We start from the raw sequence: 127,897 nt of genomic DNA, 5'->3' as shown, positions 1-127,897 counted from the left end.
ATTATTGTCGATCTGGGACACAAAGTATAAGCATCAAATTAAAAATCAGACCTTTAAAATGAAATACACCTTCACCTTTCTAATGTGTAATATCTGTCTTTGTTCAGTTTATCACAAAGTTATTTTCTTAGAGACTCGAAGTTAGTTCATCTGACCTGCAATTTTAATCACAATCATTTCATTATAACCAGACTGAGGCACTGTGCTGCGACCTACGTAAACGACTTTAGTCTTATTATTTTAAGTTAATTAGGCTCATCGGGCCTTGACTATTGCACCGTCATCTCATTCAAAAAGCAAAGTCTGCTCTCATCTGCTGCTGTGATTAATTTGTGATGTGTCAAAAGACAGAAAATAAAATAACATATGCCAGAGAAGATGTGAAATAAAGTGGTGTGGACTGAATGCACTGAGAAATCAGTGGAAAGAATGTTTGCCAACATCTTTGACTCAATGTGGACCAGCTTCTTCCTGTTTCTGTCTCTTCTTCGTGGTAAACATTTGCTTTTATTGTATTTTAGATGCATGCGTATGTAGATATTAACCATGCCTACCAAACTAATTCAGGATATTATGGTGAAACAAGTATTAACTTTCTGTGATTGTCTTGTAATTTTAATAAACTGATTTACTATTGTTGATAAAGATGTAGTAGAAAGGGAGCTTCATCGTGGAGTTTATGAACAAAACGTTTCATTTCATCGCACCGGCATTTAAAGCAAAAAGATCACACAACATTAAAATACACATTTATTGAATTTCATTTTGGGGGAATTAAAGCCGTAAAATGTAAAGACAGAGCAACCCAACAATGATGGCAATTCAATGTGGTGCAGCCGATCTATAGTTTTTAACTGCAGGGACAAAATAAACACGCAGAGCTGATGAAAGTTAGATAAAGCAGTTTTGGTGAGAAATGAAATAGAAATACATCATCACATACGGAGCTTAATGGATGAATTCAGATAAAATCCAAATGTAATGGTTCACATTCAGCCTCTGAGAAGGAAGAAAATGAGGCTCCGTAAGATGGAGGTTTGTGATTGTATCCTGGTCTGTGCAGAACAGCCTCCGTCGGTCTGCTGGTTCCCGATGCAGCGGGTGGGGGGAGGGTTGGAGGGACAGATGACGAGCCATATGGAAGAACCCAGGAGGAACGCTGCTCATGTAGGGGGGAAAAATACATCCATCTGAGTGTCTGATTGTTTCTCTATCATCAATAATTCAGCAAAGGTGCTCAGTTTTACTTTTCACCACCAAAGATCAGAATTACGAACGGGTGCCGGTGGTCAAGTGGTTCAGACAGCGTCGTTGGTTTGAATCCCATGCTGCTGGTCGTGGCCTTCTCTCTGCCTCTCTGTCAGTTACTTACTGCGTTTTATGGATCCTTGAAGTGTTTTTCTTTTTTAATTATTAAACACAAAGGAGACTCCCTTGTGCTCCTCATTACAAAAACCGAGCAGAAAGACAACATTTCTACAATCCAAAACCAAAGAAGGAGCAACCAGCTGGATATTATGAAAACCTCTTTGAGATTTTTGCCAACTTAAATTGGCTAAACTGGGATTTGGTGGGGGAGTTTTTTTCCACTGCAGCTTTTCCCTTCAGACTTAAGCCACAAAATGGAGCGGAGTCTGAAATGGTGATTAATGTGTGTGAACCAGAGATATCAGACAAAGGCCTAAAAAGGCTGTAATGTGTACGGTTTACATATTTTATTTGTAAAATTGCCACTGCTCACCAACGCTACCACAGGCTACAGCTCTATCCTTACGAAATTCTCACAGATGAAACTAAAACCATGAGGTTTGATTCATTTAAAGGGACTCTGTTTAGCGTAAATATAAATATGTAATGTATAAGAGGGGAAATAATCATTTTGAGCTGTTTGACCATCGACAAAGACCTAATTTAGCTTATTTTACTGCCTAATTATTTATCTTTTGACTTCCTTTGAGTTCTTGGTGAGAGGAACTGGAGCTGGAGCTAAAAGGACTGGGTTGGTACCGCCAACATCCGGCTGACCATGAGCCCCCCAGCCCCCGCCGCTCAGGGCCCAATCTGGGTGGTGCTGATTGCTGTTTGCCAAAACCTTCAGACTGTTGTGCTTGAAGGAGACACGAGGTTTTATTAAACCCTCCGAGCAAAGCTGCGTCCTCCGGGCAGATTGGAATTCACAGTTGCAAAATGAAGTGGCGGGCTAGCTGGTTAGCGTGCTAACTGCAGTAGAACAAAAGATGGCAGAGTTTATTTATGATCATCATTTATTGGCTGTTGATGCTGTTTAGCAAAAACAAAACTAAGTGATTTCTATAGATGTTTGTCCTGTTTTCATATAATGGCCTTGTTTGGGTTTTGTAGTCTCAGAGATATTTTTAAACACCTCGTGCTTCATATTTAACCTCCAGGCCCGTTTAAAAACGGGTTTCCCTCAGACGTGGCCGGTCCAGAGCTGGAACAGACCTCAGACCTGATGGACGCCACATTAAAGCCTCCTGCTTTGGAGGCAGATATCAGCCATCACAGGGGTGGGGGTGTCACGTCTGGGTGATCGAAGCTGTGTTTTTATTTAGATAACACACAAAACAGCCCTTTTTTTTTTTTTTTTTTTTTACAATACACTGCTTCTTGGATGGAAACACAACATTAATGTCTGTTTCATTTAGACTCAGATTGGCTGGGCTCTGTTTTGGTGAGGCAGATGCCCCCCCCCCCCCCCCCCCCCCCCCCCCTCAGAGGGAGGACAGAGGATGTAAAACCCTGGCTCCATCAGACTCCCTCTCTTTCAGAGGACCACCCCCTCTCCTCTCCTCTCTCCATCTGACTGCGCCCAACTTCTCTCCTCCATCCTGTCACACAGATACTGTATCCACCTCCTGACTGCACCCAGCACAAACAAGCCCCGTTCATTGGGATGAGGATACCGCACGGATCCGGTGGTGCTCTTCTGGGTTTGGAGTATTTGTGCTTAAAAAAAAAAGAGAGAGAGAGAGAGGAAAAGAAAAGGAAAAGACTAAAACAAAACAAACAAAAAAAGAAAGAAAGATAGAAAAGGAAAGAAAAGCCGCAGAAGGAGGACCATCCCTCCGCCGCAGCATCCTCAGCATCCCTCCGGACGACCAGGCCGGTTTAAAGCGCTGCAACCTCCTGCGTCCATTTTATGGAGGACTGCTCCGCTTTTTGTGGGGCATCGAACCCAAAGTAGGTTCCCGCTGACTACGACGACGACGACGACGATGATGATGATGATGATGGTGGTGGTGGTGGTGATGATGGTGATGGTTAGAAAAAAGAAACCATTTGCGCCAGTTGTCCTCTGCGCCCTGACGCTGGAAGGTATTGTTCGGTTTTTACGCACATCTGCACAACGATTACTCATTTTAATCCAATTATTTCTGTAAAGGCCGTGTGTGTGTGTCTGTGTGTGTGTGTGTGTGTGTGTGTGTGTTTAGACCCCCAGCAGATCCTTTACCTTTCATCTGCGTTAAATGTGTCCCTGCAAAAGCCGCAGTGTGCTGTCGAGCTCTGCGGAACTTATTTCTGTCTTTTGCTCTGAATTAGGCTGCACAGAGACACACACACACACACACACATTAAAAGCAGCAGAAATGTCCCAGTCTTGGTGTATGAAGGTTGCTGTTCTCATTGTTTTATTATTCCCATACAAAGCTATTTATTGTGTGCTAATGTGACTCATTTGTGTGGGTGTGTGGACATATATATATATATATATTTAATATAGGCTGTAACACACACACACACACACACACACGCCCGACCCCCACAAAGGCAGCCCCCCCCCCTCCTGTATTTTAGCCTATGTGGGTCATTAGCATCTGAGCGGTTAATGAGGCTGCAGAAGGGTCCATCTCTGCCGAGGGTCTGCTGAGCAGCACAGATGTTGCTGCAGAAATAAGAGAACATGTCATGATGGCTTCTTCTTTCCTTTTTTTCTGCTCATGTGGGATGAGGAGTAAAATCAGCAGCAGCAGCAGCTGTGTCATTAATGCAGTGCTGTATAAGAATGGCTGGTCCTGCTCCTGCTGCTGGATAATGAAGGGTAATGCTTTAATGGGCTGCAGTGCTCCTTAAAGGACCATACCGGTATTTCTTTTTCCTTCTCTCTCTCTCTCTTCTTTAGCATGAGTAAAAATTACAGTTAAATGTCTCTTAATTCACCAAAGCATGCTGCATTATACTCGATTTTTTTGTGTGTGCGTTTTTATTATTATGATTTTTTCTATTATATTATTATTATTATTATTATTATTATTATGAGCCTTCCAGGAAGCCATTATTGGTTTCCAGTCATCAATGGTATGAAAATGAATTTGCAGTCTTGCTTCAGTCAGACAATCAATCTGGGTGAATATCATGTCTGCCTCTAATGTAGTCTATAGTCAAAGTGGCATTATTGTTTTATGATGTGCAGCAAGAAGGAAGAAGGGAACTTACCTTAAATTAGATGCTCCAAAAATAAATCAGAGGGGCAGTTAGATGATTTAAGGGATAAAAGCTTACATAAAAAAAAATATTTACACAAAATGATAATGTGGCTTTTTACTTGTGATACTGGATACTGGAACGTTTTCTTCAGGCCTCAGGAACCGCTTAAAACGGAGAAATATAAGAAGGCTGCACCGCTCATATATCATGTGAGATGAGATTGTGAGTTGCTGGAAACTCCTGCTTTAAGTGCCTGCAAATGTATTTTCATGTAAAAGTGGGTAAAAGGAAACCGGCGGCTGTGCGGACGGTGCCAAGTCACAGTCATGGCTTACTTTTGGAAAATGGAGGGGTACAACGGGCGACACGCTCATATATGATGGAATACATAGTGCACGTCGTTTTGTCTTCAAACAGCCAATACAGCCAGCAGATGACCTTGTCATTGGTTTGAAACTGAAGGTCAGGAGGTACTCGTCCATCAGCCTCATACCTGTAGACCTACTGAGGCGTCTTTAAGCTGTCCTGAGCTGCTCGTCTGTCTTAAGACTGCAGGAGGAGAAAAATCACTGCAGGAAAAAAAAAAGATGCTCTCTAGAGCTGGAAATAAACCTTGTTGCTGTTGTTCTGCGTTCATACGTAATACACCAAATGTATTTAGTATAATCACAGTACAGAAAACACCCAGGCATAGTCTGTATACATACATTCATGTGAATACTGAATCAGGATGTGTGTGTGTATTTCATCAGCTCACAGTCATAATGAGTAATCAGTGTAGTCAATATTCATCCATCTGCGCTGAATCTCAGATTGTCTGAAATTCAGTTTGAGTCCTGGAGTCACGTCCAGGTTGAGGAATCTGCTGGGGAGAAAAACAGGGATGAAAAAGAGAAAGTGGGATGAAAACGGGGGATTGAGTCATTTAAAAAACAAACAAACATAACAACACGTTATAAAAAAGCTGAAAAAAAGCACGTGAAGAGCGGACACAACTGGACCAAAATGGGGAAGAGAGCATTCTGGGTTGTCTCTCCTCGTGTTCACAGCGGACCTTGATTTAAATGTCCATACAATTAAGGCACGCGGTGAATGCCAAGAGAGCAGCCGCACACAGACACAGATCAGGTGACGGCTTTAAAACCTGGTTTCTGGCCCAGTCAGGTGAGGCCTGCACACGGAGTACCAACTGTGGCCACGAGATGTCGCTGTAAAATATTCTCTCGTGATTAAGAAATAATAAACGTTTCAACATTTTTTTGTTTGTCTCTGAGGATTTGAGAGTTCGAGCAAAATTGTGACGACATTTGGACGTCTTGCCTGACTGGCAGGTGTCTCAGCCTATCAGAGTCAGATGTGGTGGTTAAAACTCCAAACCGTCACTTTTCAGGACCTGTTGGGACAGACGAGTCAGCAGACTCAGAAACAGACAGTCAGAATTAAATTAAAGAAACACACGGCCATTTGTAAAGTCAAGATTCTTGAACATCCACTCAATAGATTATAGAATCTATGACTCTCCATGGAGACAGACAACATCTCTCCTTAATGTCCTTCCTGGTACATCAGAGGTCAGCAGGTCATAGTGGACACAACAGGATCACATGCATGTATGACTTAAAGCTACAATAAAATAAAAATATGAAGATTCAAAAGAGGAAAGATGGAGAAGAGGTACATGGAGCTTTAAAGAAAACTGATCAGGAGAAGAAAGCTGCAGTAGAGGAAACGGTAAAGAGGAATATTTGTTACCTTCACTGATCCTGAAAATAAAACTGATGTTTTTAACCACATCAAATCGATCTTTTAAGGCTCGCAACCCGAGGCAGGGCCTGAAGGGCACTGTGAAATCTGACCCCCTCCATCCACAGTCAGGAGAAGGGTGGCAGCTCAGGAGCATCAATCCTTAACTTAAAAAAAAACAAACAAACAAAAAAAAAAACACAACACAAAACACACAAAATGACCTCAAGACCAGAAACGGGACACAAAATGTCCTTGGACCAGAGAGACAAAATGCATGAAATCTCTCTGATTGTGTTCATCACTCTTCTCCTAATAAAGGTATTTATAACGTCTGTTTTCAGTTTCCTGCTTCTATTGTTGATGTGATATGAATAAATATCAGTGTGTGTGTGTGTGTGTGTGTGTGTGTGTGTGTGTGTGTGTGTGTGCGTGTGTGGCTGCTCCCCATCAGGAGACGTGAAACCTGGCGTGCAGCTGGAAATCTCCTGAGTTATCACTTACTAATGTCTTTTCCCCAAACAGCAGCTCTGACAGTGACACATACTGCAGGCTGTAGATCTAACAGGCCGATCTGCAGTTTAACAGTTTACATTTTCTTTTTCAGTGACTGTTTAAATTGGATTCATCGTAAATCAAAGTTTTGTTCATCTGAAAAAACGGGAAGTTAAGATGTTAAACGAAGAGTCGTGCAGCTCTGTTTTGTAATGCAGGTTAATTTCGTGTGCTTTGAATTTGAAATGGTAATAAACTCAATGTGAGTCTACAGCACAGACTTTTTACTGCAGCTCATTGAAAATATCTGCCTGAATTTTAGATTGATTAGATGAACCAGTTGAAGGGAGAACAGTAAAATACAACTCAGGCCCTTTTAAAGTAGAATATACGAAGTTTATTTGCTTAAATACAAATAATCAGGTCGTTATGATGCATAACCATGTCTGCATTTGTATTTTTGTTTTAATATATCACCATGCGATTATTATGTAGGAAAACGTTTTGAGTTTCAAATGAACAGAACCAAGAAGTTGTGAATTATTAGTGTGAGAAATAATTATTTTCTGTATCTGTCTCCTTTGCTTTTGTTCCCAGTGACCTTATGCATAACGGTCCTAAAAATTAAAATGGAAACCAAAGCAATAAACAAATCAGTGAAATTATTTTGTGTTTTTGTCTTTCTTCTTGTATTGGATAAGGAACCATTTTCCATTCTGCTGACAAATAAACAAACACAGATGAAAACACAACAAGACCTCCAGCCTGCTGCAGCAGAGGCAGCTAATAAAACAGAAACTCAAAGATTGTATTAAGACTCCACTCAGCCTGATGATAATACACTCATAAAGTACAATAAGGACAACGCTGTGAACTGAAAAAGATGTTTTAAAGTTTCTGTAACCAGGTTTATTTTAGTTAATCCTGACTCAAGTTAACGGGGAAACAGACCGGACTGAGTGAACTCAGTTTAATTTACGATGTGACATTTCCTTAAAACCTGAGCTGAAGTACCTGCACAGTCTTTTCAGCGCACGTTTATTTGATTCAACTCATTTTAAATGTCACTTCAACTAATAAGAAGCAGATATCTGTTTATCTGTTAAATCTATTTAAACTGGATTTCCATCTGGCTGATGTGAGAATAATTAGATAGATATACACTAGATATTCATGACAGAAACAAATAACAGAAAAAGCTTCAAAACTATCTTTTATTTAACAAAATACATTCCATATCAAACATACAATGAAGGCATTGCCAGAGACACCAGCTTCTGAACCTCACATGGACACAGACGCTTCAGACTGTGCACATTAAAAGGTCCTTCTGACCGTCAGTACAGTACCGCTAACCGTTCTTATTCAAGGCCATCCTGACAGAGAAAGTCCTTCTGATGAGACGGAGCGTGGAGAAGATACAAAAGAAGAAAGTGTGGGTGTCAACAAATCCCATGAAAAAGTCTGAACATCTACAGACTGATCTGATCTTTTATTCCTCTGAACCAGAACTATAAAAATAAATGTGTATTACTCCGCTGATGAAAATACTCCCAAAACTAATTCATTATTTGCTCCCATTGGAACAACTTGTGTAAAAAACTGCAGCAATTTTAGTTCGAGGAGAGACTTTTTCTAAAAATGTTTTTGGCCCATTTAAAGCTTTATATCTGCAATAAAGAACCAGCAGGAGCTGGAGATAAGACTGACTCTGGTTGGTTAGATTTTTTTTTCAGGGGATTTGTTGACAAGAAAAATTATATAAAATATCAGCAGTTTCATGGTTTAAAAAAGCTCCAGCGAAATGTCCTGACTGCAGGTTAAATGTGTGCAGATGGTTAGAGTGGAGTAGAGTTTAGATCTGTGCTGTTCATGTAGAAGGTTAAAATTTGAACATTCAGAAGCTGTCAGAGTGCAAACTGGACCCAGCGAGACGTTCACGTCTCTTTTGCTTGTCTGTTTTTTGTGCACTTTGATGCTTTCTAAAAATATATATTTTGGGTTTGATTAAACTTTTTCAAACATTAAACATGAACGAGGCCACATCCAGCCAAATGTTTCTTTAAATCTGACGGCTTGTGTGCCTACAAACACGCTCCGTGTTCTGGATTTTCTTTCTTAGATTAAAATGTGACTGCAAAGCACTAAAAAAGGGAAAATTAAAAGTGATATAAGTATTATAATTATTTTTTTTATATTTCTGGAAATACAAAGAAGTATGAAAATAACAATCGGACTGTGACAAAAGGAGATCAAATTTACGAAAGCATAAATGAAAAGTAAATAAATAAATACATTGTGGTAAAAAATAGCATGTCCTTTTTCTAAACTGCCAGCTAAAGTCGTGCCAGAATGTTTATTCATGAAGAGCTTGAGAGAAATGGACAGATGGATAAATAACTTACAGCAAAGATGGAGGAGAGAAACAGAATCAGTCTGTATCAGTGGAAGGAGAATCCAGATGTCGGCAGGCCACCACACCACTGGCTGATGAACTTCAGGACGTCTTGACACTCTGGACTGTGAGTGGTCTACAGAGGGAGCCAATCACAAAACAGATTCAACATTCAATATGTATTTTGGAAGTGCAAAATCTTTCCAGCAACTTTTCAAGAAAATGTGTGATTATTTGTATATATGCTGTGATTGGTTGATGGTTGACTCACTGATGTTGAGAAACGAGATGATGAAACTCAATGAAATGAGTTAGATCTTTGGAAACGAAACAGGTCAACTCTTACTGACTCTGTCTACACTGGTGTGTGTGTGTGTGTGTGTGTGTGTGTGTGTGTGTGTGTGAGATGGTTGGATTGCCACTCAGCTGCAGCTCATCAAATGTGAATATTAGTTTTCTGCGTTAATAAACTCAACATGTTTGGGTTTTAAATTATTGGTTTGGATGATGAACTCAGATTATAAGGATGGATGTTCGGCACATCACTGGGACTCTGTCAGCAGATAGAAGAACCTTCACAGTGAAATCATAGGAACCAGAAACTGCTGCTGATCTGATGAGACTGTGAAACACCTTCCTGCATTCATTTGCATATTAATGAGCAAAACAGTGATTTCCTAGAAAATCCCCAAACGGCTTCACACTTTAAGAGGTTGTAAGTGACACCAGGTCTGCAGTGTGAAAAACATGGAGGTGTAGAATATATTTGCTAATTAATCAGATTATCAACTTCATTAAGACAAAATAGAGTTTTCTTGTGAACATATAAACAAACAACAACAGGATGGTGTAAACAGATTTCTGTTTGCTTTCTTCAAACATGAAATTAGTCTCAGCCTAAACAATCTGCTGAATATTAAATAGTGAAAAGAAACCTGGCCTTAACTGGTGTTTCCAGGGTGTTAAACAAAACAGCCAATCACAACGTCAATTTGAAATATTTCAAATCTGAAAACTGCAGCATCCCTGAAGGAACACATAACGATGAAAGATGCAAATTTCCAACAAATCGATGATAAATGTAATTATTATTGAGTAAACCTGAACTTTTGGGGCCCTGGAGGTCAAAGGGCCTTCAATTCTTATTGAGTAAACTGTTAAGTCAAATTAAGATGGTTTTCTCTGACTGCTGCTTTTTTTCTCTGAGGCACTGGAGAGTTTTAACTAAGTGAAAGAAACCGAAAGAACCAAAAAGCCAACTTTAGACGACTTTAGAGTAAACTTAAGAAAACATAAAATCAAAGACAACTGACACAAAGGGAAAGTTGAAGTAAAACTGCATGTCTGGGGAACCTCTCCTGGGGGGATTGCCCACGTGGTCTCACCTTCGTCACCATGAGGAATTTGTTCCAGTCGTCCTTGTTCGCCATTTTGCCCGCAGATGAGAACTCAATCTTATTTCTTAGCACGGGGTAGCCTGCAGGATGAGGAGCGCAGAGTGAGGCGTGTCGTGTGTTCAAACTGAGCGGTGAAGTGAAGAATAATTTAATATCATATTTAAACATGACGACGAACCTTTTGGATGAACGATTCCATGTCTTGGTGGATTTTTCCACACAGACATCAATATAAAGCTCATCCAGAACATAATATATATATATATGTGTGTGTGTGTGTGTGTGCTCCTGAGATTTTTCTCCCTGAATGAGTGAAATTGGCTTTTGGCTCTTTCATCTTTGAACAAACACACACATGTGGTGGCTGAAAGAACAAAGTCAACAACATGGTTTGTTTGATTGAATGGAAACAACGAGGTCTAAAGAAGGAGATGTTAGAAATCGTCTAATTTTTTACTTTATCTCGAGATTTTCGCCTTTTTCCTGTTATGTCTAACCATTTTCCCACAAACAGCTCTTTGCTCTCTTCTGGTCAATTGTCTGACTTTTTCATTTCCCAGCTTTTGTTGTGTCCTCAGCAGATAAGTGCGTTTAGTGCTTGTGCATCTGTATTACCGGTGAGGACACAAGGCAGCGAGCGCAGGCCGGTGTTTGTGGCCACCAGAGACGCTTCATATGAGTTCCTCTCGTCCACGGGCAGAACCTGCTCCAATCGATGGTCCATGGACACCATCAGCACCCAGTCACGGATCTGCTCCCGCTGGGCATCCTGTATCACACACACACACACACACACACACACTGCACTGCAATAAATGTGAATCTGTAGATTTTAATGGGCAACGTGTTAGAAAATTATCCTAATTCTTCCCTCAAAAAACACCATGTGGACACATTTTATGATTTTCAGGGCAAAACTCCTGCAGATTCTCGTATCATGTAAAAGGACATGGCTGCATGTGGCTGCAGTGGCTTCATGGACGAAGTGATTTCTTATTACATTCACACTGTGAGTGACATACTAACTGGACCAGATCTGATTCATGTCATCAGCGATATCATCTCCATCTATCTGTGCATCCTGAGGGATGTTTCCATGTGTGTGTGGTGAGAGGAGGTGGAGTCTTACGCTGACGCAGAGCTTGGTGGGAACAGGAACTTCGAATGGGATGTCAGTGTTGATGAAGTCCGAGTGGTCCACAGTGTCCAGGCTCCCCTCATCTATGGCCTGGAAAACCAAAGGAAAACAGATGTCTATCTCTGGATCTATGAAGCAACTGGATTCATGACAGGAATTGTTAATGAACGCTCTTTCCATTGGCAAATACTGAGTAGATGTGAAGAATTTAGATTACTTTGAGTCTAGAGGGACAGACGAGCTGCGATACTCACATCACACAGATCCAAGAAGTGGTTGAGGAAGATGAAGGCCATGTTCTCCCAGCTGACAGTCTGCAAGGAGAGGAAAATATTATCAAATAATGATGATGATAATGTAATCAGGCATAAAACTTCACTCTTACACTTACACTTAATTATCAAGGAGAAGTTATGTGATGCAGAATAACTTTAATCAATCAAATGTGGAATTAGAGCTTTTTAAAGTTGATGTGGACATTTTAAAAATGTAATTAAACCAGAGGATTTTATTCATTATTAATATCAATGATTTTCTTTATGATTTAAAAGTAAAGAAGAAATAAAATCACTGAAATGTGATGCTAGTTTAAGACTCTAAAGTGGAGAAAACGTGAGAAACCAGAAGGAAAGAACATTTTAACATGTACCTAACGCAAAAGCAGAGTAAAAACACATAAACAAATGTGTAGCCAATCAGAGTGGAAGGTGGACCCACCCTGCAGGCGAGTCCAGCCTCGTAGAAAGCCTTGTCTGCAGGAACGAGCTCAGTGTGGCGCAGCAGAGACACCGACAGTTTGGCTGCCACGCTGACCTGAAAAGAAGAACAGTTGAGCTGTGACCGCTGAAGGTGGAGCAGAAAGAGTTGGGCTCGGAAATGAAAACGTTTGGAGATGCTCATCTGAATTTGCTGTTCACATTGTGATGATTACATTTCATGTTCATGTTATTCTGACCTGCTGCTGGGAGACATCATCCCCTAAAGTTTCTTACAAATGAAGCAAAAAAATCATTCAGCAGGAAAAACTACATCAACCTTTAGGATCAAATTTAATCAGGCCTGTTTGAACTGAGCCCCAAAGTAAACAGAAATATTCTCTGTCTCAACAGGTAAGTAGCAGGTTTATGTAATCCCCTCTGAGTTTCAGTGTTTTTCTGTACCAGCTGCTCGACTCCTTTAGCGGCGGCTCGTGTGGCGTAGTAGTGAGCAATCAGCAGCATCTGCTCAAAGTCTTCATGAGCTGGAGTGTTGGCCTCGGCGGACTTGGACACGTTCTCACACTGAAATCACACAAAACCAGCAAATCTCAAAATTTTCTACAAATGTTGGGAAAAGTCTGCTTGAGAAGTTGAAAAGATTTCCCAGATAGATACATTTGAAGGAAGTTTACTTTACAAACAGGCCTATCTGGTTCAGTGTCTTGACATTATTAAGTACTGTGGATTTTGGTGATTTACCAGCTGAAACAGAAAATTGCGGAGGTCGGCCCACATGTGGTAAGAATCTGGTCCGTCAGTGTCGGGGAGGTTAATCAGGTCCAGGAACAGGCGCTTGTAGATGTTGAAATTCTAGAAAATGAAATGCATCTAACAATGATACCTTCAATAGATCCTTCATGATTGAATCATTAAATAAATCGTTGAAACTACATGTTGAGGTTGTAGCCCTGAGAATCAAACGCTTGTGAGAAACCCCTGGTAGGAGTCAGATGAATGTGTACCTGCAGGTTGGGTGGTGCTCCGTGCTGAATGTAGAGCTGCAGGGCCTTCAGAGCGTCCTGCTCCTTGATGAGGTGTGTGGCGTACAGGGCGACGTACTTATGGAGGATCTTAAAGCTCTGGCACAACAACACACAGATGTGATGAAGAACAGTGGCAGAACCATGAAAAACAACTACTGCTGTCTTGGTCAATGTGTTTACATTTGAAACTCCATCCGAGGAAGATTTATGTTTCCCTTCTTTAAAGTCTTAGAACACAACCAACAGCTTTAATGGCGGTGACAGGTCTTGTGGTTTCGTACCTGTTTGGATGCTGTGTCCAGACATTTTTCCCACTGGCCTCTTTCTGCATACATGTCCAGAGCTGCCATGACGTCCACACCAACCAGCTGGCCACAAAACAGATATTAATTATTCAAGCTGTTTAAATTTGGCTTGTTCATCGTTTTTAAAGCAAAGAGGAATAATTCATTACTGCTGATTCCTTTTTGAACACATGGATTTCACTTGACAAACTTTAGTCTTAAACTCATACTATGCCAATATTTATCCAAGGAAGCATACCGGGAGATCTGGTGTGTAACAGAGCATGTTCGTCTACTTACAGAGTCCACTTTGCCTTGATTCTTCAGATGCTCTTTGTACTTCTGGTCCACATAGTCCTCATACCTGCTCAGGATCAAATGACACAGAGAGAAAAGGTATTTAAAGGATAATGGGTGATTCCAGAAACATTTCCTTGTGTTTTATGTAAGATGGCATCAGCCTGAAAATACCAAACGTAACATCACATTTATGAATTAGAACTTATTAAACATCTGAAAACTACACAGATTCTTTTGGAGCTGTTTAAGTGAATTCTTCAAATGACATATATAGTTTCTGACCTTGGCTCCAGATCCTTGGCAACTCTCTTGGCTTTGTTCCATTCCTCACCTATGAGAAAGACGTCGATAGCCTCTTTGATCAGGTCCATGTTTAAGTAAAGCTCGGCAGCCTGGAGCACATGAGCACAAACCCAGCAGGAGGAAAATCAGAATCTGGTTTAAACAAGTTCAGTGTACATTTAACTGTTTTTTTGTGAGTAGGTTAAAACAAGCGCAATGTGTGTGCTTTGGCGTGTTTTCACCCACAGCGTTGTACTTCTTCAGGTGTGTGAGTCGAGGTCCGACCACGTGAATCACCTCCAACGCTCGATCTCCACCCAGGAACTTGATGGACAACTCTGCTGCCTGAAAACAAGCAGACAGACAAACACGTTTGACTTTGACTGCTAAAATAAAAGCAGTTCCCAAAACTGAAATACTAAAGTACAAATTTTGAAATAATACACAACAGATAATGGTAATTCTCATATGAGGAGCTTGAACCTGAAAAGATTGTTTGATTACCACATTATCTGTTGATCAACTAATCATCGGCTTTAATTTGCATGATGTTAATATGTATTTTGGAAATTTAAATCACTGACATTGTAAAAATGAAATCAGCTTTGATTAGTTGCTAGATTTAATTAGATGATTTGGAGCTTATGATAGCACAGCTGTTGTAGTTTCCAGGTGTTTCAGTGACTGTTCAGCTGAGCAGAGAATCAGCAACAGCCTCCGTCCATCAATGCTGCTTCTTCAGGAACAAGTAATTGGAATAAAATTTAATGAGCCACTACAGGAAGGGACCTATTGATTTAGTTGACCCTGAGACCTTTGCTTGAACACCACCAGAAGACCAAACGTCCTGATTCCCAGAGGGGGGCGAAAATAAAACATTGATCTGTGGGATCCTTTGACCTTTCTGTTAGCAACACCATCAGATCAACTATTCAAATGTCAGATGATCCAATCTCCATCGCACTCAGGTCAATAAAACACAATATTTGCTGAGCAACGTCATGCTCCCAGTAGGGCAGAACTATTGACACTGGTGACACAATGACCTTTCTCCTTCCTCTGTCATCAGGGGAAATCCTCACAATTCTGTCATCCAACCGCGGCACTGCTGAACATGAAGTGCAGCGAATTAGTCAAATTAGATTGTTTTTATATTTCTGTTTTGGGCAATTTTTTTAGAACCAAGCTCTGAGCTTCAAAATGTTCTGTTGCATAAATGTTTTTTTTTTCTGGCTTTCTTGATTTATCCCGATCTTACGATCAAGAATCGTGATCTTACATCAATAATCGAAATAGTACCTGATTATCTTTCAGTCCTTAGTGCTGTAAACACGTTAGACCGCCTTTTACCTTCATCCAGCACTTCTCCATCAGCGCCGTGTTCGAGTCGTCCTTCACCTTCAGGTAACACTCCACGGCCCGCGAGTATTCACCGGACTGCTCCCACTCTCTGGCCTGTTCCAGCAGGCCCTCTACGCCGCTGCAACCACCAGAGTCACAACAGAATCAAGTAAGGAGACGTGCATAAATTCATTTCATTCAATTTCAAAAAACTGTGTTTTCTTATTTGAACTCTCCCGTAGTTTGGTAACATTTGATGTTTTTTCCTACAGGTCATTAAAGAGGGAGAAGCGATGGATGGAGGAAAAGAGCTGCTGGTTCACCTGCTAACAAGAATTCCTTATAGGGAGTTTCAGTTTGGGATAAGACATGAATTGTGTTTAATAAAGCATCAAACTGAGTCTCTGTGCATGAATGAAACTGGTGGAGTGAGTCTGTAAAATGTTCATGGTGGGTTTTGTGGTTTCCCTCTGGTTTTTAAAGAGTTTGTTAATAACAACAAAATATAAAACACACTGAGAGATACCATAACTTCTAATTTATAATTATGAATTTTACAGCTCTCTGGGCAAAAACAAAATAAAGAATCATTATAAGAAATTAGATCCTTTTTGTTTTCTTTTTATATAATTGGCCACATATGTGGCTATCAGTATGATGTATAATAGGATTACAGGAAAATGCAAAGGAGGTGATGTAGTGCTGTGATGAAAAGATATTTTTTACCTAAATATAAATGAGCTACTTTAGCTTTCTTCTTCTTTATTTTATTAATTTTTTTTTAATCTTAATCTCACCGGATTCCCTTCTTGGAGGTCTCCTTCTCGTACTCCTCTTGGAGTATGGAGAGCTTGTTGGGGAGATACTCCTTACAAATACGCATGGCATCACTCCACATGTCTGCATCCTGAGCAACACAGATACAGAATAAATGAAGCACATCCATCATCCAAATCATGTTCTATGATTTGGATATAAAATCCCTTTCAGTGAAATAAAGCTTAGAACATTCTGAAGGTCCTCCTTTCGTCGTCTGTAAAACCAGTTTGGCTCTTTGAGTTACCTTGTAATATTTGACAGCCAGTTCAGGCCTCTGAGCTCGGAGCAGAAAAGCTTCAGCCTTCTGGAAATCTTTCTGTTCAAAGCAGAACTTGGCTTGGCCGACCAGAACCTCAGACACACTCTCTGGATCGTGGCCCTCAGCTACCCGCTGTGCACTGGCCCAGTCCTTGTTGTGGACATACCTGCAATACACACACACACACATGCACAAACATGTATAAACCTTAAAAATATAACTTAAAATGAGCAAAACCTAAAACTCAACATTTTTTAGGAATCTAAACCAAATCCTACACAAATGCCAACTCCCTGGAAAGCGGCATAAACCTGTAGTTTTGTGTTGAAAGTTGTTGGCGAGCATACTTCCCTCATCATCATCATCCCTGATCCTTAAATTTTACCAACGGTGTGTTTTCTTTTGTGATTCTGTTTTTTAATTTTCTGTTAGAATAACTTTGTCTCTGTTCCCCTGTACCTTATATTGCTTCAGTCTCTTTTGAAAAACGCTGGTCTCTAAATGCAGAAAAATTTGCATCCTCGTGTTATTTTCACTCACAGAAAGATTAAGGCTGGTTTTCAGATGTACTTGCACGCCATCACTATGATTCTTTGTAAAGCTGCAGAGTCATGTGACCAAGTGAACACAGTCACATTATTATAAAGACAAAATTATAAGTCACCATTCGCACAGTACTCACATGAATACAGCTTCCTTGGGTTTTCCTGCCTTGATGAACTCAACTTCAGCCTCAGGAAACTTTCCCTGGGAGATGAAACCCAGTAGAGAGGAGTTTTATATGTAAGAGACTGATATAAATTAAAAACAGAGATTGTAATATTGCCTATACCTCACTGGACAAACAGCATTTTTACACCAGTAGAGGTGAGATAAAGAAGATGGCGATTGATTTACCTCATCCTCCAAGTATATGGCGTGTTTGAGGTGGATCTCAGGAATCTTCTCCTTACATGAAAGACGGGCCAAATCAAAGGCAAAGTCAAATGAGCTGCAGACAAGAGGAGGAACATGAAATCAAGCCAGTGACTCCCTGTGAAAGGATGCATGTACGTGGACAGCATCTGCATGGATGAAGGACGGTGTGTATCACGTCTGTGTGTTATGATTCGGCTCACAAGTTATTTGAAGCAGACTCAATGGCGTATTCCAAGAGGCCAAACTTGTTGAGCAGTTTGACGGCTGCCTCTCCTCCCAGGCTCCTGGCCCACAGGAAGGCTACCTGCTTCTGGGCACCAGCACCACCATGATTCTTTGCCACCTGCCTCACACACACAGATATCGATACACATTTATCCCGATATGGCAGAGAACCCAGGGAAAAAAACACCATGATGGAAGCTATAAGGAAAAAGCCTATGGACTGCCCAGGACTGTTAGGGATGCACTATGGCTCCTGAAAACTCATAATTTTAAAATATGTGTAATAGTTTTAAAGTGTCGGTTCAGACACTCGGTCAAAAAAGTCCCATTTTTTAGAAGTGAGATTAAGAGCTAGCAAGCCAATAAAATGAAATATGAGAGTGTGTACCCTGTATGCATCTTCCCACATATCATTGACCCTGTACATGTGGACAGCAGCTTTCCACTCTTCAGCTTCCATGAAGTGGTACTCGGCCTCTGAGAACCTGGATTCAGCCTCCAATTCCTGCAAGAACCACTTATATTAAATATATCAACATAATATCACACACACATTAAGTGCATGAGATGCCATTTAGAGTTAGAACAAAGCTTTTTCAACTCTTTGCAGCAATACAAAAGTAAATAGTTGACAAAAGAACAACTGCGCAATGATGAAACTTGCTAACTCTATTTCTTATGAATAATCTTTGCTGCAACTGTCTGAAACTCAGACTTAGAGCGACTACAGCTTGACATAACTAAAACGTTGTAATATTAGCCCTGCATGTTGTCTAATTATGTGTACATCAAAGAAATATGTTTTACCTCATTGCCTCCGAAAGCTAAGCCTTCAGAGTGAAATTTGGAGGTAGGGACATTTCTAATTATTGTTGGAGTGTAAAGCACCGCAGGGCAGTTCTAACCAGATAATTGGACAACTGCAAAACTGTGAACACGCTCATTTGTCCACTGTTACATAAGTGAAGACCAATCTTGGATCTAGCACTCATAACAAAATCCTAATGGAGTTAAGCGGGCGCCAGAACTGGAGCACTATCTGAGCTTGTGACGGCTTTTCAGATGAAAGACCTCATTCAATACTGCCTGAATGTCGCTGATGAAGATGCTGAGCAGCGACAACAGCCGCACTGCTACTTTCCAACTGATCTCAGATGAGTTACAAAAATTTGACAGTGCTGAGCTCTCATCTTTGTTTCATCTATAAGTAATTAAACAGGCAAACTAAGGCGATGCAATTTAAATATACAAATGATTGTCACAGTGAGTTTTAGACGTTATGAGCAGTGCTTTTCTAGTTTTCCTATTCATGGTAAAGTCTGGTCTTGGACCTCTAAATCACACCCTCGTGTTTGGTATTCAGTCACTTTACTGGTTAAACCCTTTAAATAAGAATGAGATCATCTTCTGTCACAGCCACTTGGATACACCTATGAAACACATTTAAAGAAAATAGACTACAATCTTTTGAACTTTGGAGGGCTTTGATGTATTTTGTATATTTGTAGATTCTGGAGAAAAGTGTTGAGGGACATTATCATGGTCTCTTAAGTCCACCTTAAAACAACCCTAATATCTTTCCTTCTGTTCATACTGGCCATGATTCCTTGATAATTTAAAAATCCAAAGAACTGTGAATAAATGTATTTAGAGGTTAACCAGTGAGGGGCAGAGGGTCCTTTAAAGTTATAGCCTAATACTACAGATTCCTTCATTTTGCTCCCATTCCCTCACTGCAACCCAGCAAGAAGTTAGAAAACACAAAGAGAAAAGTTCACAGTAAAAACACCACTACTTTGATGTTTGATCGGTGTCGCTGGAAGCATGTTCATATGTTATTTCTGCAAGGGACTGTCGGGAAATCTAAAAGGGCCATTATAAGTGTTCCCTGCTGCTGATCACTGGAGTGTTGATAATTGTCACTTTCCAAAAGCCTTGGCTTTTGTTCCATTATAACACGTCCTCTTAGCATTTACTTCTTCCAGGACTGACTTGAATGGTGAAACCAGGTTATAGCTATCTGGTTAGCCTGCAAATATCACAATAAGAAAATAAGACTGTTGTTGGAGACAGTTTTTGGTGATGAAAGGGTTGAAGTTTGATGCTGAACTTGCGACGTGATACATCAGCAGCTCATAATATTGGGTTTGTGGCAAAGAAAAAAAACTTACAACAAGCAAAACCTGTCAGTAAAAGGAACTGCTTCTATAATATATATATATATATATATATATATAACTATGACTGGAGTTTCTGCTTCAATTAAAATTAATAAGGGTTGTACTGATTTGTTCTTGGACACTGATGACTCAGGGAAAACAAACCAAAACAACTCCACCTCCCAACAAGAAATGGGATAGCATGAGCGTGATGGCTGAATGAAATGATATAAAACAGCAGCTTCAATGTTTGCCATCAGTGTTGAAACGCCAATATCACCTATAGAGCTGATCACAGTGTGCTGTACCTTGGCCAAGTGCAGGTGAGTCTCAGTCAGCAGGTCGGGGTGATGTTTGGCCACTAGGCGGATAACATCATCAAACATCCGATTCTTCTTGTACATGGTGATAGCGAGGTCAGGCTGCTTCACTGTGGCAAACAGCCTGTGTTGACAGACATGGACACCAAGTGAGGAACTGTCTTTTTAAAAGGTGAGAGCACCATGATTTCTTAGAATGTTATATAATCATTTGTTCTAAAGACTTTCTCTGTGCTTTATTAATATTTATTGATCATTTACAAAATGTACAATTTACAAAGAAATGCTTCGTTGCACAATCAAAAATTGAGCCTTAAAAAAGCCGTCAAGACTTCTAGAACTTTGTGATAGTAAGAAAACAGTTGCCACTCTCAATCATACCCAGAAACATGCCCTCTGTATCTGCACACAGTATTTTCCCCAAAACTTTCAGAAAAAAAGCCAATCCAAAGAGAAGTTCAAATCATCTCTTCTGATCGGCTAACTGGCTGGTTGTCGCTAGATCTCCAGAGGGAAGAGCTATAAAACCATGCTGAGGTAGAATTTGGCACTTAAAACCACAAATAAATCTTCTTTTAATAATAAAAAAAGTTAAAATATGGAAATTGTAAGGCGTGTAGGTGTCAAAAACATAAAACAGGACTAATTAGCAAATCAGTCTCAAAACAACAGAAAACTCGACAGTCAAGTGAAAACAGAGGCTCTAATTACTGCCTGTCAACAGTCACATACTATTTTTATAATCCTTCTGCCTGTAACTGAAGTCAGTGATGATTTCATACACAGTCATGCTTGTTTGCCTCACTCCATCTTTATGATTCAAGCAACCACTGAAGAAACAAATTACTATAAATACCTCTCAGCCTCTTTGAACTTCCCGTCTCCCTCCAGCTCCTGAGCTCTGCTGATGTACAGAGCTAGAACCTCCTCTTCTGACATACACTTCACTGCCAACTGTAGATAAAAACACACCACACAACAACAACAACGGCCTTATTCAGTTCTCACCATTACATTTAATATTTAAACATTAATGTATTAACATTTCCGCTTTTAATGTGAGACTAGTGTCTTTTTCAAACAGAGACTTTGCAGGTTTGCAAGAGCAGCAAAAACAAGCTTTTTAAATTTTGGTCCTTGGAGTAAATTTCAATTCGATGTCAAAGAAATCTCTTTTTAAACTCTTTGATGTTTGACTGCACACTGACCTTATGAGCCTCCTCCCAGCGACTTGCAGTAGTGTACATATCTATAGCATCTTTAATGTGACCTCCTTTCACAAACAGTTGTTCTGCCACCTACAGGCCACAGACACACACAAAATACAATCTGAACACATATATCAGCTTCTACTGAAAAATATTTTTACATCTTTGAATAAGCACCTGGAAAAAATAACTCTTCAGGGTAAGTAGTGCTAATAACAACACAAAGAGTTGTGCAATTTGCTGTCACACTGTGTAACTGTTGAAAAAGGGCAATGGGAAGAGATAGCAAAAGGTAGAATATTCATACGGTAAGACTGACGTCAGTAAAACTGATGTGGTTTGTGTGCGCTGATTAAAAAACGTTTAGTCATTGTTTCTGCTGGATAGTTTTTCTATTAAAAACAAAGGTATGAGCCACCTCCATTGTTTTAGTTTGCACTGAATTTCCCTTCCCTGCATCTTCCACAAGTTAGAGAGCAAAGAGCTTGTTATCTTAATTACTTTCTGTGAATATGCCCATAGAGCAAACAGACTGAAATAGCCTGCTATTTTCAGAGGCTGGCGGTCTGTGGAGGCTGTTTGGCTCAGCTGAGCTCATCAGAATAAGCAGAGTGCCTCACCGCTCTTCATCATCTCTCTTCTCTTTGTATCTACACCAGATTTCTCTCTTTTTCTTCCTCATTTCAACAGAAATGTATTTTTAGTATTTGGGAAACTATTAAAACTATTGTTATGACCATCGTCCAACTTGTCATTATCGCCAAAACCAATAGCATGCACCACCTGCTAATAACTGTAGAAGATGGTGAGTGAAAACGTGTCATGGATGACATTTATATGAAAGATGTCGCTCCCGACTTTATCCCTTTAGCTGACTTCAGCATTCATGGAGCAAGACCAACCACATGTACTAACATGCTAAACAAAACGTCAAACAAAATGTACCAGCATTTAGCCTGAAGTCAGTATCAGAGTCGATGAAGAGGAGCCCAACATGTTAGCAAGCAAACTGATTATTCACACATCCAACAGAGAAAGGGGGAAATATGCATACATTTGGAGTCTGATTTCTGGCCAACTGATGAACGGAGACAAAAGTTTAATTTTCCTTTTAGCTCTTGTTATGGTCTCCTCCTGCAGATAAAATAAAATATTCAAATCTTTATCCACTGTATGCTTCTCCGTGTTTGCCAGCTGCTTTCTAACAGTGTCAGTCTTCCGTTTGGTGGTGAGGAGTCACTTTCTGCTGCTGCTGCCGGATGTGCGAACTGTGAGCTGGGAGTGTTAGAATGCTCTGTGGAGCTGAGACAAACTGCAGAGTCCAGGGATAATCATCACATATCACTGGACTCACCCATCATAACAGATGGCTGAGTCATAACTCTTTCATTGTCCTTGACTTTCATACTTCAACTCCCTGAAGATTACTTTACAGCGTTTGTTAAAAAGTCACTTTGCAGATTCAGATTAATAAAACAAAATATAAAAATAATGGTAATATTCTAGGGGGAAATTCACAAGACAAGTTAAACTTAGCCCCACTTTTACCAATCACGCCATTTGAGTAATCGACCCTTGGTGGATTTCACTAAGACTTCCACCATTCTGCTTCACTTTGTTCCTGCTCTCTCACCTTATAGTCCTGCATGGATGCGTAGTGCTGAGCTATCTTCATGTAATATTTTGCTGCTGATGGATCCTCCTGTAGCTCCAGGATGTGGACGGCTTTCTTCCACTGACGGGCTGCGATGGCCGCCTCGATGGCTTTCAGGGAACAGCTAAGAGGAAAACAACATGTATTTTTCCCTTATCTTGTGTATGAGCATAACATTTCACAATACAACTATGAAATGTTGATTGTATGAATTTGACACTAACTGGTCTATTCTACCACTTAATAATCACTGGACAGTATAAAGGCAGAAACTTTGGTTGAGGTGAAACTTTTTTCAGTGTAAGAGAATTTTTCTTTTCTCTAGTTTGAAAAAAGAAAAAGAAAAACCCTCAACAAAAAGTCTGGCTGCTGATTTTGTAATTTTATTAAGTATTTTTTGGGTGTTACTATAGCCATATCTAAAAATGTCCTTTCTGGTAGTCCTGCTAATGATTTACAGAGTTGTTGGCCATCACTTCTGGACTGTTTGTCTTTCCTCCTCTCCATCTGGCCATAACTTTGTCTCTTCATCCCTCCTCTACACTACTTACCCTGCTTCAATGAAGTGGTTGATGGCGGTGTCCATCTGTTTCTGCTGGACCAGGTAGTCCCCCCAGGCCTCCTCTAGTTTCACTACCTCGGCAGGGAAGGTGAGACGAGCCAGCTCCACCGCTACAGAAAGCAGGAAGGACAAACTTCATATCTAAAGGTCTTTTGTATGCCACCTACACTGATCTCAGCCAGCTGTTGTATCTTTTCAGTCGATTAAAGGTCTATACATGCCATATAACTGCAGATGTACCTTTCCTGAAGGCGCCTCCTTTACAGTAGCACTCCAAAGCTCTCTGGTGGTTCCTGATCTTTTCATACAGATCTCCTGCCTGCTCAGAAGAGACACAGACAGATCTACAGCATAACCCAATTACACAATAGGCAACAGCTCATGAAATGTCAGTTCCTTGATATAACATGATAATATTTCTTTGCACAAATACCAACAGCCCTGATCTTCAAGAAATCCAATACCTGTAGGATGTGATGGAAAAAAGTGTTTGAGCCAGCTCTTTTAACACAGTGTCACTGAGGCTCATCCTCTCACTGACTTCTCCATTCTGTAACTTTTCTAACTTTTCAGTAATAAAATACAGAAGGAGACCACATAATTTACTGAATTTAGACCATTTTAGTGAAGTTAGATACAAACATTACAAGCATCCTCATCAACCTTGAAACACCTAAATTGATGAAACCTTAAATTGTCAAGTTACAGGAACAAATTTCTCTGTTTCCAAGCCCAGTTCTCACCTGTTATATAAACACAGATGGCTATAAAAAATTGACAAACTGCTAAAGAAAAGGACACTGAAATAACAGACAGATGGAGGGAGACAGAAAGAAAGTACTGTTACCTCCCCTCTCCTGGCATCTGTTAGGAGAGGAGATGAACATGAGGCAAGGTGGGAAGACAGGCACAGAAAAGTCAGAACAGAGGCGGCAAAATAACACATTTTACCAGGATAAAGCACACAAATGTCTACTTTAAGAATAAAAGAATCCACTCACGCGCTCATAAAACTCTCCTTTAATGAGACTGGCAGCAATACGACTGACGGTGTCACTGTTATTGGCGATCTCAGGTCGGCTGATGGCCAGGCGTGCAGCTTTCGCCGGGAGCCCAGCCTTCAGGTAGAGAGTGATGGCGCCCTGGAAATCTCCATCATTCTCCTTCACCTCACCGGCCTTCTCATCTTGACCCGTCTCCGTCAACCACTGGTAATAAGTCCGACGCAGGCTGTCCAGCTCTGGATGACCCTGCAGTAATTTTACAAGCGAGTATGGGGTTATTTAAAATTATGCAGTGGTCCAGATTTATAGCTTGAAGCACTTTACAATAAATCAGCCCACACTGCTTTTGATGATCACTTGTTTCTGTTTGACAAACTGCAAGAGACACGGTCACAATCTCCCTATCCTGAGTTACGTCCAGAGGCGTTTTTGCAAAACATGATGTCACAGTGAAGTTGATTATTAGACATAGATGCCATAACCTAGCTGTCTAATTAACTCAGAGAACACAGGCTGGATGACTTCACAGTTGAGAAATGTCATTATTACCTTTGCTTCAGCCACAGCGATGCAGTCATCCCACATGTGGAGCTCCTGGTACATCTCTATAGCTTCATCAATAGCATTCTGCAGCAAAACACAAAAATATTTGACTTAAACCTGCAGAACCTCCTCAGATAAACAAACTGGATGGTTATTGTGTTTTAACTTCAAGTTATATAATAACAACCTAACATTTGCATTACATAATCACAAAAGTTAAAGAAGTGTTTGGTTTATTTTGAAGCCTGAACTTATATCCATTTAAGTGAAACCCAGTTCTATATGTTACATAGAATATTCATTCTCTACTGCTTATGTGTTTCCGGGTCACGGGGGGTGCAGGAGCCAATCCCACTTCACACTGCTAGCTTCAGGAGAAAAGTCTGAACAAGATGTTTGTCTTTCAGATGGGTGTTGCTGACCTGCTCCATGAAATGCATTTCAGCCAGCTTAAACTTCTTATCCAGCATGGCCACACGGGCCTGGACCTGGTAGAACGCTGTTCCATCTCCTCCCTGGTCAGAGGAAACACACAGGTTAAAACAACAACAACTCAAACTCATCTTGAAGTTTGCAACAACAAGTTTATCTGAAAAATATAAAGATTTTAAGGAATACACAGAACTTAAAATTGTAAAACATTCATTGATATTCAATGAAAAAGAAGTACATTAACAGTGATTTCAGTGGAAATGCCATTAGCAGCAAAAATCTTTCAAATAAAACTTAATTAGTAAGGACTATTAATCAGTGTGTCCCCTGAAACTTTTCTGTCTTCTGTGCAGCAAAATCTATTTAATTTATTATTTGGTCAGAGTGGAGATGTAAGGATTTGTGTGCGATAATGTGAAATGTACCATCTCATTGGACACTTTGTCAGCAATCTGGTTTGTTTGATGGAGGAAACGAACTGTGGAGATGTCACCCAAAGCAGCAAAACACCTACAAAAAAACAGAGAGAGAGAGTGTGTGTGTGTGTGTGTAAGGGCTGAGAGAGAGGGAAAGACAAAGCATTCATGGCAGTGAAGGTTGAAGGTAAAACTGCCTCTGAAACTGGTCGTTTAATGAACTGAGATAAATTAGAGCTTTTGTCTAATTAGCCTTTGGATACGCTGCAGTCTGAGGGGCTGAAACGAAAAGGCAGAGCTTAGCATTTGGCCACTTTATTGCCAACTTTCTCCGAACAGTTGCATCAGATTAATGAACAAGTCATGAAAGAAAAAAGTTAAAGAACCCCCTCTGTCTGACTCTTTCTTGCTTGCTGCCCTCATTAACATCACTTCCCTCCCTCATTAACATTATCCACTCCAGACAAAACCATTTCTCTCCCCAATTTCATGATTTATGCAAATGAAGCTGATTCCTAACAAACAGGAGATGCATTATTAATGACAGAGAATTCAAATTTGAGAAGTTTCTCAAAACAGAGGGAAATAAAGATAGAGGAAGAGAGAAAATGCTTATGATAGAAAATTTTTTTAAACTTTGATGATTAATGAAGTCAGACATAGAGGTCAGGCAGGGACGCAGCCATCTGCTGTGTGTGTGTGTGTGTGTGTGTGTGCGTGTTCAAGAGCTATTTTTTTTTTCCAGGTGAGGAAGGTGCCCTTGTTGTCTCCATTTTCTCTTGTTCCAGAGATAAGTCTCAGTTACAGTGTCGACTCATACAGAATGTAATTAGTCCAGCGGCATGAACATTAAATTGAAAGGGTTTTGTGTGTGTGAGTGTGCGTGCTGACTTTTCTGCGATATGCAGCTGGCGAGCCTCTAGAGCCAGCTTGCTGAGCGTCTTCCACATGGAATCAGTCTCTGGTGACATCTCCAGAGTCTCAAGGAATGCTGTGGCTCTGTAAATACACACAGACACACGTGAGCAGTGGAGCTGAGTCAGATGAAGAGACAGGCCATAATGCATGAAGGGACAAAACAGACGACACAAGCAGCAGTGAGAAGTGTATTGATTAGACTGACCAGGGTTCAAGCTACAGTGTCAGCTCACATCTGCTCTGGCTCAGTGCCTTTGGGCAAAGTACCAGGAATGACATGGTGTTCTGGGCACTGGAGGAAGGTTTCATGTGGCACCGTTCATCACCTTATGTACATATGTGGGCTCATGAAATGCTCAGCATGTCAGGAAGGGGGTGGGCGATTCAGAGGCTCTGACAGGTGACCACAGCTGGATTGTAGAGGGAACAAGGTGAAGGAGTCCACAACCGGCCAGACTAATAATCCTTTCATACGCAAATTTCCAACTTCCTCAATGCCACACCTCTCACAAACAGATTTTTACACTACAATGAGCAGTGCAAACACAAGTAAAGCTTTTGGTGTCACTGGTCTCACTGATGGGACAGACCTACAGAACAGGGTTGTCCATTAGAACCCCGAAGCTAAGATGACTCCACATGATTAATGTGGCAATGTTTGCTTTGTGCTGCTGGCCCTTCGGTAAAAACCATGAGATGAAGAGATGGATCAGTCCGTCTTTGTTATCCCGCAGTTTCTCTGCAGCCTTCTGAAGAGTTAAGACTTTTTAATACCACAGGGAATGCAAGTTAAAACCTGTGTTTTGAATCACCTTTTTTCAGTGCTTCCAAGCAGAACAACAGTTCCTTATGAGAAAATTTATTAATTTGATTCTACCTGCACCCAAATAAATGGAAGAAAATGGATGGATGGATTAATTAGACTAAATCCTGATTATTCATTAAACTTTATTTACACTTATACTAAAATCATCATGTGATTATAGTGAATTGATGAGTTTTCTGGCTGATATAGCGCCAATGTTTGCTGGTGTTGATGAAAAAGGATTGAACTGTCTCCTTCAGTTATTAATGAATTACTCTATTGTATTGTATAAATGTTTAACATCTCATGGCAGTCACAGTTGTTATGTTGATATGGAGGTAAATTAAATTTGAGCCTTTTTTTGTTTTAACGCCTTTTTGGAGGAAAGTGAATCAGTGGTTTTAACACCTGCAGATGCCCTGTCCCACCTAATGTACGACACTCTCTTGATGTACAAGCAAACAGAATTTTCTTGAAAAGGGGGGGGGGGGCTCATTCTGTCCGGCCAAGCTGAGTTTGAGTGAAGAGTTCAGCTGCTGCTCCTCCAAAATGAAAGAGGTCAGTTATGACAGTTGTGCCTTCTGATAAAGAGGCGTTCAAATCGTGACATGGTGAAGGGATGGATTATGTCTCCCAGCTGGCCTGGGAGTGCTGAGGAAACATTCAAGAGGAGCTGGAGGAAGCTGATGCATAAAAGGACATCTGCCCTGTTCTGCTCACCCTGCTGCCGCTGTAACTCCAGAAGTAAATGCACTGAAGGATGGACATTCAAGCTGTCATCACATTAATCGTGTTAGGTGTTAATGGCATGAGTCATATCCACTACCTGTCGTAGTCTCCATCATCAATAGCCGTACCAAACTCGATGAGGCCTTCGTCCAGCGTGTACGTCACCGTGTTGACACCCTCCGTCACAATCACATCCGTCTTTCCATCAGCTCTTTCTAGATCCACAATGTCTCCCTGACAAAGACAAGTGAATACATCTGTGCTAAGCTTGGAATATTGGTATTTTCTATTTCATCTTTTTTACTTAATATCTCTTATTCACTGAACCTGAGTGGGAAATTGTGCTTTTCACTGTGATTAATTATTTTACCAATAAAGATGTTGGAAACAAAATATCTCATCGGCTGATAGAATATGATGCACTACCAAACATTTAACTCCTCGGTGGCAAATGCACCATCCATCCACCGTGACCAACAGCAAAGGCAAAATACTAACTGCACATCAATGCATCAACAATTTTATTCATCAGTCATGCTAATGAACATTTTATGATGATTACTGTAATCTTTTCAGAAAGTTTAATCTCATTTCTAACCTGCTTTTTTGTCAGTCTAAACTTTAAATTTGTTTTTCTATCATTTATTGTTCACTGTCCACTTATAATTGTGATTATCAAAGGCTAAAATATATAATTTGATAATATCACACACCAAGGGGATAGATTTTATTTTAGAATTTTTTTGAATGCCAGAATTTTATGTGGGTACAGGATGTGAATTGCTTCCTAGGATGTTGTTAATTGTTAATTAGCTATTAGCGCTGATGAGTAAACCATCACCAAATGTTAATGCGCTGAAAAATCCCCACATTAATCCTCCACACTCAAAAAACCCCGAAATGTATCAACAAGAATCATTTGTGCATTGGTTGTCTGTTTTACGTCTGGCGTGACAATTATTGATGAACTTTCCAGACAATAAAATTTGTCCAACTGATACTGTGCAAGAGCTCACTCTGTCTGGTTTTTATTATTAATGAGAACACAAGTAAGTTTCCAAAACTTGCACCGGCCCAGGGCAACTATCTGCCGCAGGACAGCAGCACAGAAACGCTTGCTCAGTCGACTTTACACAGCGCAGAAAATGAGTTTAGCGCTAGGAAAAGGTGCTTGGTTATTAAAACTGGAAAATATTCAAATGTAGATGGTATCCTCACCAGATTTTGCAAAACAGGCCATTAGAGTTAGAACAGACACTGAAACCAATGCCCATACTAATATCATTATTTAAACTGAGGGTGTGGAGCAGACGATAACAGGACTGACAAGGCTGTAACTGTCAGGTCATTAACTTATATCACCTTATATAAGTGTCTCCATTTTCTCCACTTACACACACACAGGACAAACTCTCACCTTGATGGGGAACATGGTGATGCTCTCTGGGCTGTCGATACTGTACCATATGCAGAGGTTTCCCCTGTTTTGGGCAACCACCACGTCGCTGCCTGGCACCCACTGGACATAGGAGCAGAAACTCAGCACTGTGGTCTTCACTCCGGTCTCTATGTCGTACAGATGGAGCTGAGGAGGAAGGAGAAGGAAGGAGAGGGAGCTTCTTAATTTCATTATGCCTAATGGTCTGACCTTATCTAAGGCAATCTCTATACCACGATAAAGGGATAGTTCAGCATTTTCAGAAGGATGCTAATGATGAGAAAATCAATACCATCCGCTGACGTGTCCAGCCAGGAGAAAGTTAGCCGAGCTTAGCGTGTGGATCTGAAACTGCTAGTCTAGCTCTGGCTGCTGGTAACAAATCCCACCTTCTCGTACATCTAAAGCTCATTAAATAACATGCCATCTTCTATTTGTTTAATCTATACACAAATTTAATGTTGTCAGTTCAAATTATGATAGAAAATCAGCAGGGATGGTGTGCATGTATTGTTATATTTGTTTTCTCAGCACCACAGAGCGGTTTTAATAATAATAATAATAATAGAATGAATAAAAAATAATTCATCCATTTAAAACCTTGACTGACACACAATTATCAGTCAAAACAATCACATTTTCATTTTAAAAGTGTATGACGTCTCACTGACGGCCTGAAACTATCAACCCACAACTTTTTCAAACTAATTTTACTCACAACAGCAGACAGAGGAAAAAATTTACATAAGTTCACTTAAACTCCTTTTTCTTGAAGAGAAAACATCAATTTCCACCAGCACCGGTGAACATTAATGAGTTGAGCCTTTGTAGCCTCTATAAACTATACTGGCTCCCGAACACTAAGTATGTATGTGGATATCAAAGACCACTCGCTGTTGTAATCAGCTACCTTACTACCCCCCCCACCCCTCACCACCATTTTTAATATTGCTCTGTCTATAGTTTCACCCTGGAGCTCAGTTGGTCCAACTTTTAATGTAGCAAGGACGAGCAGCCTGCGGATGAGTTCAACTTTGAATTAAAGAAACATTTGTTATACAACTTCCTCTTTTGTTATTTCTTAATGGTGGGATCTGGAGAAGGAAACAAGATTAAGTGGTGAAAGTTTTATCCTTCATTAATATGTTGGTTGTGACTGAATTACATTTTTATCCAGTTATGAAACCACTGTGATGCTACACATCAAATTTTCATGCACCCACTAAAAGCTGTTCTTTAGTAGAAATGATGAAAACACAAGTTGGTTAGTAGAGTAAGAATAACAGCACTCAATCTGCATGAGAATATCTGGTTCTAATTTCCTGCAAAGTTTCCAATTCATTCTTCTTTTAGTGGTGCACACATTCATAAATATTTCACTTGCTATCCAACTAAGGCTGATTTTGTAATTGTAAGGCACAATTTTTTTCCAGAACTTGATACAAATTTTGAAGAAAAGATATCAGTATGTGTCGTACAAGTGCAGTAAAAAGTTAGGCACCACTGAGGGATTTCCAATTACCAGAGTTCTCCCTGTCTGTGCCCCAAGGCTCCGACATTAAACTGTTTCATGACCGCAGGGCAACAACTGACAGCTGCTCCCTGACACTCTCACCCTACACACATATATAACTGACACACTTGTCCCTGTTCAAAATGTTTAAGTGATGAAGTTGGAAATATATGTATGTTTGTCTCTTAAAATCACAAACAGGTCAAAGGGGACTGGTGGAAATTCAACCAAATGATTAGGTGAATGAGCTCACATCTGAACATATTATGTTCTTCAGTTACTGTGAGTAAAAGACACTTTCTTTGTCCATTTGGAAATTGAGGACACTCGGGGAGCAAACAGAAGGTTATCTATTATAATTAAGAGGATTTATGCTGCATATGAAAGACATCTGTCTTTCAAATGATTTTATTGTTCTGATTCTTATAGAGCATAAAAAGCCTCAACAGTTTGCATCTACTGCAATTTACAAAACAGAATTTCAAACCCTTTCTGCTTCATTTATGGTTCTTCCATGTGTCAAAGGGTTTCAGCATTATTCCAACCCACCACCACTCAACCCTGATTGTTCCAAAAGGAAGCTTTAATTGTGCAGTGGGTGTGGCAATAAATTTAGACCAAGCCAAGACGGACGTTCCTACTTTACTGATCACCATCCCATCGATCATGTGCCCTCTCTGCCTTCAGGCAACTCTGCCATTGTTTCCACTTTCCCAGTGCCTCAGGGTGCTGACGTTAAAGTCTCACCCGCAGCTTCTTATCCCTGAAGAGCAGTTTGCGTCCAGTTTCGTTGAGCTCCAGCCAGTCAATCTTGGAGTCATGGCTGATGGTCCCCAGATTGTAGCCTCCAGCCAGGTCCACTGAGGAGGAAGGAAAGGAAGCAAAGAGTTTACTGAGCAGTGGTTCAACTGACAAGGTGACAATGTTTCCAGCTAAAATTGTTTTTTTATCTAAGTATCAGCTGTTTCTTTGGGTTTTTTTTTTTGTAACTATTCAAGATTCCATTATGTGGACTGAACAGTTTCTCCCTCACCTGCACTGGGATCAAGTTGGTATAAGTTGGTATTAGGCTGCTCATAAGATCCTGTCTTTTTAATTAAAATGGGATATGGTCCAGTCCAGTCAGTGTGGTCCACTTGAATGGAAATGATACACTTTAATTGATTATAAACTCCAATTAGTGTGGCTGTAACAGTTTATGAGTTTAATTTTATGGATGACCTTTGTTAAACTTGCTCTCTAAATCAATTCCTGTGTAATGCAAAATGGACTAAAGATTAAGAGGGAGGAAAAACATAATAATGACATCATCATCATCCAGCTTTGTTCAGTTGTCATATAGCAACTAACAAAAGGTGCAGACTGAATCTGGTCTCCATTGAAATGCATTTCACATCCACTCAGTGCAAAAAAAGTATTTTAGTCAGAGTTCTGTCAATCGAAAACGATGACTCATTACGTCGTAGTCAGGTACTGAGAATCCTTGTTCTGAAAAGTCTCTTCGCCTAACTGTTGGTGCTTTTGAAGGAGAAACTCTTCCCCTGCAGACTCACAGTCCACGAATGGGATTAAAGGATAAAGGTGGCATTCCAGAGACACAGGTTTTCCCTTCTGTCAGAAAAAGGATCCAAAGCCTGATCAAAACATCAGTGAGCCTCACTGCTTCACCGGGTGACATGTTCCTTCGTTACCGTCGAAGAGGAAACAGTTCTCACTCCCACATATACCACCACTGTGCTCTTCTAAACACTTACCAGGACTGCAATTGTATATTAATCTACCTCTATCTCTCCTGTGTGAGTAACATCCTGCATGATACTACAGTTGCCAAGTCTTTGGTCAGGAAGTAGTCAAAGCAGCCAAACACTTTTCTGGCCATTTGGCACCGTATTTGACAAATTGGAGAAAACCAGAAAATGCAGCAAGCTGTGGCAAAGTTACATGAAGTAAAGGCTCCATCCTGTCAGGAGTAAAACCACTACCAGTACAGTTAGTGCCAAGGGCTCAGTGTTCCTACATGGTACTCTAATGGTCTTTGACTCTTCACAGACTTTCTTCACAATAAGAAAAATAGAGAGGATCACAGTTATCTCTTCTTATAAATCATGTGTGATTTAGAGCAGTAAAATTTCTGGCTCAGACTTTTTGTAGTCAACAATAGCTTCTACCAGCAAGACACATGGGATCACTGCAAATGTCTGCTACAATGACTAAATAATGATACCAGAACAAAACAGTAAAAATGTTTAAAAGTGGAGGCTGTGAAACTTTAATCAAGGTGCTGTGTCAGAATATAAATTACATCAGTGGCCACAAAACCTAGTTAAGAGTAGCTGGATACTAAAACATTGTTTAGGTATATTTTCTTGTGTGTGTGTTGGGTTTTTTTGTCTGAGGAAAAGCCTGTTAGGTTGAAATGTGACTAATGACTGACGCCTGTGGCCACTCTTTCTCCTGTGTACTTACCAACAGCAATGGTCTTTATGTCAATCAGGTAAGCAAGCTTCTTGTTTTCATCAACTCCTCTCTGCTTCCTCTCATTAAGTCGGACACTGGACACACAAATAACTCTTTAGAACTAAACTAAAAAACATCACTTCGAGAGTTTGACAATGATTAAACACGTTTGTGTAAAATCCAGCATCAGTGTTAATTGGCTTCATCTGCTGTTTATTATACTTGAAATCCCAGGATACACCTGAACATGATGTTGCCAGGCTACAGCGAGGAGCTCATGGCAACGGGCAGTCAGAGCGTATTGAAACCCGCTCGGCTCGGCAGCAACGGGTCACTGTGGGACCGTCAAGCCCTGCCACTTTAGATTGGTCTGAATAAACATTGACATGTCAGACCGTCAGCTGAGTCTGCTCCAGTATCACTGTTGTGACACCTGGGATTTCAGCACAGTTTAATATCGCCATCTAATGGATTGAAATGGAACAACGTAGTTCATTCTGATTAACCAGATACTATACTCGAATATTAATTGGTTATATTTATATCATTATCCTTCACGTCAAAAAAAGCTTGACTTTTAAAATAGTCAAACATCTTCCTGTATGCACAGTTTCACTCAAGAGATGTCTGAGATTATAATTAGAGCTGCTGCCAAAAAAATAATAGAGCATAATTAATCAACTCACAACTGCTGTACACAGATACATATTTTCACAGTGTTACAACTGTGACTTCATTCATGAAGCTTTATTAGAAAGGTGCACTTGAAGTCATCACTGAAATCAAACATTTTGGTTGATAAATATTTCATAATGTCACTTCCACTATAACTTTTTTTCACTCTGTTTGCTTTCTTTAGTTTTTGAAAGTGTACTAATTGATTACTTTGAAGATAAATAAAATCAAGAGGATCTAACTCACAGTATCTGTCGCCCTACACACCACCAATGAATCAAACTAACTAATTTTTTATTGATGTGGTGTGGAAAAGTATGGTTCTCCGCTTTTCTACAAATATCAACAATAGCTGTAAAATTACAGAAATTCAAGCAATGCTTGGAGTGAGTGTCTTATCTTCTCTCAGAAATATTGTGTAACCCCTTAAATTCATTATGAATACAAAGGGGGAGTTTTTTTTCTGACTTCAGAAGTAAGTAACAAAGTGCAGAAAGTCAACACACTGTGTCTGTATTGCAATTATTTAAATGTATTTTCCTGTGGCGCAATAGCAAATAATCCTTTATGTTTGTTCCAAACCTGCTGATTTGTTGGTGAACTGTCAGTAAACAAATTAGTGTGCTGTGTGTGTAATAATGTGTAGCTGTTCCTACCTAATGAGATGAGGGTTCATAAATTCAGTTCTGACTGATCCCAGAACTTCGTTGTTACTGTACTCCACCAGACTCAGCTCCCCAGCATTAAAAATCATGCACACCTGAAAACAAAATGCACAATATTAGCAGATTAGTAGAACACACGACCTGACCGGACCTGAGGCACAACCACCTTCAAGGAAGTCGCTTAAGTTCAACTAAACTACTGGGCTTTTTGCACCTACTGACAAAATTACTGTACTCACCGATTCATTCTCGAAGAAAAACTTCTCATTTCCCCCAGAGCCAGGCCATGGCACCTGAAAGAGAGGAGGCGTAAGAGACATTTAGATCCAAATAAAAGAATAGTAGCCAGTTATCCAGGGTGAACATTCTGCCAGCATTTGTTGTGAAACAAGGAACCATGATGATTGTATAACGGGACAGATGGGACACAGATGAATGGATTTCATTTGTGGTAAAGTTGTAAAGAACATTAACATCTACATTTTCAGGGGAACTGAAATGAAGGGATTGGTACAACAAGTTACTCTATGATTTACTCAGTCCTACCTCACTGAGTTTGTTTGTCAGCAGGTCGCCCAACAGGAGCGTATCAGAGGTGTGAGCCACAAGGTAGCGATCTTTTCCCATGATCTTGACCTCTTCTATCTCATAACCGTAGTAGGACTTCAGCACCACTCGAGTTCCTGTAGAGAGGTTCTTCACTATCACCTGGAGGTGAGGCAGGTAGAAACAGCAAAGAACATTACAAAAGAACAAACAGTGAACTGAAAATATATCAACAGTAAAATTCAGACTCAGTCAAAAATAGAAGAAAGTGAAGAAAGTGTTGCTCATGAACTTGCTACTCAGAATTGTCATTACTGTCTTAATTATTATTATTATTATTATTATTAATTGCTTGAATGAATTTCAATCACAATTTCATCAGATTTAATTTGTATCTTATTTTGTCATCCCAGTGAAGGCATGATCTCATGTTTTAATTACAGCTAATTTTTATTTTTTGTTAACCAGAAAATCCAATGAGTTTAAATAAAAATAATACCCTAGCTTGTTATGCGTTTTTTTTTTTTTTTTATGGGCTCCGTTTTTTGTGTTTTTTCATTCTTACAGTAGCTCCACTTGACGGTTTCTTTCAACTATCTAATTAAACAGGAAAAACACAAAGTGTATTTGCATTTCTAGTATATATTTGGCTGTTGCACATTAGCCATTTTGAAGCAGCCCAAATGAATATAGATACAAGAGACATCACTCATTTTAATTGTGATTGTTTGGCCAACCCTTCAATTTGAACTCTTTTATAATCTATGCAACGTGTCAATAAATGAGAAAACAAAAAGTTGGATGATTGTTTCCAGAACTTCCATTTCTTCTGTTCCTTTCTTAATTATAAAATTCAAATAATACTTTTTTTCAACTTGAATTAATCAAATCCAAATTACTTGCGTGGCACAATCAAATGAGCTATTTTCAATTTCATCTGCTAATTGGCAGAAGGCAGAGACTGAAGTGAGGACTGGAATTTCTTATTTAGTCTTTTGTTCCCTCTTTTCTTGCCTATTTTTCAAAAGCAGAGAACTAATTAATCTTCTATTTTTTTTCGTGTTGGCTGGCTGTCTTCACCTGGCTGAGGCCGACGTAGGTCATTTCAAACTTGTTCTTATAGATGGCCCTTCGCAGACAGCAATCGAAAAGTTCCACTCCTCCACACAGAGTTCCCTGTCAACACAGGCAGTAAAAGAATACAAAATTCACTCTATTTGTGTTTTACATTTACCACATCATTTTACAATTGTATGCTCTGCAGGCCAATGAACTGATTGATATTTACAGCAGCGAGGCGTGAACCATCTTTCTTCCAGGCCAGGCTGGTGATGGTGTAGATGTTGATAATCTCTTTAGGTTTGGCTTCATCCCACACACCTCTCCTTGGTGCCCAATTAAACACCCGCAGCCTACATGAGACACAAATACTGAGGACTACATAACTAATCTTTGATTCTAAAAACCACAGGTTTCAAAAAACATTTCACCCTTCAAATGAATGACACTACAGACCATTCACTGACCGATCATAGCTGCCAAACACAACAGACTGCCCACTGGGGCTGGTGGTAGCCACGGTGAACTCCCTCTCTGTCTGCTCACGGGTGTAGTCAAAGGTCTGCAGGATTTGACCTTCTCTGCTATAGGCCACCACCTTCTTGTCACAGCCACCCACCATGATGCTGTTTGCCCCCCAGGCCATGGCATAAGGTGGACACGGATGCATCAACAGCTTTCCCTTTGTCACCAGAGAGCAAGTATATATTTTAGATATGAAGAATGCATACAGAATAGAGAACAAGGTGTTCGGGTTAGACAATAACGTAGAAATATGTGAATGATCTCAGGTATATTCAGTGTATGATACGACTAATAACACTGCAGACAGGACATGTGTGAAGCTGCAGGTACCTGAGAATCCCCTGAGCCTTCGTCATCAAAGAAGTAACGCACAATTGTCCCATCAGCATGGCCAGAAAGGATGCCTTTACCTGAGACACTGAAACAGTAAAGAGCACAGAGATGTTATAAAAACACTCAACGATCACAGCACAAGAGAGAAAAGTAAAAGATTAAAATACAAGATTAAATTAGCAGCATGTTTCCCTCAAATGTTTTGTCTAATACTGGCTGGTTGTAGCTACATATGAATATGTATCATGTATTTACTTGGCTGCCAGAGAGACGACACAGGATTCTGTGCCATAGATGGTGGAGGATTTGTTTGTTTGAGTGTTGGCAAGACGGACCTATGAAAAGAGTCAGGAAATGAAAAAGACATTTATTTCCATTAAACAGAACAAATGAAAGTTATTTTAACTCCAATGCTGACCCAAGTCTTAATGGACTGAAAATAGTTCTGTCTTCTCATCATGACCTTTGCATTATACTACCAATAATAATTATACAGGAACAAACTTTAGTATAAAGTTTAAAGTATAAAACTGACATGATCTCCGTTTCTGATAAGTGCTGATAAGAGTAGATCACATTATTGGCTCACCTTGCCTTCCACTAACCCATAAACAATTGTATGCTCTGCAGGCCAAAGCAGGCGAGTCACAGCACTCTGCAATACAGTGGATGAAATAACATGACCATGAAATAGCATGATGGCAGATACTGCATTAAACTATTATAAGTTGGAAGTGAAGATATATATATATTTACTTAGATTTACAACTTCACAAACAAACTGTACCGTCACACGTTTTCTAAAGCAAAATATATTGTAACACATCTGACTATTGCATGAATAAATATTTTCCATTAATGTCAACTTCCCATTCTGTTTCATGTACAAACTCTTAACAGCAAATTAATTTTTAGACCATTATGCATGCACTTCACCTCCTAAACAAAATGTTTATACATATTTACTTACAGTCTGAACAAATTTGTTGCAAATGGCTTTCTTGTCCCCCCTGGAAAGAAAATAACACAGACAAAAATGTGTTTGCCTGCAACATATATGAAATTATCTGGATCAACATGTTGAGAAGAATAGACTGCACAACATTACCAGTCCTCTCCGATTCTATAAATGAAGATTATGTTGTCAGACTGGCCGATGGCAATTTTGGTGGAGTCTGGCGAAAACGCCATATCATTGACAACATAGCTTTGTTTTCCATACTGAAAAACAAATGACACATGAATACTATCACTACAGAAACAGGGAAAAAAATCCCATAAATATGCATTAATGGCAGAGTAACTCATCAACCAACTGTCACACCTGCAATATTATAATATATTGCGAGATTATATATGTGCTTATGTAAAAGACAAGAAAAAAAAAAATCAGTGCTCATATATTTGTTGCAACTCAAACAACTGTTTTTCTTGTTAATTTATCTGTGAGGTTTTAATGGAACGATGAGACATCTTATGTGTGTGGGCAGCCTCACCTTGGGGTCCAGGGGTTTGGTAGAGAACTTGTCTCTCCTCTCTCCCTGCTCATCGTAGAGCAGCACCACCCTGTCCACTGTGCAAACTGCAAACTTGGTGTTGCTCGGTGCCCAGGCCATGCATGACACTTTGGCTGCACCCTCCTGCAAATGGAAAGAAGAAGATCAGTCCTTAGGGACAACTGGGAGGATCAAACATACACAAAACTACTGCAAAGACGCTTGATGAGGATGCTAAGATATACAAAAATGACCCGAAGAGATAAAGATCCCTTAAATCTTTCTAAAGAGAGGAAGGGAGGCCTTCTACATGGTGTTTTATAATCCGTCCATGGCCGTTATGTTCTGTTACCACATTGAGTTAGCTAACTTTTTCTCCCCCAACTGTATACGGCACCGCAATTTCTTGCTGGCGAGTAAACTAAGGTAACTGTAAAATTCTACATTTATGTCTGAAAGTGCGTCAGTGGAGACAGTTAAATGCCGAATTGACAAAAAGGAAGTTGGTGATTCGTCAGAGAGCTTCAGAGTCCCGACCTAAAGCCACTAACGTCTGATGGGGCTAACAGCGTTAGCTAGCGTTAGCTTCCTCGTCACTGAACTTACCTGGGGGGTCAAAAGCGTCTTTAGATGTTTTAGTTGCATTTTTCAGGGAGTGCTCAAGAAGCTGGTCTGTGAAATAATCCTGAAGCCTGGACGGCCTTTATATTGTCGTCATTTTGCAGACCACCTCCAGGCTGGTACTTAGCAGGGAGGACATCTTTGTAGTAAACAGAGCTGAGATCTCCTTAGTTACCGTCGTGAGGGGTCGTGTGGTGCGTTTACAATTATGGGAAATGTCACAATTATCTCTCAAATCAGTTCCACGAAATCTCTGTTCGGCCAAAGATGTTGTTCTAAAAAATTTTAGCCACCACAGTCAACCCGTTAACGTCGGTGTGGAGAATCAATGCCAAAAATGTGAAATCCAACCTATGGCATACTCTATGTTACATTAAGCGAGATATACAATATACAAGATACAATGAGCGTAAATAAACGCAGAGTTTTATCGGTGTTTTATGGGAACAACTTGAAGATCAGCTGAGAAGGTAAATAAAATATCTCCGGTAAGTTTGGGAAGGATAAAAAGAGTGGAGATGCCGGGGATTGAACCCGGGGCCTCATACATGCAAAGCATGCGCTCTACCACTGAGCTACATCCCCATCTGGAGTTAACCGGTCCAGAAAGAGTATTTAACAATGCACTGAGGCAAATCAAAGGCAAATTAATTTAAATAGGCCTGACAATTGAGGGAAGTGTATAATGGCCTGTTCCTCCAAAAGCTGCTGTGAAATTATCCCTCCCATCAGAAATAGGAGCGCTTCTTTTATTATTGCTGAGCCTTCCAACCCAATGACAGCAGCCAAAGACTGAACTGTGATGGGTTAAACACAGGACTAAGCTGCTGATGGGGTCCAAGTGTGTTGAAATAGACAGAAAAGCAGCAATTGTCATGTGTATACGAGGTATGAAAGTGCTGCGTCACAGACAACATAAACCAAGCTCTGTTTCACAGTTTTAATGTTTGCATTCTCATCCACTCAAATGTTGACCTCAATGTATGGCAAGAAATGAAAATACAGTCCATAAATATTTCAATAGCCATTTCCTGGACAGTATTTATATTTGTAGATGGCTCCAAAGATGCTAATAGAGGGTGTGCAGTAGGATGTGAGTGAGTCCCTTAAGAAAAGGTCAAGCGAGGGATCATGTATCAGCATATATCACAGAGCTGATGGAAAATTACTGACCCTGCAGAGGAAAAACAGATATATATGACTGCTATTGTATCAGACAGCTACACAGCACTTACAAGCAGAAGGCCAGACAGGCCATTATTTTAGACAGACAAAATCAAAGACATATCCCTGCTAATGTACAGGATGATGATGTAGAGGTGGAAAAATAAAATCACTCAGAAATGCAGGGCTTTACTTTGGCCTCAGTACATACACAATATATTGTACATATACAATATTCATACAATGACTTTCTTTTACTCTGTGCGTTTGTATAATTGCATCTCTTCATGTGCAATCAACATAATGTGCTATACATATTTATACTCATGCATATACTTATTTACTGTGTTTTTTGGACATTTATGAAGACACTCATCATTACTGGAGTTCTCTGGCAACAAGAATTTGCTTATTTTATATATACATAGTGATAAAAACAAAGACAGTGAAGAAGAAATACTGGACAAATAAGCACAGAATATTATATTTTAAAAGAATATTTTTTTGGCTCGTAACAATGATAAAATATTTGTGGTGCTGTAACAGGCTTTCCGCTCTGCACCTCCAGGGGCAGTGACGACTCGACGGGCCGGTTGGAGAACCGCACGGAGCCGGGCAGTAGAAGAGGCGAAGGGGGCGGAGGAAGCACACGTGTCCCTGCGACAAAACTGCGGGTCCGGACCCGAGGCCCACTTCCACACCGCTCAGGGAGGTGTGGGACACTTCAATCCTCGCCGTCCGACCATCCCGCAAAAACCCCCAAAAATTAAAAATAAAAAAATAAAGAAAGGAAGACGAAGCAGCTTTTATCCACCTCGTCGGCCGCGGTTATCCGTCATTTTCCACCCGGTTCCCAAATAATCCAGCAGCTGTAATTTCTGCTCGTTTTTATTTTTTTATTTATTTTTTTTGTTGTTGTCATTTATTTCCTCCTCCTCCATCTCCGGCTTCCGCGCGCCAGACGTTCACGTGGAGCCCGGGCCGCACCGACAGCCGGCGGGTAAGCAGCTCTCCGGCGAGAAATGGCAAAAATGGCAACCTTGATTTTGGAGGACGGGGCGAGGTTTCGGGGCCAACTCTTCGGAGCCGACGTGTCCGTGTCCGGAGAAGTTGGTGAGTACCTAAATAATTACATTTAGATTTAGTCTTAGAAATTCACACGCGCCACTTTGGCCGTGCCGCCACCGAAAATTCCGCCTGCGCACTTAGCTAAGTTTTGATATATCTTCAGACTATTCGTGTTGTTGTTTATTGATGTTTTGGTGGTTGTTGTTGTTATTTTAAAACATATTTTTGGATGGTTCATATCGCCGTACCCTCCATGTGCCATGACGGTGGTTCGGCGCTTAAACCTGTGACCCCCCCCCCCCCCACACACACACACACACAACCACCACCACCCCGGAGATCAAACTCCATTTCTGTCAATTTAAAAGTTGTTTCTCTTCATACACGTGGCCGAATGAAAGACAATGAAGTAGTGGCGGGGTGTATTGCGTGATTCACATCCGCGTGCCGCGTGCTTCTGCCTGTGAGCAAGGCATCATAGAAGTGATGACATTTTCAGCGGAGTTTGGCGTCAAATGGGATTTGTGGTTCAGTTTTTCCATTTGTATGGAATAATTCATCCCCAGTTTTACTCCAGACTTCCCAGTAAATAGGCTACAATACATTAAAACATCAAATGTTACTAATGGACAATTAACTGGTATTGTCTGATTAAATATTTACACTAGCAAATAATGATAACTTGTACACTCACTTGTTATGTATTGATGGAAAAAGTGGTTTTAGTTGAACAATTATTGAGTATAACTATATTACACATCACATATGTTATAGTCCTGTTGCTGAGCGTGAAACAGACGTGACTGTGTGTGGATCATGTAATGTTCATCCTGAGATGATTATCTTTTTTTATGTGGGGTCAGTGTTTCAGACGGGTATGGTGGGCTACCCTGAGGCGCTGACCGACCCATCCTACCGCTGTCAGTTGCTCACCCTCACTTATCCTTTGGTTGGCAACTATGGGGTGCCAAAGAATGAAGAGGGAGAGTTTGGACTAAGCAAGGTGAGCAACTATTTTATGTCTTTTGGGTATGGACAGCACAAAGCATACATTCTGTGCCAAGATGATTTACAGACTTCTGGGATTCCTGCAGTCAGTCTTATCTTATTATCTTGACAAGATTATATACTTGAGAAGTGCTAGATTTCACTGCCCTGATTATTCTGAGTGGAGAACTAAGAGTGGGATAAAAGAGATTGTCCTAATTCAACCACGTTGGCTTCTGATGTGATGTTTCTTCCATCCCCAATGTTGCAGTATGAGTCATGCTCAACAGAGTGGTGAGCAGAAATGGTCTGATGCCAACATCACACAGTAGTTCTCTCCTCTCTCCTCTTATTTAGTGGTTTGAGTCGTCCAAGATCCACGCTGCTGCTCTGATTATCGGAGAGCTATCTGAGAGTCCCAGTCACTGGAGCTCAGTCAAGTCCCTGGATCTATGGCTCAAAGAGCAAGGCATTCCTGGACTGCAAGGTTAGGAATTAGAATATAGCATACACAGACAATATAATTTATTAAATATTCTGAAGAAATCTATCATAAGATACTTTTTATAATCAAAAGTATGCTTATTATATTATTATTTGATGAACCATTATTTTAACCAAACGATTAATTAGGTCAAATAAACAAGAACAAGTTTATGAAATGATATACAAATCACTCGTTTGTTTGAACAAAACAAAAAAACAAATAGAAGATAATCCGATAACATTATTTTGCTTTGGGACTTATTTTTTGTGATCTTCAGGCATTGACACCCGCTGTCTGACTAAAAAGATCAGAGAGAAGGGCACCATGCTGGGGAAGCTTGTGGTGGACGGGTCTCCTGAGGACAGCATTCCTTTTGATAATCCTGACCAGAGGAACCTGGTCCAGGAAGTCTCCATGAAGGTAACCCACCCTAAATACATCATCGTAACTGACTCACAACAGCACAAATAACTTTCAAGCGGAGAAAATGGAATTTAATGATCATGGTTTGAATAAAAAGAAAAACTGAATGTCAAAAACCCTGTAACTAATGATAAAGAAATAAAACTTTGATATTACACCCCATAATTAAAACGAATAATAGTCCAAGCAAAGAAAGGATTGATTGGATTGTTGTTTTCATAACTTAAGTTAAATATCCTTGTTCTGACATTGGTGGTTGGCCATTTTTCTTTTTCTTTTTTGTTTTCATCCCTTTTTTTCTGTCAACGCTATGGTTATGCTTCCTTTGATTGATTTCAGGAGCCCAGAGTTTACAACCCCAATGGTAACCTGCGAATCATGGCTGTGGACTGTGGGATCAAACACAACCAGATCCGGTGCCTGGCTCAGAGAGGAGCCTGTGTTACTGTTGTACCCTGGGACCACCCATTGGACAGCACAGGTCAGTAACACACTGCTAATGTTAAATATGTGTTAAACCATGATGTGGTAGATCCAGTCCTAAGCACAAACCACTCAGCTGGTTCATTGAGGAACAAAATGTTATTTTACAAGTTAAATGATAGATATTTGTGTTTCCTGTATCAGAAATGTCTTTTAGAACAGCTTTAGATTTAGTTTCTTGCTCTAACATTAAACAATACAAGGAAACAGATGGGGGACTGACTCGCTGACACCTACAATTAATGGGCAGTTTAGTGCAGGACATATTTCCCTTTCTGTTACCTCCGATGCTCCACTATCCAGAGTTCAGGATGGTGAACGCCTGAGAAGCAGACAATTGTGATACATTTCAACATTCAACTTTTTTTTTTTTTCCCCCTCCCCCCCTCGATCATTTCTAGACTTTGATGGTTTGTTCATCAGTAATGGCCCCGGGGATCCTCAGCTGTGTCAGGCCACCATTAACAACGTCAGAAAGGTGATCAGCGTGGATCGCCCTAAACCACTTTTTGGTATCTGCCTTGGACACCAGCTGCTCTCTTTGGTCATTGGAGCAAAAACCTACAAGATGAAGTCAGTACCTTGTATACTACAATATTATTATTATCATATTTACATTAAAACAGCTGCATACATTAAGCTATAGGAAAAAAACTTCTGAAATCATAATTTTTCATTACGATAAGTGATTTGAAGCTTACTGTCCACTTGCACCCATGTTTCAGAGCAGGATAAAGACAGTTAGTTCCCCCAGAGACCTGTGCCAGGAAACGTCATCAAAAGTCCGTAGATACAGAGACATTCACACCCACACTCTTTCTTTTGGGAGAGCTTTGATAGGAAATGCAGATTCTGCTGTTCTCAGCAGTCTGGCTTTCTCCTGTATGGGTGCAGAGTGCCGCTCTGACTGGTCGTGTTATGAAAAAGACAAAACAAACAAGCCAGTGCATAAGATGGGGCACTCTGCCCTCACTACAGAGCGCCGCTGGGGTCAGAGAGTTTTCATTCCCCTGAGAGTCCACTGACAGTTGCTTTATCAGGCGGAGTGTGAAGGTCAGGATGGGCTGGGAATGTTCCCATTAGCCTCCAGGAATTTTGTTGCCACCTGGACAGACAACAGCACCAAGTTAAAGTGAGTTAATGGGAACATTCCTTGGCCATCCTGACCTTCAGACACAACAAGAAGTCTCTTCTGATGCCAACATGTCAAAATGAGCCATGGCGCCGTGGTAACTTAAGTATGTGATTTCATATTTTCAGGTACGGTAACCGTGGCCACAACCAGCCCTGTATACACAATGGAACAGGGCGCTGCTTCATCACCAGTCAAAACCACGGGTTTGCTGTTGACCCCAAGACCCTGCCACAAGACTGGGACGTTCTCTTCACCAACGCCAATGATCAGACCAGCGAGGGGATTGTACACAACGCAAAACCCCTGTTCAGGTAGTGTGCTTAGAAACACTGGAAGAGGAGATGATTCACACCAGAAGTGCCAGAATTTGGTGTGACTAAATCCTTGCTCACCCCCCCCCCACCCAGTGTTCAGTTCCACCCAGAGCACATGGCCGGTCCCACAGATCTGGTCAGCTTGTTTGACATCTTCCTTGATACTGTGAGAGACCACAAGGAGGGCAGTGCTACAAAAACAGGTAAAAAAAAAAAGTGTTTTTTAAATCTGTTCTTTCATTTCAGCTTCTTAATCATACCACTTTTCTATCATCACCTTTCTAAGGGGAACTGATGTGTTAGCATTATAATTAAACCATACAAAGGATTTTAAAGGCTTGCATTTATTTGCAAATTGTTGATGTTTGGGCATTTTTAGCCTCAACAGTTGAACACACTTCAGTGTAATATTTGATTTTTTTTTTTTTTTTTTTTTTTTTCTCTCTTCCCACTCCGCAGTGAAGCAGCGTCTTTTGGAGCATCTCACCTTCCCTGGGACCATGAAGCCAGAAGATGTAGTTCGACCCAAGAAGGTTCTGATCCTGGGCTCTGGAGGACTGTCCATCGGCCAGGCTGGAGAGTTTGACTACTCAGGCTCTCAGGTCTGTGAAAGAGAACTTCTTTTATCAGAGTACTGCAGCTGTTCTGATTAGTATGAGAGTTGGAGAACACAAATCCATAAAGGAGACAAAAATAAGCTTAAGCTGCAGGAAAATGAGCGAGGATAAATCAATGATGATAATGTTACTGTTTGGCTAAGTCAGCCAGTATTGCGCCTGATCTTCTTTTGTTCTGTATTCCAGGCTATCAAGGCTTTGAAAGAAGAGAACATCCAGACTGTGCTGATCAACCCCAACATTGCCACTGTCCAGACGTCCAAAGGCCTGGCTGATAAAGTCTATTTCCTGCCCATCACTCCGGAGTATGTCACCCAGGTACAAATTCTATTTGCTGAAGTCTTTAATTGACACAGTGTGTTTATTGATGTGGAAAGCCAAAGTTTTTTAGATGCCTGGCTGGGATCAAAATGTTGTGTACTTTTGGTTTGGGGTAGTTAGTGTTTCAACTACCCCAAACTCACAGCCAATAATCCGAACATAGCATTTCAATCTGAACATATTTAAATTCATGTGGTATGAATTCTTCCTGTCTGTTTTTGCTGCAGGTGATAAAAAATGAGCGCCCAGACGGCGTTCTGCTGACCTTTGGTGGTCAGACGGCCTTGAACTGTGGCGTGGAGTTGACCAAGCTTGGTGTCCTGGAGAAATATAAGGTTAAGGTTCTGGGAACACCAGTAGCCTCCATTGAGATGACCGAGGACAGGAAGATCTTTGTGGAAAAAATGGAGGAGATCAATGAGCATGTGGCTCCCAGTGAAGCTGCCCTGTCTGTGGAGCAGGTGAGGAGAAATATATCAAACCCAAAATCTTCACCTACATTCCACCAAAACACGGCTCCTGTTTATTTGTTTTATCCAACTTCTGTGTCTAAATTGTACAAATTTACCTTCTTCTTTTTCCTTTGCTAGGCAGTAGCAGCTGCTGAACGTCTAGGCTATCCTGTCCTGGTCCGTTCAGCGTTTGCTCTCGGTGGCCTGGGATCTGGCTTCGCCAACAACAAAGAGGAGCTAACTGCTCTGGTGACGTCAGCCTTTGCACACACCTCTCAGGTGCTGGTCGACAAATCCCTCAAGGGTTGGAAGGAGATTGAGTATGAGGTGGTCCGTGATGCTTACGACAACTGTGTCACCGTGAGTAAATAAAACAAAAGATAAATAATCTATTTACGATAAGTCTAACATTAACGCTATTGTTGCCACTGTGTACACTGCCTTACATTGTATGTAGCTTAGGTGTCATTTGATAGTTGACAGGTGGTCATTCATCTTTCTTGTTTAGGTGTGTAATATGGAAAATATTGACCCTCTGGGCATCCATACTGGGGAGTCCATTGTGGTGGCGCCCAGTCAGACGCTCAATGATCATGAGTACAACATGCTGAGGAACACGGCCATCAAAGTCATCAGGCACCTTGGCATCGTGGGAGAGTGTAACATCCAGTATGCTCTCAGCCCTGAATCAGAGCAGGTACATATGAAGATTAACACACACATACACAAAGGTTAAGTCTTGGGATTGGGAACAAATGCACTCTCACACATAGTTTTGTGACAACCTGTGTATGTGCTGATTTTGCAGTACTACATCATTGAGGTGAACGCCCGTCTGTCGCGAAGCTCGGCTCTGGCCAGCAAGGCTACCGGTTACCCTCTGGCCTACGTGGCAGCTAAACTTGGCCTAGGGATCCCTCTGCCACAGCTCAAGTATGTCACCATAGATCATCAAAAATAAATATGTGGAGAACAGTATTGTCTGTGATCTAGTGAGCGGCATGTTCTGAGCTTTATTTAGCCTGTGGTTAGTCTTATGTCTGTAATGTTTAAGCCAATAATGCAGTAAAGACTGTTTAGAAAACTCTGATCAGGACAAGCATTTTGTCACACTTTATTTTTGTCTTTTTTAAACTGTTAAAACTCACTCAGAAATCTGTGATTGTACTTTCTGTAGGAACTCTGTAACCAACTCAACAACAGCAAACTTTGAGCCCAGTTTGGACTACTGTGTGGTAAAAGTACCCCGCTGGGATCTCAGCAAGTTCCTCAGGGTGTCCACAAAGATTGGCAGCTCGATGAAGAGCGTTGGTAAGATGGAAGAGATTGGACGTAACAGAAGTGTCTCATTATTGCTGAAGAGCATGCTTGCATACTAAAAAAAAAGAAAAAGAAACAAGCATTTGATTAAATCTTTTCGTTCACACGTAATGCTGCTTTTTTATAAATATGAGTCAGTCAGGGAGTTAAATGCTGGTGCAGCAAGAGTTTTTTTTTTTTTTTGTTTGTTTGTTTTTTTTTGTTTTTTTTACAGTCTACAAAGCATGGATCACTGAAACAGCACAGTGAGCTCAGCTCTGAAGATTAGTCATCTGTTATTATGATAGACATCTCAATATTGTCCCTTACAGGTGAGGTGATGGCTATCGGCCGTAGCTTTGAGGAAGCTTTCCAGAAAGCTCTTAGGATGGTGGATGAGAATTGTGTTGGCTTTGACCACACTATTAAGCCTGTCTCTGAAAAGGTAAAAACCTGTAACTGTTAAATGTTTCTTCTGTTGATACCTGCAGAGTTACTGTGGCCAGTTGTTCAGTATCTATTATTTACGTAGCATCAAATTGCCCTTTCAGTCACCACAAGGTAAGTTGAGGTGAAGGCTGTCTATGAAGAGGCCTTTTTTTTTTTTTTAAAGTTTTTGTTTCTTTGTATGTTTTGTTAATATTGCATTTTGAAGAAAATTTTATTTGACTATTTTCTGTCCACACCTGAAAGCTAAAACTGCAAAATAAAAATAGTCACATTGTGTCAGTTTTAATTTCTGAGCTCTACATTACCTGAAAAATAGTTTCTTCCTACTGGTATGTAGGGAAAGCCCACAATGAATCACAAAATCAAGTGTGCCAGCTAAAGTGCTGATGTGTGATCAGCAAACTGTCATTATAATAAAACTTCAATAATACAACTTTAGTTTAAGAAACTTTACTTTATTAAAGCAAGATTAGAAGCAGAATGCGATAGATGATAAACATTAAATTTTATTATTTTAATTTATATATGAATAGCTTTTAGACTTATTTTACTTTTATCTGTCAAATAAAATAATTTATCTGTGTTAAATGCATTTTTGCCTTTTTTTTGCCCCCTTTTTCTTTTTTTTTTTTTTTTAACCAGGAGCTGCAGACACCCACAGACAAGCGTATCTTTGTGTTGGCTGCGGCGTTCAAAGCCGGTTACACGGTGGACCAGCTGTACGAGCTCACAAAGATTGACCGCTGGTTCCTGCATAAGATGAAAAACATAGCTGACCATGAGCGTCTCCTGGAATCGTACAACCAGGTTAGGTCAAGGAAGGATCAAGGTCCATAGCCTGGCGGGGAAAGAAATGACCAGTTTTTCTCAGTAACAGTTTGTGTCAACGTTCTTCCAGGACGAGAGCACCATGCCTCCAGAGGTGATGCGGAAGGCCAAGCAGCTGGGCTTTTCAGACAAGCAGATAGCACTGGCTATCCAGAGGTGGGTTGGGAAGTCAATAATAACCTCTGTATCAATACATCTGTACTTTGTATGATTAGATGGAACAAGAACTCATTGAGACAAATCTGTGTTTTCTTCCTGCAGCACCGAGCTGGCGGTGAGAAAGCTGCGACACGACTGGGCCATCCTGCCTGTGGTGAAGCAGATCGACACTGTGGCGGCTGAATGGCCCGCCTACACCAACTACCTGTACATGACCTACCACGGCACAGAGAACGATCTGGCCTTCAAGGACCAGCACGTCATGGTGATCGGCTCCGGTGTGTATCGCATTGGCAGCAGCGTGGAGTTTGATTGGTGTGCAGTTGGGTGCATCACAGAGCTCAGGAAAGTAAGTCCTCTTCCTGATTCGTCTTCAACTTTTTCTTTGCTGAATTAGGAGCTGTGGGACGTAATGGCTGAAACGGATGTCAATGCATGTAATTTATTAAATGATTAAAAAATTATGTTCAAGCTGGTTAATATTGATCAATCATGTTTTCCCATTTATTTCAGATGGGTTATAAGACCATCATGGTGAACTACAACCCTGAAACCGTCAGCACAGACTACGACATGTGTGACCGTCTCTACTTTGATGAAATCTCTTTTGAGGTGAGCAGCATTGAGCTTTTTTTATATTTAAGAAACAGGATGCGAGATTGAAGACTAACTTGATAGAACTCAATTAATAAGAAAGAAGAAACAAACAACTATTGAATTAAAGACTATGATCACAAAAGACTTTGATCACAAAAAAGATGAACTATCAACTTTGTATAAAAAAAAAAAATGGCTGTCAAATACCAATGAAAGTTTTGTTTTTGGGTTCCCTTTTGACAATTGTAAATTAATAAGCTTCTTGTACCTGTTCCAGGTGGTGATGGACATTTATGAGCGGGAAAACCCAGAAGGAGTGATCCTGTCTATGGGAGGCCAGCTGCCCAATAACATCGCCATGTCGCTGCACCGTCAGCAGTGTCGCATCCTGGGAACGTCTCCAGAGTTCATTGACTGTGCCGAGAACAGGTTCAAGTTTTCCCGAATGCTGGACACCATCGGCATCAGCCAGCCACAGTGGAAGGAGCTCTCTGACACAGAGGTAAACAGATGAGATTTAGGTTGGAATACAGTCTAAAAACTCATCACACTTTTTAGTTTGGAGGCATTTTTCTTTAACTCAGAATGACAAAATGCAGTGTAAATAAAATTTTCATATTTTCCCCATTTCTTTTCCCTCCAGTCTGCTGTGAAGTTTTGTGAGACAGTCGGTTATCCCTGCCTTGTTCGTCCCTCCTATGTTCTCAGTGGAGCAGCCATGAATGTTGCCTACAGCGACAGTGACTTGGTGAAATACCTGAGTAATGCTGTGGCTGTTTCCAAGGAACATCCGGTCGTCATCTCCAAATTCATACAGGAGGCCAAGGTTTGAAATCATGGACTTGTAGTAGTTAACTGCTCTTGGAGCAGCTCAGATCACTTCATTTATAAATGATGATAATGGCAATGGTGAATTTTGTGTATTTAATGGTGATAAGAGTTAAATGCATGCTTTTCTCTTGCTTTTCAGGAGATAGATGTAGATGCAGTTGCTTGTGAGGGGGTGGTGATGGCCACCGCAGTGTCTGAACATGTGGAGAATGCAGGCGTTCACTCTGGTGATGCCACACTGGTGACGCCACCTCAGGATCTGAATCAGAAAACTATCGACAGGATCAAGATGATCGTCCACGCCATTGGTCAGGAGCTCCAGGTCACTGGACCTTTCAACCTTCAACTAATTGCCAAGGTGAGAAACCTTTTGGACTTTCATCCACATCAGTTTGAGTTGGGTGTGATTTGAAATATCGTGGCTGTTGATGTGATGTAACAGGAGGTCTGTTTTTATAACAGGATGACCAACTGAAAGTGATTGAGTGCAACGTCCGAGTGTCTCGATCCTTCCCATTTGTGTCCAAGACGCTGGGTGTGGACCTTGTTGCCCTGGCAACGCAGGCCATCATGAGAGAGGACGTGGAGCCTGTGGGTCTAATGAGAGGAAAGGGGGTTGTGGGAGTGAAGGTAACCGAAATCATAGCCCTTTAGGCCTTTTATAGCTAGCAAGACCTGTGGTACTCCAGTTTGAGTCTTTCCACTAACTATAAGCAACATGCACATCAGGTTCCTCAGTTTTCATTCTCTCGGCTGGCTGGAGCTGATGTGGTGCTCGGCGTGGAGATGACCAGCACCGGAGAGGTTGCCTGTTTTGGGGAAAACAGATATGAAGCTTACCTCAAAGCCATGCTCTCCACGGGCTTCAAGATCCCCAAGAAGAATATTCTGCTCTCCATTGGCAGCTATAAGGTATAAATTACAGAAAATGTTCTTGTCTTCAAAATGTCTTAATTATTTGCCACAAAAAAAACAAGGAGTCACCTTAAGAATGAGAGGCAGCCAGCTTTTTTCAGTTTTAAATTGAGCTCTTTAAGTTGAATATTAGCTGGATTATTTTTGGACCAACGTGTGTGTGTGTGTGTTCGTTTGCAGAACAAAAATGAGCTGCTGCCCACTGTCCAAACTCTGGAGACTCTAGGTTACGACCTGTATGCCAGTCTGGGCACTGCTGATTACTACACAGAGCACGGAGTCAAGGTAACAGGAAACATGATTCTCAAAACTTTATGGACGTGGGTTTATTTAAGGTTTAAATATTTAGCCCTTAGTCTCTTGTGTTAAGCATCAACATTTCCTGCCTGATCTAATACCTCTTCCAGGTGACAGCAGTGGATTGGCCATTTGAAGAGGAGGATGACAGTGAGTGTCCCACTAAGGAGAAACAGCGCAGCATCATGAACTACCTGGAGGAGAACCACTTTGACCTGGTCGTCAACCTCTCCATGAGGAACAGCGGAGGTCGCCGACTCTCCTCCTTTGTCACCAAAGGCTACAGGACGAGGCGCATGGCCATCGACTACTCTGTGCCGCTCATCATCGATATCAAGTGCACAAAACTCTTTGTTCAGGTAAGACGTCTCGTCCCTTAAATTACATTTTTTTTGCTTTTCAAACTTGCGGTACAATGTTTGAAATAGTGACCTTCAGTTGGAGGGGAACATAAATGAAGTACACTGGGGTGTTGCAGGCTCTACATCAGATCGGTAGCAGTCCGCCAGTAAAAACTCACATTGACAGCATGACCTCCCAGAAGCTGGTCCGTCTCCCTGGTGAGTCACTGCAACCAGCCGAGGCCACTTGGTTAAATTGTGTTACTCCTCTCTGCCTGATAGTAAATGGTGGGAGGACTTTTTCTCCGCTGTTGGTTTCATCTTTTAGACTAAGTGATCATTTGTCATAGGGGAATTAATGAGACAACACATCTGTGAGATAATTCTTCAACTTTTCACACTGTTGACTAGCTTGTATCCTGAGTATGATGAAAACCAGGAAGAGGCCTGAATGTAAATCTATATTGAAATATTATCTTCAGGCCTGATCGATGTGCATGTTCATCTACGGGAGCCTGGTGCCACACACAAAGAGGACTTCTCCTCTGGTACGGCAGCTGCTCTGGCAGGAGGAGTGACGATGGTGTGTGCGATGCCCAACACTTCCCCAGCCATCACTGATGCCAATACTCTGGCGATGGTACAGAAGGTGTGTCCACATTTCTATTTATCATTTCTGTTCATTAAATTGTGTCTCATTTCTCTAATCACAATGACAATTAAGTGTTGGTGCTCTTGTCTTAGTAGGTCAACACAAATGCCTCACAAAATGTCCCCTACTGTATTTTACATGTATGTGATAGATGTATTTTGTGTGGCTGTCGCCATCAGTTGGCCAAAATGGGCTGTAGGTGTGACTACGCTCTGTATCTGGGCGCTGCTTCAGACAACGCTGCTGTCCTGCCATCCATCGCCAGCCAGGCCGCTGGTCTGAAGATGTACCTGAATGACACATACTCCACACTCAAGATGGACAATGTCTCTCTCTGGATGGAGGTAGGCTGAATCGCAGAACAAGTATTTACATTATTTTAATTAAGAATCTCTCTGGACAAAATGTTATTGGCTTGAAGGCTGGAGGAGAGAATGATGAGTGGAGTCTGGGAAATTGCAGTCAACATCTAGTGGCCCTGAGTGGGACTGCATCTGAATGCACTTCACCTGCTTCTGTATTAGGAGCAGCTGGAGGCTTGTCTTATTTTCACACCCCGTGGACTAATCTGATCGTCTGGTTCTGTTTAAAGCATTTTGAGAAGTGGCCCAAGCAGATGCCAATCGTGGCTCATGCTGAGAAACAAACGGTGGCTGCAATTCTGATGGTGGCTCAGCTCTACCAGAGACCAGTTCACATCTGCCACGTGGCCAAGAAGGAGGAGGTGAAAGGCTGTTTTTCTTTTTTTTGTATGTGTGTTTATTTGTTATTCAAAATCAAATTTTACAGACAGCAAAAATGACTTAAAACACAACCGGTACAAAGAGCACATAGAACAACTAAAAAGAAAAAAATTGTTGATTTCTAAAACTTGAAGTTTATTATTAGCTGTTCTTGTACATGCACCGTACCTGTCGTGGAGAAGAACACATCTTTACTTCATTCATAGTGGATCTCAGGAATGTTAAAATTTCTTGCCTCTTTCAGATCCTGATCATTCGTGCCGCCAAGCAAAAGGGCATCCAGGTCACATGTGAGGTCGCGCCTCATCACCTCTTCCTGTGTGAGGAGAATGTGCCTGACATTGGCAATGGATGGGCACAGGTCCGGCCCATGCTGGGCACCCATGAGGACATGGAGGCTCTCTGGGAAAACATGGACATCATCGACTGCTTTGCCACAGACCATGGTGAGTCCTTTCTATGTTTCAGCAGTTAATCACAAAATAAGTTGACATGTCGATCCTTTAGCTGAAGTGAAGGTTAAATTGTGGTGTCATTTTCTCTTTGTGTTGGATCTGGTATTGTCAGTTGTGTAAAATTGTGTTCATTATGTTGTTAGCACCTCACTCTGTTGAGGAGAAGATGAGTGACTTCCCTCCTCCAGGTTACCCTGGCCTGGAAACGATGCTGCCGCTGCTGCTCACTGCCGTCAGTGATGGCCGTCTGACTCTGGATGACATAATCAGACGTCTCTACGACAACCCACGCAAGATCTTCAACTTGCCCATCCAGGAAAACACCTATGTGGAGGTAAAAGCAAACACCTAGGACTATTTATGGAACTGAATTCTTAGATTGGCATAGATAAATCCCTTCAGACTTAAATTTTGGTCACTTGGGGACTGTCTCTTTGCTGACAGGTGGACTTAGAGCAGGAGTGGGTTATTCCTCAGGCCATGCAGTTCACCAAGTCCAAATGGACACCTTTCCAAGGTCTCAAGGTGAAGGGTAAAGTCCGCCGTGTGGTTCTACGTGGAGAGGTGGCATATATCGATGGACAGGTGAGCAATAATACACACAGATTCACAGTCACGTCGTTCTGTCTAATCGAAAAGATTTTCGCCCTTTTTTTGGTGTCCATATTACTAATAATATTGATAATATGTCTCTGTCTTAGTTATTGGTTCCGCCAGGTTATGGTGAAGATGTGAAGACGTGGCCAGCTGCTTCTATTCCTCCTGAGCCCGTTAAAGAAGGCCCCGTGGTAATGAAAGTCACTAAAGTAGTATAGACCAACACCGGGCTTAAGCCTGAGACTGTACATGACTGTTGTATCCCCTGTGCTCATCTGCTGTTGTATAAATTTAGTCTAAACTTGTGTTTTTACTTCACTTCCTGCGGTTCAGACTCCAGAGCACTCCCGTCCCACTCCTCCTCGTGAGGGCCTTGTCCGGACTCGAGCACCAAGCCCGCGGCGTGGCCCAGGAGAGGGACGCTACCTGCTGCCGCCCCGCACCCACCGCTCATCTGATCCTGGACTGCCACCAGGTACTACAACTCCCATAATGCTACATGACATCCTCCATTCATTCATGTCTAAGTGTCTTAGACGTTAATTTAGTACTTGAAAGTTTTCTGTGTTTAAGTACTTGGCATTTTTTTTTATTCTGCCCACTGTAGAGATGGTCATGCTCCCTCCCACCGGAGCCGGCGACGCTTACAGCCACCCTCCTCCATTGTCCAGGCTGCTGTCCCCTCAGTCAGGACCAGGTCAGATACCTGTGTCTCACTTCCAGACATCTCCCCTGCTGCACCCACTGATTGGCCAGCACATCCTGTCTGTCAGGCAGTTCAGCAAAGAACAGGTGACTTTAGTGGATATGAGATAAGATTCGCCAACTATTATTATTAATTAACAAAATAATGGTGTCTATGCAAGTTGTCTTTCAGCTCATGTGTTGTCTTTGTTTCAGATTTCCCACCTTTTCAATGTTGCCCACAATCTGCGTTTAATGGTTCAGAAGGAGCGACCCCTGGAAGTACTGAAGGTACAGCATCGTCAGAAAAGCCTTCCTCTTGTTGTTTCTCTTTAAGTTACAAACACACAGACTAGATAAACCTTTGCATGTCCTCAGAAGTATGTTCAGTCTGGTAAGTAGCCTCTTATTTCTTACTGCCTAGGGCAAGGTGATGGCGTCAATGTTCTACGAGGTCAGCACTCGTACCAGCAGCTCCTTTGCTGCAGCCATGCAGCGTCTGGGCGGCTCAGTCGTCCACTTCTGCGAATCCACCTCATCCACACAAAAAGGAGAATCGCTGGCCGACTCTGTTCAGACCATGAGCTGCTACGCTGACGTACTCGTGCTGCGACATCCAACACCTGGAGCTGTTGAGGTGGGTTTTGGGCTGAACTTGGACAAACATGCTCAGGCTCTTCAGGATTTTTAATTTTAATGTTTCTACTGCTGGTTTTAGAATGCATCCCGTCATTGCCGCAAGCCCGTGATCAACGCAGGAGACGGTGTGGGTGAACATCCAACCCAGGCCCTGCTGGATGTCTTCACCATCAGAGAGGAGCTGGGGACGGTCAACGGCATGACGGTGAGTGCCAGAAAAGATGGTTGTGGACAGATAAATGTTAATCCTTGAATCCTCAGACATTTTAACCTCCTACAAGTCTGTATAGAAAATAATTTAATTAAAAAAATTATTTTTTCCATCAGATAACAATGGTTGGTGATCTGAAACACGGCCGCACAGTCCATTCCCTTGCCAAACTGCTGACCCAGTACCGCATCACCCTGCGCTACGTGGCTCCCAAAAACCTTCACATGCCAGCAGACATTATCAACTATGTGGCCTCAAAGGGCATCAAACAGGTAAGGACACTAAATGCACAGAAAGATTCAGCATAATGACAGATGTTACAATAAGATATCTGGTTTGCTTAAAGTTTAAACATGCTTTTCAGTAATGTTCCCTGAAAGATGTTTTCTGAGTGGGACAAAAGATGTAGCTGACCTAGAATAAAAGAGATGGTGCCTTCTTAACTGTTTGCAGGAGGAGTTTGAAAGTATTGAAGAAGCTCTGCCTGAGACTGACGTCCTCTACATGACCAGGATCCAGAAGGAGAGATTTGCATCTGAGGAGGAGTACAAGGCCGTAAGTCAGCTGTTTGTACTTGGTCTCTTTGGATTACGCTCAACAAATAGTGTTTGGACATCTTTAAAGTAAATCATGCCTTTTAAATTAGATTTTTTTTTTTAGCAGTTTAATGAAGACTTTAATGATCTAATTTAATTGTAAATCACATTTTGGGTTATACTAGGTTAGAAATGTATGCTGTGTTTTCTGAAGGTTATGACTCTTCCTCTCAGCTGTGTGATTCTTTTTTTTTTTTGTTGTTTTTTTTCCTCACTTAGTGTTTTGGTCAGTTCATCCTCACTCCACACATCATGACAGTCGCAAAAAAGAAGATGGTGGTGATGCATCCACTGCCCAGAGTCAATGAAATCAGGTAAGGCCCTTTCAGCACCATTACACTTTCTCAGTAAAATGTCCGCTCCTTTTGAGGAAGCAGCTTGTCTCCAGCTCATCCTTTTGTTTTTGAATATATTTTTCTTCTTGGGGTCTCATAATGTCCCAAAGCAAATCTTATTTGTCAGACCAGTGCAGCAATATGACGATTCTGGTGGTTTGCAAGAGCTGTACTGATTAGATTACATTCAACTAAGCACTTGACTGCACCAGGTTTGAGAGGTCTTAATATGTTTTGCAGCTGGAAATTCGTCTCATTGTTTTGGAACTGTAGGTTCTCTTGCTCATACATGATCCCTGTGTGTAAAACCTGGTAATGTAAATTTGTGCTGGGCTAAAACGAAGACATTTCTCTACCAACCTAATCTGCATGTTAGAAAACGATAATTATCATGTCCAATGTTTCTCCAGGATGACATTGAAATTTTTGATTTGTTTGTTTTGTTTATGACAGTTGTTATTAATGCACTTTAATGCCTGCCTGGACTACAGTAATATTTATGACAGCTGCTACAGGTGATCTTAGATTATTTAGTTTGATGTGCTTTTAATGTGTCTGTATGTTTCTGTGTTGTTAAACAAATTGCCTTTTTGAGGACCTAAAGTTTTTCTAAGTCAAAAAGTCCAAAGACCCAAAAATGGAATTGGGAAATATTTGGACTTTGGACTTGGTTTCTTTAAAAATTGATGTGAATGATTAAATGTTTTGTCAGTTAGCTAATCAGTTATACATGGAACATGTTGCTTGAAGTAGAAATGTATTTATAAATAAATTTAATATTTTATCTATTATGCCACACCGGGTTATTAGCTAGACATTATATTGCTGTGATCGATTTTCCACATCAGCTAAAATGCTCTATTTCACTTTCTTTTATTTATTTATTTATTTTCCTTCTCATAGTGTGGAGGTGGACACAGACCCAAGAGCAGCATATTTCCGTCAGGCGGAGAACGGCATGTACATCCGAATGGCCCTGCTGGCCACCGTACTGGGAAGATAAATTCATCTGCTGCTGATTTGTAACGCAAATGGTTTAACAGTTGTGAGTAGTATTGATAAAATGTTAGGTACAGGGACTTTGTGTTTGCTCCTGAAATAGAACAACGCAGAGTTCGGTCCTAAAAGGAGTGTTAGGTACTTTTAATAAACATGAAGACTTGCAATTGAGTCTGCTGTATCGTGCTGCAACCTGACGCTACGCTTTTCCAGTTACAAAGGCCACTTTTTCCATTGTTATTTTGGGTGTGTGTCTGTGTGTGTGTGTGTGTGTGTGTTTGTCTTTCATATGTCAGCTTTAAAACTATATGTCCCTAAACCACAAACATTTTCCAAAAAACTTCTTGACAGTTTTAGAACCAACAACAATCTTAGTTTGTTTTTTGCATTAGTTAATAGTTGGTGTTTCTTATTTCTTCCCTTATTTATATAACTTCAAAGGGACCAAAAAATAAGGTAAGAGGGAGAAGTGAGACAATAACTGCCTGCAGCTTGGTTTATTGCAGTTTTCTATTCTACAGGTACAATTTCCTCAGGCAAAGGATCATAAATAAGACCTCCAATAATTATTAAATATTTTTTCAAGGAAAATAAGGGCTATAATAAGCAATACATAACAGCTTTCGGGACCTCTCAGAGTGGCTTACATTTTTTGAGAAAATCAAATGTTAAAGTTTCTTTTTTGTTAGCTCAGTTTCACAGCTCTTTCCCCTGTTTTCTTCATAATAAACAATTGTAACATTTTAACTTTTAAACAGATTTACCTCTTCATTCTCTCCCCTTTAAAGAAGTGCAGAGACTGAATTGACCCAGTGCCTTATACTTCAGTGTCCGCACTGAAATAACCCAATTATCTAATCAATTAAAGTCCTCTCTGGTGTCCTCCCTTTTTATTCTGTCTGTCCGCCGTATGTATATATATCTTGCGCTATGATTGGCTGAGTGGTATCACGTGAACTGACGTACAATGGCTGCTATTGGTCTGAATTTCCTGTGCCGCTAAATAAGAGCCGTAAAGTCTGCAAAAGATGCGCCGGTTAGAATATAAACGTTCCGTTAAAATGTCGGTAACTTTCAATTTATTTTAGTTTTTTCTGACCTTTTCTTGAATGTATGACATAAATTGAAAGAACGTGCCGATAAATGTTCTCTTGTCTGTTTATTTAACGGTTTAAGGGTAATTGTCTCAATTGCTGTGAGAGTTTGTGACCTTTTTTTTTTTCCAATAAAAATTGGAAAATGATAATTTATGTAAGACGTTTTGATGAGTGTTTGTACTGTGTGAATAAATAAAGAAATAACTTGAGTTTTCACCATCGGTGGTTTGATTTGCCCTTCATATCTATCACATGAGACATACTAATACTGTCAGTAAATAACAGCAGCTCCTGGCAAAAATAAATATGTGAAAAGTTTTCTTTGTTTAAGTGGCTTTCCACTTTTACACCATGAGACAATCTGATCATAAGACTGGGAATAAATACTATTTACAGAAAGTCAAAAAAAGTTTAGTTTTTCTGCTGTAACACTTCAGCTGAATCAAGACCAAGGAAGGCTTTCTTGGTGTGAACAGCAAATAAAATTTTAATTGAGTGGCTCATTCGCCCATTATAAATATGCAATACATAAGAAAAATATTATGATTCTCTCATAAGTATGATGCCAGCTGCCAAACAATATGTAAGGTTTATTTACAAATGATTATATGAGCTGGAATACTTACTGCTTGTTTATTTTACATAGTGTCCTGAACCAAACGAGTTTAACGGTAAGAAATCATTTGCAAGTATATTTTTACTCCTTTAACTGCCCAAACTTTTAGAATGAAATTAGATTTTTATCGCAGGATTTTTACTTATCTTGGAGTATATCTAGACTGTAGTATTGGTACTTTTAGTTACTTATTTGAATACTTTTTACACCAATTTATTCTGCTCTTCTGCATAATTAGTTAAATAGTGGAGGTTTTACTACAAATGCTGCATTCAAGAACTGTGTGGAAACTCTAAATTGCATCTAAAGCACAATGATGCACGAATGACGCAGCAGATTTATAAATATTGGGGTGATAGTGAGGTGAAATTGTGATTATTGGATATAAATAAGTGATAAATCAAACTCCTGTGTCACACTGCAGCTGCTGAGACGTTCACGGAACAGGTCGACTTCAGATGTGATTTTTAATTCCACTTATTTATCCCTTATTTTCTGACACCATGTCCACATAGACTGTGTTCCCCTTTCAAATCCTTGAAGTTTGTGGATATTTAAAATTTTTCTCCTGAAATAGCTGATATTTACAGTTTTTTGTTCAACAATTAACTTTTTATTTCTGCTTCTTTTTTTTTTTTTTTAATTCTGTTTCTATAAATTGGTGATAAGGTTGATTGTAACGTTAATAAAGATGTTGTTTAAGCGTTTGGCTGTTTGGTTTTGTTTGGTTTTGCTTTGCTTTGCTTTGAAAGGTGGATGATTTCGGAAGAAACCTTGAAAGCAGCATCTCGGTTTCCTGGAAGGAGGAAGCAGCCAGTAACGGCCGGCGGGGGAGAGCCGCTGCGGGCGAAGAAAGCGGAGTCCCGGACCGGTCTAAACTGGGAGTGAAGACATTAAACAGGATGTCTCCATGATCCAGCTAACATCCAGGCGAGATAAACAGCGTTCATTTGACCGAAGGTGAGGCGTTTCTTTCTGGGCTTTGCTTCAAATTAGCTAGCGGCACCGTTAGCTAACGCTGCATAACCTCCGCCGCCAAACTCCGTTCAGAAATCGGCCAATTTAAGACCGAGCTGCTTCTCTCCCGCCCCCCATTAGCTTCACTTTGTATATTAAAATATTTTTTCTTTGTGTATTAAAAATATGCCAGGCTCATTTTAAAAACTCATCAAGTGCTGATTCTCACATACGACAAACGGCTCTTTGCTAACATTAATGGTGTGATTTCGCAGGGCGTTGGCAGCGCACATTATTGGGTTATTTATTACTATTATTGACATTAATACTGAAATAATTCAGCGTTAAGGTCCACTGAAATGATTAATATCTTTATACTAATATCAGGAAATAGTTCGAGCCTCTCTGTCTTTGTGTGCACTAACACACTAAGAATGAACTAAATTGCCTAAATTGTGAATGTAGTTTGGCGTATTCGTCTTTGTCTTCATGCTACAGCAGCTTTTCTGGCCACAAGTACCATCAGATATTCTTTAGGTGAACATGTAAAGTCCTAATGAAATGAAAAACCCTTGGTTGGGTCACATGTGTCATCTGACAGGTAGATAAAGTAAGGCTGCCTGTCAACACACGGACCAGAATGAGTGAGTTGGTCTGATTAAGAAAACCACTTTAGTCCCAACAAGGAGAAACTGAGAGATTGTTAAAATCTTCCCTGTAGACTTTTTTTATTTTTTATTTTGAATGACTGGGTGTAAAATGGAAAGTAACTAGTTCTCATGTGCAGGGAGATTAGTAAAGGATTATAGCCCCACAAGGACAAACAGACGACAACCACACGGCTTTCCTTCTTCAACCAGACCATCAGCCTCCTTCATTCGGATCAACCGGTCCCATCTTATGTTTACTGAGTCACCTTTTGCTGTTGTTTAATTCATATATTTAAATGGAAAGAAAAGGGGAGAACAGTGTAGTGGTGGACTGTCACAGTTTAATCTCTCTTGTCTAAATCAGGTTCCAATGGGAGTGTGCATGTGTGTTCATTCATGCCTGATCCAATGACCTAATTATATAAAAATGTAGGCTTTGTGCACTGAAATAAGTCATGTGCATGTGCCACCCCCAAACAAGTTGAGATATTTCAGATTATAAAAGCATTAAGCATTACCATTAAGTCATTAGAAATGGAGGAAGAAGAGTTGACATTTGTAAGTAAAAGTAGGGATATTATAGACTGAGCCTCTTCGCAGCCAACCCACCCAGCACAAAGAGATGTAAAACAACCAGAAATTGACCTCAAACCAGCCAAAAATGATTCAAGTATGATCAGGATGATATAATTCCAATATTAAAAGTAGTTAATGCAGAACAAGTGGCCATTGTTATTTGATGCTAACATTTTATCAAACATACATTGTTATGGTTGCTTTAAATGCAACTATCTTATGTAGGACTGCAACTAGTGATTATTGTCTCTCTGTATTTATCTGTTGATTATCTTCCTAATTAACTAACTCGCTGCTTGGTTTCAAAACGTTCTGATATTGGTGAGAAATGGCCACGATGATGCCCGTTGAGCCTCTTATGTCACCATAACAATGCTCATTTTGTAGTTTCAATACAAAGAGTCTCTCATGTGCTGTTTAAATTAACGAAATAGCTTAACAACAGTTAAAAATGCCATTGTAATCAGTTCACACAAGTGAACCTGAAGGCTCCACCCTCTCAGGTTTGAATGTTTCTCTGCTTTTATCCATTTTATATCACTATGGACTGACTATCGTTGGGTTTTTAGCTTGTTGAAATTGGAAGACATTGAGCTCTGGGAACAGCAATCCAACTCTTTCTGTGGCATGAATATCTGACTTGCTCATCTGAAATCACAAAAGCCCACTCAGTCATATTAGGTGACATGTTTGGGACTGTTGTGGCTCCTGTTTCTTGGGATAATTAACCTTTTCCCATTTGTCACATCTCTGGACCCGTGTAGGAGCAAACATCTTTCATTCCATTGTGTAAAACCACATATTGTTTATATGACACTGATGATATATTATAAACCAACTTATATTAAGAATGTACAAGAGATACAGAGATCAACATCATTTTTTTAATATCTGAACAAAGATAAAGAGCCTTTCTCATTTTCTGCTTTTGGCTCTCTGCTGATAGCTTTGTACATCATGACAGATCGTGGTTAAAGTTAGGGAGTATAATTTGCATTTAAAGCTCAGAATACAAAAGACCCACAGTTAAACATTTCTCATGAAATCCAAAGACCCCTTTGTGTCTGTCTCTCTATTAAGAACAGTACATGCGCTGTACATAGCATTGCTGCTGCGATAAATGTGGAATGTTTGCCTATCAGATTTTACAACCAACGCTGCAACGACTGCAGCTGGCCAATTAACCTAATAGACTTTTCTCTGCGTTTCTCGACCGATGGCTTCTGTGTGAGCTGCAGGCCGCCACTTTGATCCCTGCAGACCTCTACTGACAGCTGCTCTGTGCTCTTTGAGATTCACAGTAAAACTACAGCAAAAATGTCCATGGACTTTTTATTTTTTTCCCCTCGTCTGTGCCGTGGAATCACTTCCTCCCGTGCAGGATGCCTGGAGTATGCGTGAACTGTGTACTTGGCTTCAGCCAGATGCCATCTGGGCCTGTGGTGTTTCCATGGCTGCTGCTTTGATTTCCTCTTCTCAGGGTTTGTTTCATTCAAGAACCTGACCCGATTTTTGTTTTAGAGCATTAAATACAATAATTTAGTGCCAGATAGACATCAGGACACGCAGATGCGTTCACACTTTCAAATCTGCTGCTCAGGCTGTAGCTCATGATAAATCTTCAGATTATGCTTCAATTAGCTGTTCTAAACAATCCAAAGATATCTGGAAGCATCACATTTGATAAATCAGAAACATCTTAAAATAACAAAAACTTATACAAGAATCAAAATAGTTGCTGACACATTTTCTGTTGCAGCTCTAGCTGAGAATGCACTCATGTAGTTGGTCTTTTTTTATTTTCCCAAACTAGATGAGGAAAAAAAAAATTGTTTTTCAAAGTGTCAGTTAACTGCACCGTCTGTTAAATTAAAAAAGCTTAATTTTCCCTCTCACAGCAGGAGGCTGTTAACTAATCGGATCACAGACAATAGAAATAAAGCTGCTTTCTCTTGCACTGGTGCATTGAAAAGGGGACACAAAAAAATGACCTTAAAGCACAAAAGTCAGTAAAAGATGTTAGTTATCAGCCAAAGTATCTGACTCTTCTGAAAGCCACCCTCAGGATGGAAATCTAATTTTAGCAAATTACAAGCTTACAAGATTTTGAACAATGCCCGGTGTTGTTTGAAGGGTTGTTTTCCTTATTCCGAAACACGTTGGTGTCACTGAATGGCTATAATCACTTGAAGATGGATGTGTCAATGAAATATGAAAATAAGGATGGATAGATAGAGGTGATATTTTTCCACAGAATGCCAAACTATTTATATTTGTACCATTAAGAGACGATGACGATCTGGCCTTCATTTACATTGATCAGTCCTTCCATTCACTCATCTTAATCAGATTCATCATTGAAGAAGACTGAAGCTTATGTCCTAAAGTAACTTTGTTATAATTTGGCGCTATATAAATGAATTTGATTTGATCTAAACATGCCATCCTGTGTCAGTCTAATTGGATTTAATACACTAAGACTGTGATCTCAAACAACTACGAGAAAAAGCACAAAAATATAATTTTCTTCTCTCTTAATAACTTCAACATACAAGACTTTGTATTGTGCTTAGCTGAAATAACAAAAATCCTGTTCGGCCGCAGTATTAGCTGTTTGTAAGAACTGCAAAATTCATCCAGTTTTTAATCCTTTTCGAATCTGCCTCGTGTGTTTTCCGAAAAAAGAATAACATCCAAAGAAAATAGCCTTCCATATGTCAGCAGGCGTGTCTGTCAGTGTTAGTTTTGCCCAAATCATGATTTCAGTAATTTGGACTTATTTGGACTTTTATTGACTTTGAAGGGTTCCTTGGATGCTCTGAACCTTTTACCAAAGTTTCCATGAATGAGAATTCCAAACGCAGCAGTGGAAACGTTTAACAGAGGCTGTTTGCCCTGCGTCAGGAGCTGCAGCTGCTGTTCACTGGACTGACAGCTCGTACAGTATATTTCCCTCTGCGTCTGCTCTTTTTCCAGCTTGCACTGCACCTACTGTTTTTCACAGCAGTATACATCTATCGACACTTGCTTGGCTTGGTGTGTGTGTGTGTGTGTTTGTGCATGCAGGGCTGTCTAGCCAGACTATGACCAGCACGTTGGACTTCTCTGACATGGACTTGGATGTGTAATCTGTGAGATCAGCAAAATGTAATCTTCTTTTGTCAACGACCCGGACACCATGATGTGTGAGGCTGAACAAGAGTTTGTGTGTGTGTGTGTTCATTCAGCAGGTTAGTAAGAAAGCCCTTTATGTATTATAGATGTAATGTGTGTGTTACTGTTTCATTTTGTAGCAGTCATGATAATGGATGTAATCCAGCCTTTTAATTTGTTGACCAAAAGCTAAGGGTGAAATTCTACCTAACACCTTGGTCAGATCCTCTTAAATGTAGACCTTCAGGTGAAGATTATTTAAAAAATTAAATAAAATAAAATAAAATACATGAAGTGACACATCTCATTTGCCTCTGGCTTGGAGACCTGAGACTGTCTGGAGTGAGTGGTGTATTTGGATATCTTTCTCTAAACTCTGTGTCTCTGGGAAATTCATAGCAGCAGCATCAGCACTAAAGATGGTGATGACAGAAATAGCTGCACTGAACACTTGCTTTTAAGGACACGTGCACCAGAAACCTTAAGTCTGACGTCTGAAGAACATCAAACAGATCAGCATTAACATCTGAGAGCGACGCGTCTAATTAAAGCAGCGTTTATCAATGTTTTTAAAAATAGCTGGTAAGAGTCATGGTGTGAAAGAGGCTGATGAACCCGCAGAGGATCATCACGAGTTTCAGCTCATTGTTTGGTTCACCAGCCCACAACTTTGTTATTGTCTAGTCTGCAAACAGCAGGCCAACATAGTGTAACCGTGGGAGGCTAAAGAGCCAGATATTTCCCTGTGGAGGTGGTGGAGACCAAAGAGAGTGAACATTGGACTTAACATTTGACAGAGAGCCAGAATGAACGGCAACATAGCTCCATATCTGCTTTTAAAATAGTTCTTATGTGACAGAAAACTAATATCACCTTAAATTTCTATTTTTGGGGATAAACCTGTATCTCACCGGGTTCCATGTGACAAAGTGGAGCACTTGTTGAAATTTGAAAGGAAACTCCAACGAATGGAGAGTTAAATCAGCGGACTAATTTTTCCTTTGCAGCACAAATGAGCCATAAAGTTGTTGAAGAAAAATTGCAGCATCAGTGTCAGCTTCACTGGCAGAACCAGCAGGGTGAACAAAGGCCTATCAAATAGAAATTTCAGATTTCTGTTGACATTTGAAACCTCCTTTCTGTTTTTGGTGGAGCATACAGGTCACTTGTGAGGACTCATTACAGGCCGAGTCAGTCTGTTTAATAACACTTGACTTGGTGCTTGATGACAGTGGAGAGAAAAACTTCTTTTTAAGAGGCAGAGACTTTGAGCAGAACCTGAGTGAATGAGTGAACAACAAAGTACAGTGACACAAGAACAATAAAAACAGTGACAATAATGATAGCATCGACAGGAACAGCTTCAATGCTTTGTGCTGATGATCTAAAATGATGTTTATAATGCTGTATGTCACACACCCTCCTCTCTCACACATTGCAGCACAACTGTTTACATACAAATTAACATGGTAATCCTGCTCTTTGTCAACAGGAGGAGGGAAGAGTGAGACGTTCACAGCTCTTTGCTAGAATAACAACTAGACTGAGTCAGTGTTTCATTTTCACGTTGTTCCTTCGCTTAGCATCTCGTGGAAAGGATATAATTAACTATATCACTCTGTGTACAGGCTTCAAGTGAGTTATTTTTATTATTGGTTTATCTGCTAAACATTGTCTTGATGAGTCTATTATTCATTTGGATTATAAACTGTCAGGTATAAAATAGTTGATCTAGTTTTCTTAAAGGTCAGGCTCATTAACAAACAAAACAAAAAAATAATAAATACACAAATGAAACAAAAACTGTATTTTCAAAATGAGGACATTGGAACATGAGATTTCTGTATTTTTTCATTAAAATCACTTCAGCAGTTATTCTACCTTTAAAAATTTTTGCAGAGCAACTAAACTGTTAGTGAATTTACATTAACAGGTAAATACTGTCTCTATACTGCCTCTCCTTTGGTAAACAGCAGTGGAGGGAGGTTCCAACATGCTGCTACATCGGGTCTGGCAATGTGTGTCATAATACCTTGATAATGAAATTAGATTTGGTAATATTTTATTTCTTCATATGAACAGAGGTGAGCCATGGCTGACCCGAACTCCGCCCGCCCCCAGAGGAAGATGTCCACAGCTGGAGAGAGTGTGTACAAGGTGCTAGGGCTGGAGAAAGGAGCCTCGGCCGAGGACATTAAGAAAGCCTACAGGTGAGTGTGCAGTAATGTGAAGTATTCCTCCACTTTTTCAGCTGTGTCAGTTGACAGGATTAGTCTCTCCAGACTAGGCAGGGCAATCGCTCTCTAATTATTACTTTGGGTATTTCCTAAATCCACGGCCTGAATAATCCTGTTCTTCATTGTGTTGGCAAATGTTTCCTCCATAAGTGGTTAGATATGTCATGTGCTGATTAGTGACATTAAACCACCAGCTGTTGTAAAAGCTGCTATGAAAGCAAACCCTAAAAACGGATAATTCTTCTTGCTATTTAACTGTCTGTTCATTTTAGTGTAGAAAGTTGAAGTTAGATGATTAAACACATCTCCAGATTCCTAACTGACATCTTCACTTTGTTCTTCCAGCAGTTAAAAACTTAAAGTTTGCTATGCATTATCTGATTTTTCTTTTTATTTTTTCCTTTCTGCTTCTTGTCTCTCTTTCTGTCAGAAAACTAGCATTGAAATATCACCCGGACAAGAACCCAGACAACCCGGAGGCAGCGGAAAAGTTTAAGGAGATCAACAACGCCAACTCAATTTTAAATGATGAGACCAAGAGGAAGATTTATGATGAGTATGGCTCCATGGGCCTGTATGTGTCTGAACAGTTCGGGGAGGAAAGCGTCAAATACTACTTCCTCATGTCCAAATGGTGGTTTAAGGTGTGTGTTTTTATTTACACCTCTAAGCTATGTGGATTTTTTTTTTTTTAAACACAGATAATTTTCCTCCTTTCAGTATTATTACAGTCCCTCCAGGTTGAGTGCTTTTCATGAACCTCTTGCACATTAAGGAGTCGTGCTAATCGTGCTAAAGATTTAAGCAGACCCTCACAGAAATTTTCCCAGTGAAGACTGCTGTTGTTCCCGCTGCAGGGGCTGGTTCTGTGCTGCACGTTGTTCAGCTGCTGCTGCTGTTGCTGCTGCTGCTGTTTCTGCTGTGGGAAGTGTAAACCACCGGACGACGATGAAAGCTACCACTACATCGACCCTAAAGACCTGGAGGCTCAAATCGAAGCCGAGGAGGACGGAGGTGAGTGATAGCTTGAAGGAGAAATGTTAAACAATTTGAGCAGGGCAGCTTCGTTAACTTTTTCTTTAACTTTTTTTTTTTTTAAATGCCAGCCCACTTTGAGGAACAAATTTTAGAGGGAGTAACTCATCATTTACCCTCTGTTTAAAATAATTTACTCCCTTTTCTAGGTATATTACCTTAAATTGATAGTGGAGACATGCAGGGAAAAGAGAGAGAGAGAGAGGAGAATGTATAACAAAGCTAAAGGATGCTGCTCAAATGAGGCCTGAGGATCATATGTGTGCCGATAACGCTGGCAGCTATGAAGCTCAGTGGGTGAATTATTATTTCCTCCTTCCGTATGTAGTGAAATCACGTAACTGACAGGAGATATAATCATAGAGCCACAGCATTTTCTACATAGTTCTTTCGCTTTAACTCCTCTAATATCGCAGTAGCTTTGATAATGAAAGAGAAACTGAAGCCAGTGACTTTCTGATATAACATGCTCTCACTCTGCAGGATTCTTGTTTCCATGCTCCAACCCAACAGGTAACACAGTAATCATAGGCCAACCCACATCTAATCTTGGCCCAGAAACGGCAGAAGGCCAGAGTAAGCCCACCCCCTTCCCCATAGCCATGCCTCCACCTGAGCCCCAGGCGCCGACCTCAGCCAACCCAGCAGGGGAAGAAAACCCTGGAGAGACCTTACCAGAGTCAAAATGACTCGTAAGAGCCACGCCAGTTTTGTGTCGCATTGTCATCCATTCATTTTGTCTTGTATGACAAACCATCTTCGTCCTCTGTGTTTCCTGTCAGCTACCCGCTGAGCATCCCGTCGTTCATGTTCTGCTTCTTCACTCGTCCATAACGAAGCAGCCACCGACACTATCTGTCTAATCCCCGCCAACATTTTCACTGCAGCATTCATCACGTCGCACACGTTGTGTTGTTCCTCAGACTGTCCGACCTGTTGCCTGTCAGAAAATGAGCATGGCAGAATTAACAGCTTGTAGCTTCTAGTATGTCGTACTGTTGGTTTATTATTATTTGTATTTAATATTGCCTTATTTTGTTACTCAATATTTGTTCGGGCAGTTTCATTGAGAAGAAAATGAGTAAAACTAATTTAATATTTGTTAATTTTACAATAGTCAGCTTTTTATTGTTTAAACTCTGTTGTTTCTTCTCCTCCAACAGGAAAGCCACGGTGAGCCTCAACAAGCAGGTAAAATAAAATTTGTGATTTTATTTCTCCAAACATGTAGAAAGGAGTGGGTTTGCTTTGATTTTTAAATATTTCATGATGTTTGACTTTCGTGAAAATTAAACATTCATTTGAATTGATGTAGTAAAAGAGTTGGACCAGTTTGATTAATGATTAGGTGATGCCAGTCACAGATCTTAGTTTATACTAAAAATTTGACTTTTTGGTGAGTTTATCAGTAGAGTTTAGGGCAGAGGACAAAGTTCAGTCTCTGTCATGTTTCCATTTGTTTAACTTCAGTGTTTAATCTCTACAACAGTGTCTGCTGTCCTCTAAATTCTTGTGGGATCGACATGTTTGAATGTCACAGACAGCTGAAATTTGAGAGTCACTGCCAAAGATAAAAGAACAAATTCAGCAGTAAACACACGTTTCTTCTCCCACTTTAGCCTTTCGAGTCCTCATCATGACCCAGCCGCATTCGACTGCTGCCAGAGACCCAGAAACCAGCCAGCCCTCAGCCACCAGGCCCAGGCCCCCCTCCAAATCCTCCCCCTCAGCAGACTTCATCTACCCACCGGACAACACTTGCAAGGTGGGCACTTAAATCCAAGGAAATGGGTGTGGAGGTGTGTTCATGTAAATTAAACTAAAGCTGGACTTGGACCGCACTAAGACCCTCATTGAAACTTTCATCTCGTAAATAGAAGGTTTTCTGTAGTCCAACCGGGGCTGGATGTGTTATCCAGGTACGCAGGGCTATCTGGCTGAGCTACACACCTGAGCTCCTTACCAATCTGTTCTGGTCATCCCATTTCAACCAGTAAGGATGTGACACTGGGCAGGAAGATGGCAAAAACACGGGGACATGAGGACAAAAAGGCAGAACAAAACAAAACAAAACAACAACAACAACAACAAAAAAAAAAAAAAAACACACGATGGAAAGGGGATCCTCGTAATTTATCCAGACCAGGACTGGATTTATTTAGTCTTTCTCTCAGTTCCACCCTCCTTGTCTCCCTCTGTTGGTGAAGAGCAGGAGTGTTTTACATGTCTTCCCCATCTGCTTGTTTTGGAGTTTCCCTCCAAAAATACACACCGTTATGAAATTGGGTGCTACTCGTGATTGTCAGAAGCCAGCAGGAAAACAGAAATCAGGCGTTCAGACTGATGATGAAGATGTGGAATACCCCCCCCCTCCCTTTTTTTTTTTTTTAATTCCTTCATCCCATCGTCACTCATGGAACAGCCACCTTCAGTTAAATGTTGCATCACTGCCCACTAATGAAAGGAGGAGGAGGCGGGTCACTACTACATTTCACACTGAACGCACAATCAGAGATGTGACAGAGCCAAAGTGACTGCAGGACCGACACTCACAGATTATGTCTGAGCCAAAAAGAGGAGAGAGGGGATGTAGATCAGGAGGACAGTCGATGCTTACGACCCCAACATGCATGCCCCACCCCCCACCCCTTAATTGTACAGCACTGAAAAACACATCCCAGAACTGCTTAACCTAACCTTACAAACACAGTTACACACATCCTGTATACAATCACACACTTCTACCAGCCCTGACGTCATTGTGTGCCGACCTCGGCTAAAAAGAAGAAGAAAAAAACAAAGCAACTCCCAGCATAATATATATATATATCTTCAATAGACGACAACAGATGCCATACCACAGTAAAGACATGAAACGTTGAAGCTATAACTAATAAAGACTTTTTATTAAATGTTTTGTCAGGTCTACATTAGTGTGCTCATTCATTGTTATGTAGACCAAAGCTAGCAGCTCCATGTAGCCAGCAAGCCCACGGTGAGATAGGCGGAGGCTGATAGTCTCTGGAAATGCCTTTTGATCTGTAAGCCACAGTTCAGTTTGTCAAAGTTGTGTGTATAAAATGCGTTTAGGTATATGCACCTTGTGAAGTAAGTCTGTTGCCATGTTTTGTTTTTTTGTTTGTTTGTTTCGGGGTTTTAGTTCAGGCTGTAAATCTTTTCTCTTGCACATTTCTTGCTTCCAGACACACACAATAAAATTTACTTGATTATTGATAACCTCAGGTCCAGATTCACTAAGACTGCATTACAAAGGCAATCCTCTAATTGGACGAGACTTTTCGTTGATTTCACCTGAAGTTCATCTTCTATTTGATGGCGCTCATTTCACATCATTACAGATTTTGCGTCAGTCAAATGATGAATTTCCAGGAAGAGGATTCCCCTCCAGGACGTGACGGCGCTCGGCCTTGTGCAGTAGTTGTGTTGTCAGTCATGTTTGCGTCCCGTCAGACCTGCTTCTTGTATGATGATGGCAAACTCTTGATGCAACACTTTGATGTCATCTGTTTTCCAGCTCTTGCTGTCTTTGTTCAGTGAGATCTCCACCATGAATATTAAATGTATTGTGGATTTATTTTATTTTATTTTTTTTTCTTTCTTAATCATTATTCCTTTGGACACTTTTCGGTGATAAACGTTCATCAGCCGGCTTTGGTCACGTCTTACTGCTCCTCTCTGCACAAACCTTTAGTGAATCTGGATCAGTGTTGGTGCTTCACAGCCACCTCAACATCTTTCTAAGACCTGATTAGAGTTTTACAGATCTGATCTCAAACGCACATTTTCTCTCTCTCTTTTTTTTTTTTTCCCCAGTTTCCTTTTCACTGTGCATGTTCACTGAAGGTTTAAATTGGTTTTATTTGTCATTTCCCTTTAGATTAAGTGTCTAGTTTGTAGAGAGGACCGTTCTCTCATCAGTCACGGATAACTGGTCCAACTTCAGGGCTGCTGCTGATGAGTGTTAGCAGCCCTGATAGTGGGGAAGGTATCGCTTTATTTTTATTGTCCTGGAGAAACGTGCTGTAGTGTGTTTCAAGTGTCTGTAGTGGGGATTCATGTGGAAGTTTGTCTGTGGACAAATCTGTCTGTGCAATAAGATGCAGTCACACACACTTTACAGGTGCGTCATTAAAATCACAGTGAAGGCGGATTTATTGCTAGGTGAGGACTTCTGTTGCTTGTTTTTGTGTGGGTTTTATTTTCAGCTAAAATATTTTCCCTCTCTGACAGTGGGCTGAAATTTAAAGGTTAATCCTTTTGTTTCTCACTCGTTGTAAATAAAGTCCACAGTGTTCCTGTTTATTAAATGTACTACTAAGGTCAAAGTCGTCTCTCAGCTGCTGACGTCAGCATCGCCCGGTGAACTGCAATAATCTAATGTAGACCAGCTCACACGCAGGACAGCAACCAAGTTCTTTTAATTACAAACGGTCTGTCTTTAATGGATCACATATCAGCTTGAGTTTGTCACTGTCTGTAAACTTTTTTTTTAATTATTATTATTTTTAAACATCATAAATGGCCAAAACATACTTGTCATTTCAGGTATTTTCATTTTTGTCTAATTACAGATCCTTTGAGATCAAATCACTTCAGTTTAAGTGATGAGGCCATTGAGCACTGACAGGAGACATGTTATTTATTATTATTTTTTAATTGTTGTGAATAAAAAATAAAATAAAACAGCTAAATAAATAAAATTCCTAATTGTTTCTGGCATTGTTTTATGAACTCAGCAGTGTACATGAATTATTTTATTAAAATTTTTTTCTATATCACTGAAATTGAAAATCACTAAAAGTGATGATGGTTCTAGTTTGACTTGGTTTTTTAAATGAGTGCAGAGACTCAATTTACGAATGTTACTTTAAATGTGGTGCCATGCTAACGCTCATGCCAACAGCAGTTATCGTGCTGACGTTCTTCCAGGGAAAGATGGATGTTGTCCAGTGTGGCAATCTTTGAGAGCATCAAGTAAATATTAAATTGAACATAACAGTAGAACGTGATTTCATCATAGGGGAAGATTTTTTTATTTCTGGCATGTCAGTCACTGTTGTAGTTCCCTGTTGACAATCTGTAAATGACTTATCACAAAATTCAAATAAAAAAAAAAAAGTGGGATTTTAGAACTTCCTGTTTGTTATTTTGTCTTCGGCCAAATATGTTTACGTGTGAAACAACTTTAGCTTGGACATTCAACAGAAACAAGGACAGAAAAACAGACGTGTAAACATACGTAGAATATATTCATCAACGATTGTCCACAAGCCAGTCGATGATTTGCTTAGAATAAATGAAGGAGTGCTGAAATGAACATTAAATGGTACTTTTAGTATTTACGTTTGATCAAAAGTTAATTGTTTAGTTGATTTTCTACATTTTATTTCTGAGCTCTTTTCTGCTCAAAACTTAAAAAAAAATATGTTTCAAAATGATTTATTTCCAATTAATCAAAACAAGCTGCAATATTGTTTTATCAGCAAACTTAAAAAGGAAAAATAATTTTCAGTGGTGGATTAGTAGACGTTTCGTTCTATTGTGTGTATCTCTGGAAACAGGATGTGTGTGTGTGTGTGTGTGTGTGTGTGAATAAACAACAGTGTTGTTTATTGTAATGGAGGAGCATAGTTTTTGGTCTTTCAATGAATTTTGTCTCCATTTAGCCTTGCAGTCCAGCAGCAGCAGCTTCTTTGGCGTGCCGGCTCAGATAGTCGTTGATAATCTGGAGTCACAACAGGCTGCTGGTCGTGGAGCAGCGTGAATAGCTCTGTTTGTATGTTTAGCCTCGTCTGCAGCTGCCCTCTGCTCCGCGCCCTATAAATAGTCCAGTAATCCCATTAGTCGCTTAGTCCACTTATCTGACTTCATTCTGTTGATTAGCAAATACCTGCTGTGTTTAGTCGCCGCCAACTGACCCCGCTGTTTCACAGGAAGCTGACAAAGGTCAGAGGTCACAGACAGTAGGAGAGATCACTCAAATCAGTTTTTCCTTAATGGACTCAAACACAGATGATGTGAACAAAACAACCTGTTAAATGACTTTGTACAATCATTTCTGCTTTAAATTAAAAAAATAAAGCTGCAGTTCAGCTGAAGGTTTTTTTTTTTTTGTTTGTTTTGTTTTGTTTAATTTTCTGATTTAATTGGCTTGAGAAAAATCTCTGGCACATTACCATAGTTACTGTCTGTATTTTGAATACATCAGCTATAAATATTTCCTTTCAGCTTCGTATAAAGATCCAGTCACAGACTTTTTCTTTTTCTTTTTCTTTTTCTGGCTCAATGACTCAGACAAGCTTCACGTTTGAAATTTAACACGTCCCAGTGGACAGAAAATATGGATTAATTTAACTATAGCAATAGTTTTCTCAAATTAGAATATAATTTGTGTGTTTGCGTCTCACACCACATTGTTAGTACTAAAAATCTATTATCTATATAAGATTTCAGGGAGTGGTTTGGAAAATACAGAAAATTTAAATCTGATATTAAACTGTTGACTTCCTGTCTAATTGTTCCATATTATAATGACAACAGTTATTACTTATCACAACTGTATAATTTGTATTAAAATCCTTTAAGTCATCTTAACTTTTGATTTAAACCGAAACAAGAAAAATACTTTTATTAAATTTAATATCTGCATTTTGATTATTTGCTGTAAAGCTTTCAGTGTGGATTCTTTGACTGACACTGAATTTATATTTATGATATGACAGGAGTGTTGAATATGAATGTAGATTTTTTTCTGAGAATATTTTCAGTTTTACTTGGATGTTAAGTCTTCGTCATCCTCTTTACTTCATTATAATCCTGAATGTTAGAACACTAACAGAAACCAACAGTTTGACTTCAGAGGCCGACGGCCAGCTCAGTGTCACTAACCCAACAAAGACATCTTCATAGCAAAAGAAGCGAGATGCTTCGGGTTTTCATCAGTGACAAACAACAGTTGAGGAATGCGACCGGACTGTTTATGCCGAAGTGTTAACGGCCTGAATCATGGCCGCCGCGGGCTGCGTTATGGCAGCAGGAGGAACTGTTGCTGTATCAGAGTTCATAAAAACATTATCATCTGAACCCTGCTGCTGATCACAGAAGTGATCCTCTGCCACGTTCAAATAGTCTGACCGTGGAACGCAGTTTAGACAGTAATCCAAACCAGAACAAACTCCGCAGCTAAAAATAACAGCAGCCAACAGTCCGGCTGCTGTGGGACGGGAGGGATAGACAGACAGGCAGTGGGGTAAATGGATGGACAGCTGGGCGAAGAAACGGGAAAAATACGAGCGGAAACTCTGAAATTCGACCATCTTCTGAGGGGAAGGACTTCAGGAGCAGTGAATCAGTGTTAAATCTGAGAGGTCTCCCCCGACTCGTGTTTCTGGAAGCTTTTGTCTGCCTTCTGTCCTCTCTGCCACATCACTGGTCGCCCCAGGAGGCGATGAAGTCCGCTCTCAGCTTCAAGCCCCCGTCTGCAGGCAGTTCTGGGCCCAGAGCCGGCAGCGGAGCCACCATGGAGAACCTGGAGAAGCAGCTGATCTGCCCCGTGTGCCTGGAGCTCTTCTCCAAACCCGTGGTCATCCTGCCCTGCCAGCACAACCTCTGCCGCAAGTGTGCCAATGACATCTTCCAGGTCAGGCCTGCCGATTTCCAACAGATCACTTAAGTCGTGTTTAAAGGTTTTTAGTTTGTCACTTCACAACCACCTAAAATGTGTTTGCTGACCTTCTGACCTTCCTCAGCTGACAGAGTGGAACAGCCGTGTTGCTAAAAAGTGAAAATAAAAACGAAAGGCCTCAGGTTGGTCCTTCTCTTCCTTTCTTCTCGGCCCAGTCAGCTAACCCTCTGTGGCAGAGCCGCGGCTCCTCGGGCATCGCCGCCAGCGGCAGCCGTTTCCGCTGCCCGTCGTGTCGCCATGAGGTGGTGCTGGACCGCCACGGCGTCTTCGGCCTGCAGAGGAACCTGCTGGTGGAGAACATCATAGACATCTACAGACAGCAGGAATCCTCCAGGTGAGTGTGTGTGTGAGACTTCAGCTCCCTCAAACAAACAGACGGACACACAAGTGAAAACATCAGCAAAAGAAACATTCACATAAAAATCTTTCTTCATCGTTATCTGACCGACCAGAACACGGAGAACGTGTATGAACAGGAAATAATAAAATCATTCCAACTGAATTGTTTGTCAGGGTTTGTCAACAGTAATATTATAATTTTCTGTTTATGTACCAGTTACATTAATGTTCCTGCTCTGATATACTCTTATATGTGAGATTATTGACAAGAATGAATTAGAACATAAGTATAAACATTTAGAATCAAATATTTTTGTTCAACTTTAAAAAAATGGTCATAGTCTGTTATTGTAATAATGAGTGAAGACCAACAGAGAGCAGTGTTGTGTTACTTTAATGTCTCAGTCAGCTGATTATTTAACAGCTGATTTTCTAACTTTTTTCCTCCAAATTTAAACACAAACCAAGTTAAAAAAAAAAAACTAAAAAAAAAAAAAAACAACAAAAAAATGTGAAGTTACAATAAGTAGAGTCCCCTTTGTTAAGTGTATTGCAACACATTGGTGGCTGTAAATAGATCAGCAGGTCACACAATACGACGACTCACAACCTCAGTGAAATATTTTTATCCTCTTCTGAAACACGTGCAGCTGTCTGTGTTTGTGTAGCTCATCTGCAGAGAAATGTATTTATATTTTGATGCACATTTTAATTCTGTTGAAGCTCAAACTCCAGAAGAAAAATATAGATTATTAAAAAACTCTCAGGTCTGTCAGAAGCTAAAGTGAATCTTACTACGACTCTGCTCTGGTATTTTAATCATCCAGTGTAAAAATGTCACTTCTTCACCAGCATAGAAGCTAAATGAGTCACCGGTGAAGAGATGAGGGATGTTGGCATTGGTTAGAGACAGAAGGACAGGAGTCCCGTCATTATCTCTGTGGGCTAAAATAGATGTGATTGTTTGCAGCGAACGAACAAATGTTTTGTAACCTCTATTTTCTCATCATTTCTTCAGGGGTGGAAACATTTTTCATTAATCATCATTCCTGGCAGAGACACCTCCGTCAGAGCACAAAGCGCCGTTTGTTGCATAAAATTTGGACTCCAATTAAGCCGCCTTTGCATATCAGGATGCTGCAGAGTGCCAATTACCACCCTTTTTTAAAAATGGCATGTATGCACCAGCATGTGTTTGTGTAGCTGGTCGTTTCTGCGTTTGTCGTTGTTAAATGTGAGCAGAGAAGGCGGCAGAAAACACAAAGAGAGCCCTGATTTATCACACCCTTCAGAGGAAACCCAGAAATGAGTAGTGACACACTGTGGGTTCCCAGGTGGCCAACAGGAGAACAGACATTTCAGCCAAACATTTTGTGTGGCTCCTCCATCACCAGCTGATGTAAAAAAAACAAAACAAAAAGCCGTCAGTGATAACAGAAGTAAACTAACTATGCTGCCAAGTCTTCTGTATGTAACTGAGATTAAAAACCGACCGTCTTCCTTTAGCTACATGAACAATGCACTGAAATGATGACAAATGGTTGAATGATGATCAAAAAGAAGTGGAAGTTTCACTTTTAAGGTGTCGTGTCTCTTCCAGGCTCGTAAACATGAAGCCGGAGCAGCAGCAGCAGCTGATGTGTGAGGAACATGACGAGGAGAAGATCAACATCTACTGTCTGTCGTGCCAGACGCCGACCTGCTCCATGTGCAAAGTGTTCGGACAACACAAAGACTGCGATGTGGCTCCGCTCAGCAGCGTCTACGTGAGGCAGAAGGTAAAAGCATTCAGCCAGAGGCGGTGATGGTGGGGTGTGCTGGCAGCTGCAGATGGTCCAAAGGTCAAAGGGCAATCAAAGAGTTTAAACTCTCATTTCTCCAAAAAGTCTGTGCGTGTGCTTGACTTTCTTTCTCCTGTTTCTATTTTTAACTCTTCTCTTCTTCTATTTCGATCCTGAGTTAAACACACAGCTAAAGGTCAGCCACAGTGATGGTAGGCATTGTCTCAAATCTAATTTATGTCAAATATTATAGGCTATAAAAACTTTATTTGTGGCTGCAGTGTAGCAGTTTACTCATTCAGGTGGCAGCAGCTTGTTATTGAGCAGTTGGCTTTGTTGACATTTCAGTGTCGGCCTCTCCGTCTCCGGTTCACTCATCTGAAATTCAGATGAGGCCGAGGACAGTCGTTGATGCTCCATGTTAATGGAAAGGTTGATTCCATGAAGAAAAGTCATGAGGAGTTGCCGATGCAGGAGTGAGAGTGTTTGATAACAAACTGTGGCAGTCTGTGAAAATGTGCATGATGCTCTCAACAGATTCAACATGGTGGTGAGTCACGTTGTTGGGCTTACTAATGAGGAAGTTCTCCGTCAACACCGACTCTGAATTTGTCTTTTTAATTTCGTCAACATGTGGCACAAAACCACGCCGATCTGCTCTGTGATGTCCAGGGAGCTGAAATAACATCCACGGTGTTCTGAATGTTTGCAGACAGAGCTGAGCGACGGTATCGCCGCCTTGGTCGCCAGTAACGACCACGTCCAGGCGGTCATCTCTAAGATGGAAGAGATGTGCCTCAACGTGGAGGTGACTCACTCACACGAAGAGCAGAAATGTAAAAAAGGGCAACATGTGTGAACGACACATCACAAACAACACTATTCAACACCGTCACTTCAAATTTGTCTGAAAATGTTTTGCCTTTTGTTCTCATTTAGAAGAAAATGCAGAGTACAGAGCAGCTCTGGTTTGAAAAGCAAAAAACAAAAACGAGACGAAGGCACAGTTGGCCTGCTTTCAAAAACAAGAACTCAGAAAGCTGTTGCTACATTTTGTTCTCCTCTTTGTGTTTTATATTTTCAGAGTCGTAAACATCATGAGAACAAGTTTGGTGTTACAGACATAAAATGTATTTTAAACCTTCAACTTAAATAAAAGTTTCCATAAAAGCATTTGTTTCTTGATCTCAGGAGAATGGGAGGCGACAGAGGGAGCAGGTTTGCAGCCACTTCGAAGGTCTGGTGGCCATCTTGGAGGAGCGGAAGCAGGAGCTGGTGGGTCTGATCTCCAAAGAACAGGACGAGAAACTAAAACACGTTCGATCCCTCATCCGTCGACACAGCGACCGCCTGGAGGCCGCGGTCGCGCTGGTCGAGTCGGCCATCCAGTCCATGGAGGAGCAGCACATGTCTGTGTTCATACAGGTGAGCCACACCTCAGACCGGATGGTCAGGAGGAGGATTTTTAATGAAAGCCAAACTGTTTGGACCTATCAGCCATCAAAACTGGAGATTTGACGTTTTAAAAGCTTCCCCCAATAAATGTTTTTTAAAATTGAAGGCAAAGTAAAACTGTTTCATCAAGATTAATTCTATTTTACTGATTTCTTACAAAAATATTTCGTGATTTGGCTTCAGAAGGAATCCGCTCCTGTTCAAAGGAGTGTTGGTCGTACACACACATGATTTATTCATACAGCTGCAGAAATAATGGAGAGCTGCTCATCCCTCCAGTGGGCTGAGCAGTATCGATCCGGGGATCAGTTCAGGCAGAACAGCTACACCGTAATTGGTTTTATCAGTCAAGCCAGAGAAATTAGAAATACTCCTCAATTTATAGGCTGATTGGATCTGTAAAATAACTTAACATGGAGTGTTCGACAACTTCCTGTCTGATCAACAGGCTGTTAGTTCCAATCCTGATTCAGGTTTTCAATATTCATGATGCCATTTAAGGGCCGAGTGAAACAGGAAAAGTTAGTTGGACTGAAACAGACTGTCACTAAATGTGTGTCTGAGCCTCAGGTGTTGTTTTATGTTCAGACTTCTCTTCTGCCAGAGCAGCTGTTAAAGAAGATAGATTCAGAGGAAGCAGGTAGTAAACACCGGGAGGCCTTCCTGGCAGCTGGCAGCGTTTCTTAAAATCATGTTTGTATTTCACACGGCGACAGATGCCAAACCGCCGTGTGATTAATGAAGTCTGTCTGTCTTCTTCACTCTCTCGTTCGCAGAGCGCCACCGTCCTCCTGGAGACGTAAGTCCTGATTCTGCCTGGACGCTTCGGAGAAACGAGGCCAGACTTTTTTTTATTTTATTCTGCAACAGCTGGATTGATGCTACTCTAAACTTTCTATAGTTCACAAATATTGTGCCTATGATTTTCCAGATTATTTGAATAGTTACTTTGCAAATTTTTATTACAAATGTAGTTCTCAGGGACTTTTAGTTTTTATTTTAGTTTTGTAACTTAAAGCTCAAACACTTAAAACTCATCTTCGTATCCTGGTTAGTTGAGTTTAATCAATGTTTCTGGTGTCTGACGGTACATTTGGTCAAAGAGGATGCAAACTGTTTTTATTTGTTGTTGTTGTCGACAGAATGGCGGCGACAGGCAGGGTCTCTAACGTGGAGCGTCCAGAGCTCGGCTACGAGAGCATGAGCCACTTCGTCATCGATACCGACGAGCTGACTGACATGTTGAGGAACATCGACTTCCACTCCGGTACGAACAGCAAAGTTTTAAATTCCGTTTATAGTGACAGATGGGAGCGTTTCATATTTGACAGGTTAACTAAACGCTGAAGGGAAAAAGATTCATGCTGACATTTTCACCTCTGAATGAATTCTTCTGTTTTCTCCCTTTGATTCAGGTATTTTTTAGATCATGAAAATGAAAACCATCGTCTCTTTAAATGTGCAGAGAGGCTGATCTACAAACTGTGTCTCCCGTCAGGTGCAGGAGACGACGAAGACGATGATCCCGAAGAAGTGTGAGTCAAGTCTGAGCTGGACTTGTTCCGACCAGAAGCAAAGGTACCTGTTTTAGTTTTAAAGAGATGAAACGTTGATTCAGACCTTTTAAATGAGTTGAGTGAGGATGAAACGGGAGGTATTGGTGGATTGATCGGCCTTTTTCTTGGCTTTGTGGGTTAAAAAGCGTCTGACTCCTCACATTAAGTTGTTCAGCTCCCCGTCCTCCTTCATCAGCTGCAGAGGAGCTGAGAGTTCACAGATAAACTGTTTACTGTATTCATAGAATTAAATCTTTACATTTGACAAAAACAAAAATCTCAAGATTCACTTGACATTCGTTTCCTTATGTAGCCAAAAGAAAACAGAAAGAAGCCAATATTTAGTTTTTATTAATATTAAAAAGGAATACACAGCTTTAATTTGTTTTACAAAGTTTTCATTTTTTCATTGTGTGCAGTCCTGCGCTGGGACGTAGCTCCCGTCCCCCTCGAAGTGTAGAAAGCCACGCTGGTCGTCCAGCTCGGTCCTTTAAAGGATGCACATGAGTTCAAAGCGACATATTTAAAGGCCAAAAGAAAGGACTGACCTGACGGCTAACTGGCTGGTTGGATTAATGCAAACCCGTTTATTTGTGTGACCTCTCTCTAACAGGAGCGCTGCAGATGGAGCGAAGGGTTCCCCTCATCCGCTCAGGAAGGAGACCGCCTCAGTGTATTCATGCTGACTCAGTCAAAGGATCCGCCTCCGTGCGGCGACCTTGGAGAGTCACTGGTGATGATTTAGACGTGGGAAGATGATGTTTGTCTTTTGTTCTTTACTCCAGGTCCCTGCTGCAGTCCTGAGGAGACACAAACACCACAAGAGAAGGAAGTCAACGTCAGCTGGAAGCCTAGATGGTCAGAAATCATTTCTACACATGATCCCAGTTTCCCACTGCAGTTTTTCCTCCCACATTGTTGCCTTTTGTTCACTCTGAAAAAACAGCGGTGTATTGTGTGTAAATATATCTGCCTATGTATACCTCACAGGAACTGTATCGTGGATTTAACACTGCATTCTGTGCTGTGGGAGGGAAAGTACAAAGATTTCGCTTGTGTGTCTTTTTCTTCAGGATTTAAAGCCTTTTATAGATTCCTGAGGGCTTCTGTGAAGACGACGGTTGTTAGATTTTTGTCCGTTTCTAACTCGTTATGGATCTTCTGTAAATAAACATGAAATGGTGAGGAAGTGAACGAGTGATTCTGTCTGTCCTTCTTTTGAAAGGCGTTAATGCAGCAGGCAGCAGGATGTGACACTGAAGGAGTGGGCAGATAAGCGTATTACTGTAGGTAGTGTAAATGAACGTGTTGTGTGTTTGAACATGAAACACGCCTTCCAAAATGACTCTGTTCCAAAAAAGGGTTGAAAACTTAACAATGCCGGTAAGATTAACAAAAAGAACAGACGTGAGGTGACGCTGCAGAGACGTTAAACCTGTCGGAGGTCAAACTCACCTTCCACAGCTGACGGTGTTGAATTGTTGAGAAGCTGTTTTCTGATCGTCCACCTCCTGGTTCAGGCACTCTGAAGGTTTCCTAAAATTACTACACACAGCAGAAATCCTCATTAATAATCCGCATTAATAAGACAGATTCATGTTCGATTACCACAATCTGCTTTCCTTTTGTGTTGTTATTAATTATTTGTCACTTTTTGCATGTTTCGTTCATGTGAAAAAACTTTGTAACTTAATAATAAATATTTAAATAAGGCTGCTGGGTGTTTATTTTACTGTGTGGTTTAATTTATTCATTTAAGATTAGATAATATAAAAGTTCGCCCCTCTGCTGCTGTCATGAAGGGAAAAATTAGCTACTGCGACCAAAACTTTCTTCTGTTCTGTGTAAACGTATTTATTTCTGTTTTAAAGTTGGACACTCTCTTTACAGAACTGGACTCTTTGGCTCTTCTGTGTCGGCTAAATTTTTCAGCCTCCGCAGTTGATGCCTGTTTTTTTTTTCTTCTCCAGATAAACAAAATTTTACGTCTTACATCATCTATTAAATGCTTTCATCGACCTACTGACACAATGAGGGAAAGAGAAACTGAACCAACACAAACACAAACAGAGGACGAGGCAGTTTGGACTGAGTCAGAGAAACAAAGGAGCCAAAGGCCGATCTGACTTCTGTCTTTGCTGCCTCGCTCTCATCTGTTTCAGATACTTATCCAGGACTCTTCAGATAAACGGAGCAGAAAAACCAGCCGAGCTAAACAAAGTTTGAGATTTAAGGAACAAAACAAGCTGCTGAAACGTTTGCTGTTTTGGATTTAAAGCAATCACATGAATGTGACAGGAAACGTCAGAGTTTACGTGAAGTGAACTAACTTGTCATACCTGGTTGGTCAGGTGACGATGCTGGCGGAGAAAAGGTCAGGAGGTTCACTGCTGTCATCGGGGTTCATCCTCGGCGGGGGGGGCGGGCAGGAATCCACAACATGAATGTCAGTAAAATATTCCTGTAGATTCTGAACAAACTGGACAGAAAGGTGAGTATTTTCTCTGAAAACAATCTGAGCAGCGCCAACAAAAACTGATACCACACAATGAAAGGCAGCAGTTTCTGTTTTACTTGAAACATTTTTTTTTTATTAAAAAATATAAATGGCAAAAAAGCTTTTTTTTTTTTTTTTCATTTGCTAAAACAAATAATGTGCTCAGTATCAGACATGAATGCTTTCAGCCTTTTTTTTTTTTTGTTCTTTTGTTTGTAGGTCAGCATGCTACAGTAGATACAGTACAGGCTGCTCAAAGGAAAGGACACAGGAAGAAGGGAAGAAGGGAAGGAGGGAAGGAGAGAGGGAACATGAAGGGCTCTTTGTCTTTCCTGGTTCTGAAGTGACTCGTGTCGGTCTGCAATGGATTCAAAATGAACAAAAAGCCAACATCGCCAATAAAAATGATTCACCTGAACAAAATTCACTTCTAACTTGAATCACATCATGAAACCTTTTCAGACCTTCTGTAGTCTGTAAGGAGAAGAAAAGGCTGACAAGGCCGAATTTATCGTTGATAAAAAGAACCCAACATAAGCTGCAGTTTAGTCTGATGTCCCCAACATATGCTTCTCTCAGCAGCAGTTAATAATGAACCTGTCTTTATTCTGGGTTGGTTTATCTGGTTGCTGAGGCAACATTAAGGTTAAAAAAAAATAAATTTAAATCTACATCCTGATTAAAACTTTCTAAACATTCACAGCATGTTTAAGCAGACTGCCTAAAACCACGAATGAACTAAATTCTGACTGTTCAGACTTTTGAGTTCCATTTCAAACTGTCCACCACAGCAAAACGTGGAAATGAGACAAATCCAGTGAAGCAGAAAGTTTCCATGTAGTCCACCGGTGTGTATGAAGGAGGGGGGAGGAGGGGGGAGGAAGAAGGGGGGGGGGGGTCCGAGAAGTCCGTTTCAATATTTTCTAACAAAGCTGTCAAAGACAAACTTCACTGCTTTATGCCGTGCTGCGTAATTTGGCACCATGTGTGCGTAAAATGAGGCGGAAGGAAGGAAAACGGAAGTCAGAGCTGCTGGACGCGGACAGAACGTTTCTACTTCCCGACCTCGTCGAGCACTTTGCGGTTGAGCTGAGCCTGCTCCCTCTGGTTCTCCATCTTGGCCATCTGGATCATATTCCTCAGCAGGTGGAAGGTCAGGTCGATGGAGAGCGGCGGCTCCTCGCTGCGCTTCAGCAGCTGAGCCGCCGCCAGCATCGCCTCCTCCTCCGCCTCCTCCTCCTCCTCCGTCGGCAGCAGCTGGAGGCCGTCCGGGCTCCTCCGCTGGAGGAACCTCAGGATCCTGCCGCCCAGGAGACCGGAGGCGGCGGCGTCCCCGCCGGCCGCCGCGCTGAGCAGCACTTCGTCCAGCCGCCCGCCGCTGCTGCCGTCCAGCCAGGCGGGGAGGACGCGCGGTCTGCCGGCGGCGAGGAGGACCGAGGAGAGGAGGAGCAGGAGCAGGGACACCGGCCTCATGTCCTGCAACCAGAGACGGGCAGAGTCACCCAAACTGACCCAGGCTGACATCAAGCTGCTTCACTTCTCAGACACAGACAGGAGGACTGATACTCACTTTGTTCTCTCCGGATGCTGCAGCTGAACTTCGGGCTGAGACTTCAGGTCCGAGTCGAGTCTGGAAAGTGACGAGTCCCCGAGAGGACGGCGGGTTTTATACATCCAGGCCGCCGCTTTGACGTCAGTGCAGGCAGCAGAGTCCCAGAGGGGACAGAAGGGAGAGATGTATCTCCTTTCTGTGCTGAAGTGGGGGGGGGGGGGGGGTCCCAGGGGGGCAACAGGAGGATACAGGAGGATACAGGAGGATACAGGTGCCCTGGGGGGGTTTCTTGGGAAAGTTTGAAGGATTGATGGGATCATCAATGAAACATGATTGAGCTTAGATGGTGTGTGTATATAACCCCCCCCCCCCCCCCCCCCCATGAATGATGTTTGTTTTCTCTCATTTTGATTGATTGAACTGAATCTCCTTTGTGGAGCATCATCACATCTAATGATGTTTTACTTTTTGTTAAAGTTAAAAATGAAACTTTTTTTTTTTTTTTTTTTACACATTTACAGTTGATTTGTCACATTATTTTTGCCCCAGAAGAAGAAGAAGAAGAGGAGGAGGAGGAGATCTGGTCACTTCTGAGGAACATTCAACTAAAATAAGTTTTAAAAACAAAAGTTTTCCAGCTTCGAATGATTGGAGAGCTGAGGGAGCTGTCCGCGGTGCTGAAATGTAGTTTAAATATTTAAATGTTCCACGTTCAGTTTGAAGGATCATTTAGAAACGACGAGAAGTCGGAAGAGTTTTAAAACAACTAAGATGGGAAGAGTAACGTCTCAGGAAAACGGCCGTTCAATAATAAGAAGTTACCGTTCCACCTAACAGAGCAGGTCACTGCAGTTAGCAGACACATCTGAAGAAATGCATTCGATTATCGTTAGTATCAGATAAAGACATTTCTTTTTTCATGTTCACGCTCTCATCGTACAATTTCTACAGCAGCTCAGACAGTTTTACACTCCGCTGCACCAGGCCTCACGTAAAGCCTGTTCAGTGCATCTTCATTTAATTACTTTGGCTTACGTTTACAACACGGCGAGCCTGGATGCTGCATCAAAACTGAATTCCAGCTTTCTAGGGAGAGGCTCATATCACCCCCCCCCCCCCCCAGGAGAGAGAGAAGCTCTTTGGCAGATTTTCAGTGGATTCGTCAGACATTTCCGCTTGCTTTTCCCTAATATAGCCCAAGTGTGTTTGTGTTGGGGGGTGGGTGGGGGGGTGGAGTTAATTTGGTTGACAGCCCAGCTCAGCAGCCTCCACATGTCTCTCCAAACAAACCCCACCCATCCAAAGCTAAGCTGGCAACAAAAGTTAGCGAGGTCAAACAAGCCATTGACACCAACTCATGTGACGCTTCAGGACTTCCTATTTGCACGTTTTAATAACAAATATAAAGATTACATGCACACATAAGTAAAGACAAAGAGATTGTCGAACTGCTGCAGTTTTAGGAAATATAGATGCAGAGAAAGTGGGTAAACAAAATGTGTAAACTGGCTCAGATCATTAAAATGAAATGATTAATAGTTTACTTTCATCATGAAACGAAACAAGGTGGTCTTTGTCAGCGGCAAACACAAACACAATTACATCAAATGATTAATAAGGTAAAAAAAAAAGGTAACGTTTCCTGTCAACCACTAAGTGTTAATGTATGAGAGTGTGTGTGCGTATGTGTGCGTATGTGTGGCTACACTGCCAGATCCCATTTCCATAAATAAACTTTCACAGACATTTCTGCAAAATGGAAGTTTGACTTTTAAGTGTGAATTTGTCATTCAGAAGAGATGAGTTCTTCCTCTGACCTTTACAAGTGACTCAGTCAGAGTTTTACTTTTGGGAAATATCAGACAATGAGGACAAATCCGCCTCAGGTTCAACCAGACCAGCCCGTCGCACACACAGACACACACACATTACAAATGAGTGGAACACTACCGGCACAAACGAAACAGGTCGATTTGGGGTCCTCCTTCACATCTTATTGGCCTTCCAGGTCAGGTAGGAGTTCCAGGCTACGGCGACGACCTGAACGACAGCCAACCTGTGAGCATTTCAAGAGGAAGTCAAGTTAGAGACGTTTAAAATATACAACATCAGTCACAATACGAGGTCCAATGGCAACAACCGCATGTCGAGAAAACCCCAAATCTGGATTCTCAGCTTCATCAAACGCTCCACAGATCCAGGACTGTATGAGGCTATAACAGCCTCTCAGACTGCAGTGACCTCATTTAGATTCTCACTCTTCGCAGGGAATCATGTGATCCGTGTGTCCACTGATGTACCTGTGGTGCAGTGGAATGAAGTAGAAGTTGGCGATCTGAACTGCAGGCCAAAGCTGGAACACAAACAGAAAAGATTTAGGCCACAGTTCAGTCGTATGATGTGAGAAGACACGAGGACACGCACAAGAAAACAAGGAAAACTTACGTAGTAATTAGAGATCAGGGCGTCTGTGTAGTCCTGCGGACAAAGTGGATCCAGTTATTACATCGTCATCATAACTTCTGAGTCTTATGAGGAAAATGAACTCTAACTGTGTCACATTAAAGCATCACTGCAGACACCGGACAGGCTAACGTAATAAAACCGCCTGTTTCTGTGCAGCTGATCATTAATATTCAAACATTTTACTGTTACATGCCTCATTAAATGGACTGTGCAGACACCTGGCTGTGTTTGGTACCAACACTTTGTGGAGGAAGTTGCTGACAAAGTTTTTTTCCGTATATAACATCTGTTCTGTTCGTCCCACTCGGGGATCTGATTCAGGATCTGCCCGCGGCGGAACAAGGTGAGAGATGGTGATGCGTTCAAGCTCCAGTTGGTGGAAGGTTTCATTCCAAAAGCATAACGGGGCGGAAACGGAGTTCGAGAGCCAAGGATCCGGCTCAGTAGGTACAAACATAGTGTGTGGCGGATAGATTGAGTCTCATCAATGTCAGAAAGTCACAGAAATGGTGGGGGGGGGTCTCTCATGCTGGGTCACCATCAGTCAGGCTTTTTAACTGAAGGGCGAGTGAAGCCTTCAAGTCCTTCTGTGCCTGTTCCTGCTGGTCCTGCTGCATTTACTCAGCCAACAACCGACCTGCTCTGTGGATCTACAGCCGCTTCAGACCGACTCAGATCATCCCTCAAAAACAGACACACACCTTTTTCAACGTGGGATTTTTTTTTTATTCCTAATAAATGTATGTAATCGTATTTATGAGACAGCCTCACCTCACGACACTGCTTTTAGCTAAATGAGAAAAGGAAAAGGTCCGCCGCGGTTCATGCCAGCTTTTTCACTCCACAATAAATATATTAAAAACACAGATTACACACACACCCCTCCACCATGTCATCTTAAAAGGTCACCTCCACGTGTCTTGACACATAAAAACGAGCCAATGTTCCAGGTAAACCTTTTTCCTGGTTGATTTTTTTTTTTCTAATTATGGCCAAACAAGCGCCTTTGCCACCTGAGGTCAAATTAGTGCTGATCACTGCGTCAGACGCCCGAACACCCCCCACCCATCAATCTGCCCTCCTCCTTTGGAGAAAACAGGACGTGTAAGTGTTAAACAAATAACCACAACCCTAAAAGCATTACATTCGCTCTCTCATTGGAAAAGAAGCAAATCCTTCCAAACGAGAAGTAAAAGGTGGAGAACGTTGTGCCTGAAAAGTGACAGTTAATCCCAATCACTGGTTATTTTTCTGTGTTTGGAAGCTGAGCTCAGACTGAAGTCTCCTGATTTTTATGTTGAACTGATTTATTTGTCATATAGAGTCTGAACAAGGCAGTCCTGTCTAAACTCTGCCATCTTTGAGGTTTAAACTTCAAAGATGTTAAGAACGTGTTATTACTTTTGTAGTTTGTCACACAACAAATCCTGCTGGTCCACCTCAGTAACTGTTAATGAGAAAGGCACAGACGATGTCGGACTTGAATCATCAGAGCGGCTGTTTGGTCAGTGCCTCCATTCATTTTCCTCTCACATTCCCTCGGTGCCAGACTTTGTTGTAATGAGCACATTTGTCATTTATTTTGTGTCCTTTCTGACATTTACCAGTTTGGCCTTTCAGGCCACTGCGCCTCCTTTTGTAAATAATTGATGATGATCAGCAGCTTGTTTGGGTAAGCAAGGCGGTGAGCGACGTTTGAGCAGCAGGCACAAGATGACAGTTAGCTCTGACCTAGCATACAAATACACAGACACACACAGACACACACAGACACACACACACACACACACACACACACACACACACACACACACACACACACACACACACACACACACACACACACACACACACACACACACACACACACACACACACACACGAAGGTATGAGTCACTCTGGCTATTTCCACAGTTCCTCTCTCTCGCTTTTCCCCCATCGCAGGAAACAGTTTCTAATAATAATGAGAGGTTCATGTTGGAGGTCAGACATTGTACCTAAATTGAAAACCAAACTTCCTCCCTCTCTGATTTAATTGAATCGAACTGAGTTGTGTTCATAGAGAAAACACATTTTTTTCTGGGGAAGTGACCAAGTTTGCTTTGTTTCAGTGCAAAGTCAGGTCTTGTCACATCAAAAGTCTAAATGTGAAAAAACAGGTAGAGTTAAATCAGCACTGAAAAAGTTCAGAGCCAAACAAACGTCAGAGATATAATAAAGAAAATGGAGAAAAACGTGGATTCATGTGTAAAAGGTCATGCTGATGTCTAAACTCTGAGGCGGGAAGAAGAGAGATGATGCACAATTCCTGCAAATTTACGACTTTGAGACATTTTAAATGCAAATAAATTAAAAAGCAGTTTCACAGCCGTAACAAAGCACCAGTTAAACCTGTCAGTGGGAACAATACGGCACAAAATGTGACCATGATGTCACATTTTATTTATAATTCTCTGCTGCGTATGACACTCACACCTAAATTTATCATTAATTAATCATTAAACATAATCTGGAGCTGGAGCTGGACCAGCAGCAGGAGGGCGGATAAAGAAAGCCATTACACAGCTAGAAATCTAAAATAAGTTTTATTTAATAAACCCAACAGGTCTGAAACAACACAACTAAAGATTTTATAGCGAGCTGTAAAATGTTAAAGGAGACAGAACCTGATTCACCTAAAACTGATTAATATCCAGCTTCTCAGCGTTAAAGTTCTAATTTAGTTTTTTCTGCTGTGCATACTTTGTGAATGCAGCGTTCCTTAATAAAAATGTGCTGAGGACAGATCAGGTCCAACAGATAAATCTGATCCAGACGTTTCTCAGGATATTCTTCATATTCTCTAAACTTCAACACAAAACAAGTCGCACAAGGAAAACAACGCAAACACAGCTCAACTATTGTCTGTACGATTGAATTCGTCATCAGTCTGAAAATGAAAATTACCCTCTTGAGCTTCTTGACGTTTTCCTCCAGCGTCAGTCCGTTCAGAGCACCAGAGATACCGAGGAAGGCTCCCAGGAAGCACGGAGCGAAACACAACTGTGAAGACGCACAAACGAGAAAAAAAAGAAATCAGACATTCACCTGATCATGAAGGAAAAATACTCACGATGGGACGGACTGAGGAAATAAGGAAGCTCAAAGTTTTTTCAGCTTATTTAAGTTTAAACTCGATTTTTTTTTTTTTGCTTGTTTGTTTTTAAGTGTCTTTAAATGTTTGGCCTGATCTAAACTCAGGTGGAAAACATCTGAGTAAAGGTTTTTGTTTGGCTGCTTCTATTTAACATCCTGCTACGTCACAGTCTGATGAGTTAGACTGAAACGATGAAATCTGATAAATAACTTTGTCTCGAAAATGAATGTGGGACAATGAATCTAATGTTTGTGGTCACGGTGGTGTCTGATAAACGCGTAAACATTTTTTTTTTTTTTTTTTTTGCCACGCTGTCGTCAGAACGTGGAGAAAGTGGAGACTTGATGCAGGAACTGAGGCAGAATAAAGGTCTCAGACATGTGAGGCCTCTTCAGGATGGACTCAGTTGTTTACGTTGACAGTAACAGCTCAGGTCTGACGCAGGAAGACGCCTTAAATCTTTCAAGTCACCAAATGGCACTTTATAGTTCTGACGTACGCGAGGGCAGAGGGAGCGGCGTGCAGTCAGGGTGACCACATCACCACTCAGGCGTCGGAGCGAACCCTTTACTTCACCTTAAATATTTCAGTAGGGGGAGATATTGAAAGCTCGGAGGCGGTTTTCCTTGGACCTGATTTATACAGTCAAACAGCAGAGGGCAGAGTGAGGAGAGAAAAACTGCCGCTCTGTTTCATCGTTTTTACTGCTGATGTGTGTGAATCCTGATTATTCTTCTTTTTGTCATTATGTGACGAATATTAGTGCTTTGTCTTCGGTCTGTTCACGTTGTCTTCATGTTTTTTCTCCTCTTGTGTCTCGCTGTTGTGCATCTGCCCTGATTCAGCCAAATGGTTAATAATAATAATAATAATAAAATAGTTAGCTGCATCTTAATTATTCAGAGTTGAAGTTCAAACTGAAGGCTGAACTGAGCTGCTACAGACAGAATGAGATTATCTCTCTGATATCATCCATGAAGTTTAACTTCATTTCTCACCTGGTCCATCAACATTTTCTTCATGGCAGCACTTTTCGTTCCTCCAACAACCAGTTTGTCCAAAACTTTGTACCAGCCCCCAACTACTGGACCCTGATGTGAAAATATTTAAAGTTGTGTTCTTAAGTGTCTTTGACCAAACACATGAATCGTTTCTTTTATTGTGCAGCTTGTAAAACGACACCTACCACGAAAAAGAAGCCGATGCCCATCATCTTGACCGTCCGCTGGACGTTGTGCTGAGCCAATCCCCGTCTCTCTATCAGCTGCTGGGAGATGACGTCACCAACACCCACTAAAGACCCTGCAGGAGACGGGAACGTCACTTCAGATTGAATGTTATCCCGCCTTGGTTTTAATTACAAACAGCTGTAAAATAGAAACAATTAAAAAAACTCAACTATTAACCTGTCTCATTCAGGTTAAACTTTTTTTTTGGCCTAACTCGCTGACCACATAAAAAACTGACAGCACAGTTTAATAACTCTGATGGAGCTGAACAAGAGGTAACCTTTCCTTAAAATGTCATAGGAACTAATAAACAGAGTTAGACTGACACAGTACACGTACAGAAAATGTCAACTGTACACGTCACAGCAATAAATACAAGTATTTCTTCCAACACACTGACAGACAGTGAAGCAGCAGGACGTAAAGTTCAGCAGCTTCATTCTGTTGATTTCACTTTACAGCACCGACAGATATCCATCAAAACTCCTCTGAAAGCACAAATAAAGAGGTCAAAGTCACCGAAAGCTACGTCAAACGGACGTGCAGGTCAGGGTCACTTTTGAGTGCAGAGATGGTGAGAGAATCAGGCGTGTGGCAGAAAATAGAATTAACGGAAGTCTAATTTCTAAAAAAAAAAAAAAAAAAAAAAAACCTTTGATCAATTTTAAATCAAATGCAAAGAACAATATTTATTTTTATGTGAAGTCAAATCGCAACTCCTGAAGTTAAAAATCAGCTTTAAGTCAAAATCTAAAGGTTGATCTTAAATCTCTTGAAAGGCAAAACGTTGGTGTATAAAAAGAGCTGTGCTGTTTAAAAACAATAAAAGAAACAGAGAGCAGAAGAGAATTCGTACATCAAAACAAATCATCTTCTCCTGTATAAGTTTTATTTTTCCTCTCATTATTTCCAGCCTTTAACCAACTGGCTGAATTCTGCCTCCATCTTGTGGTGGTGAAAAGGCGCCACACTGAGGAACACAACCTGCTGTCCATTTGTTTGTCGTCCAGCTGGTTGTTTTAACAGGTTTTATTCAAATATCATCTTATTGGTTGTTTTTGTTTTGATTACTCAACCAGAGTTTTAACCAGTTAAATGGAATAAAATATATTCAATGCATAATTAGAGATTCTGGCTCTGGTTTCCTCAGTGATGGAATATAGTAAATATATGTATATACACATTTTATATTTTCATTCTAAACTGAATTTATTAGGTTTTGGACTCCCAGTCATGCAAAATAAACATGCAAAGGGAAAAATCCTTAACTCCAAACACAAGTCTTAGTATTTATTTTGAAAAATGAAAAGATGCTTTCAGAAGCAGTGAAACTTGTGAAACTACTGGTGTTAGTTTAGTATCTCAAACTGAATCTAATCTGAGACAAAGTACGTCTCTCAGGTCAAAGGCCTTTTCTTTGGTTTGTGTCATCTCTGGATCATCACATTTGTATTTGTTGGATTCATGTGATGTGAGTGTGTGAGTCCAACCTGCGGTCACTATCTGCACCGTCCAGGGGTATCTGCTCATCAGGACCTGGTAGGACCTCCACAGACTGGCCATCCTCTCTGCTCTGGAAGACAAAACACACACACATTAAACATTGAAAAGGTTGAAAAGGTTTCCTCTTCCGGGGCTAACCCCGCCCACCGGCACACAACGTGACACAAATCGAGCGCCCCTCGTTAATAGACTCCGTCACATCGTCCGTCAGTTTGTTCATTAGTTTAACTCATCTGCTCCTCCCAGCTGGAAAAGCTGAAACTTTATTTCCTGCATGGATTTTAATTTAGTCAGTGATGCATAAAAAAAAAAAAACAACAACAAAAAAAAAAACAACAAAAACTTTTAATTAATATCCTAAAATGCTCCGTTAGCTGCTACTTGAAGGCGAATTGAAAATATTTGATTCCCAGTGATTTCCTGTCTATGCCGAATTAAAAAGCATTCAAACGAGTTATAAAAGCATAAAAATAATAACCTGTCGGATCAACTAATCTGTAAATATCCAAGAAAACTTTGAAATTGAGGTTTTCTTTAACCGCAGTTCCGCTCACGTGTTGCCTGATCTAATGTTAGTTTATTAAATGTCAGCTCGACTAAATAAAATGCTTATTCAGAAAAACACGGACACAAAACCAGCCAACTAAATTTAAACTGTTAAACAAGCTGAGAAATATAATGAATTAAGGTTGAAAGGCGACGTTCACAAAAACTTCAGTAAACTTCAATAAAACGAGGTGACAGCTGCAGAAGAGCCGAAGCTGGACGCGGACACATCGACTCGGTGTTTGTTGAAACACAGGAAATAAAAACAGAAGTGAATGAAATACTAAAATGTAAAAAAAAATAAATAAAATGTGTTCATGCCTGAAACAGAAACAAGCGGCCAACACCGAGCTGCTGCCGAGGCGTTCAAAGGACCTGCTGAAAAAAAGGCATTTCAGAAAACATCAACATTTTAGTTCAATTCCACATAAAAACAAACCGACTCAACAGGAAAGGTCCAAAAACAAATAAACTGCATTAGACATGGTTGTATTTCAAGTCTTCCATTAAACACACAAACACAAAAAAATGTCCAAAGCTTTAGATATCAGCAACAACAATATGGAGTTTGTTTGTGTAACATCTTATTGGAGGAAATCTCTAATAACGGTTCATTGGAGGTGAGAAGTATCAGACGTGGTTTTCTTTCTATAGATCTTTTGTTTCAAATTACATTAAAAAATAAATTTTTATATATTATTAATATTTTTAGTCGCATGAGGCTACACCGTGTGTAAAAGCCGTTATTTCCCACTGCACTAGAAGGCAGCAGACGACCTGCAAACTATCACTTCCGGTGTGAAAATGGAACCCGGAGTTTTGGCGCCACCTAGCGGGAAACTCCAAAATGACACAAAAGACAAACTCCAGATCAGTCAGATGGTTTTAGTTTATTTCTCTTTCATGTAAATCACGAACTGCAAAGAAACCAGATTTTAAAAAATAAAAATAAAGTACAGATAAAACGTCACTGACTTTTTTTTTCTTCCAAATTATTTGTTATTTGTTTGTAATTTGCTGGTGCAGGTTTGTTTTTAATTAATTGTATTTATTTTTTGTGTAGGAGTGTAACTACTGGACATCTGAATGCAGCACAGGTTTTACTGTGTGTAACTCTGATGTGGAAGGGACCACAGCTTTTATTAACGATAGTTAGATTTGTGTTCAACCTGTCCACTGAATCAGGTATAAAAAAAAATAAAAAAATCAAAGAGTAGAACAAATCTGTTTGAGATGTAGAAACTTTGTAAATGATGCAATAAATAAATCAAACAATAAAAAAAAAAAAAAAAAAGGCAACAAACAGCAGCGAACACGGTTACCACATAAAGTCAGCGTCTCATATGGATCAGTACTACTGAGGCTTAACTTATTACACCACAGAAGCGCTGTGTTTCCGTGATATTTCACCGATTCATTTGCTGTCTTTTTGAGCTGATCTGTGAGATTATCACATCACATCTTTTTTTTTTCCTTTTTCCATAGAGCGTTACATCATTGGCTTCTAAACAAAGCATTTGCTAATTTTAACACCAACTTAACTTGCAGCTCAAGTGATAAGAGTTAAATATCGTTTCTTTAAAGCAGCTGTTTAAAAGCATTCAATAACCAGGATGTATAAAAATGTAGCTGGCTGAGACTTCACTTGAAGCCCTGATATAATTACACTTCATAAAATCGATGTAAACATTTCATCAATGGTTCGAAGACGGTTCCCACACCTTCAGAAGGATCACGTCCCAGGCCAAACACCCAACCTGACACACAGATCCGGGTTCCTTACTGTAACAACACTCAGAGTGTTAATAGTGAGAACTAGCAGCTTTACAGAAGCTCACACACACAAGAAGAGAAGAGGTTTGAATGTGTCAACACTTCTCCACCGCGCTGCTTCAGTGATGGCAGACTCATGGACACAATATATTAAGTGAAGCCAATCCATTTTCCAAAAAACCCAAGGCCTCGATTTTTCTTTTCTCAAACTGTGGAAGAAATCAAGGACATGTGGGAGCCCTGTTTATCACACTAACGTCATTAAAAGCAGATGTGAGGATTTCTTTAAGTGGTGGTTAAAATATTCATCAACGATCACATCATCAACTGTCTTTTACTATAATGTCAGTCATTATCTGATTATGTCCATTAATGTGTCCACAGCTGGAGTTCTAGTACACAGATATTAATAAACATTTAAACCTTCTTATTACAACATTACAGAGTATCATCACAGCTTTTTAAATGCGTAGATTTTTTTGTATAAATACTAAATGAAATTCAGAAAGGTTTGGCAACGAGATTAAAAATAAAATATAAAATCTAAACAAAAACTTCTGGAGTATTATCGTTCAAGTAGGAGTCATTGTCGTCCCTTTCAGTGAGAGCTGCCTGAGGAAACAGATTCAGAACGGTGCAGATGCAGCAGCACTGATAATTCTGACGAAAAGCTTCGAACTAAGAAGGAAAAAGACGCCAAACGACTTCATAAAGACAATATATGACACCAACAACCGAGATCATGACCCGTCCTAACAGATCGGTGAGTTCACGTCTTTGTGCAAAGTCAGATCATCGCTGATCAGACGCGGTTTGTCCGGAGTTCCCACACCCGAAGTACAGCGTTGATAACGAACCATCACTCAAGCTTAATCTTCCCCCCTCCCGCTGGACTTTTCCCAGCACTGTTATATTTACAATTTCTGACCTCGGAAGGCTGAAAGAAGATTTTTCAGGCTCCTGCAGTAAACTGACGATGCGTCGGGTCAAAGCTTCAGAGCCTGTGTCTCAGCAACAAAAACACATTACTGACAACGCCAGCGACATTATAATCAATCTTCTTTCTCAACAGGTAGCATTCGGGCATGCAGGGGAGTAATTACAGCGTGGTGTGAAAACATTTGGAAGCTGATCCAGAGGGCGGTGAGTCTGTGTCATATCGTACATTCCAGTATCCTGCAGGAGAGGTAACACTTTGAACTTTGATGTTTGAACTTTAAACGCTGCTCTAAGCACAAATGGGGAAGTATCCATCCATGAGCTCCTCACTGACCCGACACTGACCTCTCTGAGCAAGAAGCAGTTCACGCCACATCGCCGCAGTGTTCAGGGCGTCGCCGTCGGAGCCGTGCAGGCGAAGAGCAGCGAGGGATGAGAGAGGGACTAGTCAGTGTTTTAGATGGATAAGTGCTTTTGTAACGACCCTCCGTGTCCCCGATCAGCCCCGTCCTCAGAAGTCCATCCCTTCATCACTTTCACACCAGTCTGACGGAGCGTCGGTGCCAAAGTAACGATCTCCAAAATTACCTTTCAGATGAGAAAGTGAAAAGAAAACTGCAGCTGGTGAAACGAGACAAATGATCCAGACGGTTCTTTGTGTTTTATTATTATTTTTTTTTTCTTCTACACAAGATGCAGACCTGCAAAGAATTTCAGCTCATACATTATACAACCTATACTACATGGTGTAAAGGATCTGTCCCCTTTTAATGTCTGTTTTATTGTTCGATGCGTCGATTTGATTATTACAGGAAAACCCAGATGTGATGAGTTTCCCCATCAGGGCTTCCTGTTGCAGACCAGAAGTAGACCCAAATCTGGTTATCTACTGTGGTCCAGCTTCTTTTTCTATCAGACTCAAGATTAATTACTGTGTGTGTGTGTGTGTGTGTGTGTGTGTGTGTGTGAAGTAGCACTATGTGGCACGGCAGGACTTTATATTCTAATGTTTGTCTGTATTTTTCCACGTTGTCCTGTAAAGTACACCAAGTTAAATGAGTCACACTACATATCTCTTTAGAAATCGGGCCTCTCCAGTACTGAATGTTTGAAGCCAACACTGATATTTTGAGCTGCAAAACATGTCTGATCAGGATCCTTCATAGTTATTTCTCAAGAATTGTTTCCATGATGTGCAACTGAGGGTTATATTTGCATTTCTAAGTGATGGTGACAGTGTTCGTACGAGCAGTTGCTCTGACATCCCTCTGTGATTCAGTGTTGATTTACATTTGAAAAACTCTACTGGTGGATGCATACATCACCTTTATCACCTATTGTTAAGATCTCCCACTGGCTGCCAATAAAGGTGAAAGGAAACTCATAAACCTCAGCAGTAGCAAGCATAAGAGAGCTGTTGAGCTCTAACAGAACTGCAAGGTCAACGAGGTCGTTTAAGGGCCCAGACCGACCTGTTCAGGTCTTAAAACTGCCTTTACACTCTGGAGCTATATCCTTTTGTATGTCTGAGGTTTTCTGGAAATGTACTTTATTTTTTCTGCAGCATTTCATAGTTTTCTAGTTAGTTTGGTCTACGTATTTTCCCCTTACATTTAAAACGATGTGCGAAATTTTCAATATATTTATTGGAAACTTAACTCTCCCAGATGATGAAATGAGGTTTGTGTTTTGAGAGAGGAAAAAGGAGTAAAGGAAACGTGCTCACCGATGCCAGGTATGATGTGGAACTGGTCGTTGACCTCCTTGTCCACAGCCGTGGTGATGATACGGACTTTAGGGAAAGCGTAGGCCACCGAATGCACTCCCATCTCTGCCATGAGCAGGGACAACAGGAAGATCTTATCCTCTGCTACATCATGGTCCTTCACAGAGGAAAACAGCCAGAAAGAGAGAGAGGAGGAGGCCACTTAAAACATTTCATCCAATTTAGAAAGAGGACCAGCTGAGGAGCTGTGAGGACCAACCAGCAGCACTCTGACAGCCATCAGAGCAGCAGCTCCGGTCGACACGGTGCTGTCCATCAGGATGACGTAGTCCTCACTGATGTCTTTAGGCAGACGAAGGTAGTGAAGCTGCAGGAAGGAGACAAGTTGGTCACTAACAGCTAAAATCATCAAAAGACTGGAAGAAAAAAAAAAACAAAACAAAACAAAAAAACCCCCACAAAAGGTAGAATATGAGTTAAATTATTATCAATTAATAAAATGTTGTTGAATGTGAAGAGGGAGGAAAAAGTCTGTGTGAGGGACAGAATAAATTTAGAAATCTAAACACCGGAAGATCCAAAGAAAATCACAACCAAACCCAAGCTGTGGATGAAGAAGCTGTACCAACAACTGGATGATAAAACTTTTTGTTGTGGTTTAGATTCTGGAAACTTTAGCGCTTAAGTGAATATTGCTATATTCTGCAAAACCGCATTGAAAATCACTTTCGTTAGAAAAAGAACGCGTGCACAGCTGACGAGACGCCCTGATTTGAGGCTTAGCTGCAGCTTCATGGCAGTTTGTTATTAAACTTTAAAAGTCACTGGTTTCAATGTCATCACGCTCAGCTTTCCCAGAAATGATTTTACTCTGTGAGGCATTACTTCCATACTCGGCCCTGCTGTATGTAGGCTGAAACCTAAACCTCACCGACCTCTGGTTCTCCGGTGTCGTGGTTGGTCTGGATGAGGATCTTTCCCAGTCTGATGTCCTTACACACAGCCATCAGAGCCTGCTCCATGGTCTCTCCTGCTCTCAGGATGGACACTCCAGTGATCTGCGCAAACACACCAGAGGAAATTGGCCGTCAGATTTTCTTGAAAACCTGAGTGAAACAATTTTTCCAGGAGCTCAGAGACCAAACAACCTTTCGTCATTCTGCTGCAGCCTCCTAACTGTGTGATTTTTAATGGCTGACTAACACGTACAGTTGGGGATTATACAAGCTTGGTGATCAGCAGGTCAACCAGGTGACTTACCCGGTTACCACTCAGCCTTTTGCCCTCGTAAACGCCGCCCTGAGGCGTCTCCACTGACACCGGCTGGATTTAGGCAAAGGGAGAAAGAGAGCAACTGAAAACAGCATCTTTCTAAAATTCACCCGTTAACGGGACGTCAGAACAGATTCATGCTGGTTCCACACAAAAAAAGCCGGGTTATTACTGAACGACGTTGAACAGACGCTGTTCAGGCCAACCTTCACACTCTCCTGAGAGCACGAGGTCAGTTAATAATATGCAGACTGTTCCCACAAACACAACTACTCACCTTGAGAGGCAGGAAGGACAGGGCGTGTTCGATCAGGAGCCTCATTAATCTCTTGGAGTAGAAGATAAACTCGTCTCGGTTTGTCTCCTTGTTTCTGCAAACACACAAATGACAGAAGCGAATGGGACAAAGAGTCTCTTTGGTAAAAAAAAGTTAAGAGCTTGACGCACACTGGTGAATAAAAGTCAGAGCCAGCTTGATTTTAATTATTCTGTTAGTTTTGTTCACATCCCCATCTTTTCTTTTCTCAGATTTTGAGCCATTTTAAGAGGATGCTCTTTGTGAAAGTGTGTTCTGACCTGATGATGGTGTGCATGCCGCGGACCTGTGGCGTGCTCTCCATCACACTGAGGGTTTTGGGTAAAGGCTGACCCTGATGAGCCGAGGCCAGAGCCGACCTGTGCCGAACACACACATACACAAGTTCATAAAGACACTAACATCTGGGACAAAGCAACACACTGGAACAACAGACTTCAGGATTCACTTATTCAAACACTCTCCTGGTTTAGTTCAGGAACTTATTGGTTTCCTTGATTTATTTATAATTTTGCCACTTACATTTAGACCAAAACTTTCCGTTTTGACATATTTAATATTTTGTTGAATGAAGTGATCAGCTGTCTGTAAATATGAGATTTCTTCACATCTGACATGTAGATTATCTTCAATACAGAAAAAGGTGAAAATTGTAAAAACTGTCTTTGACATGACCAACTACAACTGCTGAAAGGGAAGAGACATTAGCGCCTTTTTGCAATATTAATTCATATTAATTAAAATTAAATTAATTAAAAAGCGATTAATTGAGTTTAGCTGGTATTAATTAATTATTAAAGGCTTACTGATAGCAGATATCAGCCATGCACTGTGAAGCTCATTAAAACAAAAATTAAAGTGGCAGTTGTCCTGCGTCAGGTCACTGTGACCCCGTAAACAGCCTCTAAAAAAACCCAGCTAATTCATCAAAGACGAGCCACTGAGGTAAACACAGAATGTTGTTGGCTACCTGCTGTGCAAAAGCAGATTACAGCAGATTGCTTCACTCAACAGGGGCTGATTTCACAAAGATTTTGACTGTGGCTCCAGTTCTTCAGCTAATATAAGACAAACTGAACCTCCGTCTTCCAGTTCTTATTAAATGAAACAAAGCCAAAGCTAACCTGGGGGGCTGCGCTTGGCCAGATCTTTGGGCACAACAGAATTTGGGGTTTTTATAAATGTGAGGCGTTCGAATCAGTGAAGTCTAACACACAGTATCTTTGTGCAACTGGCCCCAGATGATGAGTTGGTGTTAGATAAGCAGCCATGACCTAAAGGCAAATGATCATGCATCTCTATTTAAGTGATAAGACAAAGTGAACAACCAATGTGAATATTGTATATTACTGCAAAAGCAAGCTGGCCTATCTCCACAGTTACTGCCAGCTAATTTCTCATTGTGCCACCATCTTAATTAGAATGCATGCATTTAATGTTATAGATGTCAGATAAGACTTTTGTTAGCATGTAACAGCTGGTCTACGGTTTGCTGCATGCTCTTGCAAATTAGTTAAATGTTTTTCTGCCACATCTTTAATATTTTATCCAAAAGCTTTGTTCATAACAACCATCACGTTGGCTTAATTCATTCAGTTAAAGGGGGCAAAGCAGAAAGGCCTGAGTGCATAAAGACTACAAAAACTGCACTTTAAAAACTACAGAACTAAAGGAGGATGCAGGAGGGGAGCCTCACATATCCCAGCGTAGTTTCCTCTGAAGAAGATGACGGATATTTGGTGAAATAAAGCGATTAAAAATGAGGAGAGGGAGAAGAAAGAGAAATAAAGGAAGAAACAATAGACAAGAAGAAAGGAGAAAAAATGAAAAAGAGAAAGAACAGCATTAAAGCAGTGAAACAGCTGCACTACATCACTGCTGAGCAACAGTGGGCAAACACTGGAGAGCAGCTCAGATCAATTTATCTCTTTGGTCCGGTCATTGTAAGATCTCCCTTTAACAGGCTGCTTCAGAGTAAAAATATTCCAATCTGCCCAGTCTGGCAACATTTTAGTGTGGCTGTGTGAACTTGGCCTGTTCGAGATGTAGATTCATCCAGTGTTTAAAACACTCAGGGTGTTAATGGGGCTCTAAGAGAACCAGGACGGCCCTTCGGCTGCCTCATTTCTTAGAATTGACGACGGTATTTGTGGAAGACTGACTGGTTTATAAGTTAATGAGCAAAATTCACACAAAAAACAAAACACTTTGTTTCTAAGAGAACAGAGCAAGACAGAGCAGAAGGAGAAGAAGACAGAGTACAAGAAGGAGGCGAAAGATGAAGGAATTAAAAAAAAAAAAAAAAAAGCACTGACAGTCGTACCTCACATTGATCTCACGCTGGAATGGTTACACAGCATTCAGCCAGGCAAGGAGGGAGGGGGAGGTCGAGCACGCACAAGAAGAAACACATCCAAACACACACACACGCATATATGTGAGTGTGTGCAAACAGCAAGACAAAAAAAGACACCATGAGAAAGAATTACCTGCAAAATAAAAACACCTAAAACAATTTCAAACATTTAAAGCTAAATAAATGTTTGTTAAAATCTGAGATTCTACAAATTCAGCTTTTTGAAGTGAATTTGCTTCTCCATGTTACGTAATTAACACGTTCTGCTTGAACATATGAAATATGTGAAATATTAAAAAACCTGCCGCTCATTGTGTCTTTTGTGAATGTTTCCTTCCCTGAAGTGTGACCCTCCCCCAGCTGATGAATCCAGTAGAAGAATTTGACCGTCATTTACCTTTTTCCACCAGCAGAGGGGGGGGGGGGGAGTGGCTACAGAAATACCTTCACTTCACTGTCACATCAGAGAGAAACAGCGAAAACTGAAAATTTATTTACTGTGGAAACAACTGAGGACTCAGTTTACATATCTGAGATTAACCACATCGTCCCTTCATCACTGAGAAAAGCACACAAGCACACTCATATTAGAAGAAAGATTATAATAAAAAGTTGGAAAAACAAATCTACGTAGCAGATTTTTAAAAAGGGTTTCTCATTCTGATAAATTTCAGAGCCGTCAACACAAAAATAAATTGTGCTACTGATGAATGAGGTGGATTTATGGTGACATTCAGAGATTCATCTGAGCAACAGAATCATGTTTTACTTACATATATAATGTAATATAATGTATTTGCCCTCTGAAGTTTCAAGCCCAGTCGTCAGGAGTTGTTGCCTTTACAGACCATGTTCACACTCTTCCACACTTTTATGTTCTTATCAAACAGGAGCAGGACAGCTTTCTAAGCTTTAAGAAACTTATTCGATGAGCACATTGACAGTGTTTTCTGCCAGCTCTAAGATGCCACAACACTGGAGCCGTTTAGCAGCAAACAGTGGAAAAATGTTAATAATATTGATCATTTTGAAGATCAAATGTTTCGTCTGTTGTGCTTAAATTCATCTTGCAGCAATAACCGTAGATGATAGAAAATAAAATGTATATAGTTTTATCAGCAAATTGTAAAGCTGAGGCAGCAGTTTGCCTCCCAAAAAAACCTCTTACACTCCGAACAAAGGGTGGAGAAAACCAAAAGAAAGACTAAATGTTTTCAGCTAAATCAATGAAATCCTGAAAGAAATACTAAATGAGAAACTGTACCTTCTCCAGCTGACTGTGAACGTGCTGAACAATCAAATCCAGCGCAACAAAGTTCTCTCCGCCTGCAAATTACACAAGTTTAAGACACACAAACAGCTTACTTTGTCAAGAAGAAACGTATTTATTCCTAAAAAACATTTAACATTAAACTGGTATTAAAGTGTTTTATCAAAACTAAAAACTATGCTTGTGAGCAGTACCAGGTGAGGAAAGCGTACATGTACATGAAGCGGAACGAATGGAACTTGACCACTGACCTCTGGGCACCACGATGTCGGCGACCTGCACTGTGGGCTCGATGTACTGCTCAAATGCTGGCTTTACAAACTTATTGTACTGTTTAATGATGCCACTGATGTCTCGCCCACGCTGTGAAATGTCCCTCTTCAGCCGCCGTATCAAACGGATGTCCGAGTCGGTGTCCACAAACACCTTCATGTCCAAAAGCTAGAGATGGAAAGTCAGGGAGAGAAGTTCTCTGATAAATCTGAAATCTTTTTCTTCATCTGCTTCATTTCCACATATCATAAAGACAAAATATCTTAGATACCGCAGAGACCAACAACACTCACAGGAGACAACAAAGCCATTTTTGATCCAGTTATTAAGGGTAGTATCACCTTCACTGAAATATATACACAAATAAAAACGTTGATAAGTTTTGTTGGTCGTGTGGAGAGCAGGATTTATAGGCCGCTGAATCTGCAACACATTTCTTAATTTCTTCATTTATGATCCGTTATGACACATTTATCCGACTGATCAGACTGAAGCTGTGTTGCTGGCATTGCTTTGCTGCACTGTGAGGAGTCGGGAAGTCAAAGCTGAAACGTGACGCTGTGTTCAGGAGACGTCAGTCACCAACATGGCTGATGTGTCCACTGAGCTCCATTAAACTGAACCTGAACTCAGCAGAAACCAGGAAAAGGAAAAAAAATAAAACAAAAAAAAATTTGATGAGACAGCATCTCAACAGAGGAGCAACAAGAAAGAGGAGGCAGCTTCACACTCACCAAGAACTACTGATGACTGGTGAACTTAAAAAGGGGCGGGGTGGGGGGGTTGAGAGTGATTTAGATGACAGCGGGGACATAGGAATAACTCAGTCGCACAACAAGCCAGTGAACTCTGTCTGCTGTAAATCTGACTAACCGACCAACACAAAGATGGCATGTTGCTGGATAAGCACAGCTGTCAGCCTGTGGAGAGACAGGAATGAGGATGGGACTGTTTCCAAAGGTCAAACAGCAACACTGAGGCTGCACATCATTTTCTAAGCTGCTCCAACAGGAACGCCAGCACACTGAGAAATGGAAAACACTAAATTTAGTTTGTATGGCTCTTTTTATTGAAGCTCTTTCTATTGAGAGCATGTATTTACATCTGGGAAGGAGTGTTACTAACTTAGTTACTACCAACTTTTCTATAAACCAAAGAAAAATAACAATCCTTTCAGAAGTCTGAGCAGATACACAATCTCTGAGTTTAGGACAGCACTTTTATTTTATAACTCTGCAATTTCTTTTTTCTTTATGTCTTTTTGTGAGACCTGTGATTTTCTGATGGTGAGTTGATGAACTTTAAGAGCTAATACAGTTTTTAGTTTCAACAACATTTGCTGCAAACACAACGTGTGTAAGGTCTGCTGACAGCCTGCAATCAATTAGAAAAAGAAACAATGGAAACAAATAAAAACACCTGACCAGGTAAATTAAGGTTGTAGATTCAATTTGCAGTTTGTTAGGTTCACCTGACTGAACCTAATACCGTCTAATTCAAAAGTCTTGCAGTAAATCCTCCTTAATGAAGGTTATAAGGCTCAGTTTGTACTGAAAGTGTTTAGATCGCTGTTAATTCAACTGTGTGATCACTCTGCAGGCTGCAGTTTGTACACAGAGGCGATGCCGTTATTTTAGCCTGATGTAAATGAGGTGGACAAACGTAATATCTGCATATCACACCACGACATTTAGTGGCTCCAAAACTGCAGCCTCCAAACTCAGTTAAAGGTTTGAATGCAGAAGCACCTTCACGGAGGCGGCTTTATAGCAACACTGGTGGATGAGGCTGCGGTAGCTTTAGATAGGTGTTCCTTGTAAAACACCAACTGGGTGGGCCTCAGTATCTCTGCTTCTTCAGCCAAATCTCTCCATTAGCATATCAGATGCAGCTTTAATTGACTTCCAATTCCAAGAATGGACAAAGACCATAATTAATCACTGCGGACACTGAATGTTATTCACCCAAACAGAAGGTAATCAACTACACAGCTGGGTCTCTGGGGAGGCTGCCCGCCTTATCGCTACGGCCCAGCTCACACAGAGCCCCCCCCCCCTCGGTTACAAAAACCTGAACAGCAGCAGGACCGGCCATAAAAGACCACTCCTCCTCACTGCATATGGATTTCCTGACTCTCTACAGCAGAATGAATCGTCTCCACATGACCAGTGTCTGCTTATAGAGCTCTACTCATATTATTAAAGATAATCAAATCCAATGTCTGCAAGTTGGAGAGCAACACTGATGTTCGATATTTAACAAAAACACGAGACCTAATTGCTTGTTTTATGTAATTATCTTGACGTAGATAAACTGCAGTTATCTCACCTAATTTCCTTCCTCTGAATCAGAAGATTTAACACAATATTAATCTTTTTTTTTTTTTTTGCCCCAGAGCTGACAGAGTCATTAATCAGGTCTGACACTGCCACTGAAGAACACAAAAAAAAAAAAACCTGATCCCAATCAGACCTTCTGGCAGCGTCAAACATATTAAAGCATTCAAACTAATTTGAAGCCACCGTTTTGGTTTAGAAACGGTGGACTGATTCATGGAGTCCTGCTGGAGATGATGAAATGTCAGCAGCTCACTTTGGTCACTGTGGGTCTCCTTTGTATTTGGAGATGAATGTGTAGTGGTGAAGCTGTTCTTACCTTCAGAAGCTCTTTGTTGGCGAAAGCCAGGATGCCCTCAAAGATGACAACATTAGCCCCGTAGACCGTTTTCTGTTATCAATAAATACATGTGAATTAAACAGAGGCCTGATGAAGATAAAGCTTTCAACAGAAGAAACAGGAAAACAAATACTGCAAAAAATTGGTGCACGACAAAAACAAGCATGTTCACAGTGTCATCAAAAATGTTAACAGTTTGATGCAATGCAGATTTTTCTGTTAATATTCCAAATCATTGATCATTAGCTGAGGAGAGTGAGCATTATGTTCCAGTCGTGTTCATGTGTTCAAAATACAAACAAAACAGTGGCTGATTGGTTAAAAAAAAAAAGTCTCTAAAGCTCAGTTAGTGGTGGAGAACTCATCAGTATCAGCAGCTTACAAAAAAAAAAAACACAGAAACCAGCAGCTCATGTTCTAATGTTATCTGATAAATCTGATCATACACCTGCTTTACTACCCAGAGCAGCAACTGTGTGTGTGTGTGATTAATCAATGCCTCAATCAAAGACAAGATGATGCTGAGTCTGTCACAATCCTATTACCTTCCTCTGACCAGCTTCATGCTAAAGTCAATGGACTGAACACTCAGGTATTGATTTTGAGGGAGAAAGAGAGAGAGAGAGAGACAAAACAAGGGGAGAGAGCGAAGTGGAGAAAGTGAATCTTGAAGAAACAGATGAGTGTTTATTGATTTGTGTATTTCCTTGCTCTTTGGTAAGAGATGATTTAGCGAGTCTTTAACATGTTTAAGTGTTGGCGCCTCAAAGAGAGCGAGAGAGGTGACCCCCAGCTTTACTACAGAAGAAGAAACCAGCGCTCGACCACGTCCTCTTGTTCTTCCACAAAACTGGATGAATCAGAGAGTGGATGCAGCCCGCAGCTGGTCGGCACTCTGAGCTCTCTGCAACCTCGGGAGCCCGAGGCTTAATTACATCCAGCACAGTACAAAAGGCACATAAAATGATCTGAGAGTCACGATGATTCGTCATGATAGGCGATTTCCCGCATGGTGTTGGTGCCCTTCAGCCATGAAATTACATTGCAAAGAAATAGAGAGGAGTTGTCAGAGTACTACACTGCCAGATTGATTCTTCACAATGAGTCTGGTGTGTATGTGTTGGGGGGGGGACTTCTGCTCTTTGCTTGGGTTAATGTCCTGTACACTAAATCCTTAATAATTAGCAAATTAGCAGGCAGCTCAATTGGCATCAGCTCAGATAACTAATATATCCCCGGGGTGGGTAACATTACAGAAGTCGAGCTTGTCGTAGCTTAGTCATAACAAAGTGGTGTGATACAGACACCTTCACTCAAAGCCTTACATCCTGCTGATGAGGCCCCAGCGGGTACAAAAAGTGTGACGCTGGTCTTACCCATTCTTTGCGTCTGCAGTGAGAGGTGAAGTCGTACACCGGCACTTTGATGCTTTTGCCTTTTTTCAGCTTCCTGAGGACAGTGACCAGCAACTCAAAGTCGAAGGCATCAGGGTGGTCGAAGTTATACTCGTTTTTGGCTGCCAGCTCCTGCTCTTCTTTGTTCAACACCTGGAAACACCAAGTGACAAGAAGTTTGTCAAGATTCAGGACTGAAGATTGAAATAAATGGGCTGATGCTCCGTTGGTTACAGATATTTTTAGTCTCAAGTGCCTTAGACTTATTCAAGTGAGGTGCTGCAGAAAGCAGGTTTCTCTTCTCTTTAGGAATTAATGTGATCACGAAACAGTGTTTGATGCCTGAAGATGCAAGAGCTGACAAAATTAATAAAATCTCTTAAAAAAAACTGATTCTCAAAATAGAAAAACAACAAACAAAATCACCTGACTGCCTTTAGTGTCTACTGAAGGTAAAGTCAAAACATACTGAAAAAAAATCTGCTTTTACTTTAGTTTAAAGGAGGCTCAACAGACCAGAATGTAAAATATTAAAGCTGCCAGAATCCTGCCATGCTATAAATCACTATATATTTACTGTACACAGGGTTTGTGTGAGTGTCCGTGACAGAAACAATACTGACAATGGGTTGTTTTAAAGATAACACACATCCGAGATCTACCAGTGTCGCGAATCAGACTGGAGTTTTCCTTTAATAACGAACCGTACCACTCATTTCACTCACGGCTGTGAACATCATGCACAACTACAATGGATCCACAGAGACATGCGGAGATAATGGACTCAGTGTGGATTCAGTGAGAAGCCACTGACCTCTGGTCTCAAAGGACAGCTGCCTGTAATTAGTACAAACTATGGTGTTACTTCCAAATGTTCTAATTAAAGCTGTTGACGTGCTGGAATCCCTGCTTGTTAAAAGCTTGTTTGGATTTTAAATTTCATTAGTTGGAGTTTAGCACCTTGTAGAAGGAGTCCATGGAGAGGAGAACCACCCAGGGAACGTCCAGAGCTTCGATGATCTTATTAGCTACTGTGGTTTTACCAGAGGCGCTTCCTCCACACAGACCTGCGAGAGGAAAGCACATAAAGCCACAACTGTTACCAGCAGACTGGAAAATCTGCAGCACATTTAAATACAACACAAATTAAACAACATCTGTTCCGTTCGGGGAAGACAGCAGTGATTTTCACACAGGAAGTCCCACTTCTTGATAGTGACGCATGCAAATAGATGAATGTAAAAATATACCTAATCTACTGCAATATCAAAAAATCATCACACAAAAGATGCTGGAAGAAGAAAATACCACTTTGTTTTTAAAATAACTGAAGTAATAACTCTTTCTTTTCTCTCAGTCAACTGTTCCTGCTGTAATTTAAAAGCTCATCACTTCAATAAATCAGTTTCAGGTCATCTGCCTTTAGCAGTTGAATGTGCCACTCTAAAAAACAAGCACAATTAAAAAAACAGAATAATACAGTGAGTTTCTCACTGACCTTCATGATGCACGGAGAAGTGAAATCATTTTACAAAGTCCACATTCAAACTAAGCATGCATCCTTTTCCCACTTGTACAGTCACTGTACCTTCTACTATATTCTACTATGAGACCAGGTCCAGCCTGCATCCTTTTAGTGTAGCCTCGCAGAGTAAATAATGTCAGGAAAGTTTATGACGAGGAGCCGCAAGAAGATGACGACCAACATCAGAATGCTCCTTCAGAAGAAAGAGCCTCTACAGCTGTATTATCTCTGCTGGTGCACTGCAGTCGCTGTGAAGGTGGAGCTGCCACACCCACATGGGCGCACACACCACCTGGAACGCTTAAACATTTACGCCCACACAGTCTCACAAACGCTGCCAACTTGAGTTTTGACAAACCAGCGACACAAAGGTGAAAACACAGGGATTGAAATAACTCCCTACATGCACAGCAAGAATTATTACAGCCAATATAGTTGACTCATAGTAACCCTGAATGCATCATATAAAAGTAGCATCCTTGGTTTCAAACCAAGCAATATATCCCATCATGCATTGCTCTCATGGTGAAAGACCAAAAAGAGTGGAGAAAAGACCCCAAGTACTGTCTAAAAGTGTTTGTGTGACGTCTCCATAGGGACACATTATCCCAGTTCAGCAGTTATTTCTATTCACTGTGCTTCAATAGTAAATGTGACAAAAAGGAAAAAATGTCAGTGTCAACCATTTTCGCTTGGCGCTACAGTCCGAAACTCAAGAAACTCCAAATGGTGGCACCAGCTCCACAGACGCAGGAAGGATAAAATAAAAGTTAGTGTGGCGCCTCTCCCTCGGGATAAAGACCACAACAGCAGCCCTTCAGGACAAAAATCCAGGGAACTAGGACAGGCCGGCTGGGGAAGGGATGAAATTGTTGCAAGCGGCAGTGTTGTTTGTATGCATGGAGCTACTTCTGAGGCTTAAACAACTCTCAATTAAGTGTTGGGATGTTTGTTGTTTTTTTTTTTTTTTTGCACTGATAAGACCCATCAATGACAAAACTGCTGACAGGGAAACGGAGGAAAAAAAACAAAAGCAGTGCCGCTCATTTCTATGTGTGATTACAGCACCGGAGCAGTAATAGAAATAACTGATTAGACTTGTTTAATGGTAGATTCAGCATGGATGACGAATTCAGCGCGTTACACTCAGCGATGTCTGGCCACTGAAACGGCAGATAAAGCCTCCTTTTCTATTAGCAATAAAAAGCAGACAGTGAGACAGCAGTGACCTCTGGTATATTTCTGTTCATTCAGCTATCCATCTTTTTTCTTCTTTGCTGCCATTTCTTTATCTTTTATCCCCTCAGGCTGCCTCGTCACTGGTGCCCCTAATGTTGGTTTTCGCTCTCAGGTCGTTCTCGGTCCAGCTCCCTGCTGTTGCAGAGTCTGGTCCTTCAAGCTGGATCCTCTTCGACCACAGTACAGCAGAGTGTGAGATTGTGACCAGTCACCGTGGCCCATTGACAATGACAGACTGCCTGCTAAAGATAATGTCCACCGCTCTCTGCACACATTCCCATTCATGCCAACGTGATGTGTTTAATCACAGTACACTGGGTGCATGAACGTCAACACACACACACATTTGCTGCGCCATGCTGCCGCCGCTGCTGCTGCTGCTGCTGCTGCTGGGACGGTCGTGTCCTGAGGCAGATTTTTCACTGTGCTGATCAACAAGATGGAGGTCATGTTATAAAGAAGGAATCCAAAGAATCATCAAAAATATTCCCTCACAAGCTGATTGTTGAGGAAAACTTCACTTTGATTAAAATAAAACTAGTTTGAAGGCTCTTTCCTCTTTTACTGTTATAGGATTTTTATCTTACATTTGAGTTTTACTTATATTTGACCTGTCACATTACAGATGTCTGATTAACTCAACTCTAAGGGGTCAGTGAGCATCCTCTTGCTATTTTAACCAAAGCGGTTGTGACAGGTCAGGGTTTCCTCCTCGTGCTCTCACCTATGACAAAGGCCTCTTTGAAGGTCGTCCCGGTGACGTTGTACCATGGTGGTCTGCCGGCAGTGTAGATGGTCCGCTTGTTGGTCCTCAGCAGAGGCGGCTCTGTCTTGGACTGGCTCGTGGTCCGTTTCCGCGGCGATAAGGACGGGGTCAAAGGGCAGCGGTGCACACGGTTTGAAAGGCCATCCAAGGAGTCGTCCCCGCTGCCACTGAAATAAAACAACAGATGTCCCAGTCAGTCAGCAGCAGTTTGTTCTTCAATTACAAACGATTAGGTGCAGCCTGTAGATCTGTGACTCCCTGCATCTTGAATTTTAATATTGTGTGTATGTGTGTCGCCATCAGAGATGCCTTATCAGCTCATAGTTGGCCCCCTGCTGCTGCTCCAAAACAGACAATTCAGTCATTTGAAGGTATCTGAAGGCTCCTCAAAGCTAAATGTGAGGCAGAACAAAGTTGGTTCTGTCCAATCATAGCCAACCAAAGTTAGTAATCTATAAGTGGAAAGAAACTTGGTGCCAATATTTAAGCAAAGGGCCCAAATGTGAGCGTTTGAAGCCTCCTTTTAACTTTAAAGGCCTTGCAGATGCTCTTCTGTCCTGCAGAGAGTTTCAGAGGGAGTGCGTGACCTCCAGCATCCCTCTCTCTCTCTCCACAGTGATGCTTCTCTGCTGTCGGTGCAAGTGAGGGGGAGGAAGGGAGAACTTGCCAACCCTCCCCAGGAAATCACACCGCTGGCCTGGACACAGCGTGACACAAGGTGGGGGGCCCCAATTCACATGAGTAAGGCTGTCATCACTTGGCTGGGACATTTTGTTACTGCTTGCCAACGGCACTGAAGTTCCACAATGACTTTCATTTTTCACGTCTAGCAATTTGATGCTGGTTTGATTACCCATTAACATGAACACTTCAAAACTCTTCATGAAGGTGAAACACTGGGTCATTTAGCTGAGCTGACTGAAATGCTACCTGCTCCTCTTCATTGTCCAACCTCTGCAGAGTGAAATGATTCAAATAGTAAATGTGCTGAATGGTAGATTGCAACAACTCAAGCGAGTCACTTGTGCAATAAACAGTTAGTCTCATCATCAGTTCATCTGCAAACTATTTTCTTTATTAATAATCTTTAGAGTTATAGTCCTGCAGAGTCAAAGGTAACAGTAAATTAGTTTTGCTGCTCCATAAGTATTTTAAATACAATCAGCTGGAGTGACAGTAATATATTTGAAACTGAAAATGAAAGTTGAGGAACGGCTGCCAACTCTCACATCTGAAAAGCTTGAAGAGACAATTACATTAAAAATAGCATCTTGTTAACTTTCTGTTGATTGTCTGATCAAGTTTTAATCTCCACAGAGCGGTTCAATCCTCAGAGCCTCTCTAAATCTGTCAAAGTGTCTGGACACGTATGTGTAAGTGTTGCAGAAAACAAAAGTAATCTTCCTTCTCTAATTCAGTATAATGCACTCAAGTTTACGGCCAAAACACGTTTTTTTAACATTTCAACATGTAAGGAACTATCCGGTCCTCTCAGGTTTCCTTACAGCTCAACACTCAGAAAGTGTTCAGGTTTTATGGCTCAATCAATCAACTTTGAAAGTACACAACTTTTCAAACAAAATAAACAGTGAAGCACAAAGTTCTTTGCAGAGTAAAAGATATATTGAAATCTTGGTTTCCATTTTAGAGGAAATACTTTTTGTTAATCAGCATTTTTTATTTTGTATTCTGGCTCATTTGTTGACTCCTAATATGATTAGCTTGTCCAACTCCAAGCCACAATGCTGACAAGACAACATCTGAATAATTCACAAGTTAATCTCTCTGTGGCCTGCATTTATGCTTGACCTAATCCTGTGAAAGTTGTGAAGGGAGCTGCGTGTCATTACGGAGTCAGGAAGAACTCCGTTCAGCTTTCTGTCAAATCTGCGCACACGGCTGCAGAGACGTGCAGAGACGTGAAGCGTCTCTGCAACAAAAACCGAGTCGGGACGCGTCTGTCCGTGTCTCACAGCTGATGTTTAGCTCAGCCGAACTGACCGGGACATGCTGAAACGCCGTGGAATCACTTTTCATCGAGTGAAATCATTCAAAAAAAACAGGAGAAAAAGAAGAAACGGGAAAATTTCCAGCGAGGTCCGTCAGAAGCTCCTGATAATGAAAAGCACGAACAGACGTTAGCTTTAGCTTTATTCCACCAGGCGGTGTCTCAGCGGTGTTTTCGGCTGATTTGGCCGTAAAGCCAGCTGTGGTTGTGTGTCTGTCTGTGTTGTCACCGTCTCTGGATCTTTTGTTCACCGCAGCCATGCCGACTCAAAGCCTGTAGCAGCTAGCCGGCTAGCGGCGTTAGCTCGCTGCTCTGAGCCGCCTCTCCGCACTCGAACCCGAAAAAAAAAAAAAAAACTCTCCTGCCGGTGCTCTCACATACCTGTCGGACCGTAACATGGCCCTGTCGTCCCCCATCCCTTCGTCCGTCCGCCCTTCTTCCAGCTTTTTGTCGCTGCTCGTCGCTTCCATGTCGACTCGACTCGGCGCGGCGCGGAAACCAAACACCGGCGGCGTCATGACGTCAGAACACGTACGCCGATGCCGCGTTTTTGGGTAAAAAAACAAAAAACAAAAAACGCGCTGAAACTTCCGCTGGCTGAAATTTCCCCTAATTCTTATCTTTATTATCTTTATGTTGTGTTATATTTATTTTAAAAATGAATGAATGGAATAAAATCTATACACCCTCTGGTCAGCCCTCAGTCTTTTTCATGAAGCACGACAGTTTGCTGTCAGAAAGTGTCCAATTTGTGGAAAATTAAGGGATAGAGGAAATAATGACGAGATTCAATCAGCTGATTAATTCTACTAAAAATAGTATTCATGTGAAATTCAGCCCGCTAAGTATGACACCTGTAACAGAAATACAAAGTAGGCAGTTTGAACTGGTTGGTATTTTTTTTTTTATATAATTTGTTAAGGTCAAAAATGTAAAATAAATAAATAAATAGATGGAATAGATGGATTAGGCTACATACCTTCCTTTCTATTTGACTTGAGCTACTTGAAAACTGGAGCCCACTAATTCATTATATTACACTGATAAAAGGAATCAGAAGCCAGGGGCCAAATCCTTTCAGCTAAATGATTCCATCAGGAAAAAAAACAAAACAGCTTTCTAAAACATGTTCTTCTTTTAATTAAGTTTAAGAGATTCCTTTCGTGGAATCAGAAAGTCATCACACAGCAGACACCTTTGTAATGTAACTGATGAATTGATGAGTGTTTCATGTTTGTAAAAGAAAAAACAAAACATAATTCTATTTATTTTGTGCCCAATACTTTTCAACATATTTATTTGTCATCCTGATTGGATTTATGTTGCCACAATATCTTCTTAGATATTATTTTACCATTTCAGGCTTTTGCTTTAAAATTTTATACTGAAAAATGGCATTTATATAGTTTCAAATGTGGGACTATGTATTTTTCATGGTCTTGTGGCACTTCAGTCTTCAGCTCTAAAAATGCTTGAAATTCTCTTCTTCTATCTGAGATGGATAAAATGAAACTTTAATTGAGTCCAAGATTATACCTTGATTTATCTTTGTGTGTCTCTTATCTTTGAAAAGCAGAGTGGTGTTTCTGCCATAATTCTTATTTTTAATCTGTGATAACATTAACTTTCATGTTGGCATAAATCTAAAGGTCTTTTCATATCAAAATATTCACAGCAAAATTAAAACCAGAGCTTCAAATATCTGCACATTTCTCACCAACACCTGCAGTGGGAAGAAGCTCCCTGCTTTATTTTAATATGTTTATGTTTAATAGATGTTTTTTTTTTTTTTTTATGTGACATATAACAGCAGGATTGATTTTCCTTCAGACTGACACTGGTCCCATCAGGCTCCGGCAGCTGGAGGAGTCCAGTCTGCAGCGGAGTCCGGGTGATCCAGACTACTACTCCAACCCAAAAAAAACAAAAAAACAAAAACACCCCCCATAAAAAAAGAAAGAAAAGCTAAACCAAACAAACCCTCCCTCACTACATCCCCCTGTGGTTTCCTCCTCCTGCCTCTCTGCGCCCCAATGAGCGGATTTCTTCTTTGCTGCTGTCGGACATGAAGTCTCATCTTCTCCTGACTTTTCCTCGCGTCCTCTGAAGATCAGGGAGGAACATCGGGAACATCCTGAAAATACAGAAACATTTTTACTTCTTTTTTTTTTAAATCTTAAACCTCAGGCTGGACACGGACAGAGTGAATAACTGCAGGGGCTGAATAAATGGATAATAACGCTGCACACTCGGAGAAATCTCAGCTGATTCACGAGAAGAATGCCAAGATGTATTCACTGAAACTACAAAGGTGGGAGATAAAATGTGTCATCTCATATTGGCTGCATCTGCATGCAGAATAACAGGATAAGGATGATGCATGTGGGAATGTGATGTGACCTCCAAAAAAGAAGCCTAAATGTTTAAAAAAATGCACACATTTGATTAAAAATATTTTTAAAACTTTTTCTTCCTCCGCTGTGAAGTTTAAAGGCAGTCTGGAGAGTAAAAGCGAAAATTTATTTATTTTTTTTGCAGATCTGCAGGAAAGATGGAAAAGAGAGAAATCCCATGTTGCATTGTTCAGGTTGTGCGTAACGGTGTTACCGTGGTGCATGTTAAGCAGCCTGCGTCGCTCTTTCGGGCTGTTTTATGTGAATGAACAAATTCATTTCCATGCTTGGCTTGTTTGTGGACAGCCTGTGACAAATGGCCCCGGGGCCAGCTCACCGAGCACCGCTAAAAACTCATCATCTGTCATTAGGCAGGCAGGAAGCAGCAGCAGCACACCGAACACACAAATAAATAATAAAATAAATCACCTTTCATAGAGAAATATTAAGGACAGCAGCGGTTACACAAATAAAATGACTGGACAGTAATGGAACAATTAAAACAGCGTTGATAGTCTGATTCATTTACACACACAAAGAGGATTTTAATAGAAAAACATTACAGCACAACAACAAAAAAAAAAGATTTATAATTATAATAAATCATTTAAAATGTGATTGCGAGTGAAATGCTTCTTATTCAAATCGAAGCGTTTTCACATGTGGCCCTCCAGATTTATTTTGTGTAACGCTGCTGGATCTAAAACCTTAAAAACCATCCGATGATTCTTCGTAAGGAGACTGAAGTGGGAGGAAAACGAAAACTGCCGTGACCACAGACCTGCGGGGGCAGCTGGTGATCTCAGAGTCCTGACAGAAAATCAGATGGGTCCAGGCCGCAGTCCGATCAAAGTTAGGAGACAAAAAAACAAAACAAAACAAAACAAAATTGATTATTAGAATATAATGACGATGCTGCGCGTGCGCTGCTCTGAGAGAGAGAGAGAGAGAGAGAGAGAGAGAGAGAGAGAGAGAGAGAGACAGGCTACATATGGTGCTGCATTTGGATTTCATGCACCATTTACACCGTGTGTGTTTTTTACTGTGTCACCTTTAGCACTTTTTCCCAGCTGGCAGGAAAGTGCTTTAAAAGGAAATGCAGCATAAAACATTTTATAAAATAAATATGGAATTTATAAATATAAATATAAATATAAATATAAATGCAGCATAAAATGTCTGAATATAAATATATATAAATATACATTATGTCATATTTTGATAACACAAATAAATGCAGTATCACATCTTAGGACATGAATGTATGTGGTTTAATCCATTTTATGATTTAAAAATACCTTTTATAGAAAACATATTCAGTAAAATAATGTAATGTGCGGTTTTCATGCAGCAGGCTCTGGAGTCACTCAGCTGGAACTGTAACTGAAGGTGAATTGAATTGTTTATCAAGAGAAAATGGATTTGAAACTGGTGATTATTGTTGGAGTTATTTTTCAAGAATAAATATCAATTTTGAAAATTATCTCAGCCTCTGAAATTTGAGAATTTTTTTGTTGGATTTAATATTAAACTGAAAATTTTATATTTTTCAGAATTTATTGAAAAACAGGAAATTCACTTATCATAAACACAGTCAGGCCATTTAAAATGAACATAACTGTGATTGACAGTCTTTAATAAAGACTCAGGAGTTTCTCACGTCTCAATAAGACAAAAGTAAAAATCCTTGGCAGCTATAGATATTAATAAATGATTAATAAAATAGATGTTCTGCAGCAGATGATGTGGAGACATTTTCCTGTGGAAGTGAAGAGCTGCAGCTAATGATCACAACTAATCTGACTGGATTTATTCAAGACCGACGAGTTATTTCCTGGATTACAGTTTACAACAGACCTACAAAATGTCAGCAAACTGGAACACGGTCATCAAAAACAAGAGACCAACAGACACACATGAAGGATTCATTGACATTCTAAAATTGTTGCTGATTATTTTCATGTCAATCCAATAACTGACTAATTGTTGCCTGTTGTTGAGGGAGGATGAACATTTTCCCAACCTGAGTGTCGTCCTTATTAACCGATCTATGGAGCTTTATTGAACGGTTTATTAACCATTAATGACAGAGATAGTTTAATCAGAAGGCATTTTAACACACACACACACTTTCAGTTCATGGTCACACAAACAGACAGTTGTGTGTTTCATGGTCCAAATTATTTAATGACTCATATAAAATATAAAAGAAATCTTATTACCCATCATTCCTTTCTGTTTTTAAAACAGGCAGGCAACACCCTGAAAATGAGATGCTCAGGACCAAACAAAATTTTTCACTCCAGATGTTTCATTTGCAATATCTTCCATATCATCACTTACTTACTCATCGCTGTCTTATGATATAACCCAGCTGGATTTAAAAAAGGCTCTTTACTGGATTGTTTACTTCCTGCTAATTGTGACATTTCGGGCAGTAACTCAAAGCAGCATAACTGTCTGTCTGCTAGATTCATGAGAGGTTCGTGTAGTTTCACGTTCCTCGGGTGAAGAGGCGGCTGTGATGATGTAAAAGTGACCTCATAATCCTTAAACCCACTCAGCAAACATCACAGCGATGCAAGCTACTGTCAAAAAAGTTCTCAACTGCTTGTAACATTTAACTCAATCACAAAATGGACCTCATGGTGGCGCTACAGGAAGTTAGAGGATTGTCAATGTCAGTGTGATTCATCCTCCGGGAACCAGGAATATCTGTATCAAACCACACGGCCACCCCGTTAAAACAAACGAAATACCTGTCAGGATGTTGGACATCTCATTGGATGGAAGGACGAGGTCTTCTTCTGTCAGAGCCAGAAGATGCAAAGTCATCAATTATCAGCTGCTAAAAGAAAAAACAAACAATCAACAACAACAACAACAACAAAAAAAAGCATTAGCACATTAGCAATATTGCAGAAATACAAAACAGTAACCAACCACATGTTGAGGTTTGAACGGTCTGATGCCTCTGAACGGAGCCGGACTCGTTCCAGTCTTTATCCACTCAGTGGCATGCAGCTAAATGGCAGTTCAAACCCAAACTAAACACCGATGGCTCTGATAAGATCTCGGCCGTCACTGGATGAACACTTATCCCTCTGCACACTGAGCAGTCTCTTTCTTTTCTGGCTGCAGGCGTTATGTCAGTGACAAATAATAGTTTATGGTGCTCTGATGAATCCGACTGCAGATGTGATTAAATGCTTGATGGTTTTTTTTTTTTTCCGCCCCTTCTTCCAACGGGCAGCTTCTCTGAAGTGTCTTTTTGTCACATCATTTCACAGATCAGTGAGTCTTCCCTCAGGCCTCTGCACTGCTGACACTCAGTGTCAACAAACACAGGGACCTTCCCTGTGGGATATCGACTTACAGATGAACTCTACGGCCAAATGAAATCCAACGTTTATAATATTGAGCAGTCCCTTGGCCTCCCAGTGAAATAAGAGGGAACCTATTTTCAACACTTTGTTTGTATTTGCTGTCTTGTTCTTTTGGATGATACACTTTTGTCTCATATTTTGGGCCCTCTGTAAAATAATCCATGTTTTCGAGCTCTGTCTAGATAAACATGTTGTTGTTTTTAATCACTTGCAAACCTCCTTAATGATTCTGCCCCTCCATGAAATGGAGAAAACGATCAATGCCTTCATTACAACCCATCTGGTCCAATGCGGTTCCCCCCATCCCGGCTGGACTATCTGGCTCAGACTTGGTCCAGAACGAAGCTGGACCAAGTCCAAAAGATCTTGACTTTTATTCAGAGACGTCTCGGCCTTCCTGTTCATCTCACATTTAATTTGAGAGGTTGTTGGCGACAGATACTGAATTGAATTGTATGTGGAAACTCGAGTTAAATTGATTTGTTAGGTCGCTGCAGAGGATCTGCAGACTTTGGCCATGCACTGTATGTTATTGTGTTACTTTGTGATGTGTTTTTGTTGTTGTTCATCGTTGTGGGCTGTTGGTCTCCAAATCTTTAAAAAAAAAACAACCACAGTGCAATTTTCTACGTGCATAATCACAACATCTTCAGGGCTTTACAGCCCTCCAGTGTGTATCTATGCTTTAGGTGTGCAGGCTCTAGGTGTGGCTGTGTGTGTTTTTGTGTGTTTGCTCTCATGTCCTAGAGGCATTATTGAACAGAACCTGTTTTCCACCTGACTGGTTATTTTCGGGGTGGACATCCCTGAAGGTGTGTGTGATAAAGACAACAAATTCCCCACATGAAGTGCGGCGCATTAAGTGTGTGTGTGTGTCTTTGTGTGGCTATCTCAAGTGAGAACAAATCTGTTTCTTTCCAGCTCATTAGTGTCATCATTGCAGCTCCCTCTCACATGGAAACCTGCTTGTGTGCTGAAAATGGGGGAGTCAGCGTTTTGTTCACATGATTAAAATCCAGATCACAGTGTCACAGCAGAGGAACGTCTACACATGTAATTCTCAGATTAAGCACTTTAAAAACCTTTTCCCTCGCCAGTCAGACACAGACAGATGTGACTGAAATGGAAATAAGGCTTTAGTGAACATATAATGGGGGAAAAAGTCTCATAAAACTAGTGTTATCTTTATTTTATATCATTTATAGAAATAAGTTTACCAAGCCTTAAAAGGACAAAGGCTGTGAGGAAAACATGTGATGACCTGACTTTGATTTGCTCATAAATGGTTTAAAACTTCAGTTTAAATATGACACGAAGAAACTTTACACTGAACTCAGATGGAAAAGCCACAAAGGAGAAGTGTGAGACTGATCATGAGAGAGTAGGAGACATTTCTGTAATGCTGCTCGAGTCGATCACATTTTGTTTTTTATAGTTTGAGCTTTTTAACATCTATCACAACACCACCACGGCGGATTGTTGCTGCTGGGTTCATATTACAAGACATTATGGATAGAAATACAAATTTGAATGGAAACAGGTTCTTCTACTAAACAAATATGTTGCTTTATATCTGACATAAATGGTTTGGTCACATTTGTTCACATCTTTAGTGATTTATATTTTATATTCCACATTGATGATCCAACAAATGCTCAAAGTTTCCTTATAAAAGGGTATAAATGGAAGGGATGGACTGTGACTGTCACCTTCTGTGTTCCTGCAGCTCCTTTCCAGACTCTAAAGAGCAATATCCTGCCTTCCCTTTTAAAAACGGAGGCATGGCTGACTCCATCGAGCTGAAACGGCCGGTCGGCGCTCACTGCCACGGCGCCAAAGCTTTGCCATGTGAGGAGAGCGTGGACAAGCTGCTGGCCAAGAAGAAGCTCTACATCGCCTCGGCCATCTGCCTCGTCTTCATGATCGGAGAGGTCATAGGTAAAACGTTCAGAAGGGCAAACCTTAAAGACAGCAGACAAGACAAGGTGTTTTTTACATCCATAAGATAAACTGGCAGGTGATTGAAAGGCGTTGGTTGGGTCTTTTCGGTAGAAACTGGCCTCTTAGTGCGCTCGCCAAAAAATGTCAGCAGTATCATCTCAGAAGATCAGAGAGAGCTGGAGAAAAAAAGATTTTGAACAAGATGAGGATTTTGTGCAGACAACTTCTTCTGTCAAACTCTGTTTCTGTCAGGCCGACTGTAGAATTATTTCATTTTGTGCTTTCTCAAACATTTTTCACAGCCGGTGAGGCTCCTGGTATCAGCAAGTGTTTAGAGTTTTCTGGTAAATAGTGAAACCCGGCTTGTTGTGGTAAATATACTGCATGTGTGTAAAAATAGATGAACATCGGCTGAATTTTAAAAACAGAATCTTGACTAATCTCGTGAAATTATACAATTAGAAATTAAATGGATATTTAATCCATTTAATCTTTCATTGTCCTACGAAGAGTCCAAAATCCAATAACAATTATTCAATACTGTTTTAAAATACAGAAAAGAGGGAAATTAGGAAACAGGTAATATTTGTCATTCTTTTATGATAAATAAGATAAATTAGTCATTAAATGTCAGAATTGTTCTAAAAACAACTTCTTCTTTAATTAATTGACTTCTGGTACAACAATGACTGACCCAATTCGACACTGCAGACAATTCAACACAAACGCTGTCACACTGTGGCCCTCACTGATCTCCTGGTTGTCCACAGGAGGCTACCTGGCCCACAGCCTGGCCATCATGACTGACGCCGCCCACCTCCTGACAGATTTTGGCAGCATGATGGTGAGCCTGTTCTCCTTGTGGATCTCCTCCAGACCGCCCACCAAAACCATGAACTTTGGCTGGCACAGATCAGGTCAGAACCAGAGACCGGACCCCCCCCCCCCCCCCCGACGAACACACACACACACAGTTTGCATTGAAGCCTATGGAGAAATGGCCCTACTTTTCTATGGATTCATTACCTCAGTAGACATTACAAACAGATGTATGCTGATTTATCCTGTGAGAATAAGATGCATTAGGAGGGTTAACAGTCCAACTTCTCCATCACGAGTCCTTGTCCTTAAAGTTTCTGCCTTATCTAATGTCAGTGAGACACTGATGCTGTGGTCTGTGGAAGATGGTCGGTCCATTTAACTTCATGTCCTACGCAGTACTCAGATAGAGAAGTGCTGTCTCGCTCTGTTCTATTAAAGTGGTATAAATTCCTGCTTCTCTTCTGTCTTCCCAGAAATCCTCGGAGCATTTATCTCTGTCATGTCCATCTGGATCGTTACTGGGGCTCTGGTCTATTTAGCGATTGAAAGGATCGTATGCAACGACTATGAGATTGATGGCCATGTAATGTTAGTCACCTCCGGCTGTGCAGTCATCGTAAATATTGTGTGAGTGCTTCTGAACATAATGTGAGTTAATGGGCTTCATGCAAAACATCACAACTTGTGGTTGTCTTTTTTTACTTAAAAAAAAAAAAAAAAAACAGAAAAAGGATAATGCATTTTTGACCAATCAATGAATGAATCCAACCAGCGATGATGCAGCTGTTAAAGTACCTCCATCTCTCTGCAGCATGGCCTACATCCTCCATCACTCCACCACCTTCCACGCTCATGGCAGCGGTTATCACCACATCAATGAGGACGGTCAGAGTCCCATCGCCCACGGCCACGCCCACACGCTCCTCAGTGGCCATGGCAACACCAGCGTCCGTGCCGCCTTCATCCACGTGGTTGGAGACCTGCTGCAGAGCGTTGGTGTCATGGTGGCGGCCATCGTCATCTATTTTCGGGTCAGATATAGATCACAATCATGTTAGGGTGAGACTGAAATGTCAGTCAACAGAAATAAAAACAAAAACAAACAAACCCTGAAACATGATGCAGTCATCCTGTATGATGCTCTTTGATTTAGGACAGAAGGAAACTAATCTTTTCAACAAGTGTCGTTTTGAGGGAGAATTTAAAGTGCAGACTTGTCAAAAGAACTCATAAATGCTTTCCTCTCTCCTAAAACGGATATATTCTGGATGACAGACTTAAATACTCACATCGTTATGCAAGATGTTCCCTTTTTTTCTGCCTCGGGCAATTTTGATGGCCCATGACTGTGGAAAACACCATCTGATGTCTCTTTAAAGCCTGTATAACCTTTTTTCTCCTCCAGCCTGAGTACAAAGTGGCAGACCCCATCTGTACATTCCTGTTTTCCATCTTTGTCCTCTGCACAACCATCACCATCCTCAGAGACGTCTTCAGGATACTCATGGAAGGTATCTTCCCCCTGTAGCTCAGAAATGTTTGGTTCTGTTGATGTTGTGGAGAAAACACACAGATGGACTGGATGGGTGCTTTCAGAACATCACGTCACGTTTGATGCTCCTGGGGATGTCCTAAGACTTTTAGAACAGTTTAAAAGTCTTTGTGCATGAATGAATTTACTCAAAATGACCAACCCAAGAGGCATCACTTATAAAACCTTTGGTAACAACATAGTGAGCCCTTCTGAGTTAATGAGCAGTTTAATGTTAAATTCACATTATTTGTAGCTATTACATTCAAAATATGTTTCTAAAATATTAGAAGTTGTGACGGTAAAAGCGGCCTGAACATTAGACCTTAATTCACCTGGTTTAAATCGTCCTGTGTTTTGCTGACTGTAAACGGTGTTCACTCTTCCAGGGTCTCCTAAAGGAATTGAGTTTAACTCTGTGAAGGACGTGCTGCTGTCTGTGAAAGCTGTGAAGTCCATGCACAGTCTGCACCTGTGGGCTCTGACTCTGGGCCAGGCGCTGGTCTCCGTTCACCTGGCCATAGGTAACGTAACCGCAGCACAGACTGATAATCCAGAATCCACCCTTCCTTCCTCTTAGCCCCGCTTCCCCTCCAAATATGGTCTCTTAAATTCTATAAGAAATATGGTTTAAAAAAACTAAGATGGCGCTTTCCAGATTACAAACTTTAAAACTGCAGTTCACAAACCAGGTGACGTCATGGCGAGTTTGAACGGCTTCCAACATATGAAATTGATTCATTTAACAATAACAATTGCAGGATTGAAAAAGAGACATTACACACTTAAGATTAAAGAAATGGAAATCCACAGAAATGTGAAGGGCACCGTCTAGTGATGGTTTTCATGGTGCATTTCAAATGCAACATCTCCCAGCACAAATATTCAGCTCTGGTTTTAAACATGTACGAGTTCAAATAGAGAGCAGAACAATAACAGCCTCCTGGTGTTGTTTTCTACCTCCACCTCAGAGGAAGGCTCCGACCCTCAGTCTGTGCTGCAGGAGGCCACCGAGCTGCTCCACACCAAGTTTGGTTTCTACAACATCACCATCCAGGTGGAGCTCTACTCCGAAGACATGAGACACTGCTCCCACTGCCAGGACCCGAGTGACTGACGCTGATGCTGGACTGGACACAGCAGGACAGGAAATGGCTCAGGCACATTCTCATCCTCTGTTTAAAAGAATCACACATCGTTGTGCTTGCCATTAGGACAGGGGGATATAGACAGAGAACTCATCCGTGTGCCGATTGTCGAGTGCTAAAACCGGACCTCCATGCTAACAGAACCTGCCAACTAAGTCCTCCACTGAAACTGGCTGCGTAACAGCTCCACAGTTTTGGAGGAAGAACTGAGGGTGAACTGCTCAGGAGGTGGAACCCTGACTCCTCCAGACAGTTTTCCTGTTCTTCACAGTCCTGTTGATGAAAGGATCATTTATTAATGGAAACCAAATAACTCACAGGTAGATTACAGTCTAGCTCTGCAGCTCAGTAACTAAGACCTTCAGGTTCTGGATAAATCATTCATTTTGAATCAAAAAGGGTAAAAAAAAAAGAAGAAAAGAGAGACCAGATGATTTGGTTAATGAAAGGTTTGCAAGAAGGGACCACACATGAATGGACACCAGGCTGGTAGCATCTATTTCAGTTTCTGTTTTGAACTCTGGAGTAAATTCCTTTGGTTAAAAAATTCAGTTGTATAGCTGGTGCAGGTGGATGATGTTTTATGGAAGTTGAAAGGTATTTCATCTAATTTCCGAAAACTGCCAGATGTCTCAATTATTTTACATGATAATAATAATAAAAAAGCACGGAGCAATCTAATCAGTTACCAAGGAAACCTGTTGGCATGGAGCGCCTGAAGTAACGATCAGCCAGGGAAACGTGGATGACTTCGATGTCTGTATCTTCATCACTACTTTAACCAAACTCACTTTACAGTTCAACATCATCTTTGCGTCATTATCTGGATTCCCACCTAAGTCAAAGGGGGAGATCTGCACTGCTGGCTGCTCATCAATGAGTGTTTTTGTCAGGAAGATCTATGGGCTGTCCCCCCCCCACATAATTCATTGAAAACATCTTTTTAAGGAAGAAAGACACGAATAATACCTCTCTAGAACGCACAGTTGTACCTATTGCTTGTTGCCTTAGAGAGAGATCAGAGAAACAGACGAGGTCGGAAAGCAACGCAGACCGATAAAAACTCACTGATCTATTCATGTAGCAGATGAATGAGAAGGAACGGCAGGGGGGGACAAAACTTGGATGATTAACCATTTGTCTCTTCAGATTATGCAAATATTTTGATTTAGGAAAATCATTAGTCCCGGCGAACACTGCAACAGAAAAGTACAAATGATCCCTGATCTGGATCTATCAGAACGGTCTGCGAACCTTCAGGATCCGTACCTGTGCTCCCCTTTCACATCACACCGTATCATGTTGCTTCAAGTGTCTAACAATCCAGCCAAAAACCGGGACTGACCAAAATCTACTACTGTACTGTATATAACACGTCATGCCAAAGATGAAGAGTCACCTCTGTGTCAGTGCTGAAAGGTTGGAAGTTTGGAAAAACAAGATCATTTTATATCAGCAAACTTCAGGATTTGAACTAAATTCAATGAAATGTGAGGATTGATGTGTAATTGACGTTTCTAGACAACCTGAGAACTAAAAGTGTTAAGGGCTATTTTTTGTGGGTAGTTTTGTTGTGTTGCCAGCGCACAAAACAACAACAACAACGACAAAAAAAGCCAGCTAATTGTGTACGGCGTATTGATGTGGCCTGAGCTGGATGCAGCTGAAAAAGCTTTGAGCCGCTTCCATCCAGCAGACATTCAGGTCTGAGGACAAAGGTGATTCAGTCCTGAAGTCAGTCGGATGATTAGTTTGAGCTTCACGCCATCAACCATCTCATCTATCGCTCATTCCTCCTGCAGCTCCAGTGCTAAACGTCTATCTGCTGTGTGTCTCTCTATCTCCATCTATCTGAGCTTCCAAAGTCGTACGGCTGTTATGGATGAGCAACATGACATGAATTCCAACATTCAAAGCCCATCACATGGCCCAAATATCAGATATCAGTGAAACAATGAAATCAGGCTACGGCCTCATCCTTTCGGGGTGATATCATAGTAATCAGGTGGGACCTTCTGTTTAGACGTGGGTTTTGTAACAATGAGGTACAGAAATCATTAAGATCGCGAGTATTCATCCTCTGGGGACCAATAAAGCCCATACTGAGTGTCACAGTA

At 40.9% G+C, this 127,897-nt stretch overlaps 8 protein-coding genes and 1 non-coding gene across 12 annotated transcripts; 4 read left to right on the top strand and 5 right to left on the bottom strand.

Moving 5' to 3' along the window:
* Positions 1–7,890: 7,890 nt before the first annotated feature.
* Positions 7,891–39,992, bottom strand: ift172 (intraflagellar transport 172). Of its 2 annotated transcripts, XM_029496115.1 has the most exons (49): positions 39,847–39,992; positions 39,241–39,384; positions 38,853–38,965; positions 38,715–38,754; positions 38,334–38,399; positions 38,000–38,079; positions 37,742–37,829; positions 37,354–37,568; positions 37,116–37,239; positions 36,908–37,003; positions 35,828–35,989; positions 35,521–35,574; positions 35,273–35,376; positions 33,951–34,036; positions 32,232–32,344; positions 29,951–30,118; positions 28,631–28,767; positions 26,973–27,080; positions 26,091–26,175; positions 25,656–25,748; positions 25,240–25,317; positions 24,688–24,936; positions 23,927–24,005; positions 23,676–23,796; positions 23,104–23,248; positions 21,471–21,560; positions 21,119–21,216; positions 20,251–20,386; positions 18,172–18,288; positions 17,759–17,901; positions 17,538–17,631; positions 17,323–17,387; positions 16,626–16,806; positions 16,360–16,469; positions 15,572–15,701; positions 14,468–14,566; positions 14,222–14,331; positions 13,940–14,003; positions 13,637–13,723; positions 13,335–13,451; positions 13,072–13,182; positions 12,775–12,894; positions 12,332–12,427; positions 11,869–11,928; positions 11,606–11,704; positions 11,092–11,245; positions 10,465–10,556; positions 9,090–9,215; positions 7,891–8,078 (listed from the first exon to the last, which is right to left on the bottom strand). In XM_029496115.1, the coding sequence occupies exons 1-48, from the start codon at positions 39,883–39,885 to the stop codon at positions 9,126–9,128; spliced, it is 5,250 nt and encodes a 1,749-aa protein (XP_029351975.1). In that variant the 5' UTR covers positions 39,886–39,992; the 3' UTR covers positions 7,891–8,078; positions 9,090–9,125. The 2 variants fall into 2 exon arrangements, with proteins under 2 accessions (XP_029351975.1, XP_029351974.1); XM_029496114.1 differs by having other exon boundaries at positions 7,891–9,215.
* Positions 39,993–40,374: 382 nt separating this feature from the next.
* Positions 40,375–40,446, bottom strand: trnaa-ugc (transfer RNA alanine (anticodon UGC)). Its single transcript has one exon. It is a non-coding gene; the product is annotated as a tRNA-Ala (tRNA).
* Positions 40,447–41,684: 1,238 nt separating this feature from the next.
* Positions 41,685–60,148, top strand: cad (carbamoyl-phosphate synthetase 2, aspartate transcarbamylase, and dihydroorotase). 2 transcript variants are annotated; one of them, XM_029496340.1, is made up of 44 exons: positions 41,685–42,138; positions 42,957–43,096; positions 43,438–43,567; positions 43,845–43,987; positions 44,330–44,471; positions 44,875–45,046; positions 45,734–45,919; positions 46,016–46,125; positions 46,382–46,524; positions 46,726–46,857; positions 47,088–47,321; positions 47,451–47,672; positions 47,821–48,009; positions 48,121–48,245; positions 48,490–48,623; positions 48,944–49,056; positions 49,704–49,868; positions 49,960–50,045; positions 50,151–50,397; positions 50,562–50,660; positions 50,923–51,147; positions 51,289–51,471; positions 51,616–51,834; positions 51,939–52,106; positions 52,206–52,388; positions 52,572–52,676; positions 52,799–53,047; positions 53,167–53,248; positions 53,512–53,678; positions 53,861–54,025; positions 54,274–54,405; positions 54,669–54,870; positions 55,023–55,213; positions 55,324–55,464; positions 55,581–55,667; positions 55,810–55,951; positions 56,084–56,268; positions 56,377–56,451; positions 56,585–56,797; positions 56,879–57,004; positions 57,127–57,282; positions 57,464–57,565; positions 57,826–57,920; positions 58,845–60,148. In XM_029496340.1, exons 1-44 carry the CDS (start codon positions 42,048–42,050, stop codon positions 58,942–58,944), a joined length of 6,696 nt encoding a protein of 2,231 aa, XP_029352200.1. In that variant the 5' UTR covers positions 41,685–42,047; the 3' UTR covers positions 58,945–60,148. The 2 variants fall into 2 exon arrangements, with proteins under 2 accessions (XP_029352200.1, XP_029352201.1); XM_029496341.1 differs by having other exon boundaries at positions 55,581–55,685.
* Positions 60,149–61,465: 1,317 nt separating this feature from the next.
* Positions 61,466–72,861, top strand: dnajc5ga (DnaJ (Hsp40) homolog, subfamily C, member 5 gamma a). The gene is made up of 7 exons (XM_029496623.1): positions 61,466–61,613; positions 68,072–68,199; positions 68,657–68,870; positions 69,084–69,240; positions 69,775–69,953; positions 70,425–70,452; positions 70,881–72,861. Exons 2-5 carry the CDS (start codon positions 68,081–68,083, stop codon positions 69,948–69,950), a joined length of 666 nt encoding a protein of 221 aa, XP_029352483.1. The 5' UTR covers positions 61,466–61,613; positions 68,072–68,080; the 3' UTR covers positions 69,951–69,953; positions 70,425–70,452; positions 70,881–72,861.
* A 3,639-nt stretch (positions 72,862–76,500) lies between these two features.
* Positions 76,501–83,724, top strand: trim54 (tripartite motif containing 54). The gene is made up of 9 exons (XM_029496622.1): positions 76,501–76,921; positions 77,122–77,300; positions 78,906–79,083; positions 79,799–79,894; positions 80,278–80,511; positions 81,318–81,340; positions 81,684–81,808; positions 82,040–82,119; positions 82,883–83,724. The coding sequence occupies exons 1-8, from the start codon at positions 76,730–76,732 to the stop codon at positions 82,078–82,080; spliced, it is 1,068 nt and encodes a 355-aa protein (XP_029352482.1). The 5' UTR covers positions 76,501–76,729; the 3' UTR covers positions 82,081–82,119; positions 82,883–83,724.
* uts1 (urotensin 1) lies at positions 82,518–86,521 on the bottom strand. The gene is made up of 4 exons (XM_029496625.1): positions 86,165–86,521; positions 84,437–86,070; positions 83,553–83,642; positions 82,518–82,897 (listed from the first exon to the last, which is right to left on the bottom strand). The coding sequence occupies exon 2, from the start codon at positions 86,065–86,067 to the stop codon at positions 85,648–85,650; it is 420 nt and encodes a 139-aa protein (XP_029352485.1). The 5' UTR covers positions 86,068–86,070; positions 86,165–86,521; the 3' UTR covers positions 82,518–82,897; positions 83,553–83,642; positions 84,437–85,647.
* Positions 86,522–86,672: 151 nt separating this feature from the next.
* On the bottom strand, positions 86,673–95,385 carry mpv17 (mitochondrial inner membrane protein MPV17). The gene is made up of 8 exons (XM_029496624.1): positions 95,348–95,385; positions 94,468–94,550; positions 92,935–93,050; positions 92,747–92,839; positions 91,559–91,654; positions 88,592–88,624; positions 88,447–88,499; positions 86,673–88,202 (listed from the first exon to the last, which is right to left on the bottom strand). The coding sequence occupies exons 2-8, from the start codon at positions 94,538–94,540 to the stop codon at positions 88,133–88,135; spliced, it is 534 nt and encodes a 177-aa protein (XP_029352484.1). The 5' UTR covers positions 94,541–94,550; positions 95,348–95,385; the 3' UTR covers positions 86,673–88,132.
* A 2,804-nt stretch (positions 95,386–98,189) lies between these two features.
* Positions 98,190–115,053, bottom strand: LOC115037861 (uridine-cytidine kinase-like 1). 2 transcript variants are annotated; one of them, XM_029496620.1, is made up of 15 exons: positions 114,941–115,053; positions 112,510–112,718; positions 109,982–110,088; positions 109,004–109,174; positions 107,607–107,678; positions 104,930–105,119; positions 104,673–104,734; positions 103,376–103,392; positions 101,313–101,411; positions 101,014–101,107; positions 100,725–100,787; positions 100,400–100,522; positions 99,724–99,831; positions 99,465–99,621; positions 98,190–98,326 (listed from the first exon to the last, which is right to left on the bottom strand). In XM_029496620.1, the coding sequence occupies exons 1-15, from the start codon at positions 115,027–115,029 to the stop codon at positions 98,250–98,252; spliced, it is 1,638 nt and encodes a 545-aa protein (XP_029352480.1). In that variant the 5' UTR covers positions 115,030–115,053; the 3' UTR covers positions 98,190–98,249. The 2 variants fall into 2 exon arrangements, with proteins under 2 accessions (XP_029352480.1, XP_029352481.1); XM_029496621.1 differs by lacking the exon at positions 114,941–115,053 and adding an exon at positions 112,130–112,212 and having other exon boundaries at positions 112,510–112,706.
* Positions 115,054–116,787: 1,734 nt separating this feature from the next.
* On the top strand, positions 116,788–125,749 carry slc30a2 (solute carrier family 30 member 2). Its single transcript, XM_029496812.1, has 8 exons — positions 116,788–116,870; positions 122,065–122,276; positions 123,050–123,196; positions 123,575–123,728; positions 123,913–124,132; positions 124,507–124,612; positions 125,022–125,156; positions 125,604–125,749. Exons 1-8 carry the CDS (start codon positions 116,788–116,790, stop codon positions 125,747–125,749), a joined length of 1,203 nt encoding a protein of 400 aa, XP_029352672.1.
* Positions 125,750–127,897: the final 2,148 nt, after the last annotated feature.

This window comes from Echeneis naucrates, chromosome 24 (assembly GCF_900963305.1).
Source record: "Echeneis naucrates chromosome 24, fEcheNa1.1, whole genome shotgun sequence".
Lineage (NCBI taxonomy): Eukaryota > Metazoa > Chordata > Actinopteri > Carangiformes > Echeneidae > Echeneis > Echeneis naucrates.
This window is presented reverse-complemented; position numbering and strand designations above follow the sequence as displayed.

Coding starts and splice junctions, on each gene's coding strand:
- ift172 (XM_029496114.1), bottom strand. CDS start 39,885: ATGCAACTAAAACATCTAAAGACGCTTTTGACCCCCCAG. Junction 30,119..32,231: donor TCAGGGATAAGAAGCTGCGG/GTGAGACTTTAA, acceptor CTTCCTCCTCAG/CTCCATCTGTACGACATAGA. Junction 24,937..25,239: donor TCGCTGTGGCTGAAGCAAAG/GTAATAATGACA, acceptor AAATTACTGCAG/GGTCATCCAGAGCTGGACAG.
- cad (XM_029496341.1), top strand. CDS start 42,048: ATGGCAAAAATGGCAACCTTGATTTTGGAGGACGGGGCGAGGTTTCGG. Junction 44,472..44,874: donor CCACCCATTGGACAGCACAG/GTCAGTAACACA, acceptor GATCATTTCTAG/ACTTTGATGGTTTGTTCATC. Junction 51,148..51,288: donor AGGAGCTCTCTGACACAGAG/GTAAACAGATGA, acceptor TTTTCCCTCCAG/TCTGCTGTGAAGTTTTGTGA.
- dnajc5ga (XM_029496623.1), top strand. CDS start 68,081: ATGGCTGACCCGAACTCCGCCCGCCCCCAGAGGAAGATGTCCACAGCT. Junction 68,871..69,083: donor TGTCCAAATGGTGGTTTAAG/GTGTGTGTTTTT, acceptor TTCCCGCTGCAG/GGGCTGGTTCTGTGCTGCAC. Junction 69,241..69,774: donor CGAAGCCGAGGAGGACGGAG/GTGAGTGATAGC, acceptor CCAACCCAACAG/GTAACACAGTAATCATAGGC.
- trim54 (XM_029496622.1), top strand. CDS start 76,730: ATGAAGTCCGCTCTCAGCTTCAAGCCCCCGTCTGCAGGCAGTTCTGGG. Junction 76,922..77,121: donor GTGCCAATGACATCTTCCAG/GTCAGGCCTGCC, acceptor TTCTCGGCCCAG/TCAGCTAACCCTCTGTGGCA. Junction 81,341..81,683: donor GCCACCGTCCTCCTGGAGAC/GTAAGTCCTGAT, acceptor TGTTGTCGACAG/AATGGCGGCGACAGGCAGGG.
- uts1 (XM_029496625.1), bottom strand. CDS start 86,067: ATGAGGCCGGTGTCCCTGCTCCTGCTCCTCCTCTCCTCGGTCCTCCTC.
- mpv17 (XM_029496624.1), bottom strand. CDS start 94,540: ATGGCCAGTCTGTGGAGGTCCTACCAGGTCCTGATGAGCAGATACCCC. Junction 93,051..94,467: donor GGTGCAGATAGTGACCGCAG/GTTGGACTCACA, acceptor CGTCTCCTGCAG/GGTCTTTAGTGGGTGTTGGT. Junction 92,840..92,934: donor GCATCGGCTTCTTTTTCGTG/GTAGGTGTCGTT, acceptor TTTTCACATCAG/GGTCCAGTAGTTGGGGGCTG.
- LOC115037861 (XM_029496620.1), bottom strand. CDS start 115,029: ATGGAAGCGACGAGCAGCGACAAAAAGCTGGAAGAAGGGCGGACGGAC. Junction 100,523..100,724: donor AAAGGCTGAGTGGTAACCGG/GTAAGTCACCTG, acceptor GTGTTTGCGCAG/ATCACTGGAGTGTCCATCCT. Junction 99,832..100,399: donor ACGACACCGGAGAACCAGAG/GTCGGTGAGGTT, acceptor TCCTTCCTGCAG/CTTCACTACCTTCGTCTGCC.
- slc30a2 (XM_029496812.1), top strand. CDS start 116,788: ATGGATAATAACGCTGCACACTCGGAGAAATCTCAGCTGATTCACGAG. Junction 116,871..122,064: donor TATTCACTGAAACTACAAAG/GTGGGAGATAAA, acceptor GTGTTCCTGCAG/CTCCTTTCCAGACTCTAAAG. Junction 123,729..123,912: donor GCAGTCATCGTAAATATTGT/GTGAGTGCTTCT, acceptor ATCTCTCTGCAG/CATGGCCTACATCCTCCATC.